The following is a 109876-nucleotide window of genomic DNA, read 5'->3' on the forward strand; positions in this document are numbered from 1 at the left end:
GCTCAAACTCCACTGTCCTTTCAGCATTCTTTCTCTCCATTTCTGCCAAGGTGGATTTCTTCGGCCGACCTCTTCCACGTACTGCACCTCTCATTTAGTCAGCATTCCAACACCAACTCGACACAGGCGTATTAGATCCCACCACTGCCACCAATTGTTGCAAGGTGAGGTGCAGGAGAGCAAGGTGAAAAGTCACGAAGAGAAATCATCACACTGGCAGGTAAGTATGCTTGAAAAATAAGGCAGACTTTTATTTTCAGTCTGTAAAAATTCCATCAAACAAAGGAAAAAAACACATGGAGGGAAAATCATCCTCTGCATTCAGTTACACTGCTCACCACATGCCTGGTGCTGCTCTTTTTTACCACTCTCTTTTTCAAACTCTACTTTCACACATGGTCATATAACCTAACAGCCCGCCTTTCCAGTTCAAACTGGCTTATCAGGCGAATGCTGCCATCAGCTCAGACTGGAGACACCTGCAGTAAGAACCTGGGAAATCAGAGCACACCTGATTACACTTGGAGCCACTCAGTCCCTGTCAGTCAATTAACCCCTTAACTACCCACATAAGGAAAAACAAAGATAACTGTGATCAACCCCACTTGGCTTTACCAAACAGTTACTGAGGGAGTTGTTGCTTCCTCACAGTGGTATCACTTTTTCTGCGTTAGTTTATCCTTCTTGTCTCAAACCTTCATCACCTCTCTGTCCACATTTGAGCGTATACACTGCTCCTTTTTCACACAGACTGAACGACAAGATAAACCTCAAAATCAAGTCGTTTTGACAAAGACCTTATTAAACGTTAACCAGCTCCACATAGACATCAAACAGATGATTCGAAGGAGCCCTGTCGGGAGTGTGACTGATGAATTTGCATTATAAGGTTACCTGGTTCGAAGGTAAATTGACCTTTATTTAACAAGCTTTGAAGTTAGTGATATATCAGACACCTTTATATAAATATTGAACGTAAAGAGAGAGACATTTATACATATTTCCAGTGTGCCTAGAGGCACAAGGCACGGCCTTGTGCGAAGCCAACCTGTTTATCTTCTTATTCCGGCTTTTTCCGTGTGTGTTTTTCGGCACACTACTCCTCCCGCAGCGTTGCCAGCACCTGTATAAAAAGTACATCCAAATGTGTGGAATGATCGGGAATGGTGTGCTATGACTTTTCTAAGAGATTTGTGCAGGGGTTTGTGGAAAAATCGTGCGATAGTGGGATTTTTTGCTCCGTAGGAATGAATGGTGCTCAAAAACACTCCTCTTTTGGGCCATACAGAGTCGCCATACGGGTCACAAGACTTGGGACTTTTATTGGCCCTTATTGGGCCAAATGGCCATTTTGATAGCGTGCACGTTTTTCACGGAATCGCAGTTTACGTTTTGTGAAATTTTCATACCGTTTCAGATTTTATAATGGGTGTGTATTGCTTGGGTCGTTAAAGGCTAGAGTGCATGACATCACCGCTAGAGTGTAGGAAAGCTTTAAAATCTTTTGAAAATGTTCCAAACAAATTGCTCGCTAACCCAGAATATTCACTTTTCCTTTTTCATCAAATTGTAGGAAATGTTGTGCTGGTCGCAGTCATGTAGCTATGGAATCAGTCGGACTTACACATTTGGCGATAAATGCCTGGAAGTGAGAGCAACTCCAGGCTACGCTCCAATAGGAGCCCATATTAAATTTCACAAAATGTTTGGGATCAGAGCAAAAGTTACTACTTTTCGAAACTGCCGCCGAGGTCACATTTTTGACACTACGTTTTTGCCTGAGAAGCACTTTTATGACATGTACGTCTCTGGTTAACTCCTATTATAAACTGTCTGACTGAGTGTACTTAGCAGTGGCCATCACCATGGTAACGTTTCATTGCTGCTAGACAGACAGGTGATTCACATTAGCCAATCAGAGCAGGCTGACTAACATAGAGACACACACACACACACAAGTACACACACATTTTAACTATGTAACTCTTATATATTAGTACTTTTATTTGATTTGATTTAGTACTGTGTGAGATAAAATTACGTTATATGTTTTACATATAGAGAGTCTGTTGACTCATGATGAGTGGAGAGGGTTGTACAAACATTTTAGTGGTTTGTTTACTCACAGAAAACAAGATTTAGAGATTTCAAACATGTACTAAGCAAAATCTGCTGGTTTCCTCAGTTAATCTGGGTTTATGTGAATCTTTGGAAATAAAAAGTTGTTTTTTGGATTGCCAAATTCTATAAAGCATATTGGGCAAGGCCAGCAGCACGATGTCTCAAAACGTTCTTGCTGACAATGAATATATTGTTACTTTATGTCCTGAAGGAGGAAATTGTTAGGCAGCCATAAAGATAAGCTGTCTCAGTCAATCTGACCCATAGACTACACATAAAACTGACCAGCATATTATCTGTCCCACCACCTGGTGAGTTGATTTATTAAAGAAAAACAATAATATAAACAGTAATTTTTAACATAAAACTAAAAAAAAAAAAAAATCACACAATGTTTTCCTATATGCTTTAAGTAATGTTTGTCAGTTGCAGTGTTTCTAGTGACTCTCAGAGTTTTCACTAAATTATTCACCATAGGGTGACATTCACAATCACACACACATTAGCTCAGGTGTGTGTATGCAGAATAGAGACATGTGGGCTGGTGGTTGTTCACTTATAAGGACAGGAAAGGAAGAGTCACACCCACAGTCCAAAAACGAACACTGTCAATCAGTATAGAACAACCAGGAGGCTTCACTCTCACCACACTCTGTTTGGCTTGTGTTGTAACCACAGTTAAAGTGCAACTCTACCTATCCTTTCCATTCAAGAAGACCATCAAAGGAAGACACTGACTTTAAGAAGGAGGACTGCTGAATTTGTTCTGACAGACATGGACATGGAGGAGAGGGACTGTTCAGATGGGAAGTATTTTGTGCAGAGGATGGTTCTGGATGAGCTGCGTCTGGATGAAGTGGCAAAGAAAGGGACATGGTCCACTAAACCCACTGTGGGGGATCGGGTGAAAGAGTCTCTGAGGTAAAGATAGAGAGGAAAGGATGCCGGGAAGGGAGATGTGACATGCAAATGAGGACACAAACTGACAAAAAGTTTGTGGACGTGCTTTTGCATGCTTGCAATTGCATGTGTCTGTATGTGTGGCTTTACTGCTCACTCAACCTGTTAAAAGTGACTCATGTGTGAGTCATAAATGAGTTTTGTGCTTGTGAATGTGTTCAGTTGTTTAGCTATCTCAAAACAGAATCGTGTTGATTACCCCGATCGTTTTATCCGAGTCATTTAATGACGGGGGATGAGCAAAGTTCGCAGTTATTTTTGTTATGGAAACATTTATGATGAGCTGTGGCACATCATGTAATACTCGTACAATATATATTACATAATATTAAGCAATCACAATAACACAGGACATATTTTATGTTAAAAAATATTTCCAGTTCAAGAGGACAAAACTCTTTTGTTGTTATAAGTTGCTAAACCTGTTCTAGGAAAAATAGATATCATATTTGTTTAACATAGTCAATCAGCCCACAACTACACTATCTGTTACAAGAAATAGCACATGGACATGTTGGTGTGGACACTGTGTGTTGTACAGGGCCAGCTGATTAAAAACTGTAGCAGGTGTTACAATTCGCAAGTCTCATTTAAGATATTTGCCTGGAAAAAAATGTGTTGATATGTTTTGCAGGAGTTAATCACTCTTCAGCAAACATAATTAAAATATAATCACATCCGAATGTATTATTTTCTTCACTTTGCACATGAACCGATATATACACATATTTTAGGTGACTGTACAGGCAGACACACACCCTCCCCTGTGAAAAGTTTGAAAGTGAAATTGTGTGCTTTGTTATATGAATGTTGTTTACTGAATTTGTTGGATGACTGTTGCAGGTGTTCGGTGCCCAAGTTGAAGCAGTTTGTGCTGAGCTGGGTCCCTGTTCTCAGCTGGCTGCCTCAATACTCCATCAGAGAAAACGCCATAGGGGACCTGATCTCTGGCTGCAGTGTGGGCATCATGCATCTGCCGCAGGGTTTGTAACACATGTATGAATGTGTACAGCGGAGGGAGCTCCAAAACTTGTCACCTTGAAGGAATTAGTAGGGTCCATTCTCTGGCTAAGATGTGTTGATGATTGATTTGTCTTCTATGGTCCCTTTAATAAGAATTTAGCCCCCAGGTCCCTCCCAAAAATCCTGGGATTTTTTTTGCCAGAGCGCCAAATCCAAGACGGCCACTGGCAGCATCTTGAAAAATTAACTTTTGAACCAGAGCACCTATGTATGAAGTTACTTTTTGTGTAAGTCAACCATGGATGTATCAAGAGGACTGAATACAGCATTGTAGACGGGCTCCCGTTCATTCAAGTTGCTCAGTGGTGCATGAAGCCAAAATGTCTTGACTGCCAAGTGATAAAGTACCCGGATCTTCTGGCAATCTTCTGCATCCATTGGGCCCATGGTGCAGGCACAATAGCGTTTCCTTTAACTCCGCCTCCCAGCCTTCGCTCCAGGACCTAATGATTTAAATAAGGACTATTAGTGTTCATACTGGGAAGTTGATTCACCTCAAAGAAAAATGATCCGCTAATTTACAGACGTCTCTTTCCCAATGTAAGTCTATGGGAAAAGTATTTTTGGGCCCAATGGCATCACGTGACGGACATGGAAGTTGGCCACTAAGAAAATTTGCCTCAAAGCCCGGCGCACTTCCTGGGGGCGACCACGAGGATTCCAATTCTTCAGTAGAGTGAAAATGTAACTTTTGAACGGAAAGATATTTGTCAGTAAAAATTGTCTATAAAATACATGTAAAGTAGATTTTACTTTTTAAACTATATTTGATTATTTATTCTGGTAGATCATGACATTATATAATAGAAGATGACCATATCTGGGTAGAATAGGACCAGATCTTTCCTTGTGCCTGAGGAGTGGAATGAGGTCTGTCTAGTTCTATTAGAGTGTTTTTGTTTGTGTTGGGACAGCCTGTACCGCAGACAAGAATTTAGACAGATGACACACCTCATTCCACTCCTCATGTAAAAGGAAATCTCTCTCTCTGTGTCAGTTTGGACGAGATCCAGTGTTAAAGAAACACAACACTTTTCTGGTTAGGATATAATCCACAGGCCATGTGTCACATACTCATGACACTTTAGTATTTTTAGGTTATTAAGTTCACTTAAATAAAATAAATAATAAATATAAAATAGTAATAACTCAAAATAGATTTTCAGGACGTGAACATTATTGTACTAAAACAAATCCACCATGCAGGTGCCAAGTAGTTTCTGATAGTGTGAAGAATACTCTTCTTCTACCCAGTTCTGGTCTTAGGGGCCTGACACACCAAGGCAAGTCTGGGTCCATCGGTGAGCGTCTGTCGGCCTAGTTTTTGCAGTGTGTCCCGCACCGTCGGCTCTAGTCGGCCCGTATCGGGGGCTTTTCGGCCGAATCAGCATGTTGAATCGGCGGCAGAGCCCTTCAGTGAGAGAAATCACTCTGATTGGTTGTTCATCTTAAATGAATCAGTGCACGAGAAGAGAATCGGAAGTGAAAAAAGCAAGTCAACACAGAGGTCTCCTCTCATTTTTTATCTTCATCTCATCTGATCATTCAGACACACAGATATTTTCACAGCGACATGGTCATCTGGAATGAAGCTAAGTGGTGAGTGAGAGTGGTGTGAAAATGGTCGGCAAACACTGCTTCGTTTCATGTACGTATCATAACAACGACTTATATCTGCCGTCCTCGGTCTTCCGTTTTCCACTTTTAAATGACGAATACAGACTACCGCTACCTGCCGGTAGGAAGAGTTGTTTCATCTCATGCAGGCGCAGGACGTCTGTGGTTGTTGGCTGTTTGTAGTAGTCTTTGTGGTGTGTTCGAGTGCAGCTTTTTGGCCAAGACAAGGCGATGTGAGGCGACGCAACGGTCGGCCTTTGCCGCTGCTAGTTCTTTGATATCGGTTTGGTGGTTCTGGGCCTTTATTCTACCCAGACCTGGTCGTCATCTACTAATGTAATGTCATGATCTACCAGATTAAATGATCAAATATAGATTAAAAGTAAAATGTGCTTTAGAAGGTGTCTTTTATAGACAATGAAAAACATCTTTCCGTTCAAAAGTTAAGTTTCACTCTACTGGGTGGCGGCCATACTGGATTTCTGGGTCAAAATGACGTCATAACGTCAAACTTATGTCAGAATCAGAATCCCCTTGGTCGACTTACACAAAAAAGTGTCTCCATTTTTCAAGATGGTGCCAGCAGTCATCTTGGATTTGGCCTTCTGTGCAAAAAATATCAGGATTTATTGGAAGGGATCTGGGGGTAAAATCTTTAATAAAAGGTCCATAGAAGTCAAATCAATCATCAAAAAATCTGAGCCAGAGAACTGTCACAGAATTGAGTTTATGGACCCTAAATATTTTGACATTTTGGGAAATGCACTTAATATCTTTCTTGCCAAGAGAGTTATTTGAGAAAATTAACTACACAGAAAGAGAGTGGTATAATCGTCTCAAATAACTCTCTCAGTCTCTCCAGTCGGACTATTCTTCAAATATTTTAAACAGTAACTATTTTTGAATTTGTTTTGAACTTTGTATATTTCTTTTTACCAGGTATGGCATATGCCCTTCTGGCCTCCTTACGCCCAGTGTTTGGCCTTTACACCTCCCTCTACCCGGTGCTGGTCTACTTCATCTTTGGTACTTCCAGACACATCTCCATAGGTGAGTGAGAAAGTGTGTATGAAAGTGGCAGTGACTAAAGATGACTGAAAGACCATGAAAAAACATGTTTGTATTTTGTATGTTCAGGTACGTTTGCTGTGATCAGCATCATGATCGGGAGTGTGACGGAGAGGCTCGCACCAGACAGTCACTTTATTGTAAATGGCACTAATGTGACAGGAGGTGTGGACCTCGATGCACGGGACGCATACAGAGTACAGATAGCATGTTCCCTCACGGTCTTGACAGGACTCTTTCAGGTACTTTTGTGTGTCCATTTTGACCAAATTGAAGAGGTACTGAACAACCCTTTTAAGCCATATTTCACTATTTTTTAATAACTATCTCTTTCTCCTTCCAGATCCTGTTGGGTGTGGTGAGGTTTGGTTTTGTGGTCACCTACCTGTCTGAGCCACTGGTTCGAGGCTACACCACAGGATCAGCATGCCATGTATGTGTGTCCCAGCTCAAGTACCTGTTCGGCGTCTCGCCGGCTCGCTTCACCGGTCCTCTTTCCCTTATTTATGTGAGTTTATGTCATGCATTACACAATTCACATATGTATAATAAAGAGAGATTGATTGATTGATAGACTGACTGTGGTGGGCAAAGTTCAGAATACATTATTCTAGCTCTGTAGTAAATACACGTTTGGTGAAGCTCATAATGTTTTGTTTTTGTTTGGACTGATTTAGCCCAGCAACTAGCCTGACTAACTATGACTTTTACAGCTTGACTTTGAGATACTTGTTCTCGAATATCCTTATGTAATAGTCTGTCATTTTGAGAATGACAAATAGCCTACAACTCCTGTGTCTGTCTGTTAAATATGAAGCTTGACCCAGCAGCTGGTTAGCTCAGCTTAGCAGAAAGACTGGAAACATGGGGAAACAGCTAGCCTGGCTCTGTCCAGAGGTATAATATCTACCTACCAGCACCTCTAAAGCTCATTAACTAGCACTATATATCGTGTTTGTTTCATCAGCACAAAAAAAGTATAAAAAGGACTATTTGCTGTTTGACAGATGGTTACGTATATACCGACAAGGACCAGTTGCCAGGCAACCAGTGGAAACAAGAAGTTACTGCTCCTATAACGAAGAAATAGTTTTTCTACAGAGTAAACGAATGAGATATAACAGCCTGTTCTCATTCCCAGGACATCAAATACCGACGCTTTGTCGCGGCCGTCGGCGTTAAACCCATTTAAGTCAATATTAAATGCTCAGGGAAAGTGCTGTGGCGACGTAATTTAAAGAGCGAAAGAGTCACACAGGGCGGTTGGGAGTGGAGGTGGATGGGTCCAACAAACACAAGGCTTTCATCCAGGAGACCGCTGTTCGTGTCCGTCACGCGTCACGTTACAATCCGCTGTTCGTTCATTTCCCGTGTTCACAATGTTCAGTGTCATTTTGTACAAACATAGTACATTTAAGCCCAAACATGTTCTTTTTTTTCCCTAAACCTAACTAAGCGGTTTTATTGCCTGAACCTAAGCAAGCGTTTTTGTTTCATTAACAACATTAAGTATGTTTTCACTGCGACCGAAAAGTGACGCAGAGGGGTCTGACAAAGCGTCAGTATATGACGAGTTGGGATGAGAACGTGTTGGATATAATGTATTAATTAGTGAGCTTTAGAGGTGCTGGTAGACACATTTTATTACCTTAGAGCTGAACCAGGCTAGCCGTTTCCCCCTGAATCCCGACTTGTGCTAAACTATGCTAAGCTATAATAAATTGTTCTCTCTGCTTGAGGTGTAATCGGGTGGTCCTTTTCGTGGGGACATCTGACAAGCATCTTCAGCAACCCATAACACTACAAATTGGAGAGACTAATTAACGAAAAAGCATCTAAAGTATTAACTTTAGATTCACTGCAGGGGAGTATTGTATTGGTATTTCCACAATTGTGTCCACCCCTTCCTCTACTTTGGGGCAGCAAGGTGGCAAAGCCAGTAGGAAGACCACCATTAACCCTGTTCCCACTTTGCTGCTTTCTACACTATATGTGGATTATCCTGATTTCAAACTTTCTCCCTCTGTTCCATCACTCTTTTCCTCTCAGACTCTGGTGGATATTTGCCGGCTGCTGCCTGAGACCAAAGTGCCGGAGCTGGTGGTCAGTCTGGTTGCGCTCTCTGTTCTCATTGTGGTCAAAGAAATCAATGCCTGCTACAGACAGAAGCTGCCTCTGCCCATCCCGATAGAAATCATAGTGGTAAGTCCTCCGCTTTGCTGTTTTCTTTGCTTTTCTTTTTCATTTACACAGCAAGTGTGTTCATTCAACAATCCAGCAGGGGGCATCTTGACCACAGTGATCATACTGGACTGAGACACTGATGATGACCTTGTTTTACACTTGCCAAAAGGGAAGTAATGGTTAACCTTAAAAACGGAAGCATTACTTGTGCCTTTTTTCAACAGATCATAGCAGCAACAATCATCACCCACTTCGGCGGGCTTACAAGTAAACACAGCATTGATGTGGTTGGAGAGATTCCCAGTGGGTAAGTTAATATTTGTATGTTTGTTTGTGTGGAATAAGAGAGGGAGAGAGGGAGAGGGGAGAGAGGTGAAATTCAGGACAGCTGTTAGTGCAAGGTTGTTCACAAGATCACAGGCACAAAAGTACCACATTTTGTGGCTGTGGAGATATGTGGAGCTGTTGATAAGACAAAGCAACGCAGGCTGCAAAGAGACAAACAGGGTCACAGTGTGTGTTTTTGTGTGAATGAGTTTCTAAAAAGCTCCTGCGGTGTAAAAGTCCATCAGTGAGCAAAGTTTCCCCAAAAGGCTTAAAACAGGGATGTGTAAACAGAGGATATAACAAGAGATTATTGTAATATACTGTAGCCTATGCACACGCTACTCTGAGCTTCTTCTTGTGTTTGCCAACAGCTTTTGATATTAATGGGATTATGATTTTTGGTCATTTCCGGTAAAAATGAAAGTTTCTATAGTATTGAATAAGTGAGAAAAAATGTGTTTCCAAGTATGTTGAATAACATGTACATGATTGTAAGTCAAGCCAGACAATGTCAATCGATATAATTTATCAATAATCACAAGTTAAATTTCTTTTAAAGGAACAGTGTGTAATAACTAGGGGGATTTATTGGTCAGAAATGGAATATAATATTAATAAGTGTGTTTTCTTTAGTGTATAATCACCTGATAATAAGAATGGTGTTTTCATTACCTTAGAATGAGCCGTTTATACCTACATAAAGCGCGTACTCTTCATGGTATTGGCCATGTTGCATCGCCATGTTGCATTGCCATGTTTCTACAATAGCCCAGAACGGCTTGGGGCCGGACCGCTCTCTCTCTCCTGCTTCACCACTCACTTCCCACATATACACACACTCTACGCACTGGCTCTGCTCTAAATGACTTATGCTACAACAACTGGCTCTAGAGAGGGACATTCACGTTTTTGCGTCGGCCACCGTAGTTCTGCTACACGCTTGGCACACAGGAGAGGCTTCAGTTGGTTGCAACCTCAGCGCTAGAAACAGCCAGATCCTACACACTGTTCCTTTAATGTCAAGAGTTTTTAACAACCTCTGGGGAAATGTTAGGCGTCTTAATGTCCTGAGCTTATGGAGCTGCTTGTGTGCCAGCAGTATGTGTGCTGTACAAGATAAACGTGATAAAAACCAGAACCATTCATCTTCTCCTTCTGCTCCAGGCTCAAGGCCCCTCAAGTTCCAGATGCCACATTGTTCTCAAAGGTGATAGGCGATGCTTTTGCAGTGGCCATTGTGGGCTATGCCATCAACATTTCTCTGGGCAAAACATTTGCCCTCAAACATGGCTACAAGGTGGATAGCAACCAGGTGAGGAGTACACACACACACACACTTACAAACAGCTGTTATACTATTACAGAGTTATACTTGGAGTCCCTGTTCCTGTCTGACTCACAGCTAACAGAGAAGAGTCAAACTTTGGCTTAATAATAAATAGACTTTACTCTTATGACTGTCACATCAGTGGAAAAATGATTCAGATTGTCCTGGATCAAGTTAGTGAATAACTTCACATACCTGTGTTTGTGTCTGTACATGTTTCTGGTGTTTATTTTAACAAGAAAAGAAATTCAGGTATTTTATTGGTATGACATCAAAAGCAATTCATTCCTACAGTTTTACGTCATATTAATCCCTAACTCAACACAATTGTTACTGTCTCTCGTTTCTGAAGCGTTAAAGAACAGATTATTTATTTGACTATCGTTTTTATAAATTGCAATTTTACATTTGAAAGATGATTTTCCATATTTCATATAGCATATTTTGTTTTTTGTTTTTTACCAAAGTATTTTTATTAGTTTTTTATATTATAAAAAATACAATTTCAAATCAAGTTTGATACATTTTAACAAAATCCCATCCCACAAATAACTCCAACCCGTTGCACCATTACAATTTTGCAATATGACATATAAAAACATAAATTCAATGGTCAGTATGATAAACGATTTATAAACACACAAGGAAAACAAATGGGTAGGAGATAAAAAATAAAAAAACAAAAGGGCTGGAGGGGGGTTACTGTATATCTATACATATGAAAGGTCTGAGGCGTACATCTTTTCTACCTGATCCAGAACTGGTTGCCAAATGATGTAAAAGCTGAGGGCACAGCCTCTTGTAGCGTAACAATTGTTTTCTAGTGTCAAATGATGCATAATATCTCTAATCCATAGATTCAAAGTCGGAGGAAATTTTTCTTTCCATTTAAGTAGTATAAGTCTTCTAGCCAGGCGCATAGCAAAGGCTATTCATACTGCATATTTGTGCAATTTATGAAAAGAGGTTTTTCTTTTTACTTGATAGTCCCCATCTACAAGTAATTTTGTGCAACATAGATTTCTGAGGAATATAGTAATTACATGAATGAATTTGATGGCCAAAGATTCATTTAAGCCAGTAATTATACAAGTCCAATTCTAAATGTAATAAACATCTCACAGTGCTTAACATCATGTCACAAATCTACCCAGGATTCACCCCACACTACAGTCGAACACATACATATGTGTAACATGCATAGTTGCAGGTACAGTAAATTAATTTTAAGTAAGTATCACTCTATCTGTCATGGAGATGTTCTCTTTTGCTTATTCATTCTCCTCTCATTATTCATTCTTTATTCCAGACCACGGGTTGAAAAGCTCTGCCTTCCCTTTACTAGTACATCAGGTCGTGTCATCATTTTATTGGAAAACGTATGTGCTTTGAAATAGATACACACAAAGGAAGAACCTCTAACAACCTGTGTGCCTTCTCCACAGCTCTGCACGTGTTGACAAGTGTTTTTTAATCTCTTATTCTTAACAGCACACAGAATTATTCACACACTTGCGGAGGCATGTGACTGCAGTCTTTCGAGAGAGACGCAGGCTGGGAGCACTCACCACCTCTAAGAGCTGGCCTGCTAAATCATTAATGTTCAACAAGCTTTATGCAATGAAGTGTCTTAAATATGCTTGACACTGCCCTCAGCCTGACAGTGATGTATTGACTTGACCATAAAGCTAATGAATAGTACACAATATATTATAGACTCGAAGGTTAAAGACCTACATATAGAAGTGGAATAAAGGCCATGACATTAATAGCGTAAAATTTCAGTACCGATATCAAAAGTCATCTGTTCCTCAGCTTAAATATCTTTACTTTAAACTGAAATGTTGCTGTTTGTTTTTTATCCAGGAGCTGGTTGCTTTGGGTCTTAGCAACACGATTGGCGGCTTTTTTCAGTGTTACTCTGTGACTTCCTCCTTGTCTCGCAGCCTCGTCCAGGAGAGCACAGGGGGCAAGACACAAGTAAACACACACATATGGACATATGAGCACAAATACCTATGATTACATTTAATTCTTATGTTCAACTTGAGGCCATTTATTGTACAATAAGTGTGTGTGTGTGTGTGTGTTTTGTCAGGTTGCAGGAGTGATTTCGTCCGTCATCGTGCTCATCACAGTTTTGAAAATCGGCTCTCTCTTTGCAGATCTCCCCAAGGTAACACTCTCTCTCTCTCTAATGATCAGTATCTCTCTCTGCAGACATTTTTTAGTAATCTGTGTATATACCTCTCTGTTTGTGCTCCTTCAGGCTGTCTTATCCACAATAGTGTTTGTGAATTTGAAAGGAATGTTTATGCAGTTGACGGACGTGCGTTTGCTGTGGAAGACCGACAAAGTTGATCTGGTACGACTCTATCCACTTCAAGACTCATTTTGCTCAGTTAAACATTGTGTGAACCTTACAGCTCTTTGACTGTCAGTGTTCATGCTGCCCTCTAGCTGGTGTGGCTGGTAACATTCGTCAGCACCCTCCTACTCAACCTGGACCTGGGTCTGGCTGTCTCCATTGGCTTTTCCATGCTCACTGTCATCTTCAGGACACAACTGTAACTACACACACCACTTATGATTAATTATTGATGTAAACACAAGGAGAGATTTTGATAATAATGTCATTTTAATACTTCTCAGGCCGCGCTACTCTATCTTGGGCCTCGTGTCAGGCACTGAAATGTATTTGGACACAGACACCTACAAGGAGGTAAGAGTCTTTTAGAGATAAATGAGAGATGCTCAGTATACTCATCCACAGAAAGTTAAAGGGTCAGTTCACCCAAATTATAAGAACATATGTTCTCACTTACCACTTTAGATGCTGTGGATTTAACACTTCAGATTCTAAGATATCTGTTCAATAATCTACAGAGTTCACTATTTGCATCAGACTATTTCTTCAGTAGAAAGTAATTCCATATTGCTGTCAATTTTTTAGCCATGCAGGCAGCCCGGCTCTAGATCTGGCAATGTCGGTAAGTCAATCCACCACTTTAGTCCAGACTGAAATACCTCAACAACTATTTGATGGACTGCCATGAAATTTGGTGTAAATAACTGCATAGTAACCTCGTGATTTTGGCGATGCCCTGACATATTTTGCAGCCCAACTAGCAAAGTTTTCACTTATCCTGAGAAATATCTCAACATCTACCCGGTGGATTGTTACACAATTTTGCACAGACATTTCCAGGATGAATCCTAATGACTGATTTTTGTGTGTTCACCTTAGGATTAATTGTAGGCCGAATAACTTTGGTGATCCCTTTACTTTCCATACAGCGCCACCATGTCAAAATTATATTATTTTTGTCAAATACTTTGGTTTATGACCAAATACCTGCAAAAATAATGACATAATCATCAATCTTAGTTGTACTTTGTGTTAAGTGCTAATTAGCAAATTTAAAAAAGCATGCTAAGATGGTGAACATGGTAAACATTGTCTGTGCCCATCTATGCCAAAACCCATGCTACCATACTATTTAGTTCAGCAGAAAAAGATCCAGTACTGTATGCCAATAATACCGGGATGACCTAATACATCCAGTTGTATTTTGCAGTATGCAAGCCAGCATGCTTTTCTGGCTATTCTGACCCACAATCCTCTACGCAGCAGATGAATGAGGGTCAAAGTTCAAGACATATTGCATGTAACAGTACGCACTTTTTAAGGGCAGCTGCAGTACGTACTAAAAGTAAAAAGAAGAAGTATGTGATTTGGAACATGGGCCTATACTTGCTTATTTGCATGTTAGCATAGCATTTAGCTCAAAGCACCACTGTGCCTATAGGTGCAGCCTCACAGAGCTGGGAGCATGGCTGTAGTCTCGTCTAAATATAATTTTTGCCACAAACAAAACAAAATTCCATTCACATCCATTGTACAACAGAAACCTCAGAGTCAGATATCTTAAAAAATGGACAAAAAAAAAAGCAAAACTATCTGCATTATTACATAAAACTAAGGGTAAATGAGAAATATGCTTTTTTCCCCCTGAAATTTGGGTGAGCTGAGTCTTTACAGAAGCACTGTGGATAGTGTTGGTCCAACTTTCAGTCATTAAGTGGTGGAAGAACTCCATTTAGTCAAACAATACCTGGGGGAGGTACAAAGTGCAAATGAAAGCAGAACAGGGTGTGAGTTTCTCAACTCTTCCGCTTCATGATGTGTCCCTACAGGCTAAAGAGATTCCAGGAATTAAAATCTTCCGCTCATCTGCAACTATCTACTACACAAATGCTGAGATGTACTTGGAGGCCCTGCAAGAGAAGGTGTGTGTAAATAAATGTGGATGTGTGTTTGCGCGCATTTGATTACAAGATGTAATCCCTGTCCGGTGTTTACAGCACCCTTAATTGCTCTCACTTTCCCTTTTCTCTCTTTAATGTGATGCTCGGCTTTTTTGTGCAGAGTGGAATTGAAATTGGGAAGCTGCTGACGGTAAAGAAAAGACGAGACGCGAAGCTGAAGCGTGAACTAGAGAAAGAGAAAAAGAAAGCTAAAAAGGAGGCAAAGAAACAAGTATGATATCCTAAATGACGCATCTAGAGATACCTCTGGGTTACACAAATTATGGATTTGATAAGAACTGATAAGTCACTAATAGTTATTTCCACGTTTTCAACCTTTTGGCAGAGAAAAGCAGGCAGCCACATGTCCAACAGCACATTACCAAAGATGAACGAGAGCAACATCTCTGCAGGCCTGAAGGGACAGAGTCAGGGGAACGTTGTAACCTTACGCCTGGAAAAGACCTCTACAAATGACCTTAGTAAAGGACAAGTAAACTGGGCTTACCAACATGACACGACCATGTGCGACTCATATTCAGACACTGGTTGCCACGGTGATGACAGCATCAGCCACAGATCGCACTACGATGATGAGGAGAAGGGAATGCCGTGCGTGTCAGGCACGCACAGCATCATCTTGGACCTTTCGTCAACCAGCTTTGTGGACACGGTCGCTGTGAAGACCTTGAAAAATGTACGTGTCTGCCAAGATCTGTCTGTGTTCATTAATTTAACCATCAGATGTTTAAATAAGTTACCTCAGAGGGCATGTTCATCTACCTTTTTTTTTTTCAAAGAATGAATAGAAGATAAAAACAAAGTGATTTCTGTCTTTTACTCCCAGATATTCAGGGACTTTGGAGAGATTGATGTGGACATTTATCTAGCAGGCTGCCAAGGTGAGTTGCACACCAGACGAAACAGAGACAAACTTAATGTCCTTAATGTGGAGTCAAGGCACTGAAGCGTTAGATAATGAATGCGTCAAGGTTTCAGCCTCAGTGGCGCCATATTGTTCACCGTCGGACACATCAGTCACACATAAATATTTATTTCTAGAATCACAAAATGCTTTCCGTCCCATGCGTTCATTTTTTTATGACTTGCAAGAGGGGTCTGCCTGCCTATAGAGTGGCTTGCATATAAAGCTATTGGCAAGAAAACAAAAACAATTCTGAAAAAAACCCACTAAAAATAAAAACAATTTTTAAGAAAAAGAAATACATAAATAAAATGAAATAAAATAATAATAAAATCAAAAGACAAGCTTAAAAACAGTCTGCTTCCACCTCATCGTTGCACTGATTACAGCATATTTTTCTGCCCTGTCCTGCAGTCTATATGACATTCTGTCATACAGTATCTACTTTTCCTATTTCAGTCACCCAGTCCTGAAAAGGGGGCTCTCCAGGCGTCTTCCAGTTTCTGAGAATGATTTGCCATCCAATCATAATATCAGTTTGGGTCCAATACTTCAGTGATTGTGGAAAAGCAGATAACTCTTTAAAGTCTCCTAATATATAAAGTCGGGATTAATCACGATTAATCGCATGATTGTCCATAGTTAATCGTGATTAATCACAAATTAAATTAATATTTTTACCTATTCAAAATGTACCTTAAATGGAGATTTGTTAAGTATTTAATACTCTTATCAACATTGGAGTGGGCAAATATGCTGCTTTATGCAATTATATGTATATATTTATTATTGGAAATCAATTAACAACACAAAACGATGACTTTATATATGAGATAAACATCATGAATACCCTCACAGGTACTGCATCTAGCATAAAATAATATATGCTCAAATCCTAACATGGTAAACTGCAGCCCAACAGGCAACAACAGCTGTCAGTGTGTCAGTGTGCTGACTTGACTGTGACTTGCCCCAAACTGCATGTGATTATCATAAAGTGGGCATGTCTGTAAAGGGGAGACTCGTGGGTACCCATAGAACCCATTTTCATTCACATATCTTGAGGTCAGAGGTCAAGGGACCCCTTTGAAAGTGGCCATGACAGTTTTTCTGCGCCAAAGTTTTGCATAAGTTTGCAGCGTTATTTAGCCTCCTTCGCAACAAGCCAGTATGACATGGTTGGTACAAATGGATTCCTTTGGTTTTTCTAGTTTCATATGATACCAGTATCTTCACTCTTTAATACAGAGCCCGCTACAACCTAATAAACGGAAGTTGCGTTAATGCATTGAAGAAATTAGTGGTGTTTTTGCGTCAACGCATTATTATCGTGTTAACTTTGACAGCCCTAATATAAAGCTTTGGACAGAACATCTCATAAGGTCCCTCATTGTCATGCTTTTCTGTTTGTCCAAATATTAGCGTGTGTCGTGGAGCAGCTGGAAACCGCAGGTTTCTTCTCAGAGTCCATCCAAAAGAGCAGGCTGTTTGTCACGGTTCATGATGCAGTGCTTCACATTCTCAAGAAACTGGGGCAGACCGACTTTGTACTTGTGAGTTCAGCACTCTGAATATTAATCACTCAGCTTCACTTATCACTTGTCGTTGCTGTAATACATTCTGAAATGTTCCCTAAATGTACCTCATTTTTTTCAGCATGTGTCTCACAGCACTCGGATGTAACCAGCAGGGGTCAGACTGTTCCAACTCTCCCCATCTTCCTCCTCCTCCTCCTCTTAGGCTGCTCCATTGCTCACTACTGGTCGTCATTGCCTCCTCCCCCTTCAGTGGGGGAGAATGCACCACCTTGACATGGCGGCTGGTTGCCATGGAAATACAGGGAGCCGTTGCTGTGGCAACAGGCTTTTTATGATATAGTCTAATGAGATGGCCAGCAAGAGGCTACGTCATTGCAGCTCCCTCGCTCTGTGTGAGTGAGAGACAGAGAAGGGGCGGGGGTAGAGTGGGAGAATGTAACACTGGACTAATAGGAGTCTGTATTTATAGCCTGTGTGAGAGAGTATAGCGGGAGTGAAAGGTTGACTGTAAGGGGAAACTCATACGTGAGAGGTGCTGTCGTGAACACACGGGCCACGATGTCTGTCTGACAATCTATATTCTTGAACCAATGCACGTCTTCCACAACAAATCAATAAAATGTAAATATTTTGTCACTGATATGGCGGGGCCATTCCCTCTGGAAGGGATTCTCAATCCTGATTGGCTCCTAAAGCCTTCAGGAAGGAACCGAATTGCAGATATGGCGCGATAGGTGTTGTATTTAAAATGAGCAGCAGCTTTTAAACACAACGTGGGTGTATTTATAGTCAGTATTCACACGTCTGATACCTCTGACATCTTGAGCTCCCTTCTATTTTTGGGATCCAGTGTTATCATAACTATCAGAGGCTAAACACTGTATTGTCATATATTATTTGGATAGCCCCGGCCATAAAACATTTTTTTTTTTAAAATATATTTTTTTACTTTAAAAATGTATGTGGGAAATGTATTTGTGTCTGCAAGACAGGTCCATTTATATGTGCAATTATTTGAAAAAGATCCTTTCTTAATCATCATATTGTATCATGAGTGTTTATCAGGTGACTCTTAGAGGGATGTTCCCACCACAAATAAATTATCGACCTGCAGAAAACACTAATATGTGTGTCAGGGATCCTCAAATATTAGCTCCTTGAATGAACCACTCCAATGTAAACAATGTCAAGTGTTGTAAATGACCAAACACACATATTTCCTTGATGGTGTTAACTACTCTACCTGACTGATTACACATCCACTTCTGTGAGATGTTTTTTTTACAGGTGTAACATATTTAATGTGATTGAACCAGAATAGTTTTTGTACATAGCTAGAGTTCATTTTATGAACAAGTATGAATGAGACCATGTAAATAAAGAGTCATAAAAACACATCGCATCCATCTTTATCTGGTCATTTATTGCTTCTTTCCTGACATGGCATCAAGTCTCTTTCCCCTCCCCACAACCCAGTCTCCTGCTCTTTGCACAACTCAATCCCTCTCCTTCTCTTAAGGTGGAAATACTGATCATCATCCCCTCCAAATATTGTTAACACTGATTTACAGACCCTACAATACACTGGATACTTAAGTTAGTTCATAACACACAGCTGGAAGTGATGATGCTTTGTCTGTTTTTGATTATTATAATTCTTTTTTTTTTTACAAATGGAAGTTGTTTTTGTACAGTTAATTGCGGAAAACAATGGCTAAAGACAATGTCACATATAAATGAAGACACCACTGTCACGGTCCAACACATACACAGTGCATTCACACGCACACGCACGCATACACACACACACACACACACACACACATCCAGCAGCAGATATGAGGTCTTTCATTTAGAAAGTTTCATCAGAATTTTAAGTTTCTGCTAACTCAGCACGGCATGACATGTCGGGACGGATGAGGCTACTGAAAGCCTGACAGACAGGCACAGAAAGGGGAAGATATCGCAACTACACTGGACACGTCACACTCACAGAACGAGACAGGACGGGACGGCACAAAGGCGGGGGGAGCAGAAAGAGAGAGGGGAGATTCAGCGAGGTAGAGTCAGAAAGCAGAGCGGAGGGTGTTGTCAGCGTGTGATGACTGTATGGGCGTCTTTCAGTTCTTCTTCCATCTAATCTTTGGTCCATTTGTCTTAAAACTGCGGGGCTGTGTGTGTAACCAATCTGCTTTTTTTTACCAAGCTTGTGTAGTGTGCATTTAATTTGTGTGTTTGTGTATGTGTGTGCTGATGTCAGGGGCGAGCGACCTTGGCTCTGTGTTCTGCGGGTCTCAGATGACACTTTCAAAGTGAAGCGTGCTCTTGGTTCCTGCAGGGGGCAGCAGTTTGGCCTCGCTCTCCGGGGCCAGGTACTCCAGGTGATGTCGGCCCCACACTGGGGTGGTTAGGTGCTGCCATCGCTACATGGAGATAGACAAGGGTGATGAGCTGTTTATTGGACAGATGCTTCAGCTGTCTCTAATGAGCCGTCTCTAATGAGTAATGACGAAATCAGCAAAGCAAATAACGGACAGGAGCGGGAGGGGACGTATCCAGGGAGACACATTTGTGCCGATTACAACAGAAACAGAACGTGTGCGCCCATGCACCCAGGACATACTGACCTCCCGAAAAGATCCTTTGCAGCGGAGTAGTTTGTAGAGAACAGTGATGGGGATGCAGAGCATGGAGGACAGGGCCAATGCCCAGCCAAGCAATTCACCCCACAAGGGGTAAGTGTACACTGTGTTGTAGGTCAGGGGCTTGTAGTTCACCACGTGGAACAGGAACACTGCCTATAAGCACAAAACAATGTCAGCGGTAGGTCAAGCTGGCAGGTAAAACCAAGCCTCCAGGAAGTGCGTGGGGCTTTGATGCAAATGTTCGTAGTGGCCAAACGGTGGTACTACAACTCCCGTGTCCATCATGTGATGCCCTTGGGCCCCAACAGACTTTTTCCCATAGACTTACATTGAGAAAGAGATGTCTGTAAATCAGCGGATCATTGTTTTTTTGAGGTGAATCAACTTCCCATTACAAACACACTTGAATAGCCCTTATTTAAATCATGAGGTCCTAAAAGTTGTAAAGTGCTCCTATAGCCAAATCCAGAGTTATTTCCCTTCCTCCGTTTATGTGAATGAGACCCAGACCGAGGCTGGAGCGAGGGCTGGAAGGCGGAGTTAAAGGAAAACGCTACTGCGCCTGCTCCATGGGCCCAATGGATGCGGAAGATCGCCGGATGATCCGGGTACTTTATCACTCGGCAGTCAAGCCATTTCGGCTTCATGCGCCACTGAGCAACTCTCAAAGGAATGAACGGGAGCCCGCCTACAACGCTGTATCCAGTTCTCTTTATACATCCATGGGTAAGACGTATAGAAAAAACACACAGTGCAGCACTTACCACACAAACAAAAGGCGTGATGTAGGACCAGCACCACTTCATGTAGGGTAGGGGCTGATAGCCGATCATACGAGCCACGTCATCCATGAAACGGTCTGCGCCTGACGGACAGAAATGACACAAGGATGTTGTGATAATGCTTGGAATTGTGCTGTTTGTATTTGTAATTGTGTGGTATTGTCTCACCATAGACCCATGCAATCACCACACACTCCCAGAATGCCTGCCACAGCAGAGTGATGCCACTGGCAGAGTAGTAGTCAAACAGCTGGAAGACATACATCCCTCCCTGACGGAAACACAGAGAGAGAGAGTCTGCATCAAGACCATCCTGTTAATACTTTATGTGTGTGACCTATTTCCAGCCTCGTCTCCACTCTTTAGGCTTTCATCCCAGTTCATTCCCGGAAACGGTTCCTGTGCCTGATTAAGCATTCGGTACACAATAAGCCATGTATTTTAAAAAAACTTTAAAATAATCTTCTGCTACAGTAGCAAAATAATCTCAAGCTCAGGTAAGAGACTCTGACCTTTCATCTAGTTTCTGAATGGCATCGTACAAAATGACTGTGCATCCTGCTTTATACTGAAGAATAAAACTAAATGATGTCTAAAACTCATACTGTATCACTGTACCTCAGTGACCATGGACATGTCGATCAGGAAGCAGATGAAGCAGCAGATGGCCGCCACCACCTCTCGCCGCAGGGAGCCCAGGGCAGATTTAGGCGGTAGCATGTCCATAATTCCCGTTATCAAACCCTCTACCCCTACAAACTGAAAAAAGAGATCACAGAGATGGCAGAGAGAGGGAAAAAGTGAGTGTTGTGCACAGATATCAGCATTGTTATTTACTAATATAATATACATAATATACACAGAAATATCCAGGTGAGCACGTCAGCTCAGACCGAGACACTCGTCTCCCTATGCAAGAATGTTTACGGGCATCTTTGCAGAAACATATTTCAACCTCCAGAGTGAGTTGAGAGGATAACAGCCGTTCGGCTATTTTCATTTACTCGAAACATCCGCATATGCACGGCTAATGTGGCTGTGGCAGGAAAAAGAGAGAGATGGATGGAGAAGAAATGATGGAGAGAATGGAAATCGAGAGTAAATGAATGGATTGGAGAGGAGACAGACGCTCTCTGTGTGAATCAGACAGAAGCTCATTGACAAATCCCTGGGCTGTAAAACAATGGATGTAGGCACTGGCGCAAACAGACGCACAACAAACAGGCTGCTAAGAAATGCAACGTTAAAACTGGACGTGATGGGTCGAGAGACTGTTTTGTGTGAGAGGAAGTGAGAGCGAAAGAAATGTAGATGAGCTATCGATTTTACAGTATCAAAACGAAAGCAAAACATAGTGACACCTTACAGTTCCTCTAAGATAAATGCTTCTCCAATCCTTTTAAACGGGTACATAAGCAAACAAAATGTTTCAGAAATCAGTATTACCTGGCTGTCAAGGCCCAGTATGAGCAACATAAAGAAGAAAAGTGCAGCCCAGAGCGGCGCCAGAGGCATCAGAGTCACAGCCTTGGGGTATGCTATAAAGGCCAGGCCTGGACCTGCACATTAAGAGACAGAGTCAGAATCATAAAGTATCAAGGCCATATAGCTCTTACTGTAAATACTCAGCTCATTGCACTGGGTTTTTAGGCAGCCAATTGGCGGGGGACAGCTATATTCCTCTTACCACTCTCTGCTACCTTACTGATGTCCACGCCTTGCTCTGCAGCCATGAAGCCCAGCACAGAAAACACTACGAAGCCTGCAAAGAAACTGGTTCCACTGTTAATGATGGCCAGCAAGAATGCATCCCTGCATAGAGAAAGAAAGAGGAAGGAAGAGGGAGAGAAAGATAACAGAGAGAATGACACTGTGAGAAAAAGATGCATTATAATATGCCGTAACACGAGGCTCGTGTGAGATACTCAGGACAAACATTGGCAACAGACGAGATGGGCTGGGATGGTGAATCGGGGATCAATAGCAATTTCTCTGAAAGCTGCTGTTGTCTTTGTAGACGGCAGGTAGAGTGCAGACAGCAACGGGTCTGTCTGAGTCAGAGGGGGCAGAGAGTACAAGGAAAACCCTTATGGACTAAGGCATATAAATATATCTAACATTATAATAATGTATGTATGCGTGTATAATTAAATTTTGTTGGAGATCTCGTTCTCATTTAATTATGAAGTCAACAACATCCCTGTTATTCGGACTACATAGCGAGGAATGACCTTCTGTTTATCCTGACAAGTGAAGTTTAGCTAGCAACAGCGGCCAAGAATCCTCTCTGATATGAAGAATGTATAAACAACAGTTGCACCACGATGGTTATTATGACACTGTAGCAGCTGCGTTGAGCAGCAACCTCCACTCAGTCAACCGTCAATACGCTCTATCAGTCTGAAACCGTGCTCGGAAGAATGCTTACGAAGTAAGTGTGTGAGAGTCAGTGTTTGGGTTAAGAAAGCAGTCTATGATAAGGCCACAATTATTAAACAAGACTACAAGTCAAGTCTCATTACACACCAGGAAACAAAGTTGTTGGATAGAGACAACTTTACACTTGTGGTGTTGCAAACATATTACATTTTGCAATGAGGATTTTACATAAATCAAGTGTTTATCGGGAATGTTAGGACATTCCAGACTCAGCTCTTCACTGCCAGACCTGGCTCAGCTTTCATCAGTTTAAGGGCCGCGTTATAATAGAAAATAAATAGTTCGTACAACGTGTTGTAGTGCTTATACCTGATCTGAACAGCCACACTCAAAGGTAGAATGAAAAGCGGGCCGACAATATTGTTTAAATATGGAGATAATGGCACACTATTTCAGACAGTCTACCCTGCAGGGCATTCATAGCATTGCACTTGGTTGTTCACATGAAAAGTGACTGAAACAGTTGTGCCAGGAATGAAAAAAAGGGAACTAGAGAGAGAAGGTCAACTCCTCTGCACAGCTGTGAATGTCGGATCATGAGTTTTGGAAAATTACAGAAATGGTCGGACACAGACCGCCCCAGTCCGACATCGGAAAGGTGTGTGGGGAGATGGGTTTCCGAAGCTATTTAACGTCTGACAAGCACTTCTGACGGAGTGTACTGGCCCTATAATGCAGGGGTTCTCAAACCTTTTGGAGCCAGTGACTCTTTTCAGGGAAGAAAAATTTTCAAAGGACCCCCTCATATTCATAACACTGATTAAGCAAAATGCTTTGTACTCTTAGATGCCATTATAACTATTTGTACTCTAAAACTTTTCAACTTAAATACTTCAGACCTGTTTCATATTGATAAACAGAAACACATTTCAATTTGATGTTAATATCACTTATATACTGTTAAACACAGGGTCATTTCATTCAAATTACATGTGGACTCAACTTGACAGCATTTATACTTTTCAAGCATCTTAAAAGCTTTCAGAAAATGATCAGTATAGCAAGACTGGCATAGTCTTAATAAATCTACACGTTTAAATAAACCAGTCTGAAGCTGACTTTCAGTAAGTGCTTAAAAATACTGTGTCACAATCCTATCAGAGCTTCTATTGACCCGAAGCTAACATGAGTGGGAGTAATGGACATTGTATGCTTGTTTTTTTTAGTGTAAATGTTCCCCATCTGTAGATACGCAATTTTTAATGAAACAGAACAATTTTACAATTTATAGAAAATGATTTTGCGGACCCCTGACAGAGTGCCACAGACCCTACTTTGAGAATCACTGCCTTGATGTGTACTTCAGCCTCAGGTTACTTTGGCTGACCTCTGCTTTGAGCTGAATGTTCACATTAATGTGTCAACAACTATTGGATGTTATTGTTCTGATGTTTAGCATGTAACATGTAACATTACGGCATGATGCAACATTAACATTGTAAAGTTTAGCATGTAATGCCTAGCTAAGCATTGGCTTATGTTAGCACATTAGCATTATGGCATATGCATTAGACGCTTGATGGATTGCCACTCAACACTAGGCTCCTGATTGGACGAACACTTTCCTGCACGGGCTGCTGCTCGCAGAGCTCAAACCGGAACCAGCATGGCGGCTCATTTGGAAACTTTCTTCTCTTATATCACGAAAACAGTTCGCCGAAATGTGTTTCTGAAAACATTTCATGTGAGAAATAAGCCATTCAGTTGCTGGATCTGTCTTTATTTTGGATCGACATGAGTTAGTTTAAAAGTTTCTAGGGAATTTCCAGAAGCGGCGAGTCACGCCGGACGCTCGTGATTTGCATAAAGAGGCCTAGGCCTCAACTTTATGCAAATGAGGAGCGGCCAACGTGACGCCCCATCTCTTGAATCGCGACGCCGCGCTACCAGAATGCATTGCACGGCTGCTTACATAAGGGGAAGCGTGTAAAGGACGGAGGCTGTGGACATGTACAATCCATTAGTCATGTGGCAATCTATCCAGTGGTTCAAGATATTTCACAGGTGGACACACTGACATTGTGATCCAGACAGCTACACTGCTAGCACGGCTAAAAAAAGAAATATGAAGTCAAGCTATGTGGTTTGAAAGCAAGTGAACAAGACCCAAAAATGTAGTCCTGACCCCCTCAACTATACTATACTATGCGCGGGGCAGTTTATTTACACATCTCCTCAGCTATTCCTGGTCTACTCCAAGTGTGTGTGAGAAACAGAGCTGCGCTGACATACCTCACAATCTGAACTCATCTTTCAACTTCCAATTAAGGTCAAGGCTGAGGAAATGTCACATGGCAGCGTATCCACAAGGTTCCTCCTATTTATGGGCTTTACAAATACGAAAGCAAGTGCTGATTTTACGAAAAACAAATATCCCTATTGCTGCTATGGAATATGTTTAGATGTCTGACTGTGTAGGGTAAACACATGCAAGCTCATCAGCCAGCAATAGTGAGGCCAGATGTTTCCTAGAAACACTCTTTAAGGGCCTTAACTGACCCTCTATTGCACCAGTTCATTTCTATATCCTTTCAAGAAAGCATGATGGAATGACAGCATTAAAATAAAACAGAGCTTGTTCCATATTCCGTTCCTAACGACACCGCTATGATTCTTCTTGGCAACCTATTCACTTCTATTTTGATCTGGGAGGGAGACTACTTTACATCTGAAATGTGAGCGGTGTGCTAGGAAGTCTTTAGGCCTTTTATCATAATTCCTGGCACACTCATACAGTGTATTCAAGTCTAATGGTTGTTCCGGTGGCAATTAAGAGAGCGTTTCTTTTTTTTTTTTAGGAGAAAGGATCTTTTTGTACTTCATGTGAGTGGAAATACTGTCTTTTTCTGTTTTGTTTGACACTAAAACTCAAGTTTACAGTCACATGAGTCTGGCTGATGGTGTAGATGTTGATGTTGGCCTCCTTCCAGTGACAGTGGTGTCTGATTTTATGTTGTGTATAAACTCACTGGTAACAGTTGTTATGGAAGCGGTTGTAGCTGCCCAGCGCAGTCAGAGCGCCCAGTCCGATGGCATAGGAGAAGAAAATCTGAGTGCCTGCATCAATCCACACCTATCACAAATGGTAGAGCCTGTTTCACAATTTTCTAAGATGTTGTTATAGAACATTTTCTCGTCTCAAACAAGAAAATAAATGTGCAGCTTACCAAATGCAAACTTATGCAAAAGTTGTACCTGCGCTTCTCCAAGTTTGGACCAGTTTGGTTTCAGGTAGTAAACAATCCCATCTATAGCTCCAGGTAGAGTGACTCCATGCGCCAAAAGAACGACCAGAACCAGGTAGGGGAACAGAGCTGTGAAGTAAACAACCTAGACAGAGATGGGAAAAAGAGAGTTGTGAAGTACATTTCTAGATACTGTAGGACCAATTATTAGTATACTAGGGGGTAGGGAGGTGAAGTTTGAGTGCTATGCATTAAAACTTGAATTAAGTGAAATTAGAAAACTCCACATTAAACCCTTAACACATTTAAACTCCTCACATTACATGACATAAAAAGATGCAGTTATATGATCAATTTAACAGGCTAGTTGGAAAACTTTAGTGCTTATATCAACATGGTTCATCTGCTATGGTCAAATGTTTCAATGTAACTGCACCTAAGTATGTTTTATCACTTTGATTAAGCAATTACCTGCTTTGCAAATACTCAAGTCTTAAGTAGAAGCCCATTAGGTCCTTCCTGTAGTAGATGTGTAATGGGCCCTGTCATGTTACTTTGAAGAAAAGGTAGCCTGTAAATGGAAAGCCAGACAATTTGTAAACCTCCTGCAATAGCAGGGGTTTTTGGCAGACCTTTCCAGAAGGTAGTCTTTGTCAAGATATGCTGAGAAAGCCGCCCCCTGCTACCTAGTAGAAGCATCAAATCCCAGCTAAGGAGCAAAGTAGTGAGAAAGCACATATTTGCCTTGATCTAGGGCGAACACGGGCAGAAAAGCCCCTTTCCAGCTCTCAAACATCTACATGGTGGAAAGTTACTAATCGGCTTACAGCTGGCTGGCTGGCTCAGTCTCCGTCATTATTTTTTTTCCCCCTCGCTCTATGAGCTTTGGCTACTCTGGAGACACAAGTATGCAAACACAGACATCTCCATATGCTACAAAATAAAGATGCTTTCATTATCCCAATGTATCAGAGCACACACATTTAAAAGAATGAGGAGTGATTATCTTTTTTTTATATCATTAAATGAAAGTCATTCTCAACAATTTAGAGTATAACATCATTAATATAAGATAATAAGATTATAGCCTGACTGAAACATTACGCCGCACATATACCTAAATACACTAGCATTAGCAGACATTCAAAATACACACGTGTGCTTATATTTGTGCTGATATGTGTTTCAGTCTAGACACTGATCCTCTCACTATAACAAAGCTGATTTGGGGTCAAAGGACAAAATGCTGCACTTATTTAAAACCTTTGCATGAAGCCATGCAAATACATCAGTCTGCCTTCAATAACCCCTGACGATGGCAAATTAACATTTTACATACAGCAAAGTCATAAATATTAATCTGCACTCCATAAACCCAAACAGTGACATGTAACATTCATTATACAGCCAGAAAACACTTTACCTTGCCAGTAGATTTAACTCCTTTCCACATGCAGAAGTAAACAATGATCCAGGTGACTATGAGACACAGCACCATCTCATAGCTGATGTCGCCAGGCTCGTGCAGCCCACCAGACAGACGGAGCACTTTTCGTCTAGGAGGAAGGATGCACATTAGACACATAAGGCGGAGTCAAAGACAAAAGGTCACTGCAAGTTGAATTACATTTTGTCAAATTAGACTTTTATAAGTTTCAATTGCCAGATTGAATGCTGAAAAATTAAATATAAGACCAAAAAAACATCATCAGAATGATCAGAATGAATGTCTGCGTGACTGGTGGTCATACTGCAGCGTGCATTCAAATCTTTATGGCTTGAAGTTAAGATAATAAAATGCAATTTTTTTAAAAGGCTGCTGACACGCTGCTCAACTCCTCCATGACAATTCCCAAATAAGCTATAACATACTCCCAGAACTCGATGACTGGGGAGCGCATGCCCTCAGCCTCCGGGCAGCTCCCGTTGAAGAAGAGCTGGGCTGAAGACAGGTTCAACGGGGACGTGGAGGAGAGGAGGTTGGCGGAGAGTTGGGATGGAGCCGATTGGGATGCGCTGCGGTTGTAACAGGCGCGGCGGAAGTCCTGTGTACAGTTTGGGGTGTTCCAGGGGTGTCCACAGGTGGCCCAGGGCAGCTGGTTGGTGAAGGAGTGGAAGAGGAAGTAGAGGCCCCACACAAGGATCATAATGTAGTAGGTGTTACAGAAGAACACTATCACCATTGAGGCCAAGCCAAGACCTGACGGAGAGGGAGAGAGGTTAGGGAGTAATGTACAAATCAGACGCATTAAAATACCTTCTTCAGAGAAATATAAATACACACCTTTGAAGAGGGGTGCGATGTTCCAGGCAGAGACCCCTCCTTGCTTCATAAACTGTCCCAGTGCAATCTCCAGGAAGAAGACCGGGATGCCTCCGATGAAGACAATCAGCAAGTAGGGGATCAGGAAAACCCCTGCAACAAGCAACACACACCTTCATCATCACATGGTGACATTCATCACATGGTATCTGAAGTAACAGGCAGGGAGAAACACTGGGCTTCATGCAGGAAACAATATAAGAGCAAAATGTCTCTTATTTGTTCATATCCACAATTTGTTCTTATTTTGTTAGTACGCATTGATTTTTTTTTTTCCGAGTGGTCGAGAGCAGTCTTACCATGGTAAGAAAAAATCATCTGGTTTTCAAAGCTTACAAATAGTTTGTCCAATGCAAGGAAATGTTAGTTTTAAATCTGAGGAACATAAAAAAAAACGCATGAATATCATATAATTTAATTTAGATTATTGTATAGTATGTTTTAGAGTAATTATAATGATTGGATTAGTAAATGTGTGGGATAAAATAAATACTATTGGTTCATTGATCCCATAAGACTACAAAACCCTGATAACATTGCATGTTCAGCTACTGAATGGTTTACATTCTGCTTTTAGATGCTTTTTGATTGCGCCAGTACTGACGCTTTGCAAAATCACGTTTACTTTGTTTAAGTTCATTTAACAGTAGCTCAATTTCACTACTGCTGAAGTTCTTCTTTTCTTACAGCCTTTTTTGGTGGCATCGCTCCAATATTTGCACACGGCACAGCACCTGCCCTTATATAGTGTTTAGGGGGCGTTACCTATGCTAATACAAAACAACCGGCCACACGCCTCCAGTTTATGATCAAGTGGGATTAATCATTCAGCTCACCTGGGTAAAAGCGGATTGCACGTTTTGCTGCATCTGGAGTTGACTTCTCTTATTTTGTCTCTTAACAGAAAATTAAGAGAAAATATGAGAGAAATTTAAGAGAATGTAGCTGCCTGAGACCCAATATCTCATACTGGGAAATACTTTTGGCTGTCATTCATTATAACTCAATTACCTCTGTTACAAAGTAAAGCATCGGCAAGGTTTGGATATCTAACAGGGAATATTACTACAGTATTTGAGCGGTTTCTTGCCCAATTAATAACATAATAATGATAATAATGGTATCAAATCAATAGATTCCGTAACCACATCACATATTTGGCATGATTTACACTTCAAACCGGATGACATGGACAGCAAACAAATTACATGTTACAGAAAGGTTTGCAGGTTAATGTTAGTTTGGATGTTCTGAAACTTCATTGCTGTACAAGTATGTGTTTTTTTGTGATTGATCATGGTATGTTGGATCTCACCGTTCCGATTTTATATTTAATGCTGATATTAACATATTTTAAGAGACAGCAGGTGAAAGAGGTTTGTAAATATAATTATCACAATGATCACAGTAATAATCATCAACCATCAACACCTTCAAGACTGATTATCAGAACCAGGCTTATTAAGTATGTCCCGCTCGTGGAAGACAACTTGTACCAACAACGCTTTAACAGCAAAAAAATCAGAGGTAAAAGTCATGTTTAAAGTTTTTAAGGGCACAAACTGCTCTTACTAATCGAGCACTCGACACAACAAGGAACCGTTGAGAGGAGGAGGAAGCAATAAAGGGCAAAAGAACGAAAGCCGGGGAGGAGGAAAGACAAGGCCACAGATAAGAGTCGCATTGGAAGTGTATATGGGAGATAAATGTAGCATCGACTCCTATTCCACAGGAGTGTTTGGACAGTCCTGGTAAGTACTGTCCTTGAACTCGATAGCTGCATGCCAGACGAAGGAGGAGACGGAGAAAAAGACAACAGACTCCAGCGGGAGTTATTAGTCCTGATAGAGACATCTAGTTTCATTTTGATTAGTAGTAGCTGGCTCAGGGCAATTGGTCCGTGCTCAGTGCTTTCTATAAATAATCTCCTTTTGGATTCTCGTGATGCAGGAGAATCTCGCTGTGATCGCGATAGAAAGAGATATAAAAAAAGGCGGCATAAGACATTTAACAAATTAAAAACCAATTGCAACAATTTCATTTGAATAATAATACAACTGGGTGATGCCACCACCACAGTGCGCAGATGGGAGGGAGTCACATGACCAGCTATGACGCAGAGCAGAGAGAGAGGCTGAGAAGAAAGGAGGGAAAGATGGATACATCATAGGACAAGGGAGGCAGGGAAAAACTGGGACGACAGCGCAGTGGTAGAGGAGGTTCAACAAATACAAAAAAATGACACACAGTGAAGCTACGACCTGGCTGGCTCCGCCACGGCGCTATTGATTGACAATGTGTGCCTCATTCAGTCCATCATTCTTTATGTCACTCTCTGAGAGCAGAGGGCTGCAGCCTTATAAGGAAACATTCATGAGTGCGAGTCTAAGAGAGAAAGGGGTGGGAGAGCAAGAGAGACACAGAGACAGAGAGAGAGAGAGAGAGAGAGAGAGAGAGGGAGATATCTAATAGGAGGCGTGAATGGAATGACTGGAGGAAATGCTTGCGCTGACATACCCCGACATATTGGCCGAATCATCGAGGAACCGCATCCTTAATAGGCTTAAGTAAATCCTCTCTAATCATAACTGGACCAGACACATCAGGCCTCACCGCCGAGTTAGAAATAAATAAATTAATGTGATTAATTCCATGCATTTACAGTACATTCATCTATTACGGTCTCCAACTGAGTGTGTCCTTGTGTCCATAACAAACAGGTCTGACTAAGAGCCTTATCTGATAGCGTTGTTGTGTTGCCAGATGTACCATGGGTCGGTACTGTGGCCGTCCTGACGCGAAAGGGGAGGAGAGGACGGGCACACGGTCACAGGACGGTTATTGTGTGACAAATCCATGTGGCTCCTTATCAGAAAGGAGAGCGGGGGAGAGAGAGAGAGCACCTTTGTATGCGGCATGAGTGCTGGGCAGGAGCACAGGGGGTAGACTGTGTGAGGCAGGCCATTGTTATACGATACCAGAAGGTGGGTATCAGAGCGTCGGGTCACAAGACACACACACACATGAGAGGGAGGGCTGGACTAATACACGTACACACACAGCTGCACATTGAGCTTCATTTTAACATATCACCTCGTAAAAAAAATAGAAAAAGTGGGCAGGGCAGAGATAAGAGAAGTCAAGGCCAAAAGCTGCGAGTTACTTTTGGACAAGTTGGCATAGATGAGAGGATGTGGGGACAAAGCATACAACAGCATAAATCACCTCATATGCCAGTGAGAGAGCAGAAGCGGACACGCTGTGTAGAGTAACTTGTACTATTAGTCCGCCTGTTAAGCAACTGGCGGCTGTAATGCATGAAGTGAAACCACGTGGGTGTGCATGGCTTTTCAGCTACGTGCTCACAGCCACGTAGGCCTGGTTTTAACTGCTTATTGTGTCTATTTCACTTTCACTGTCCACCAACGGTCATGAGTTTATCGAAACTGTTACAAACTGACTTGAGTAAAGAGGGAAACTTTTCTATATCTAGATTTTGTTTTTTGAAAATGCTTTAAATTGTATTTTAATAGCTAGATAACTATATCTCTAAATCTTTAAATTTCTTTACCTATAAATGAGAAATTGTGCTGAAGCAGTCAGGAGGATTTTGTTGAATTCAGCTCAGCATTCAACACAATTGCTGCTATGAAACTAGTAGACAAGTTCAGCACTTGTCTGAGTCCCGACCTATCTCTCACCAACAGACCCCAATGTTGGTAGTGGCAGTTGACCATAGACTGTATATAAGAAGTGGACGTAGTCACCGCAACGTCACCCATTGGTTTGAGGACTGCCCTTTTGAAGCCTCGAGTTCGGACTTTTTGGCCATCGACGTCTTTTTTTTTTGGAACCAGAAGAGACACGAGAGGGTGAAGCTAAGTACACCCGTATGCTGAATAAGGCCCCGATCACACTGAGATGTGTAGACTAGAAACCATTGTTTTCCTCTGGTACAACACGCTGTCCTGTGCTCTTTTCTCGCACCGCATTTTTCTAGCGTATTTTAGACGCGCATAATAGTTAAAATATTCTCAACTTTTCACCTCCAGCCTATAAAATCAAGCAAAGGGCGGGCTTTACAACTTTACCACTTCCTTCCTGTGGTTTTGATGCTAGTTAGCTGTTAGACTGTGAGAAATCTTCATAGTATGTGAGAGTGAAGGGGGAATTCTTATCTCATGTGATGGTTTCACTACTGTCTGAGAGAGAGAGAGAGATTAATCACATCATCGCCCGGTTAAGCATGCAGCCCCGCTCCACAGCCGCATAAGATGATTTGCCCGACGCCTTTTGCCTAGCGGCGTTTTTGGTAGCAATGTGTCTCTGTCTGATCGGGGCCTAAGACATTTTTAGGCGAACAAAAAGGTTATAGTTAACTTTCCTGAACTGAAAACACACTGTGAAGTTGTAAGACGAAAACACGGACAACTCGCAGACCGGACAACGCCGTGGTTGCGACCTGTCAATCACAAGGTAGCCACAACTTAAAGAATACCCTGCTTTATGGTCTATTTGACTCTAAATGGGACCATAATTTACTAAATGAACATCATGCTGTATTGAAAAAGACTTAAAACTAGCGATTGAGACCATAAACTCATGTTTACAATGATTACTTAGGTAATAAATCAAGTGAGAAGTAGGCTCATTTTTCTCATAGACTTCTATACAATCAGACTTCTTTTTGCAACCAGAGGAGTCGCCCCCTGCTGGCTATTAGAAAGAATGCAAGTTTAAGGCACTTCAGCATTGGCTTCACTTCTAAGACTTCACTGCAGATACCACAGGAATAGGTTGTCAAGCTTCCAAAGTGACCCACCTCCTGAGGTGACCCTCAGGGCTGTTTGCTCGGCCCCCTTTTGTTCACCCTGCAAAGCCATGATTGCATCTCCCGACATGTAAGATAGTGAACTATTAAGTTTGCAGATAACATCCACCATCATTGGCATGATTGCAAGCAATGATGATGGATCATACTGGGAAGAAGCGGTAGATTATATGAATAGTTTGAATACTGAGTCCATGCACAAAAGAACTGTAATAAAAGATAAACTCCATGACCTTTGCTTGTACATTAGCCTGTTATAGTCATATGTAGTAGTATATCAATGGGCCAAAGAGATTTTAAAGAGATACTCCTCATATCTTCTTTGCAACTGTGTTCATTTGTGTGTGTGCACAACACAGAGACTAGTGCTAATGCTTCGAAGCTTCGAACGTTGCCATGGTAATCGACCTAAGAATCAGTATTTCAATGCTTCGTTTGTTTTTTTAAATAATAATGTATGAATCCCAAAATAGGCCATGAAATAAGGAATAATCTCACAACATTATTCATTATTTATATTCAACATTAATTATTATTAGTTATTCTCAGACAGATATCACTGTTTGTTGTGTGTAGAGGTGCATGTGTGTGTGTGCAGTAGTGCGGCAGCAGCGGTGTCCCGGGGCGCTGAAACGTGAAGCTTTGCATACCTTTGAATATTTCTCACCGAAGCTCAGAAGCCCAAAAAATGGTATTGAGGGACAGCCCTAACAGAGACCTACATTAACAGTGCTCTTGAAGCTCACCTCCTCCGTTCTTGTAGCAGAGGTAAGGGAACCGCCACACGTTGCCCAAGCCGACGGCAAAACCCACGCAGGACATGATGAAGTCCATCTGTCTGGTCCAAGTTTCTCTCTCCACCACTGGCACCGCCACAGCCCCATTTCCAGTCCCGGCTGCAGCCCCGTCCTGGGTCTGCAGTGGGCCAATCCCTCCGCCCTCACCGCACCCCGGGCCCGCTCCAGGGACGGGCACCAGTGGGCGAGCTGACCCCCCACCCTCCTCCTCGGACAGGGTCCCTGCCTCCAACTGGGGGAGGCTGATTTCACCTGGAAAAAAAGATGCACAAAGGGTGTCAGATGACAAAGAAGAATAGATAGAAGAATGAAGGTGTAGGAGGAGGAATAGAAACAGAGCAGTTTGTCTGAGCAACTCTAATAAATATCCTTATCACACAGGGCTGCAGACAGCACGCGTCAGCACCGGAGACAAATGAACCAAAGTCTCTTCGGTCTGACTTGAATGGAAGAGGGAGACAGCACATTTTTCCATTCATCGCAATAAAGCAGCAGATCTGAAATACATCTTTTTATGTGTAAACTGCCCTCACACAATTAGTATTTGGGCTACGATCGGTGTTGTATCGTCATCACTAAAGCCCTCCCCCCTATGCTCATGTCTCCCAGACAGAGTGATTAGTGTGCTGCGGTACAACACAGCACAGAGCCGGTACAAGGTATATATATATCTCCACCTCCTCTTACAAAGGCTTTCGTTTTCTCTATCCTCCACACATACACATGCACCGGCACTGAACCAATGCATGCGAACACAAAATAAAAGCAACGTGTGGCTTCATTAGTGCCATTATACGACATCATGAGCGTCAGCCGCTGCTCTGTGCTGGATGCAAAGCAAGGCAGCTGAATCCAGATCAGAGCAGTTTGAGGGGGTGTGTGAACAGAGGAGGGGAAAAGGAGTGGGGATAAGGTAAAAAGGGATGTCAGCATCTACGGAGCAACTTCAGAAGAGGATATGTGAGCAAGAGCTTCACAGTAATATTTAATCTAAACATTAGGTTAACTTCAGGGTTGGTTACCAAATGCTGGTAAAATATGCAAGTGGCTGCTAGATTTGCATCATTCGAAAAAAAAAAACAATCTACTGAGTGGCTTTTAGATTTTGGAGTGGCAGGTAGACAAAAAAGTTCATTTCCAAACCTGGGTTAACACAAAAGAAGCTATTGTTCTTGGGGGTCAAACATATAACCCTACACATCTGCTTTTGGACTGATGTGTGTGCATGAGTCACCCAATTTGACAAGATGATGATGCTCTCATGATGTCAAAAACTTAAAGATGACACCTGTTCTGCACCATTTCATTAGCTTTTTTGTGCAGTCAGCTCATGGTGACAAGTGTTATTAAGATATCCTTGAGTGTGTGTACAGTGGTGAGAAATACAGACTTGAGGCAAGCAGTTAAGTGTGTGGGTCGGCTCCAATTCATCAGCATGTGGTTTTTTTTTTCTAACAAGCAAGTGGTTATGAGTCATATGGTAAATACCGAGAGGTCACACATCATATACTCACCTTGGCTGTTCTCCTCCAACTCTGGTGACATGTTGTTGAGTGGCAGCACACCAATAAATCAGATTTTTTGATGGTTTTAAGCCTGAAGTTTTGCTTAATGTGCCTGGCTGACAAGAAGGCTCACAGAGGCTCACAGAGATGAAGGCAGCCTTGCAGTGCTCCCTCCAGTTGTCTCTTTTTTTTGGGGGGAGGGATTTTCTGAGTTTGTTATTTCGACCTTCTTGATATTAATAATATCGCAAGTTTTTTTTGAGATTATCACTATTATTGGAAACCCCCTCAGCTCAGCCAAGAGATGGAGAGAAAATGTGTCACAAAAAGCGCACCGCGGTCAGTTGAGCCGTGACAAAGGAGGATTCAAAAGCAGTCGACGAAGCACTTGAAGGTAAGCCTGAAGAATCTCATGGAGAACGGTTAGATGAAAATGATGCTGCGCCTCGGTGTGTGGAGAGATGTTCTGGTCTAAAAAAGCAGGTCCAATCAGAAGTCCAAGAACCTGTACATGATGCGGCGTTTCGACGGACGATGAAGAAATGAAGTGATCCGCTGCACGGTCAGTCTAGCTGTGACGGACCCGCTCCTCCTCAGCCTCCTCCTCCTCAGCCTCCTCCTCCTCATCCCTCCTCCTCCTCCTCGGCTGTGATTGGCTGGAGTCAGGCGCACAGTGCGGTGCGCACAGCATCAGCAGCACTCCGTCAAAAAAAACGAGGAGAGTCACAAGGATGGCTTTATTACACTGCATACGTCCTTGACCTGAAATCACACACATATAACTGCAGATAAATGCCATAATAAAAAAAGAAGCAGAAGCGCTGTCAGGGGTGGTGATTCATGCTCTGCTTGGTACAGAGATGAAGAAGAAGTGGAGGGTTGCCAGATTGGGGTTCTGCAGGGAGCTCTGTAGGTGCAGTGGCGGATTAAAGGTGGTCAGGGGTCTCTAGGCTACTCTTTGTATGGGCCCCCCCACCCTTAAGCCGTGGACACACATGGAATGTCAGGAGGTCTCGCCTATTTTTGACTCGTGCCGCACGCGTCTCACAGCAGCAATAGACAGTGAAGGTGATCTATTGACTGTATATTGACATCATACCAGCAAGACTTTACTACAGTTTTGAGGTCTATCTGTAGAATATGTTACAGAGATGAAAAAAAGTAAAGACTTATTTTTAAATCAATACTTCCTGCTTTCATTTAAAAAATAAAAGCCCTCAAGCGTTTGCTAACACAAGGCTTTTATTCTGAAATATGAGCAGTCAGTGCTGTGGAACTTGCAGTGACTTGGAGAGCTCCATGAATGAATATAATACGGAGTTTTAATTGTGGATTATTACTATTATTTACAAATTACCACACGTTTCTTAACCTTTCTCTGTCTAAAATAAATAGAAATGATATTTATAATGAAATGAAATGGCCATTAAAAGGCAAACTCTATGTAGAAAGAAAGGGCTGATCGCAGCAGCAGAAACGCAGCAGACACGCAGCTGCAATGTTGCCGGTGTGAACGCCCGACACGTGTATTATGCAGCAGCCACGCCACGCAGTGTCCACGGCTTTATGGTACATGTCCACAGGGGGCATTTTTTTTTGTTTATTGCGAGGGATCCCCTCGCTTCCCTGCATTGGATGCTTGATGGGCTGCCACCATGGATGTATAAAGAGAACTGGATAAAGTGTTGGAGACGGCACCACGTTCATTCCTATGAAAGCTGCTCAGTGGCGCATGATGCCAAAATGGTTTCGACTTCCGACTGGAAAAGTATCCGGATTTTCCGCATCCATTGGGCCCCATGGAGCAAGCGCAGTAGAGTACGCTCGGTCACAGGGGTCTCAGCAGTCACAGTGCCGTCATGGCTTGCTATTAGTGCATTTTACAACTTTTAGGACCTAATGATTTAAATAAGGGCTATCCGAGTGTTCATACTGGGAAGTTGATTTACCTAAAAAAAAAATATCCGCTGTGTTACAGACATCTCTTTCCCAATGTAAGTCTATGGGAAAAAGTCTTGGACGTGATTGGCTGGAGCCGGGCGCACAGTGCGATGCGCACAGCATCAGCAGCAGCACCACCACGCTCCTCCGTCAAAAACGAGGAGAGTCACAAGGATGGCTTTATTATACTGCATACGTCCTTGACCTGAAATCACACACATATAACTGCAGATAAATGCCATAATAAAAAAGAAGGAGCGCTGTCGGGGGTGGCGTTTTGCTCTGCTTGGTACAGAGATGAAGAAGAAGTGGAGGGTTGCCAGATTGGGGGTGCTGCAGGGAGCCCTATAGATGATGTGGCAGATTAAAGGTGGTCAGGAGTCTCTAGGCTACTCTTTGTATGGGCCAGCTCCATCCTTATGGTACATGTCCACCGGGGGTGTTTTTTTTATTGCGATGGATCCCCTCAACTAGTCCATGCATTTACCTTCAGCCGACTTGACTACTTAACTGGTCTTCCTAAAAAAAAATCGATCAGACAGCTGCAGCTGATTCAGAACCTGCTGCTGCTAGAGTCCTCACTAAGACCAAGAAAGTGGATCATATCAGTCCAGTTCTGAGGTCTCTACACTGGCTCCCTGTCTCTCAGAGAATTGATTTCAAAATACTGCTGCTGATATTTCTGATCTTCTGCTATGTTATGAACCATCCAGACCTCTCAGGCCATCAGGATCAGGTCTGCTTAGTGTCCCCAGAGTCAGAACTAAACATGCAGAAGAAGCAGCGTTCAGTTTTTACGCACCGAATATTTGGAACAAGCTCCCAGAAACTTTACAGGACCAACTCCAACTCTGAGTTCTTTTAAAACAAAGCTTAAAACATTCCTGTTTGCTGCTGCTGCCTTTTATTAAACCAGATAATGATCTTGTATACTGCACTAGAGCTTTTACTCGTGTATTATATTCTATTTTAGCTTCTATCCTAGCTTTTATTTTTATCTTGTTTTTATTTAATAATCTTTAATGTTTTTATGTTTTTATAACTGTTTTAATTATGTTTTAATGTTCTTTTGCACTTTGTCGCAATGTTCTTCAATGTTTATGTAAAGCATTTTGAATTGCCCTGTTGCTGAAATGTCTTATACAAATAAAGCTGCCATGCCTTGCCCTCACTTCCCAGCATTGGATGCTTAATGGGCTGCCACACATGGATGTATTAAGAGAACTGGATACAGCATTGGAGGCGGTGCCACGTTCATTCCTATGAAAGCTGCTCATTGGACCCATGGAGCAGGCGCAGTAGAGTCCGCTCGGTCACATGGATCGGTCATGGGGTTCACAGCAGTCACAGTGCCGTCATGGCTCGCTAACTCCGGCTCATTCACATGAATGGAGGAAGGGAAATTACTCTGGATTCAGCTATTAGTGCATTTTACAACTTTTAGGACCTAATGATTTAGATAAGGGCTATTCAAGTGTTCATACTGGGAAGTTGATTCACCTCAAAAAAAGTTACAGATATCTCTTTCCCAATGTAAGTCTATGGGAAAAAGTCTTTCTGGGCCAAATCGCATCACGTGACAGACACAGAAGTTGTTGTACCGCCGTTTGGCCACTACGAAAATTGGGATAAACGACCAGCGCTCTTCCTCGGGGCTTGGCTTCCACGTAACACAAGGCACTCGGCACCTTATTGGACAAACGCAGTCCCTCATGGGCTGCTGCTGCTCCCAGCTTTCAAACTGGGACCAACATGGCGGCTCTTTAGAAACTTTCTTCACTTATATCACAAAAACAGTTCACTGAAATGTGTTTCTGAAAACATTTTATGCGAGAAATAAGCCATGCAGTTGCTGAATCCGTCTTTATTTACGATTGACAACGCATAGTTTAAAAGTTTCTCGGGAGTCTCCAGACGCGATGAGTTGCGTTGGATGCCCCTGATTTGCCTAGAGTAGCCTAGACCTCAACTTTATGCAAATGAGGAGCGGGCGACGTGACGGTCCGTCTCTCGAATCGCGCCGCCACGCTACCATAATGCATTGCACGGCTGCTTACATAGACAATGAATGAGAAGCGTGGAACGGACAGAGCCTGTGGACATACCATTACTCATCATGCTTCAACGTTCAGAAAACAAGTAATTTAGTGCCATGTGTAAAAGCATGCAATTTCTATTTCCCTATTATCACAACGAATCTTGGTTTCAGGTGATTATACACTCATGAAAACATAGTTATGAGTAGCACATTCCATTTCTGCTAATAGATCCCCTGAGCTGTTTCACACTGTTCCTTTAAAGAGTGTCCGTGTCCATACTGAATCTGCAGCTGCCATCAAAAAGCTCACATAATATTGGCAACAGGACACAAGAAAGGGTGAGTCACCAATATGTAATTTACACTTGTGCTTCCTGGTGGAGTGAACCCATAGGAACGGGTGCCAACAGGATGCTGGTGCAGCACTCGTCAAATACACCACAATGAACTGGCTCATATTTAACTCACTGCTGTATTTGACGTTGGACGACATCTAGTGGACATTGTCTATGTAGACACGAGTGATCACACTTACGACACCACCAGTAAATGATAAATGGACTTGCATTTATAAAGCGCTTTTCTAGTCTTCCAACCACTCAAAGCGCTTTACACTACATGTCAGCATTCACCCATTCACACACACATTCATACACTGATGGCAGAGGATGCCAAGGTGCCAACTTTGCCCATCAAGATCTGATCAAAATACTCATTCACCGATGGCTCAGCCTTAGGGAGCAATTTGGGGTTAAGTGTCTTGCTCATGGACACTTTGACACGTGACCGACCTTCCAGTTGGTGGACGACCTGCTCTACCCTCTCAGCCAAAAGCCAAAGTAGTAAAACAGTAAAACATAGTAGTAGTAGTAGTAAAACATTGCTTTATGTGTTTCACAACATAGAATAAATACAATAAAATACAGTGACAGATTCAGTGCAACATCAAGCTGTAATAAATATGCATTCCTTTAACTTAATATATAACGTAATAAATAACATTCAAATAAATACTCTCAGATAAATAAATATTTTTGAGTTGTGAGGATAAGAAAGTTGAAATATCAAAGACCTTAGTTTGAGTGACACCTGACCTGAAGGACTGGCCTCCCACGGCCAGCAAATCATTTTGTCCAGTCAAGAACAGTTCAGCATTTGCAGTAGATGTGGCGAACACTCATTAATAAATAACATTTCATGAGAAAAGCTCATCAACTCTGGAAACGGAAGACATAAATTATCACATAAAGATTTCCCTCAGGAACACATTCACAGATGTATATTTTGATATGGCTTATAACAAAAGGCTTTACTTCTATATCAATAAATAACAGTGACCTGCAACGGTGGGCAGCTGCCTGGTAAACCTGAATGGAAGGCAGGCTTATCTCTTAGACAAGACTGCAACTTTGTCAGCTCACATCACGGTATTCATAAACTGCATATCCAATATTCTGAATAAGTGACATTTTATTTAAAGGCATAATTTAATAGAGGATGGCAGTGAATTTTTTAAATGTTTAATTCATATGTATTTATTATTTAAATTAAATGATTTGGGAGGAAACCATGTATTCTGCCCGCCACAATCCTATATCAAAATCTATATTGAAGTTCACCAAACTTGGAATGTGGAAATCCAAGCAGTGGCTTGAAAGACATTATATAAAGACAGATTTACTGGCAGAGAAGATATCTGGGATGCTTTTTTGTGCAATTTTCATTTACAGCATCTGACATTATGAAGAGGTCTGCCAGGCCTCACTGGCTTCATAGACGCAAAACTGACTCAGTTTTAAAATGATGATCGCTTTGAGTTGTCAGTGAGAATGCCCGGCTATAGATCCTGGTGGAGGTCACTGTGTGAGAGAGGTTGATAATGCTCCTCTGTGCCCGACTTAGCTTGATGCCTTTGACTAACTAGTCTCTGGTAGCGGGCCTGCTGCTGGTGATCCGGGTCCACATTTACCCAGCAGTTAGCCATCCACTTCACCCCACGCCGGACAGGGCAGTCGCCGTGCAGGGAATACTCATCCAGCTCACCCATCCAACCTGGGGAAGGCAGGGTGAGAAGATGAACAGCATTTATAAAGGATTGAAACTTTCAGAGATAACACTGGATGATTTAAGGATACAAAATAAGAGTTCTAAACTAGAGTACTTCGATAAGACAGATTTTAATTGCTGAAATGGGCTATCTCTGGTCATAGGAGTCACCCAGTCTCATATAAAGCTGAATCCAATCAGATAATCCTTTCACTCCAAGAAGGTTATGATAGCCACAACAGACTGAATGATACGAGTGACAGAAATAAAGAACCAAGAGTGGAGAGAGAAAATGAAAATTGAGAGGACAGAAGATGTAGTAGACGTAGAAGAGTAGGGATGTCAATCGATTCAAATATTTAATTGTAATAATTGTCCATGATTAATTGCGATTAATCGCATATTTTTTATCTGTTCAAAATGTACCTTTAAAGGGAGATTTGTCAAGTATTTAATACTCTTATCAACATGGTAGTGGGCAAATATGCTTGCTTTATACAAATGTGTGTCTATATTTATTATTGGAAATCAATTAACAACACAAAACAATGACAAATATTGTCCAGAAACCCTCACAGGTACTGCATTTAGCATACAAAATATGCTGTAATGATAACAAGGCAAACTCAAGCCAAACAGGTACCAACTGATGTCAGTGTGTCAGTGTGCTGACTTGACTATGACTTGCCCCAAACTGCATGTGATTATCATGAAGTGGGCATGTCTGTGGGTACCCAGAGAACCCCTTTTCACCCCTTTGAAAATGGCCATGTCAGCTTTTCCTCGACAAAATTTAGCGCAACTTTGGAGCGTTATTTACCCTCCTCCAAGCTAGTATGACATGGTAGGTACCAATGGATTCCTTAGGTTTTCTAGGTTCATATGATGCCAGTATCTTCACTCTAGCTTTATAACTGAGCCTGCTACAGATCGTTTGTGTTAATGCGTTAAATAAATTAGTGGCGTTAAAACAAATTTGTGTTGATGCGTTAACTTTGACAGCCCTAAAAAAGAGTAATATTTTGTCCTCCCCACAGACTCTCAGTCCTTCATCTGCTTATCCTCTTCGATACTGGCAACTTTTGTTCCAAATTCTGAAACAGATCCTCCTTTCCCACGAGTCATTTTCTCACTGGGTTTACATAACTGATGTGGGTGACACATTTTTGTGATTAAAACAAAGAATAGAACTGATGATAAACGGTCACCTCTGTAAAGTGTGTGCATCTAAAGCCTTCTGTTCTTACCTCTACCATCGGAGAGATGGTTGTACCAGAGGAGAGCTGTCCCAGCAGTGGGTTTTATTCTCATGTTCCCTCTGCCACACGTCTCCTGGGTGTCTGTCAAATCGACTCCATCCTGTAACAGCGCCTAGGACACACAACGCTGTAAACAGCTTGTGTCTAATCATTTATTTTGGCAACACTATGCTCGCTTGTAGGTGTCAGATTCCTTGTCATGGCTCAGCACCGTCTGCGTGTTATCAGCAGCATTCAGGTCACGTACAGTTATCATCATTTCACAGTGGTAAAATGAGAGAGGCTTTGCATGTTGATGACTGTGACTCACCTGCTCTTCATAGGTACGGTTGTCTGCCACAGGAAACGTGGTCTCACCACCTTCCTCTACAGAGCTGAGGTAGAATAACATGGTAAGGTACCTGGGATAAGAAAGGAATTGACAAATACAGATAAACGAGAAAGAGACATAATTTTGTTTTATGCACCAGCAATTTGAATAGCTTTCTAAAAGCAATGACAATAGTTCAGTTATAAATTCCTATTTTCAAAGTAATCCTTTTGGTAAACAGGTGAGAAAACAAAGAGATTAGTGCCTAACAGTGTTCATGACAGAAATTACTATAAAAATGTAATGAAAACTTAAGCTCATTTAGAGATAGTTAAGGTTGTCTGTGTCCAGTCTTAGAAATGACATACAGTAACTACGTAACTAAGTAACTGAATATAAACTGAATTGGAAAAATACATATCGTTATACCTGCAGGAGACCTCTGTGAGAGCAGATGTGTTTCCCGCCAGTCGCGTGTGCAAACAGGTTGTCTCTGAATGAGAAGGGCTGCTGTCATGGTGGGCATTACTGAAGTCTCCGTGCTCATAGCGAATCACCTGCAGCGGCTCGCTCAGTTCAACCAACATGGAAGGCAGACGTGTCAGACTGATCAGTCTGAGCATGACAAAGCAAAAAAACAAGTATATAATAAATCATGAGTGTATGGGCTACTATTGTAAGAGCATGATAAAGTGTATGCATGTGTAGTTACCTGTTCCTGAGTGTCTGCAGTACATGGTGGGATCCTTGGCTTTGGTGAAGCCACGTATGTTTGTTTCTCTGTTTGAACTGACTCCGGAGCTTCCCGCTTCGCTCTTTTCCTGGGCGCTGGGACACATCATAGACACGCCTGAAGTCCTCCAAAGTCAGCATCCCTGCCAGGAACAACACCCACACAATCCGTTAGCAGACTATTATTATTCCTTCATGTAGCTGGGAGCCTGGAACAGGAGAGTGCAGTTAAAATATAACCTCATAACTACAGACATGAATGGAGCCCTGAGAAATGATTAAACCAGTCTTTTTCAGTTATGCAGTAACACGATTCTAGTTCAGTTTAATTTAATCTTGAGTTCTTGGACAATGTAATGAACAGTAGGCTCTTTTCCTCCCTTCCTTCCGTCTTTGTCCAACCGTACGCTGTTACTGTCAGCTGAATGAATGTCTGGCCCCCATCAGTTCCCCTGGGAGGCCGCGCCCCAGCCGCAACAATAGCTCTGGGGTGCCAGTGAAGTGATGGCCGGGGAGGGGGGTGGGTTAACGAAAGAGTAGTGGAAGCAGGAGTGGGGGGGGGGTGCAGGGGATCCGGGGGAAAATTAAGAAAAGGGGTTGGAGAATAATCATTTTTTAATGAGATAGGATGAAGCACATCCGGACTGGGATGTGTACAACGCCTGGCACAATGGCATCAGGTCAAAACGGTGTCACTCCTCTTCCGGCCTTGCCACTCACAAAGACTTGCACGCAATCGCAGCCACCCGTCAGCCACTTACTCTTACCAGTACAGTACAGTACACTTTGCTCATTTTTTTTTAGAACTTTGCCCCACAAATACATGTTTTTAAAAGTCATTCAAACCTGTAATGTGTCCAAAAACTGATGCTGTGCTCTATATGGAATCAGTCAGAACAGTCACAAATGTACTGACACACACTTGGGCAAACACACACAAGCCACAGCGGCACTAACCTGTTGGGCAGGCTTCCAGGCCAGCGAGTATGTGCCGTAAGTTGTCTGGGTTCAGCCAAGTTCCATCTCGAGAGCGCGAGTGACTCACAATCTGGAGGAGAGACAAGAATGTTTTCCTTATTTCAACAAAAAGTGTAACACATTCTGACAGTTCATCTAATTTGCCATTATTTAGAATTGATTTTTCTGGAAAATCTATTTCCCTCCCTTACAGCCTTTACGGCATATTGATACAAGGTATTTCTCTCTTGTCACCTCCTGCTTCTGCAGCAGCCCATCCTGGTTTAGGTCCAACAGACTGAAGACCTCCTCTGTGCTGATAGAAAGCAGTGGCTGGTTTGACTCCTCTTGTGCCTGGCTGGGTGCTGTCGTCCGGCTCTCCATCAGACCCTTGAGCTGCGCCAGCTGCACCACCACGCGGCACTCCTCCTCTGACAGGAAGCCAGGAATCTCTGACAGGGACAGGAAAAAGATAACAGTGGCGAACGTTAGGACGCATTGCAGCCTTGGACATGTGCGGTCAGATGCTGCCGATACTTTTCAAAGATCCTAATTTGAAATGGAGACACATTACTTCACATACTCACTCAAATCATGTAATGCACAAAATGAGTAAGTGGAGTCTATATTTTCCACAGGAGAGACAGTCAACTAATTTTAGCCGCAGAGTTTTGAAAGCACAAATTAACTGCCACGCTATGTAGCCAAATACACATTACGGAAATGAAAGAGCCATATTATCATAATACCAGCAGGCCCTCCGTCTACCCAAGATTACAGTGAGGATCAAGGATATACAATCTATCAAAGAGAGTGCCTTGGAGATTATGCAATGCTCATCAAATACATGCAAAGTGTGTGGCTGACATTCTTGGTTTGTTAACTGTGGTGCATAGTGATTCACACCTTCACACGTGATGATTAGGCCGCAGTGGAGCCGCTAATTGATCAAAAAAGCAAATAAACTGAAACCTTTTCTTTTCAATTCACACCAGTAACCTTGTTGCTGATGTCTTTGCCATCACTTAAAATTAATTAAAAAAATGTCTCAAGGGCTGAAAATTCACAACCTCTGCACACACGTGGAGCTTGATTGCACACCTGAGACGGTGAGTGACTGAGTTAAGTGGATTAGAAGATCTCTGTCGACAGTGCAGGCTTGATCTGTGAGACTAAATGGATTACTTTAGATTGCCTAACAAAACCTTTCAGTGTGAAGGGGCAATTTTGAGATAGTTTAATGATCAGTGTATGCTAATAGTAGTTTGATTAGGACGAGTGGGCCTTAAAAAGCAAGACAAATCCCATAAACTTCTTATCACATTGAAACGTGGACTCATAATAAGCCAGACTACGGGAACAAAGAGCTAAATATAAGGTCTTTATATCGCAATACAGTTAACTGTGGGAAACCACTTAACTTTAGAGCAACAGCTTGATGCTACTTAATTACACATTTCTTTCTTTCATGCATGTTTTAGTAGGTGTTGAAGCAGAGGAAGTCTTTAGTGAATGTATACATAGACTGTGTATATAATGAGTACATGCTATTCCCCTCTGTCATTCCCCAGTGTATTTGTGGTATAGCCTGTCCCACGAGCACATTTAATGAGTGTCAACACCGGACTTCTCCCAGAGGAGGGTGGAAACACTAGTGCTGGCTTCTGGGAGTCAGTAATTGCTGATATTAATTAGTACAAAGCAGTGAAAGAATCAGATTTGGTGTACTCTCTCTCATTTTTCGCCGACTATACTTATTAGTAACGTTGTTCTAAGCCACTCCGCATCGATAGTCTCTTGTCTCCATTTTCTGTCATTATGAGATGTGTCCCTAAACATTTTCTCAACATTTCAGGTCCATCTGGGTTTCAATTTTTTCTAGGAAATTTGTTACACCAGCAAAACAAATCCTATTTTATGTATTCTATTTGATACCTTTATTGAATTTATCCACAATCCAGTCATGTCTGTCAGTCATTTCCCCTCTTAATAAAAGGCTTCCGGTAGGTTGGCTGCCCGTACAGTAGAGACCTTGTTTGTCAGTCGTGTATTTTACACTGTATCCACTTGGTTAATCCCTATTGTCCAGTCAAGCCTCATTAATCTGGATAACTGATATGAATGAAGGGGGACTGAGCCTTCCTCTTCTCCCCTCCCACTACTGTCTCTTTCTCCCCCGGAAAGGAAGTGACCTGCTTGTCTGAACAGGAATCAGGTCATGGCTACACAGCAGGACGACACCAATTTTGTTTGTGTCCTACGCGCACAAGCAGTGCGCACTAGAGCTGCAACTACTGATTATTTTCAGTATTGGTTAATCTGCTGATTATTTACTCGATTAATCATCTTGTCAATAAACCATCAGACAATAGGGAAAAAAATACCCATCACAATGTCCCAGAGGCCAAGGCATTGTCATCAATGCCTGGTTGTTATGACCAACACTAAAAAACTAAATTTTGTATAATGTAGGACAAGAAAAGACAGCAAATCCTCCCATTGGAGAAGATGCAACCAGTGAATTTTTTGGCACTTTTCCATCAAAAAATATCTTAAAATGATGAATCAATTATCAAAATAGTTGTTGGTTAATATTCTGTCGATCAACTAATCGTTGCAGAAGTGCCTGCACACAGGTCTCACATGTTTTGTCACTTAGTGAGAGTTTCTGCATGTTGATTATCTTCTCTTGAGGGTTATAGCTCTGCATTGACTTCACCCTGTGGACATCTTAATTGTCTCTTGCTATCGTGGGCATCTTCTGTCTCTCAATAGTACGAATTCATAAAAACATCCAATCTTTCTCTCTTAGCAGGAGAGGTGGATAAAGTGCAAAAGCAAAGAGGTCAGGGTGGGACAGGGTAGTTTGGTGTGGGCCGGAAGAAAATGCGGGATGGAAGGGGTGGAGGAGTTCCACTACATGAGGGCCAGTCTCTTCCTCAATTCAAGCTGTGGGGATGGAAATGGCAGACAGCCAAAAGTATCTAAATGCCAAAATCATCCACCTTACTAACCTTTCGCTCTGTCAAACACACTTAAATCTGCTCATAAATGCAAGTGGATCCACATCTCTAATAACACACTAATGTGTGCCCCACCCCTTTTCCCTACTGTTCTCTACACCTCCCCTTACTATGCAAATCACCGCCCACTATAAATACACCTATTCTGTCACCCTCTCGTGCATTGTCACACAAAGGGTCTTCATTCACTCACACTTCAGGATTCCTCCTCTTTCCCCAACTTCTATCCCAGGATGACTGCAGTGCTCTGTCCTCATTTTATCGGAAAGCCCTCCCATTCAGTCTCCCTTCTATTTCTCCTTCTGCTTGCTGGGCTGAGCAGCACAACAGCGCTTGGTCCTGGTAGAGTAAAGGTAGGGCTGGAGGAACGAGCAAGGGGTGAGGGCAGGGTTAGATCTGGAGTAAAAGACAAGGGCGGGGACAGGGCGAGTATTGAGGGCAACACTGAAACTGGATTTGGAGATACTCGTGTTTCTAGACCAGGAGCTGCAGCAGGAGAGGATGGTGAGGGGTGGGGGGGCCCAGGTACTGCTACTGGCTTTAGATTCACGCTTTCTATTGGTGAAGGTGGACTGTGGGAACCGCGCAGTTCCTCTCGCTGTATCCCTATCCCGTCGGGCATGGCCTTGTGCCAAAACATCGGATATGACACGATGAGGATGCCCAACCTACTGGGCCACGAGTCTCCAGCTGAGGCTGTGCAGCAGAGTGCCAGCTGGCTGCCACTACTTGCCAGAGAGTGCCACCCTGACGCCCGCATCTTCCTCTGCTCTCTCTTTGCACCCATCTGCCTTGACAGGTACGTTTTTTTCGAACATATATTGTCAACCTTTTTTAAGTTTGACTAGGAACTGTGATGTTCACAGGACAGTGCTCACAAGTTTTTGTTCAGCAATGTTTGCTATTGTTGAAAAAAAATGTTTAAGAATAATGACAAAGTTACATAGGAGCAGGATCATTAAGGGTTAACACCCTTTCGAAAGCTATGCAAATTGGTGATAGTATCTGAGGAAAGGCTCACACAGGAAACAATCAAAGGACTATAATCTCCTTTTTGACACGTTAGCACGTCTCAGTTAAGAAAAAGAAAAACAAGCAACCAAATGTGATTTAATCCAGTCTTGTTTGTTCCCCACCACTACACTATTGATTCAAATCCTTTCATCTATTCAATGCTGACAATGCCCCCCGTCTCCATCTCTTCTTTATCAGGTTCATATCGCCCTGCAGGAGTTTGTGCGAATCTGTACGGGACAGCTGTGCACCAATCATGAGTTGTTATGGCTACCCCTGGCCAGAGATTCTGCGCTGTGACCAGTATCCTGCAGACCATCTCATGTGTATCTCCTCTATCACCAACAGCACTGTTCACACAGGGGGACGTAGAGGTAAGAAACTGGCTACATAGACACATATCCTTGAGTTGACTTCATTCAACTAGCAATTCAATTAGTGGTTTGACCATTTCAGTGCCTCAGGCAAGCTGTCGGGATTGTGAGCTGGAGGACGCCTCCTCTTCAAAAGATACCCTGGAGACCTTTTGTAAAAGTGATTTTGGTGAGAATCAATATTCTTTCATCTCTTCTCTCCTAAGTTTTCCATTAATTCTGGACAATTAATACACACAAATAGCACACTGCTCCCTCTGAAGTTGATGATCATGGTTTGTGGTATATCTGCTTTCTTCCCAGTTGTGAAACTGCGTCTAACACGCCTCAAGTACAGCCCAGTAAGCCTGTCTCAGTTCTCGCTGGCTGCCAAACTGGACGTTCTGAAGCACGGACCCCTGTTGGGTGGGCAGATCCGCTCCCGCATACAGCTGTGGCTGGAGAGGGATGCCACCTGCGTGAGGAACATGACACGGCACAACCCACGAGGCGGGACCTTCCTAGTGACAGGCACAGTGCAGGGGGAGCGGCTGGTGGTCAATAAGGCTTATGCCTGGCAAAGACGAGACAAGAATCTGATGGCAGCTGCGCGCAAATGGAAACATCACAGATGCAGGAGCTAGGAAAATGTGCCAGGTTTAGGAAAGTCAAAAGAACTGAGATGTGCAGTATGCATATAGAGAAAGAGCAGACATTGCATTTAGAGCTCAACTAAAAAACCTACAACTGTAAAGTATGCTCGGTCTTATCTTTTCAAACCATTTCCAACCTTCTCTGGTTATGGAAGAGATATGCAGCAATCAGCTGGTCACAAAGGAGCTCATAAAGTACCAACACTGTGTCTGATAAAAAGATGTTTTTTTATAGAAAATGTACATATCTGTGAATTTTAGGTAAATATCGCTGGTCTATATTTGTATGGCTTTGAGAAATATTAAATGTTGTGTTCTAAATCCTGATGTAATGCCATTTATTTATGAAGAGCAGATCATACCCAAAAAGACGACACACGTGCACTTACCAAATAGCAGAGGTTTCATGCTGATCGTCCTCATCTCATGTGTTCTGTCTGGCACCAGGAACACCTGCTGAACATGACCAACCTGCAGATGGACAAGAAGCATTATCAACATTGACTTAGTATTGTATAAGATTACTTAAAGGGACTGTTTGTAACTTTTTACACGTATAAATCTACCGGGTCGGGATCCCATGCTTGCTCGCATATGCGATCTCGCGTGTGGCCGGAGTCTCTGCTCCGCTGCCTTCCTGCCTTCACTCACACATCGCGCGCGTTCTCCCTCTCTCGCTCCACCTCTAGACGTGCATGCGCGCTCACTACACACTGCAGTAGAGTTAGTTTAGCTCTGAGAATATCTAGTGAATGTACAGTGGATGTTTGTGCAGAAATAAATGCTGCAGCTCCTCCAGACCAACAGAGGTTTTCCATGTCTTGTGAAGTGACGGGGCTCTGCAGCGAGAAACGTTATCGTCTCTGACCGGGTGCCGGTGTCTCCCTGCGGGCGCAGTTGGGAGACGATAACGTTTCTCTTCCTGCTTCAGCCCCGGCACCGACCCGCTTTTCCTGCTTCAGCCCCGGAGGCTGAAGCAGGAAAAGCCAACACTAGGATCAGCAGTGATTCATGGAGAGACCTTCATCTGGTCAGCTAACATTACTGCAAAGCAGCTGAAATATAGAGTGATATTGTGGTTTTTGGTGACGTGTGTCGTCTCACTGTTTTGAGTGATGCTCGTTCATGTCTATTTAGAGTGAGCAAGCGTGAGCCCGACGCTGACTTTCATTGACTTAACGGCCACAGGTGTCGCTGTTAACAAGCATTTCTGATTCTTACAAACAGTCCCTTTAAAGAGTACTTTGATGTCAGTAACCATACTTCAAGGTAACAAGGGGGATGTTGTGTTGCACTGTAGGATTTCCCCTCAGTGAGTGGCATATTTCATGAATGCCAGTGTTCTTACCCGTATCCCCTCAATGCGAGGAAGACTCAAACTCTGACTATAGTCCTCCACGTGGATCTCTCTTGCAGCTGGGTCCGGATGGGGTAAAGGGGGTCCGCCTTCACTGACTGATCCTGATGCTGATGTGGTCCCGTCCACATTGACAAGATCCCCGGGGCCGTTGTTGTAGTGCACATACAGCAGCAGACCGATCACATTCAGGATGTACACATGGAAGAAGACCATGACCACCACGAAATAAGCCCGAGAGCAGACATTACTCCTCTGGATGTGCAGTCGAGTGGAGCGAAAAGGGGCTTTCTTGTTGAGGGACGAAGGTGGTTCATCGGTCTCCTCGTCGTATTCTTCCTGCTCCATTAAATCCTCCTGGAAGTCTTCCATTTCCATCGAGCGCAATGGAAACCTGGAGATATCTACTTACAGGGTAATGTTACTGCTGCTACTGTTTTGATGTCATTAGCTTGCTGGCTACGGGATAAAAACAACACTGTAAAACCCTCCTGGTTGTTTCGATAAACGTCCTCGTCTCTGCAGCTTTTACACAAAGAAACAGGGCAGCTCTGAGGGAATAATAAGCAGGTGTGGCGAGAGTCGTTTTCTGTTATGAATAAATGTGTCATCATTAATAAAAGTCCCTTAATCCCTGTGTTAGCAGGTTAGCTAGCTTAATACTGGCTGATGCGCTGCCCCCTGACAACCAACCTGCCTAACAACGAGACGGGGCAAACTTCCGGTTCCGGTTTCCATAGTAGCGGCCTCTAACGGTCAGAGAGCAACATTATGGTGTGGACTGGACCACTGCAGTAGAGCAGGGGTCAGCAACCTTTACTATCAAAAGACACATTTTAGGCAACAAAAAAAAATTAAATCTGTCTGGAGCCGCAAAACATTTGAGCATTGTGATGAAGGTAACACAGCTTATAGTCTAAGTATATAGTATATAAGTCTAATGCAGTGAGGGCCAAAGTGCAAATGTACTATGGAGTATTAGGGCCATATTGAGGGAAAAAAATCTGAGATTTACAGAATAAAGTCATAACTTTAGGAGAAAAAAAGTCGTAATATTATGAGAATAAAGTCATAACTTTACAAGAAAAAAATAAAATAGCACTTAAAATTACTACTTTACAATATTATGACTTTGTTCTCATAATTCTACGACTTTTTTTTCTTGTAAACCTATGACTTTGTTCTCATAATATTATGACTTCATTCTCAAAATATATTTTTTTTCCTCAATGTGGCCCTAATACTCCGTCGTACCGTCGTACCATAGACCTGAAAACAATGATAAATAAAAATTAAAATGTAAACAAAAAACAGTTATTCATTTCCATTTTTATAAATCCACAAGGAGCCACTGGAGAGGAGCTAAAGAACCACATGTGGCCCCGGAGCCGCAGTTTTCTGACCCCTGCAGTAGACCCACTGACTGCTTTTAACATGCATGGAAGAGGTGGAATAAATAGCCTACTCTATATTGTTTTTTACGTAAGTAAATTTTACGTAAGAAAAGTACAAATACAACAATACTCCCTTAATGTTACAAGGAAAAGTTCTACTTTAGCATCTTTGGTATTATCTGGTAGCTAGCTAACTTAGTAAACTAATATTAGCTGTCAAAATGTGTACTAAAAAGTGCAATTTTTGCCTCTGAAATGTGCTAGTGTAACATAGCATACAATGAAAATACTTTAAATAAGTACAAGTACCACAAAATTGTACCTACGTGCAGCATTTTGATAAATATATTTCCCACCACTGCACAGGACAGGAAGTGACCATAGCAGCTAACAAGGATTTTAGAAATACTGAATCCCACCAGTGCCCTCCCAAACACATTTTCGACTAGTCGCCAAAACATTTTGTGATTTATTTTTTCATTCATACATCATTGTATTGTTTAATTATTCAGTTACATGTTCTGTTACGCATATTTATTAGCCCACACTCTCCCTGCACTTATTAATAATCGGGTATCACAGCTGTTACTCTGCACTATATTCAGTTTTAACTGTTTTCTTCATCTCCTTGTATTTTTATATCTGGTATATTTTTTTGTACTTTGTACTTTGCACTACTAACTTTTTTTATTGCCTTTTTACTAACATGTTTTGCAATATGGAACTGTGATGCTGGAAACTTGAATTTCCCTCGGGATCAATAAAGGTACTATCTATCTATCTATCTATCTATCTATCTATCTATCTATCTATCTATCTATCTATCTATCTATCTATGTTACACTGAAATAATTCTGGGGGGAACTAAAAGAGTGCTCCGACAAATTTAGTATTGTATTTTAAAGTTATGGCCTATTACACAGTTGGGGGAACTACAAGAGTCAGATTTTAAACATTAGACCACCCCTGCCTCCCTTAATGTCCTATTTCCAACCATTCAAGCATCCCCAGTTTGTAACACAAGCCTTCAGTAAAAGATTTTAAGCCTTTTAACCCAAAATGAGATAACCCTAATGACATCATCAGAGTAGTTCACCACACAAAATATATAGAAAAAAGGCTATATTAAATTGTTTTACAGGCTTCCTACTTCACAAGTAAAATCAATGGAGTGCCCATTTAATATATTAATTATATTCTAATTTAAATGTGGTCTAGGGATGCACCGATTTGACCTTTTCAGTCTCGATACCGAATGCGATACCTGGGCTTTGGGTATCGTCCGATACCGGGTATCAGCGATCCGATAACAGTGTTTAATTAATCAGCTGTATGCCTCAATGTGTGGAAGTGACTGGGATCATTCTTTTATGCTTAAGGCCACATCAGGCTTGACTTAAACATTGCTTTCCTAACTTTGTAAAACAAAATGTAACCAGTTAATACATACATATAACATAACATAAATTACAGATTACAATTCAGATGTAAACCATTTTAATGCAGCAACAAATTGGTCAAAAGTTAAACAGGAATTAAAATTCCAGTATATAATGTATATAGTATACAATCATAGAATTGTATGAATTGAATTTAATAGATCGGCCCGATTGTCACCGATATTCGATCCAGCTATTAGAGTCAATAATCGGCTCGATATCCGATCCGCTAGCGGTGCAAACCCTAATGTGGTCTAAAAACTATCAAACTTTAAAAGATATTGTACAAATATCAGAATCAGCTTTCAAAACCCACCATGTGTAATGTTTGTGTAACTAAGAGAAAACTCTCTCTAGTTGTTAGTCCAATAAACCAGCCCAGAGATACCATGTAAGTAGGCTATTCTCAATAAAATTGACCATGTTATGCCTACAAGCTTCCAAAATATGCATTTGTTGACCTATTTCAGATAGTATTATCTTCTTCTTCTACTACTTTTGTGTTTATTGGCGGTTGGCAAACCATCTTAGAGGTTCATTACCGCCACCATCTGGACTGGAGTGTGAAACAGGAGATCGTGCAGAAACAAAAAATAAATAAATAATAATAATAAAAATAAAAATAATAATAATAATAATAATAATGAGGAAACTCTAGATTCGTTTAACTAAATCATTTCTCTTAAAACTGAATCATTTCACAGTATATGTTATCTGCTGTATTCCCCAATAGACCTGACAATGAAAAGTCCTGATGTTTTGCCTTCCTTAAGATAGTATTACTGAACAGGGTTTACCTTTTATTGAGTTGTATTTTTATAGCAATATATACAGGGGACTAGTTGTCCCTATAGGATTTGCTCCAGTGAATGAATTTGCTCCTGTGAATGAAAACATGCTGCTGTTGTTTAAATGAACCACACGGTGGCAATGAAGACCAGACAAGCATGGCCTACTCCTCTTCACCAACTGCGTTTGCTGTGTCATCTGTGATTTCTGACGTAGGCTAATAATTGTTGTGGATCCAGGTATTTCCCAGAGAGAGAAAAAAAAAGTTCTAATTTAGTGTTATTCACTTTTATCTTATTCAAAGAACATTTAAAGCATGTTATGTGATAAATCTTGGCATCTGTTATTCACAGTAGTTATCCAGGTATATTGTGATCTGTTGGCCCAATTTAAGTAAACTGTGGTACCAAAAAGGCGTGATGATGAGTAGATTAAACATAGAACATTTGTGGCAACAAAGTGACAATCAATATTATTGTTTAGATTCAAGCAACAATGTGTTAAAATATTAGTAGATATAATGTATTTTATTTAATGAATCCAAATCATTTTTATCCAAATAATTAGTAAATATAAATCAATTTCCCCAAAATAATTTGTAAATATGAATCAATTTTACCTTGATATTCAATAAATCTAAATCAATTTCACCCAGTTATTCAGTAAATCTAAATCAATTTCACCCAGATAATTAATAAATATAAATTAATTTCACCAAGATATTATGTAAATATAGATCAGTTTTCCTTAGGAAATTAATTCGTATTTACTAATTATTTTTGTTTAAATGTAATTAATTTATTCAGTACTTTTTAATCAAATTTATAGTAGTAAAATCGATTCAATTATATTACGTGTCACTTTGTTGCCTTAATTTTTTTAAGTAACCTTTGGTCACATTTTTTAGGGTGTAGTAAGCCATTTTTTATCTATAGGACCTCAGGAAATTTTATTTCAAAAGGGGGCAAGAACTTGGCAATTATCCATAAATATATTTTCACTCATGTTGATGCCAACTTAGCAGTGAGGATCATACTGTTGAATTTCCATAATTTTTCGGTGCATGTATTATTCACAAGGAATTTCTCTGAGGTGCATATATGTAGATGGGAATGGGGTTTGGATAATGAAGGCTAATTTCCCCAGTGACACTACCCCCCAAATGAATCTGTCTGACCCCCCTTTTGTTTTTTACAAAGAGAGGGTTGGGGGGTGGAGGTTAGAGAGTCTGCATATTCAAAGTCTCACACACACACACATAGGAACTCACAGTCACACACACCCCTTGCGGTGTTTTCCGGGATCACGCCACTGGAGCTTCCACTGTGGATCCACACAGCAGCAGCAGCAGCAGCAGCAGCGATATGGCTGCTCATCACCGGACGGGACGGTGCTGTTTATAAGCAAAAGTAAACGACAAAATAACGCGTTAATACGGGGTCAAAAGATGCATTTACTCAGGCGACGGGGGCACTGCGAAACACGGTGAAAAAAAACAGGGATAAGATTTTACCTGACTGGCTAATAAGGCAAATCTGGTGTGTTTTTTACAGCAAAGTAGTAGTTGGAGGAACTTGTCGCAGTGGATTCATCCCAGCGTGCTGCTGCCTGGATTAACACACACACAAGTGGAACAATAGTCTCCTGCAGCAGGAACACTAGCAGGTCAGTGGATTTCTTTTTTTTTGTGTGTTTATGTCCCAGTCTGTCTTCACTCCACGTTTCATGATCATGTAACTAACAATGTTGGAATAACAAACAACCACGACTGTCTGTCTGTCCTATCACCTGACATTGCAGGTGGAGTTCTTCAAAACAAAGCTGTTTTTGGTGATACAATGTGCGTAAATGTGGAATTAATGTGGATACTTTAGGTAGTTTATAGCCTACTCTGTAAAAAAATCCGAATCGCAATGGGGAGAATTAAAGTGACACCATGGATAGGGCAGATAAAAGTGTTAAATAGGCGACAATTTAACTCCGTAGAGGAATTTATTTAACATTTAAACACTGGTTTTAAATCCTAACTCGTGTAAATCCACAATCACACCACCATGATACTCTCAGATGTGATTCCAGTGTTATTCCCAGGGAGTTTCTGAGCCGGCCCGGGTTGTTTCTGTGTAACTTTTCTTTGCCCTGCCTCGACTCTCCTCCTCCCGGATACTTGCGTCAGGAAAACACGAGGAGAGAGGATCTGACCGAAAACGCAAAGGGCCTGGAGGGGTAGAGGAATCTCTGCCAGGAGAGAAAGGCCCGACACGAACTGCGTTTTTTTGTTGTTGTCCCGTGATATATTATGCCGTGCTTTTGCTGCCAACGCTGATGTGCGCTCCAGCTCGCAGCCATGAATGTCTCGTTTACATGGGATATTGTCGCTCCTAACGTGACAGTCCAGTTCTGCGGTCATGCACGCAGTGTTGTTGTCGATATACCTCGTGGATGCTCGCAAAGATGGCAAGATGTGTTATCAACACCAATATATAGGTTGATCAGTTATTGCCCCATAACAAAAACATGTATCTGAACACTTAATTTCTCAGCAGCAGCGTGTTGGGACTAAATTATTCATGTCCATCTCAGTGTGGGATGTCCAGATTGAAAATCATGCGCATCAGTCAAAGCCTTTGCCTTGCAATGCACCCTGATTAAAAAAAAACTCAATAATAATCCCAGACACAATAATGTTGTCTCATTACCATAATGACTTTACAGTTTTGGTAAAGGGCCTCGTTGAATAGACTATTCAGCATGCTTTAAAAACAACATTTTAATTTTATTATTATTATTTATTATTTTATTTAAAAGGGACCATGTACAGTTTAAAACATAAATGTCAACATTTGATGCACAAGATGTACCAGATTATATAATTAAGATAATTCACATCTGTAAGTCCCTTGGCAGGTCAAAACAAAGAAACATACTACAGTCATACAAGAAAGAACATACAAAACGCACAATACACAGCTACACAGAATAGCACATCACAAAGTATCACTTTCCTGCATGGTCTTATTTTTGCACAGTGTAATGTCCAGTAGTAATAATACAAATGTACAGTATTTATAACGTATAATGATTTTAAATAATGAAGTTTTGGCTGGCCAATTGTTTAGTGTTATCATGTAGGCGACCAACTTTCAGTGGAATCATATCCTGATCCGCCAATGCCTTTGCCTTTGCCATGCACCCCGATTGAAAAAAAACCTCAATAATAATCCCAGACACAATAATGTTGTTAGCCTACTGTTTATCTTTTACCACATAATTGTCTCATTACCATAATGACACTACAGTTTTGGTAAAGGGCCTCGTTGAATAGACTATTCAGCCTGCTTTAAAAACAACATTTTAATTTAATTATTATTTATTATTTTATTTAAAAGGGACCATGTACAGTTTAAAACATAAATGTCAACATTTGATGCACAAGATGTACCAGATTATATAATTAAGATAATTCACATCTGTAGTCCCTTGGCAGGTCAAAACAAAGAAACATACTACAGTCATACAAGAAAGAACATACAAAACGCACAATACACAGCTACACAGAATAGCACATCACAAAGTATCACTTTCCTGCATGGTCTTATTTTTGCACAGTGTAATGTCCAGTAGTAATAATACAAATGTACAGTATTTATAACGTATAATGACTTTAAATAATGAAGTTTTGGCTGGCCAATTGTTTAGTGTTATCATGTAGGCGACCAACTTTCAGTGGAATCATATCCTGATCCGCCAATGCCTTTGCCTTTGCCATGCACCCCGATTGAAAAAAAACCTCAATAATAATCCCAGACACAATAATGTTGTTAGCCTACTGTTTATCTTTTACCACATAATTGTCTCATTACCATAATGACACTACAGTTTTGGTAAAGGGCCTCGTTGAATAGACTATTCAGCCTGCTTTAAAAACAACATTTTAATTTAATTATTATTTATTATTTTATTTAAAAGGGACCATGTACAGTTTAAAACATAAATGTCAACATTTGATTCACAAGATGTACCAGATTATATAATTAAGATAATTCACATCTGTAAGTCCCTTGGCAGGTCAAAACAAAGAAACATACTACAGTCATACAAGAAAGAACATACAAAACGCACAATACACAGCTACACAGAATAGCACATCACAAAGTATCACTTTCCTGCATGGTCTTATTTTTGCACAGTGTAATGTCCAGTAGTAATAATACAAATGTACAGTATTTATAACGTATAATGACTTTAAATAATGAAGTTTTGGCTGGCCAATTGTTTAGTGTTATCATGTAGGCGACCAACTTTCAGTGGAATCATATCCTGATCCGCCAATGCCTTTGCCTTTGCCATGCACCCCGATTGAAAAAAAACCTCAATAATAATCCCAGACACAATAATGTTGTTAGCCTACTGTTTATCTTTTACCACATAATTGTCTCATTACCATAATGACACTACAGTTTTGGTAAGGGCCTCGTTGTATAGCCTATTCAGCAGGCTTTAAAAACAACATTTTAACAGAATTTCATCACTTTCCTGCATGGTCTTCTTTTTGCACAGTGTAATAATGTCCTGGAACCAATTATTGTGCAGTTTGCATAGGATGCACCTATACAGTATATATCTGTGTGTTCTGGTTTGAATGTCACCCTGTTGTACACTATTCTCTGGTCAAATAATGACGTTTTTAATCAGGAAAGGAAAGGGCCTCACTGATATTAAACTTCTCTTTTACAGCAGTGTTGTGGCCAGTAGTAATAATAATAAAAATGTAAAGTATTAATCATGTATAATGACTTTAAATAATTAAGTTTTGGCTGGCAAATTATTCAGTGTTATCATGTAGGCTTTACCAACTTTCAGTGGCATCATATCCTGATCCTTGCAAATTAATTATTCAAAGCTCATTGTATATGTATGCATTTACATGTGTGAAAAAAGTTTTCAGAAATCAGAATCATACTTTATTGATCCCCACGGGAAATTAGGTTATGTTACAGTTGTGTTCCATTTTAGAATAAAATATATACAAACACAGAAAAAGAAATAAGTATGTAAAAATGTGTGCAGTGTGCTCCACAGTTTTTCTATTTTTCTTTCTATTTGTCTGATGTAATAAGTAACAATGCATCACAGGTCATTAGAGTGAAAAGCAGTTTGATGATTTTATATTGCATACATTTGCTATATTAATACCGGAAAAATATTCCTTTTTGTGATATTGATTTCAGCCACATTATCCAGCCCTAAGTAACGTAACCTTTGAGCCAGACCTCCCAACAACCATATCAGGCAGACCCTCCATTCTCCTTCCTCCTCTTGTGGCTGAAAATGGCATTTCAGTTCTTTTGCCTTGTCTTTTTGCAGTCTTGTGCTCCTGCTTATTCATTCATCTTCTTCCCATAATTCCTTTTCCTCATCTTAACTTGGGAGATTTAGGTCAAGTGACAGAAGAGATGCTGAGGAGGAGCCATTGGGCTTATAATGAGAATGGACAACTTGTTGGGTTATCTGTGTGGATGTGTGTAGGATTCAGTAGTTGGGCAGATTTGTGCATTACTCATGCGTCCTCGGGCGTCCGAGCCAAGCAGTGTTCCGAGTGCCACTGAGTGCCCATCCCACTCTGCCACATTGTATGTGAGTGCATGCATGCGTATGATTCATGTGCCACTGAATCGCAGAAGAATGCTTGTTTGTTTGTGATGTAAAAGGACAAAAAGAGAGGTACCGGAGGAAAGACAATATCTGGCTGAAACAATCAGATCTTGGTCTCAATCTTGGTCAAGCTGTTGACATTTTCCCTTCTGTTCTGATAAAAGTCTGTGTGTGTTTGTACATGTGTGTGTGTGTGTGTGTCAAACTTGCAGCTAGCAAGTGTTTGTGTGTACACTGCAGGTCCTCGGGTCCATTCACTTTTTTGGCCTTCTTAAGAGGCATATTTGGCAGAGGAATCCCAGAGCAAGACTGGCAAGGATTACACGCTGCAGCACTGTGTGGCATCCCAAGCACCGGAGGGCTAGAAGTTTTTATAGCTTGTGAGTGTGTACATGGGTGGAGGATAGATAGAGTGAATTGTGAATTCTCAGCTTTTTCGCCTCTCTCTCGTCTCTTTTCTTCTTCTCCTCACCTCAGAGATAGAAACTGCGGTTCCAGTCTGGGCCTGTAACCTAGCAACCCAAATGGTGTGTGTCTTGAATAACTCAGACACTGTGTTCCTCCTCTGTCCTCCTCAGGGGTGTGTCAGTTCACCTCACCTCCATGCTACCACATCCATGCAACCACCCACTAATTTATGTGGAAACATGTGCACAGGCTGTTAACAGACACACACACAAATAACTCACTATAAAAGTTATTGAAGGTTTTATTTCTTTACTCCTTTTGTATCACTTATAACCGTCACTCTTTTGTGTTGGTTTTATTGCACATCCCATGCTCTACTGCCTTCAAACAAAACTAAAAACAGCAGAAGTGCTTGTAGTGTCTTTGAAGGAGTGAGAGCGGCCTCCGTCATCTGGAGTTCGTCCCACCGTTTAGTGGGAGTTATGCATCAGAGTTGTTCGTGGTTTGCCGGGTGTCTGGTGAGTGTGGCCTGCACATGCTGCAGCCTGGAGCCACATGTCCCGTCCCACTCACTGTAGTAACTCTGCCAAGCTCTTCACACTGCCACGTCCATCCTACACCAGACAAGACTCAACATCCAACGCACATTCATAACACGTTTTTCTTCCTGGAACTTTTTCTTTACAAGTCGACCAACACAGATACTTACACAGTCGGAAATGTCTAACATTATCCTAAAGTGTGAAAGTCTTTTAAGCGCCTTTCCTACTGGACAAAAACCCACTAACATGGTCTGTCTAGAGGATAACCCACAAGTTGCTAAAACGTGTGAAAACTCTCGCGTGACTCACTGCCTGACGATCAATGCCTAACCTTAACCATCTCGTGAGAGTTTCGCAACTTATGGGTTACCTTCTAGACACGACCCACTAACATCTGGCTTTTGTCTTTAGTGCGAAAGGTTACAATCGGCCTTCATTCCCGGTAGTGTTGTCACAATATTGGAATCTCTAACTTCGATACAATACCTTGAAAAATAGCAATATTCGATACCATGGGGAAAAATTGACGCAACTTTAAGGGCATCAAATTTTTTATTTTTTTATTAAAAGATAAATCTGTCGCTGTTGGAGAGAAGAGAGAGCAGTAAGCGTAGCTGATACTCGTGTGTCGATAAGCTTTTGAAGTGAATATATCATGAATAAAATCATCCGGGATTTGGACAATTATTATAATTTATAAACGTACAAAACATACAATTAGTATGCTCTCCTCAAAGCCACCAGATTACAGTCAGACAACAGTAATTGTACCTCGCTGATCATTAAAGCACACTTCATTCAAACTTGACAGAAACAAAATAAAACTCATCAAAACCATCTTCATCAGTTTTTCCACTGTTCCTACAATCACCAACTCTGGTTTGGTTGACATAATAATTCACAGAGTTAGATGTGAAAAGAAACAGCCGTTATATGTACTCCTCAAAGTTTCTGGACTCCATTGACAAAAAGAGTCATTTTACTTCGCTGATCATTGTAAAAACACACTTCATTCAAACTCGCCAGAAACAAAATAAAATTCATCAAAAGCGTCTTAATCACCAACTCTGGTTTGAGAGTTGAAGAGAGACTGAATAAGTAACAGATATAAGAACAGAAGTAACCATCGTTACATTTCCACTGTTTACTAACTCTGTTTTCTGGCGTGGTCGTGATGTTGAATGTGACACACCAGAAAAAAAACAGTAAGACATACTAGTCTACTGGCAATGGAAAAGGACTCTATTGCCTATTTGAGTTGGTTTTCCCGTGTTTAAACAACTCATATATATATATACTCACTAATTTAGCTGCAAAAAGGGTATTACTGAATGGAGCCCAGCCCTTAGTTATTTTACACAAAGATAATATTGCAGCGTTGCAGCAAAGAATTAAACATACAGACATTTTAATGTAGCATCAAAAAGTAATAACAAGATGGAAAGTAATTAAAAAGTCACTTTAATGCGTTTGTCAAGCAGAAATGTTTATGTTTCTGCATGAATTCATACATTAACAGATAAAAGAGAAGCTATAATCAATTCACAATGATACTAAAAGTTAGCGGGTATGTCTGGTATATCATAAGATATCTTTTAAAAGCCGATGGGAAAAGTTTACAAACTAAATAAGTAAGTTATTAGTTAAATATTTCCATAAAATGAATGTTGTTTGCTTATTTTGCGTTGTTGTTTACAAGGCAGACTACACCCTATTTCATCATATTATAAATAAAATTGGAAATGTCAACTACATGTATAATACACAGTGGTGACCTGAAGTGTTTCCCTCTATGAGCGGCTGGGTAATGAGATTCCCACTGCGTTACTGTTCGTGCTAATTCAACAGAGATAAGATGAAGACTGTGAAATTAGTCATTATTGTGTGCCTGTATGTGTGTGCGGGCATGCCCGGATGCGGGCGTGTGTGTGAGTTAATGATAACACTAGTATGTATTTATCTGGATAATAAGCGGTGCATTATATTATCGGCCGTTCCCCCGTAATGTGAGTCATTTATTCCTGAAAATGTGTGGATGACGGCTGCAGTCGCATGAGGAGAACCCAATCTCCTTGTCCGAGCAGTCTTCTCCTCGAGTGAAGTCTGGGAAAACATGCAAATGAGGGGGGGAGGGAGATTCGTTCCATACTGATAATCCATGGGTGACGGATGATATGAAATGAATGTGAGTTGCTCTCTCCCCATTCGTTCGTTTGTTCCCTTTTTTAACTTTTTTTTTTTCGTCCCGGAGAAACGCCTCCGACTGAGGTGCGAACCGCATCCAACTGGGCTCATGTAAATTGGCGGAGGCAATGTTGTTAGCAATGGATACTCGCCTAAGCGCATCTTCTAGTGAAAAAAGCCAGTCGTCTTGAGTGAGGATCGCTGGGTTTGAATTCCCTCAGAGCACACTGGCTGTCTCTAATAGGCCTGAAAGACTGAGAGCCTGAAAGGATGAATGGCTTTTGTTGAAGCCTCCAAGGTTGGACACAAAGAGAAAGGCAGTGGGTGCCATGTGTGTGTCTGTGTCTGTGTGTGTGTGTGCGCGTATGCACTTGCGCACGTCAGCTCTCTAGCCCTTATGGGTTAGATAGAAGTAGCAGGAAGTGGAAGGGAGACAGAAATACCCTGCCATGGCTGCCTCTACCTCCAGGCCAGTAAAGCAGAGCGTAGAGGAACACAACACACACACAAATACGCTCATGCAAAGATACATATACTGTACATAAACCAGATTTTAAATGTCTGCTGTGGGGCAATAAAAACAATGTATAACTTTGAAAGCTCACTGATGTTAAGAGGTATACACACGCAAATACACAACCCACATAGGCGGTTCACCATTGAATATGAAGAGCACTTTGCTGGAGAAATAATATGTGCTTTCCCCTCCATTGATTTTCAGGATGGGATGCTTTTCTCTCCTGTAACCACACACAGTATATACAGTATTTGAAACCCAGATTTCCATCAGAGTTGCTTGGTTGTCACATGGACACTAGCTTAGGTTGGAATCAGCCATAGATGGGGTGTGTATAGAGTATGACGAACTTGTGTCACATGATACTTTTGTCTGCCATTTTTTTGCATTGGAATACTGTTCCAATAGCATGACTATATGTCAATCACAGCTCATCAGGGAGAGCTGCTCAGGTCTGAATCCTCTGGGGAGCCGCACTGTCAGGCATTTACATGTTTGTTTTGTAAAAAATGTTGTTTGTTGCTCTCTTTCTCTCCCTTTCCCTCTGTCTCTCTGGGTCTGCTCTCTCATTCTGTGTCTTTCATTCTGCCATGTTTGCACTTGGGATACATAACAATGAGAACACACGCTGCGTGAGCAAACACAATCATCGGGAGCCCAAAGAACTGTAGAAAATGCGCCGAGGCTGCACTGCAGTAGTTTCACTGTACAATGAAGATTAACGGGGCAGCGTTGATCTAGCTGTTGATGGTTATAATGAGGACAATGGCAGTGATTATGATGATTGGGATGCAGGTGGTGCTGATGATGATGATGATGATGATGTTGTCCCTCCTCTCTTAGGCCTGTGGGCCCCGGTGGTGCGCTTGAGAAGATGGACAGGATGAAGATAATCAAGCGGAGGCTGTCCATGTCTCTACGCAGCGCTCGGCCCGTCGACGACTCCCTGTCAGAACTGGCAGAACAGATGGCCTTGGATGAGCCATCCGCAGCCAGGGACAACGGTGAGACACGTGAACACTCAGACACAGGTATATACACAAGCGCCCTCGCAGACGCCATCACACAGGCATACAATATGCATGAGCGCACCTATTACAAGCTTTGCAGCTGACTCACAAGCTTCACAAGCCATGAGTATAACTTTATATTTATATTATTATACACTGCATGTCAATGCGGCATGTCAATTCATAACAGAATAAAAAAAGCTTTTAAAACATGTAGCAAGGCATCACGTGTTGTCATTATGATGAAGAGTAATTGTGTCACCTCCATGTCCCTCTTGGGAGACACACAGTGATTAGTTTGACTCCAACATCTGTTATGGCTAGCGTTTTACCACGCAGGAGCAGGCGGGTCACGTTATTAAAGAGTAGATTCTCACATGCTCCAACAGTTCAAGACCTTAAGACTTCATTTGGAGCTTTTTAAGTACACAAAGGTCTTCAAATGATGGTGTAGGTGGAGAGGGTCAAAATAGAGGTCATCGCAGGACACGCAGGAAGGTTATGCAAAATTATGGCAGCAGATATTTTGCACTGTCCTCGAATCTCTTCCATTCTCAACTACTCCCTAAATATCATATAAACAGAATGTGCCTGTGTTTTGAAAATGTTTTTGTGTTAATATTTATTAATATGCACTACTCTCATGAAGGTATACAGACAGGTAAAGACAAACCACACAAAGCCTCACCTGAGCTTTTCAACCCACCTTTATCATCTTCACCCCATCCTCAGCTCCATCACCATCACTTTTCACTGTTCACTTTACTGCACTAGACTGAAAGGAGTAGTATACTGGAAATGTATGTGAACTCACAAAGCTTCTGTTGTGAATTCAGATATTGTGTATTCACATGAGCAAAAGAGAATGTCTTAGCTCCCTAGATGAAAAGTGCAAAAAGCAATGTCATTCTCAGAAACTCTGGGTGCCATCTGCTGGGCGTCCTCCAGGATTGCAGGAACCCTTCTCCATTGACACAAACGCTGTGCGTGTGTGTGATTGGTCTTCGTGCGTGTTTTTGCGTCCTATTCTGTCTCCAGACGGAAACCAGGTCAGAACAGGGCGAGGGAGGTTGCCTCTGTTTTAGCAGGTGTTTTGTTTCAGCGAAAAGGAAATAGAAAAGACAAACAGAAAGTGAGAAATCAAGAAAAGTCTCAGTGTAGCTGTGCTCTGCTGTGTTTTAGGCTAGAGATGTTGGCTACTTTACAGTTTGGACACAATGCTTCTCCTTTGTTACTAGTTGCTGTTATTCCAGCTCCCGTGCTGCAACAACATCCATACCCCTACCTGATTAATTTCACTCCCTGCCGTTCTCCTTCCTTCTCCTCCTATTTTAGTCTTTAATAGCTCAAGCAATGTCAGTTCATTTCCAGAGAGCGCAAGGAGCAAGGAAGAGAGAGTTGGATGGTGGAGGAAGTGATGTAGAGGATGAGGAGAGGGACATTAAACTTTAACCACAGCACTACATCTTGTGCTCATCATTCCCTCTTGCCCTTTTCCCTTGCTGCATCACCTTCCCGACCCTCACATCTCTATACATCTTAGTCAGACTGTGCAAAAGAGCGGTAAAAAAAAAACCACTCCCCACATTTTTCAAAGAGCTAATTAGATGTTGCTGACCTCAGATGTTCTTCCAATGTGGACCTGTGTTACAGGACGCGAGACTGTGAGCGAATCACGTGAGGAACCTTAAACTCTAATGCTTGGGGATCACAGAGGAATTTGCAGTGCAATGTGGTGGAAGTTGGGGATTATTAAGACCTGTGGGCTTCCACCCACATACTGGACAAAGGATTCATTAATACTAACGAATGGGAAAGAAAGGGGACGGTACATGCATGCTGACAGGGCATTCGACGTATTGGTGAGGGGTTAGGTTGATGTATTTTGCTTTCAAAAAGTCAGGGAGCATTTGTTTACTTTGTAGACTTTCATTTCCTACTAACAGTCAACTAAATATCATCGTCATTCGGTTGTGGCCTGTTCCTACAGTGCGTTTGCTCGTCTCTTTTTTTCAACTCTCTGCTCTTCAAAGTCAGTCTTTATCTTTCTGTGACTCAACATATTTTCCACTATGCATGCCTCATACACTTTCCATGGCTATTTCTGTTACTGTGTGCTACACCTCTTCTAATATGAGTACAGCAGCTGTATGAATTCCCACCGTTTGATCTACATATTGTACTGTTCCTACATGTTCTGCTACCTTTCTGTGTCTCTGTGTGACCTTGTGTCGTCTTTTTTCCTCCTTCTTTTTTCCTCCCGTTCCTTCCTACATTTTCTGTCACCTGCCTATCTCTGTTTTGCTGCTTCTGTTCCCTCTCCTCTGCTATTCCTCAACCCTTCATCCCTCTCTTTCTCTTATTCTCGTCTTGCCTTTTTTCTAATCTGTGTCAACCTGCCATCCTTCTGAGCTTTGTCCTCACTCTCTCGCTTTCTCTCGCACTCTTGTCTCCCTTCGTTTTCTCCCTCTTCTCCCCGGCTGTCCGCCTGCATCGCGTGTCTCAGAGCCCATGGTGGTGTGCGCCGTGCACCCTCCCGCCTCACACAGCGCTCCCTCCTTCCTGCGTCAATATGCCGGTCATCTGGGCCGCACCGCCCTGCGCAGAGAGCCGGGTGGGGGGCTGGAGAGAGACAGAGCCTTCCTGAGCCTGCACAGGACTGGATCTCTGGGTACACACACACACACGCACGCACGCACGCACGCACGCACGCACGCACGCACACACACACACACACACACACACACACACACACACACACACACACACACACATTTACAAAGTGCACACATAAGCACAATGAAAGACATATAGCTGTATGTAAACCTGCTTGATTCCTACGTTCTGTATGTTCAGTTTGGAAAATTAAATCAAAGCCTGAAGCACATTTTATGCCAGAAGTGAATAAGGAAGTCATTATAATACAAAGCAGTGGTGGAAAGTAACTACTCAAGTACTCAAAAACAATTTCTAAAGTGTTTCTACTGTACTTGAGTATTTCCATTTAATGCTACTTTATACTTCTACTCCACTACATTTAAGAAGCAGATATTGTTAAATGCAAATGTTGAATAAGAAACAATAAGAACGACGCACATCCAGCGTACGATAAGATGGGTGCTGGATCAAGAAATATTTAGCAGAATTAAAACAAATAGATTTGCACACCAAATAGCTTCTGTTTGAAGGATTTTTTATTGCTGTAACATTTTGCACCACCAGGCATACACAAGCACATGTGCACATTTTTAAAAATATATTATAACATGTACTCCGATAGACAGATTGAATATCAAGGCTACATGTTATAATATATCTATAAAAAATATTTTAGAATATCAATATAATCAGAAACAATAGAATATTGATATGATATCAAGGCTACATATTATAATATATATAAAAAATGTTTTTATACATTATAACATGAAGCCTTGATATTCTATCGGTGCATTTGTTTAATATATAATGTATCTTCATATTATTATTATTTGATTGATTATTTGAAACGTGTGGCATGTCACATGTGCTTGTGTATGCATTATGGATATTAAAAGACATTGCATTTATCAGAAGTCTGAGGAAGAGTCTGTTGCTCAAAACGTTACAGCAATAACAATCCTTCTAATGGGAGCTATTTGGTGTGCAGATCTGTCTCTTTTAATTCTGCCAAATGCAAATGTTGTACATTTATTTGACACCTATAGATACTACTTGAAGATCAAGGTTTTACACTCAAATTATATGATCCGTATATAAGTAAGCATCTACTTCATGTAGACTAGCCAGTTCTCCATTGTTATTTTCCTTGTTGTAACATTTCCTGCATATTTTTGACTTCTTCTATGTGTCAGTCTTCAGTACATAGAACTCTTTTTTTTTTTACCTTTTTTTCCTTGCATGCATTAAGAATAACTTAATATTCAGCTGTGCATTTGTATAATTTCACGAGTGTTTCACCAAAGCAACATCAAGCTTGAGCAATACTGCCACCTGTGGTTGGTCAACACACACACACTGATGTCATGTCGATGTCAATGCTGCTTACCAAAAAGGTGTGTGTGTTTTTGTGTGCGTGCATGCATGTATATGGGCTTTTAGTGTAAAACCGTATGTACTGACCCAACTCTGCTATCATCCCTACTTTTACTACGAATCTGGAAGGCTAAAACTCTAATGACCTTAATCCAACATACACACACACACACACATGTACATGCTCACACAATCACTTTCTCCTTCTGTCTGTCTGCATTATGTAATGGAACGTGTGGTCCGTTGCTATATGGATCCCAGTAATCTCATTTCCCACTGTGGCAAAACGGCTTATATCAGGAGCAGCGGGATGGAGCGAGGAAGGGAAAAATCAAGGATGGAGCGAAACGGAAAGGGGCTGAACACTTGAATGTTGGAGATGGGTTTAGAGTGAAATGGAGCTCAGAAAATGGCGAGAGATTGATTACGGGAGACTGAGCGATAAAGAGGGAGAAAAGTATAGATGAAAGCAGGGAGGGAGCGACGTGGTAGGAGAGCGTTGGTTCCACAATAGCTCCTTCAGGAGTCATATTAGCTTTGTGCTGTGAATCCCTCGAGTCCTCGGCTGAGTGAACTGCAGATAGAGCACAACGAGACTCCTTGCATCCATTGAACTATGGCTGACAAGAGGACTCTTGTATCACGAGCTTTTACAGTTCATTGTGATCCTGCACGCTGGGAATACGATAAGAATGGATGGATGAAGCTTAGATGATCCCTGTAAAGAAATGGGGATAGTAGCATAGGACTGGGTATAGTTTTAACATTTTCAATACTATTGCTAATATGATACCTGAGGCTCGGTACCAATACCAAAACAATACATTTTTTTATACCTTTATACCTTACCTTTTCAAAGTTCTCAAATGTTGAATGCCGTCTAAACACGGAAGAAGCTGTAAAATGCCTAAAATAAAATAGTCAATCTGATCTACAAATAAGTGCAATAGATCACGAATCGATGGCAGCGTTTGGCATTTGATGGTTTTCAATACTCTGTGCTACGGACACATTTTAGTTAGTACCTAAAACGTTTTTGATGCAAGATATGCCATGCAGCAGCAGCAGCAGTAGTAGTATCCATACAGCAGTATTAGGATGCAACACATGTTAACCTTTGGAGTTAAAGGGATAGTTCAGGTGTTTTGAGGTGGGGTTTGTATGAGCTACTTATCCATATTCAGTGTATTACCTACAGTAGATGGCAGTCGGCATGTCCCCAGCTTGGAGAAACAGACAGGAGAAACAGACAGGAGTTACAGTACAGGTGCAAAGCAATGTACTGCTGTGGACGGGGCCGGCAGCAAAACATATTTTAGCGACCTAAAAGAAAAGCACACATAAAAGAATCAATATCAGTTTAAGTGTACGCTATATTTAAAATATTTTGGCCTGTTTATCTTGCCGTGAGACAGCTGTACAGTCTGTTTCTGACGGGGAACTGAAGCCGTTATCTATGCTCTCGCCAAAGCCACAAGACTCCATTGGAAAAAAACCCTGTAATTTAACCTTGCAGAACACAGGAGTTGCTGATCTACCGTTGCCTCGATCGGTTAGTTTGTTTGTGCTATTGTGTGACTTTGGTGAATCCGAACTAACTAAATTCACACAATAACACAAACAAACTAACCGACCGAGGCAGCGGTAGATCAGTAACTCTCGTGTTCTGCGAGGTAAAATTACAGTTTTTTTTCAATGGAGTCTGGTGGCTTTGGCGAGATCACAGATGGATACAGTGACTTTAGTTCAACGTCTGATGATAAGGTAAAGTGGTGAAAATATTCTGAATATAGCGTAAACTTAAACTGATATAGATTTTTTTAGGTGGGCCTTTCTTTTGGGTGGCTAAAATACGTTTTGCTGCCGGCCCCGTCCACAGCAGTACACTGCTTTGCTCCCGTGCGGTAACTCCTGTCTGCTTCTCCAAGCTGGGGGCGTGCCGACCGTCATCTACTGTAGGTAATACACTGACTACGGATAAGTGCCTCACACATCCTCACTTCAAAACACCCGAACTATCCCTTTAATGTGGGGCGTTAAAGGAAGAGTTTGACATTTTCAGAAATGCACTTATTCCCCCCGCTTTGAGTCTTTGTGCTAAGCTAGACTAAGCTAACCATCATCTGACTGTGGCTTCATATTTAACAAACAGATACAGTATAAGAATAGTGCAGATCTTCTCATCTTGCACTCGGCAACAAAGTGAATAAGCGTATTTCCCACAACTATTCTCAAACACGAAAACTATTAGAATGCGTATCTGAACTACACGAATAACAAGGACAAAATCTATGAATATCAGCAAATCAACATCACTAGACTGTATTGGCACACAACACATTAATGGTGTTTAAGAGATGAGGAAAGCATAGGGAATATGGAGAAACACCAGTAGGAATAAGTGAACGTGCCAGTCTTAATCCCACAGACTACTGGTCTGGCAGAGTGACTTCATTCTGTGAAATCCACAGCTGTCTTTGAGCTCAGCAAAGCCCTAAAATGGACGTAGCTTCACTCAGAACCTAGAATAGATGCTATTCTATTATTAAAATCACGATAAGGTGTAGTTTGAAATGTTAAGAGGTATGCTGTGTGTGTGTGTGTCTCCCACTGGTTAGTCCCGCTGACTCACTGTGTGCCACTCAGCAGTCGGAGCACGTCGCACCCTTTAATAGAGCGACATGATGATGCAATCTCTCTTTCCTGCTGCACTAAAGAGCTGGCCCACCCGTTCTCTCTCTCTCTCTCTCTCTCTCTCTCTCTCTCTCTCTCTCTCTCTCTCTGTCTGTCTTTCTCCAACTCCCTCTATCCATCCATAGGAGTATTCAATTACATTCACTCTCCATCTGTGTAAGTGGGCCTGACTGCGGGGTTGTATGTTAAGGGTGTTTGGCCAGTTGCCAGAGCCAGAGAGCTTTTACAGGTTTGTGATTCATCTGTTGCTAACTGGGGCCAACACCCACTCCCACCACACTGTACTTACAGTGAGGAAAGACGAGCGCTGCACTTTTTTTTCGCTTTTCGCCTCTACCTCATCTCTTTCTCTCTGCGAGCATCTGTAGTTACACTGTTGAGGATTAGTCGGCCCTCCCGTCTGTTTTACTGAGAAAAAGGACTACTCTTTTTCAAAACTCGTTGCAGGCTGCTATTTCTGATGCCGTCACAGATGTCCCCTCTCGTTCTTTTTTTCTCTACCTCTGTCGCTTTCTCTCTGCATACATCAAAATACTATATTTAACATTCCAGATAAAAGGCGGAACGGGGAAAAGATAAAAGATGGAAAGCTTTTCAGACCACCCTTATCTCCCCCTATGTATTTGTAAACCATGAGAGACCTCATCTGTGCCAGGGATTTAATGTAATGCATTAATACTGCATTAATCGCTGTAGCCCTCTCCTTCACTCCCTGCACTCTCGGCCATTTGCTCACACTAACTGGATTTAATAAGAACAATGGAGTGGGCTCCTTTTTATGTAGTTGGTCTTGTAAGGTTTCTGTATGCTTGCTGTTACATTAGCTCTTGCTTGAGGCAAAAGGGAAGATGCTGCTAAAGAATGCCGGTGATTTTCAGAGCTACATATAGGAAAGGAAGAGGGTGGGTGAGGCGTTTGGGGACCAGCACACACAGAGCCAGTAGCTGACAGCAGGCACTCTGGTCCTAGTAATTGAATAATAAGATTCCTTAGATGTAGATAAAAGGTTTAGAGGTAATTACTGCAGTCTAAATCCAACCTCCCTCCCCTCCAGCCTTGTGAGTGTGTTTTGCTGTGTGTGTGTTCCTCAGGGATGCTATATGCACTTTGGTTTTTATTGTCTCGCCACTGAAGGCAGACTGTGTGTATTTATGGTAAAAGAAAAATGGTAAACAATATATTTTCATTGGAAACTCAAATGTAGCCGAGCAAATGTGACAATAACGATGTTTCAAACAAGCTGGCAAGAAAAAGTGTCAGTGAATGTGACCTTGAAGGGAGGGAAAAGTGATGTGGAGGTGGCTGCAGAGCAAGAGAGAAATCTCTGATGTATACGGTTGCACCTGTGAATACAAAGCGACAGGGAGACAGTGATGGTTAGAGGGCTGAGTGGCGAGCTTTTGTCTTTGACTTTTTAAGCTCAGGGATGCAGCACTCTGCATCAATATGTGTCTGTCAGTGCACTGTAAATGGCCATTACTCTTTACTCGAATCTAATTTAAAGTATAGCGTAATGGGCCCAAAGAAAACAGACCTAAGTACGTCTCATGTAGAGAAGTTGAAGTGAACACTGCACACTTACTGTCCTCCCAAATATTTATTTTAATACACCTTCCAGACGTAGCTAGATTAATGTTTTCAAGATGTGTTAAGTACACAGTACACCAATGATCTCATGTATTTACTTATCTAAGCCAATTATACCATCACGTTTTAGCTGTTTCAAGCGTGGTTGCGTTATTGACATGCAGGGTGTGAGAGCTTTTCTGCAGGAGCGTGTTTTGTCAGTTAAGGCTGACAAGACAACATGATTATTGACACGAAGAGAGAGGTGAGGTTTTATCTCACAGTTGTCACACACATTTGAGGATCAGGTTTTTTTAAGCGTTAATCCTTGAGAATGTCATGAAGAAATACGGTATTTGATATTTTATCTTGCTGACATTTTAGATGCAGTTGCCATTCAACACATTAATTTTCCTATAGACACCTTTTTTTTACGCCTCCGCGCCGCTGACAGCCGTTGCCGGAGGCATTATGTTTTCGGATTGTCCGTCCATCCGTCTGCCTGTACCATTCTCGTGAACATGATATCTCAGGCCTGGAGGAAATTTGTACAAATTTGGCACAAACGTCCACTCGGACTCAAGGATGCACTGATTACATTTTGTTTGTCAAAGGTCAAGATCACTGTGACCTCCTATCCGTCCCATTCTCGTGATATCTCAGGAATGCCTTCATGAAATGTCATTAAATATGGCACAAACGTCCACTTGGACTCAAGGATGAACTGATTTGAATTTGTAGATCAAGGGTCACTGTGACCTCACAAAACATGTTTTTGGCCATAACCCAAGAATTCATACGCTAATTATGACAATTACACATAAATGTTAAATATGATGAAATGATGAAGTAATGACATTTGCCAAACTGCCAGGCGGTAATTCTAGTTTTTTTGGTTGCTATAATGGGATGGTCCACGGTTCCATAGGAAACATAGAGGGAAATATGCATGCACACACACAAAATGGGGGTGATGTGGAAGAAAAGAGCAAACAGCCAACACACTGGTAGTGGTAGCATATTTCACAAAAATGCACTACAGCTGGATTGTCCTCTGTCATCTTTAGAAAATATACTTCCATCAGACAGTTTGTCTTAAAAATCCATTGGATTATCTTTAAAAGTCCCATGAAATGTGCATTTGAATGTTCTGGACCTTTTATTTTCAGTTGTGGAAGAAGTATTTAGATTCTCTTCAGTAAAAGCAGCAATACCAGACTGTAAAAATACTGTAAAAAATTATACTAAAGCAAAAGAACAGAATTAACAAAATGTACATAAAATATCAAAAGCAAAAATATTCATTATGCACAATAGCCCTTTGTCTCTTTCTATTATTATATTATTGGATCATGTGTCAATTGTTGATGCATTAACAGGTAAACATTAATTTCATGTTTTAGTTGGTTGAGATTGAGCTAATCTTAACTGCTTCATATACTTGTTTTGGTTTAATCTATAACAAGGCATCACGTTTTTATAAATTGATTATATGTTTTGTATTTAAAACCCTAATCTGAAATGTATCTCTGTTGAATAGTGTAGTAAAAGAAAAATGTTCAAAAAGTAAAGTACAAGCACCTCAAAACTGTACTGAAGCACAGTACTAGGGTAAATGTACTTAGTTACTTTACACCATTATTTCTTGGAAAACATTACACCTTAAATGGTGACTGTACTAAGACAACTGAAAAAAAATCCAACCAACGAAGTCTTCACAAAACTTTCAATTATCCCGCCTCTCTGTCCATCCAAGTCAAATCAACAGCTCATCGCTTTACACTTAACATTGATCACTCATGTTGTTGTAAGGATGTAACGGGACCTTCAAGCTCTCGATGTCCGTGCTGCCCCCCCCCTCAGTCCGTTCTGCACATTTCATTTGGAAGGGAAGTTTGGGATGTGCACAAAGAAAACACATGTGTTTTCAAGTGCAGCAAAACATCCATCAGGATCAACACTTGTACATCCGGCTGTATAGTTCTTTGTTTGACACGTATATAAAGAATGTGTGTTTGTTCATATTGTGTTTGATCTGCAGGTGTGTCGCCTAGACCCATGTGCAGTGGTGTTTATAGGGATGCACAGTTACCGTGTGTGCAGTGGCACGTATGAGGGATGGTGCATGTGTGTGTGCAGCGGGTTGAGAATGAATAATGGCCTGTGCTTCAAGTCCATGGGGAAGGACGGAGGGAGAAACAGGAAGGTGGAGAGAATGCATGAGAGGGGGGAAGATGGGAAACTGGGATGCCAGAAGCGTCACTCAAAAGCCTCAGGGTTTCAATTTCTGCGCTGGAGAGTGATAAGGATAAGGAGGAAGAGAGGGTGGAGAGGAGGGAAGGAGCAAGAGAGAGAGGGAAGACGAATGAGAGCGCGATAGAGACGTAGTGAGAGAAAGAGGCTGATCAAGCTGAAAACGTCATCGAATGCTGAATAGAAAGAGAGGATTGTACTGTATATTCAACACCATCTCTGGACCCAGACGGAGATAGAAAGAGCGAGGGAGGGAGAGATAGAGACAGGAGGAGGGTGAGAGAGAGTGAGAGAGAGAGAGATTGGTATCACATGAGAGGGAGGAGAGTAATAGCAAGGTGAGGGGAGGGAGTAAGAGGACTAACAGCACTGAAAGCACTGATAGGGGCGCCAGAGGCAAGGAGGGAGCAATCGAGAGAGGGGAGTGGGAAGGAGGAGAGCAGCACAACAACCTGAATAGAGTGGTGTGCTGAATAACAGTAGGGAGATCTGACTGATGGAGAAAAACATCGGGAAAAAGAACACTGGACTGGAAATGAAAAAGTAACGAGAGAGAGAGTGTGAAGGAAAGAACCAGGAGCCAAAGAGGTCAGATAGTTGAACATCAGATGAAAGTGTTTTTCTTTCTAGGAGGAGCTGTAGGTTTGGTGTGTGTGTGTGTGTGTGTGTGCTTCAGCAGGATATTAGATAGATGGAGCACCTGTTATTCTGAGATGATGGGGTTTAACAGTTTTCAGCTTGTGCGTGTTGGACTGGCTCTGCAGCATTTTGCCTACCTGCTCGCAGTTTGACCTTCCTTAGTCAGCAAGCAGAGCGAGACTGCAGAGAGAAAAAGAGCGAGAAGGAAGGAGAGGTTGAGAGGAGGGAGTGTCTACAGGAAAACAGAGAGAGAGAGAGAGAGAGAGAGAGGGAGAGGGAGAGAGAGTGTGTTAAAGTGGAGTAGTAGCCGGGGGAGTTGTTGCATTGTGATTAGTGTGCCTGTGCCGTCTGCACTGTCCTCACGATGTAAAGACCTGTTCTCTACTGCATGGGACTCTCCTAGAGATACAGATACAGCTACAACTCCTGAAGTCCAGGTCCCACCCAGACCCGACTCAGGCTAGACTGAAGTGATTTCCACTCCTCCTCGACAAGGCCTGGATTTTTTTGATTTGTCTTTTTGTGAAATGTATTTTCGAATTTTCAAATCGTAGTATTTTCAATCCTCTGCAACAATGGATACGTCGGGCAACCCCCAAGGTGGCTCTGCACGTGCTCCCAGCGTGGGAGACTCGAGGATGGGTGAGGCTAGAGTGGGAGAGGGGTTAAAAATGGGAGAGAGAGAAACCCCACTGAGGCTGTCACCGTTCCGTATGCTTCGAGTGCTGGACGCGTGCCGTCCTCCAGGAAACCGTATTGGTGAGTCTCATCACTGTCATATCCATCATCAACTTCAATCTACATCCTGGTCTTCCATTTCATCCGATCCAGACTATACTGATGCCATACGATTACTTTTTTTTTTAGAGGTAAAATGTTGTTCAATAGATTGTTACAGTAAGTAACATCTTTGTGCCATATAAAGGCCTAGAGTAGTAGTATCCCCAGTGCATCAACACATGTGATAGTCTATGATTTCACTCTGTGGGACATTATATTAAGATCAAACATGCATCCTGAGGTTTTATTAGATACAAAGACATGAATTTATGTTAAGTAGCTTTCTCTCAGAATATGCTGATCATACAACTTTCATCATCTTATTAATGATAATTTATTAATTTCAAAGTATTATTTCCTTTATGTGGCTGGTTCAAAGATTACAGATGCAGTGAGCTGGCCCAGGGCGGTGTCTGTGTTGTTATCTTCAGGGACCCAACGGACCCTTAGGAGAAGTGAAGAGTCCTTCAGTTTTCATTTTTTATCTATTTGCTTGTCAGCACAATGGCACACTATCTCTATTCCTGACGCCAAATTTAAACATTCTGCTATTCTTTATTTAAAAACTGTTTTGACAACCTCTGGCTTAAAAGCAAAAAGAAGAAGTAAAATGATTCAGTTCAAAGCGTAGTAATAATAGTGGGTAATGCATTAGATGTAGACAGCGACTATTTATCCTACCAGTGCACCCTTGAACTACCCACTGAACCCGATGACTGGCCTGGCCTCCCAAGATTTCCATTACTCTTTGAAGGGCTCTTGAAGCGAATCTTACACTTACTTTACTTCTTCTAACATCCTTTCCACAGGCTTTTCAATCATTTTCCGAGGCACATCATGTGCCGGAGATGGACTTCCAGCTAAGTGGAGTACATGCAGAGTTGGGTGAGGCAAGAATAGCCCTGAAAGCAGCCCACTTGCTCTTCCAGACGTGCCAGCAGGAAGTCAGCAACCCTAACTAGGCCAGCCCGGCTCCTCACAGGGAGGCCGTGGTAGCGCATGACATTTACTGTCTGCTCTTAGTCTGCTATGGAAATGGAGCAGAAAGAACCTGCAGGAGACTGGAAAAGTGTGTATCCCGTGTGATTAAGAAGTATGCATGAGTGTATGTGTTATTTTGAGGAGAGAAAGTGGGTGATGGTGCATGAGAGACAAATCCACGTGCCGCACGTGTTTGCAGAGCGTATTGCATTGTTTCAAGGTCCAGCAGGTGATGGAATTTTCCTCCAAGGTCAGTCACCCACGTCTGATCCGCCCGCATCTCCTTGACTGTTTACACAAACAGACAAGATCAGGATCTCTCCGAAAGTGAGACAGACCCGTGACATACCAGCAGTGCTGGATACTTTCTCATCGTGAGCGTGTGGTCATGTGTGTGCGCCTATGTATGTAGATATCCTGGATCAATTTCCCCCTCACTCTGGTGTCAGTTACCTTGAGTTTAATGTTTCACCATCGGGGTTGATTCCTGATATGACTACCGACTGCTCAGTTTTCTTACCAAGCTATTCTGTATGCATGCCCTGTATTCTTGTGTCTGGCTCTGAGGCCACAGGCAGTACATCAGACTCGTGTTTTGCTAATGAGCATATGCTGCTTTTGTCAACAGATAGTTAGGCCGATGGACAGCTGGGATCTACACAGGTAGTTGACTGCTTGCGAGCTTAAGAGGCAGGGGGCAGGGGATTAGCGGAAAGGTGAGAGGGTGGTGACTTCACCAGCGTCATGAAAAGTGACGTTATGAAATAGAAAGTGTTATTGGGAAAAAATGTCATTATAACTTTTATAATGAACATACTTTTTATTGGGGTTATGAAATGATGAAGTCAAAAACTCTGAAAATAAAAATGATGAAATAACTAGGGCTGCCAATCGATTAAAATATATTTAATTGTGATTAATCACATGATTGTCCATAGTTAATCATGGTAACATTTTTTTTATCTGTTCAAAATGTACCTTAAAGGGAGATTTGTCAAGTATTTAATACTCTTATCAACATGGGGGTGGGCAAATATGCTGCTTTATGCAAATGTATGTATATATTTATTATTGGAAATCAATTAACAGCACAAAACAATGACAAACATTGTCCAGAAACTGCTTTTAGCATAAAAAATATGCTCGAATCATAGCATGGCAAACTGCAGCCCAACAGGCAACAACAGCTGTCAGTGTGTCAGTGTGTTGACATGACTATGACTTGCCCCAAACCGCATGTGGTTATCATAATGTGGGCATGTCTGTAAAGGGGAGACTCGTGGGTACCCATAGAACCCATTTTCATTCACATATCTTGAGGTCAGAGGTCAAGGGACCCCTTTGAAAATGGCCATTTTCCTCACCAAAATGTAGTGTAAGTTTGGAGCATTATTTAGCCTCCTTCACGACAAGCTAGTATGCCATGGCTGGTACCAATGGATTCCTTAGGTTTTGTACTTTCATATAATACCATGATCTTCACTTTAGCTTTAAAAATCAGCCCGCTACAACCTTAAAAATCGCAAGTTGCGTTAATGTGTTAAAGAAATTAGTGGCGTTAAAATGAATTTGCTTTATCGCTTTAACTTTGACAGCCCTAGAAATAGCATTTCATCATGAGTTGAGTTTTGATAAAGTATTTTCAGTTTTATGTATTTTTTACACAATTTATCGCTGTGATTATTTATTCCATAATTACTCATTTATTCATTATTGAACACTTTGGGGCTCCATAAAGACATGAGGAATCCATCTTGCGCTGACTATAGAAAGAGAAAGCAGTACTGATAAGCTAGTGGGCTTTATTTCATTGATACACTGCTGATGACACACCGTGTCCATATTCCATTTTTTTTAGCCCTTAGGCTTAATCCATAGACCAGCATGCCTTTCTCAAATCCTAACCTTGACTACATGAAAGAGACGCACACAAATCACCTAGAATTAGCCTCAGGTGGTGTTGCCCCACTCCACTGCTGACAGACAGTGCACTATAATAAATAGCTTTACCTATTCGGCTCACAATCACTCTATCTCACGGCTGACGTGTCACAATCAATCAAGGGACTTTTTTTTCTTCATTCCACTTATTCCTTTTCTGTTTCTTCGCACCATGCTCCCCCCAATCCCCTAATCGTCCCCGTATAATGTGTCACTCTTCTGCCTATGGTGGCTGTTTTGAAAGGTAAACAGTAGATGATGGTAATGTAAGCATTAGGATTGAGCTTTAACATCTGACAGTTCTTCTCATGAAGCAGTTTCTTCTACCAAACACAAGACAAACACACACACACACACCATACAGTATGTGCTGTACATGACCTAGACTTGAGAGCTATCAGGCACCATACTCTGAAACCCAAAGAGAGACCCCATCCCCCCACATTTACTCACACCATTGATGGAAGCAGTCCTGTCTGCTGCACCGTGACTCATTAATCAGATGGAGTCTGGGGGAAATGGACTTGTGTGGTGGGGGTGGCAGGCAAAGACGGGAAAGCTCTCATTGCATGAAGGGTGATATCGATCTCTGACCTCCTCATCTTACCGATGGCGTTTTATACACACTCGGCTAACACCCCTGCATGGCTGGTGGTACAATCCCTCATCTGGGGATCGGGGACCCTGCTATGGCTTTCTCAGGCGGGTGAATGAAATCTTAGAAAGACAAAAGGTTGTGTCCTCTGATGGGAACATGGAGAGAGTGATAGAGGAGAGCGGAAGAGGCATAAAACAAAACTAAAGAAGCAGTCCAAAAGACTTGAGTTTAATGAAAGTACAGCACAATTTCTGACAATAACAGCTTGTTTTGTGTCTCTGTGTGTTGTAGGTATCGTCCATGAGAACGTGAAGATGGGTTCAGATGGGGAGAGTGACCAGGCATCTGGGACGTCTTCTGATGAGGTCCAGAGTCCAGTCAGGGTCCGGATGAGGAACAACCACCATCGGCGCATCTCTAATGAGGTACGGGAAGCCAGAGAGACACATCTCACAGATTACACTGTGGCTCTGTCTGAAAGCATTCACTCCTTCACTATGCAGCACTCACTACACACACTATATAGGGAATTGTATGCAGAGGACTATACAGTGTGTTAGATGCCTGTGTGTCGGCCAATATTAGTTAGCTTTTCAGATATAGCAGTATCAGTATGTGTATGTGTGTATATATATATATATGTATATATATATATATATATACATATATATATATGACACAAGAAAATGCAGTACAGTAATGCTAAACCAGGTTTGAGGTAATTTAGAAAATCTCATCATGACATAGTTTGTCCACCAGAGAGTGCTGACCAGTTGATTTTTACAATGTAAAATGTCCTGTTTGGTATGTACGTATCTTGGTTTTTAAAAAGAAATCGAAATAATCTATATCAGGATTGTTGGGTTGTATCAGATGGCAAAAAAGCTAATTCGGATGAGGAATGTCACGAGAACCGCTTCTTTGGTACCAATTTGATGCCAACATTCTGAAAACGTGATGGTACAAGTTTTTCTACAGTACTGAAGGTACCGTGGATCAGGCCTCGAGACTAACGGCGTCCCGCGTACGATTGAACATTTCCCTGATAATGCTACAAAGTGAACAACAACTCCATGTTGAAATCGGCCGGAGGAGGGCTAGTTAACGTTAGCTGTTAGCAGCTGGTGGATGGTACAGTCCTGCTTGGCTAAATAACAGAGCTAACAGCTAACGTAGGTTGCAGTGAGTTACATTGTGATGCGTTCAAGCTCTGCAGTGAAAAAATTATTATAATGTTATCATGATGTGTTCAAATATAATTGTAAAAATTAGGTTTTCATGAAAAAACTTGAGACGGATTATCGGGGATTGATAATAAATGGAAAGCAAACGGTTATAAAGGAGTGTGTGTTGAAGTACACGTTTTGTTTTTTACCGTGGTATTGAAAATAGTGGAGTTTCATTGATATTGGTATCAACTTCTAAATTTCTGGTATCGTGACTTCCCTAATTCAGACACTACTCAGGTAATTTCTTTTTATCTGGCAGCATCTAAATTCACTCATTGTTTCCCTGTCTGCGCAATGCATGATGGTAGTTAGCTCTTAGTTTGTGAATATTGATTTTACAATCATCTATTTTAGAACTTTTAGTGTTGTGGGATTATTTGAATCTAATAATGAGGGTATGTACTGTGGTGGACGACTGTATAGTCAATAGTGAACGATTTTGGACACAGACCTAGGGATTTTGTGACCAGCTTTAACATTCACTAAGTGCACCTGTGCTATCTAACATTGCTATTTGCTTTGCCACATCCCTGAGTATGTGCACATGAGTGTGCGTGTGTGTGTGTATGTGTGTGTCTCTGCAAGGAGTTGCAGAGTGATGAGTGCAGCAGTATTACGGGAAATGCCTCTGGACACGCAGGCTGCTGCCTCTGACTGCTGTGAACAGTGGAAGGGACTAATTTAGATCATTTTTACCACAGAGAGAGAAAGACAGAAGGAGGGGGTTGGGGGGGGGCAGTGAAGTGAAGTGAAGGGGAGGGAAATGCTGAGGTGAGAGAGTAATTATGGAAGCAGGAATAATTATTGGTATCACAAAGAAAGAGGAGATTCGGAGGAACGGGGCTCAGGAGATGATAAGAGAGAGAAGGAGAGATGGAGGGCAAAATAATGGTGGGAGAGATCCAAAAAACAATGTTTCCTCTCAGCCGCCCCCCCTCCGCTCACCCCTTCCCCCATCTGCCTTTTCTCCCCTCAGGAATCTGTCCATTCCTCTCTTCTCTGCTCCTGCCATCCCCTCCTCCTCCTGTTTTTTCCTCCTCCTCCTCCTCCTCTGAGCATGTGGATGGCACTCTACCACAGTGCCAGCCTATCTCTCTCTCTCTCTCTCTCTCTCTCTCTCTCTCTCTCTCTCTCAGTCAGTGTGTGTGCAGTCATGTGGCAGGTCAGAGACATGCATCGTGGAAAACGCATGTGTGTGAGTGTATAGAAAGAAAGACACGTTTAAGGAGGACAATGAGGGAGCTACTAGAGCTGTTCTGCATTGTGAGTATGGGGGACATGTGTGTTTGTGTGCGTGGGGGTCTTTATTCAATTTAAATCAGTGAACAAGAGGGCACGAGTGTCACTTTGTCCATTGTTGCCCTTTTGAAAAGGAGTACGGATAGGTCACGTTTGTTTTGGTCATCAGAAATCGCTGGCTTTTGTGATTTGCATGAAATATGAAGTGTATTAGCAGAAAAGCTGAAGGAAATTTGTATTTTTCTGGAAATAATATGCAGCTTTAGTGTGTTGTTTTCTCACCGTGTGGTGTAGCAGTGCTTGCTTTCCGTGTTTTCTTTACTCTTTTGTGATTCACACATTCAGTGGAGCTTACAAATGTTGTAAATTACTCAGGTCAAAGTCCGTAGGTCATGGTAGTGCACGTGTTTATGGCTTATTTTTCATAATGTTGCTTAACGTTTTCTGTTTGTGAGGAGTGTATGTTTTTAGGATGTATGTTCGAGAACTGTGCAGTGTGTCACCGTCCACAGGGTGACGGCTTGTATGTAATACTGCATGCTGTTGTGTTAGCCAATGAGCCTAGATAAAACCATTACAGGCGTAAAATCCTTCTGCCTTTCATCTTCAGCCATACATACACTTTCTACCCTCCCACTAACGCTCACATGTAAACACACGTATCATTTCACTCACTTACAACGAGGACACATACCACGGGGCTGTTGGGACTAGGCCAGCCAGCCCCCGCTGCCATGGAAACAACGCGTGATTGGCACCTCGCCAGTGAACATGTCCTACATGGATAGCACATAGGGGGCGGTGCAGGGTGGGAAAAGTAGCATCACACAAATTGTATTTAAACAAGCAAGGCCAGGAAGTGAAAGTTATTCCAGCTGATGTGGAGTAAATTGGTGGTAATAATCTGTTAATAACAAAAACAATATAATGACCCAAATACAATCCTCAAAATTATCTATAAAAATGGGGTCGCCTTACTACGCAGAACAGTTCTCACACTCAAAAAGAAGTCAACTACACAAGGCAGAAGAGTAGAAGACGAAAATATCAAGCATGTTTGATAATATTAAAAACTTGTTCCAGATGTGTTTCGGGTGAGTTTGTGAGCTTGAGAATATCGGTGTGCCAACAAAGTTATTCTAAAAATTTGCCTGAAAATTGGCAAAGGAACTTGTCTTGAACTAGTCCAACCATGTAGTGGCCTGTCATTCAGTCTTACTAGACATTAATTAAATTCTCATCGTCATTCATCAGTCATTCACAACAGCAGATGGCACCTGTAGACCAACAGTGTGTAGCTGAGCTGCTGTCACTTGACAAACTCATTGCCAGGAGTGACAGATGGAGAAAACAGATTTCTTTTTTTTTTTAAAGTGGCACAAAAGTAGGCCGAGTAGCCGAGGCTTGAGAGACACGTTTGATGCCAGATCACGGTGATCGATTTAGATGGAGTCATCCAATACTTGTCAAACGGCCAAGATATATGATGTCACATAACGTCGGGTGAATAGAAGCGATGAAGACAAGAAGACGGTCTGGGGTTGATGATGTTTGGTCAATACGCTAATCCACTGAGTCTCTTTTGAGATAGTCGACTCTAATTACAAAGACCAGAATGTCAGTTTGTCATGTTTACTCTACTTTATTTAAATGACTCAATTCATCTAAAAAATTTGACTATTTTCTAGGGGTGTAAGAAAATATCGATACACATGAGTATCGCGATATTATGTGTTGTTATACTACCAGTTCTCCAAAACACTGTCACAGTATCGATTTTTATTTAACCTCTTAAAGATCCGACAGCCCACCGTTGGGTTCGACCACTATCCGATCTTTCGGAGGCTCAGTTTTAGGTACTGGCATCATATGAAACTAGAAAACCTAAGGAATCCATTGGTACCAATCATGTCATACTAGCTTGTCATGAAGGAGACTAAATAACAAAAAATTACGCAAAATGTTGGTGAGGAATAACTGGCATGGTCATTTTCAAAAGCGTCCGTTGACATCTGACCTCAAGATATGTGAATGAAAATGGGTTCTATGGGTCCCCTTCACAGACATGTCCACTTTATGATAATCACATGCAATTTGGGGCAAAAGCAATGCGTTTTTTGCATGCAGTACAAATGTGTTACTTTTGTTATTCTAAAGTGGAGTATATCTGGTGGGTTCTCTATACTATGACAGTTTTCCTAAAATTAGATTTAAAAAAAAAAATCACAATATATCGCTTTGCTTACAAAATCGCAATGTATCGCAATATATTGGATTGTAGCCCCTGTATCATGATGCGTAACATATTGCCAGATTTTTATTTCACTTCATTCTTTTTTTTTTTCAATATTACAGTACCGAATATGTAAAAGATGCTAAATAACAAATAAACCATCTTATTATGTGGTATATAATTGAATCATTATGCTTAAACATGTATAAATATAAATGGATGTCATACATCACACCACCGTCATATGATTACAAGTTTCAATTTAATAAAAGACAATTGTAATTGATATATTTTAATCTCTTATTAATGTGTGATTTATATTTCTAACCTTTTTTCTTCCCCTTGAATCCCCCTTTCTCTCTCTCTCTCTGTTTCAGGACATAAACAAGCGTTTGTCCCTCCCGGCTGATATCAGGCTACCGGAGGGCTACTTGGAGAAGTTTGCCATGAACAGCCCGCCCTTTGACAAACCCATGAGCCGCAGGCTACGGCGCGCTTCATTGGTCAGTACTCATTGTGTGTGCGTGTGCGTGTGCGTGTGCAAAGCAGCTGAAACTAGCTTCAGTCAGCTGCTTTTGGTGATGTGTCGGTCACCGCTTACCATCCGTATGTGTAGTTTTGTGAGTACAGCTGGCTCTCTGCTGCTTTGTTTTGAAACAAAAGTAATATGAACCTTTTAATGTGCACAACTAAAATGGTTGACTAAGGCCATTATATCCTCTGACACACTCACACACTGGAAGCATAGACTCATTTAAAACACTTTTGTTACGAGTTATGCTATAGAGCTTACAATGGCTCAGTAGGGGGATGAATTATGAATTCAGTCGGTATTATGTATCCAGGCCAAGAGCATTATGGGTATGAATCTGGGGGTGGGAGAGAGAGAGGGGGTTTGGTGGTGGGTGATGGGTAGAAATAGGCATATATTCATGAATATGCAGCATTTCCCTTTATAGTCCTTTGTATTTCTGCTGAAGTACTCCTGCTCTTTCACTTGGATTTATTTTGGTCACACTTTATTCCAAATTACTCTTTTGTTTCTCTTGTTTCAGTGCAAAGCACACATCTAGTGCTCTCTGTTTCACTCATTCTCTCAGACTTACATACTTTTTTTCTCAGTCTACTGTACTGATACATTTAACTTTAAATACAATCACCAAAAGCCATCGGTATACTATAGGAAAGCATAAAGGCTTTGCCCTCCATTAACCATTTTTACTGTAATTATTGAACAGCGCGGGTGCCCTGCCTCTGGCTCTCAGCTTGAAGCGATTTAATGACGCAGCTTTTCTGCAAGAGCCTCAGAGAGATGAAAGGAAAGGATCTTTGAAGAGAGGTTTGCATGGAAGAAGAGAGGTTTATGGTGTAGTTAAGGGGATAGTCTTTAGAGGCGTTTGTGTCTTTCCGATGTAAATGAGTGGCGGACATTTTCTAACATGCTTGGGTCTGTCCACTTGTGTATCTTTAGGGTTATTGTATGCATGTGATGTAATAGATCGATCAATAATTCAGCAGCGGTGTCGAACTCATCTGCTGCAGCTCCTCTCCTGATGAGGATTACACACCGGGACACCTTGAAGTGAGTCAGAGAGCAAAGGAAGAGGGAGGGAAAGATGCAGGGAGGAATGACGAGAGAATTTTAAGAGAATAAAGGACAAGATTTACAAAGTGGGAAGATTTTTAAAAGAAGGATAAACAGATATTTGTAAGAAAAGATAAATGACAGCTGAGATGACATTTAAAACCAGTCTGTACTTAGATTTCGGTTGAATAGCAGCAAAGGAAAGGTTTAATTTTCACTCTGCTGAGCCTGCAGAGTTAGATTGTTTTTTTTTATTAGAGATGCTAATATTGTTTACTTTATTCAGTGTAGTGCACCCTTGCAGAAATGTGTTTTTGACTGTGCAGTACCCTATATGCACTTAGTCTATTTCAGGCCTATATGATATGCCCGAGCTGGAGCTTTAGAGTAAATTCGGTCATCCCTCATAGAGTTTGACTCTGCCCATTAAGTCAGTTTCAGCACCTGTAGCTGGAACTAATGACAAGTTTGATGGGTCCACCAGACCCAGACCAGTTGTGTTCACATAGAAAATGAATGTCTTAAGTCTCCCCAAATGTGAATGTACTGTATACATAGCCGTGTCACAAAAGAACGAGTGTGCTTCCTCAGTCACATTTTACCTGAATGAGTGCACGCTTTATAAATGACAATATGTCTCTGAGCGTACTGATGTAATGGCTTTCGGGCTATCGCTGTTGCTTTTGTTACCGTAACATAGACCAATGCGTCGGGTGTCTCATTACAGATGCTCACATTTGAAACCGTGTATTTTGATCTTTGAATCGCTTCCAATGTAATGCAAGTGAAGTTGGTCGGTATCAGTTTTCTCTCATGGCTGCTCCCCTTTGATAATCAATTATTCACACAGCGGTCCAAGGAGATTCAGTGTTCCATGGTGATGTAGGAAAGAGATGTCATTTTATCTCGAACTACAACACTTAACCATGTTATGCAACGCTCACTTTTTTTCGAACCCGTTCAACCCTGCAGTGACAGAATATTTAACTTTATAACTGTAAAACTGAATTAGGCAAAGCATAATTTGATTAGCCCTCTCTCCAGTTGGTTATATTATCCATCCATCCATCATCTGTAACCGCTTAACCTATTCAGGGTCGCGGGGCAGCTGGAGCTGATCCCAGCTGACATTGGGCAAAGGCAGGGTACGCCCTGGACAGGTCGCCAGACTATCACAGGGCTGACACATAGAGACAGACAACCATTCACACCTACGAGCAATTTAGAGTCAACAGTTAACCTAACCTGCATGTCTTTGGACTGTAGGAGGAAGCAAGAGAACCTGGAGGAAACCCACGCTAACACGGGGAGAACATAAAAACTCCACAAAGAAGGGCCCCAAGCTGGGTTTGAACCTGCGACCCTCTTGCTGTGAGGCGGCTAACTACTGCACCACCGTGCCACCCTGGTTATATTATGCTATTATTATATATTATGCTACTGTTTAATGATTTAAACTAAAAAAAAATCATAACTGAGTTCAAGTGTCGGTCCACTCCTTTTAGAGCAAACCTAGTCTACTGCTAATAGCGGGTTTACATGAAGAAGGCGACACTGTTCAACATGTTTATTGGTTGATTGATTGAAGCCCTGGTTACATCATGTTAATGAAAGGGCTCTTCCTTCAACCTTCCCTCGCCTGCCACCTCTTTTCTTAGCAGAAGGCTCTCATTTTCCCCCTCCCACTCAATACTCTCAATCCATCCTCTCTCTCTCCCCATCAAGCCTTACAGGCAGCACGAACCCTATTTTAAAAACGAAATGTGGTCGAGGTAATGCACATTAGAGCACAGCTTCTCACATTTCTTACTTCTGCTGTCGGTCCGTCTCTCTGTCTGTCCCTTTGGCTCCTCTATAGGCTCAGACAGAGCACACATTTTGTTAGGTTTTATGTTGCTTTAATTTTGTCACAAAAACTTGGTCTGACCTAGTTCTGCTGAGTAAGCTCACTGGAGCGTTGGGAATGAAATGAACCCGTTGCCATCGAAAGCATACGCAGGCGCAGATACGCACACACACACACGCATAAAGGATTGTAAGGTACATAGACGGAGAGTGCAGTTGCATGCTGTAAGCAGAGAGCGGGCTGCAGGTAAAGAGCCGGGCCCTCATTTGTTTTAGAGACGCTTCAACAAGGAGAGAGGCCACAGATTTAGATTCTGGAGTGGGGTTGAAGTGGAGGGAGGTGGCCATAACGTCTGTTTGTGTGTACTGTATGTTTTTGAATGTCTGTGTGTGTGTCAGTGTTTGTGTGTGTTATGCTCATGAGACCGAGTCCCCTGCCAAAAGAGCAGCACAGCTCAGCAACAGCTCCTGACAGCTCCTGTCACAAACCGAGACGAGTATGTTGGTGTGTGTGTGCAGGGGTGGGTGTGTTTACATTTGAGCATAGGCTGCATGTCTCATCACAAATATTCTCTTGCCCACACACACACACACACATACACACACGTACCATAAGTACATGCACACACACATGCACACACATATCTGCAGTTTGTATTGATATGTTTTCTTTCATCAGATTTTTCAAATTTTTCAAGCATTGCAAATTACTAGACACAAAACAAGATATCGATTCTAAAACATAAATAAATTACATTATGCCTTTTAATTTATTATGCAAATTGCAGTTTGTGCATACACACACTTATCTCGGCGTGTAAGTGTGTCATCTTGTGTGTCCGAGCTCGTTCTGATGTTGGCTTTTAGGCATGCCTTTAAAGAGATCACATGCTTCATCAGCTAACTTGGTCACCGGAGACCCTCCCCCTCATACGCACACATACATGCACGTAGACGAGCATCAGCCTGGCATTCATATTAGCATCACAATGGGACGGGCCAGGGCCAGATTGAGAGAGATGGGTAGGTTCAGAGAGATGAACACGGATAAAACATGGCTGGAGCGACCCTGACAGAGATAGACAAATAAGTGAGGGAAAGTGACAGGGAAAGCGATAAACACTGACAGGCATGTGGGTATCACAGCTTGACATAGCTACATTCATCCATAATTCATGACCTCGAAACCCAGGGGCCATATACATTATGCAGCTTAAACCTTTATTAACTGAATTCAGGATTAATTCCGAATTTACCGTACACACACAGATTTGAAGTATGGCCGCTGGATATCTATACTTGACTGTCTTTGTTATACTGAGTTCCTGTGATGACGTCTTGATGGATTCGCCAAGCGAATGCAAATACATATGATAATTATTTGTGTGTAATAAAAGTATAATAATAATAATAATAATAATGTTAGAGTCAAAATAGATTTTGTGTTATTGTAGTTAAATAAATGTAATTTATTGGGTTGTTAGATTGCTGCTAGACCACCCTATAAATACAGGTTCAGGCCTCCCTCTGTGTGCGGCAAGCAGGAGAGCAAATAGGTTTTTGGCGCAGTGAAAATGTTGTTTTTGAAAGGTTAAACACCAACAATTATGGATTAAAGCAGAATATTTCATTAATTCAAAAAATTTTGTGAATTTTTGAAATTATTACATCTATCTTTTTTCAATAAATTTTGACTTTTGGACTTGACCACGCTCTGGAGTTATTGGAAATGTTTGGATAACACGAGTCACAAATAAACCTACGCAGCCACCACTGGAATCTAATTCTACAAATAATAATAATATTAGTAGAGCCTGGTCTTTATCTGAAACTGTGCAAAATACTGGGTTCAAACAGAGTGTGGCCTGCTACTGTAAGTAGCAAAGAAATATGTCTTTTTAAATAGTTTTATATACAGATTTTTGTATAAATTATCCAGTAAGTGTGTTGTTATGATTTTAGTTATATATGTGCAACTCTATTTTTGACAACCTAAGAACAGACAAATCCTGGCTCATCCTCTGTGATCTTTGGCGCCCCCCTAAGGAGGTCCCGGACCCCAGGTTGGAAGCAACTGATGTAGACAACCAGAACCCGAAATGTCAATGTCAGAGATCAGACCAAATTTAAGATTAAACCACGAGATAACATCCAGTGGAGGCAAAGATGATAGAAACAGTCACAAAGACATAACCTTAGCTACTGTAGCGGAGATGCTCAGTAGCATACTGTAACTGTTGGAGAAACCAAGCTAATGTTTTTGCAAAGGCACACACACAGAATAACAAGACCTGGTGACTCAAACCCCTGCAGTTGTAGGTCAGATGTCAACAGCATTGGGGACTGAAATCTGAACTAGCAGCCGTGGCCTGCAGGATTTGATTCTACAGATAGTGTGCTTGTTCGCATCGCCTTGCCTACAATCAGGCTGTAGCCGCAACATATCTAAGCTGGCTTAGTGATAATGCACATTGATAGTGCTCATAACTTCCTCACATGTCTTCTTTCTGTCTTTTCTAGTCTGAAATCGGCTTTGGGAAACTTGAGACCTACATCAAACTGGACAAACTGGGCGAGGTGAGATCAACAAAGAAAATCAGGGACACTAAGCAGATACAAACTCTTCAAATACTCACTTATATTTCACACTGCATTCACATGCTATCTATCTCTGCAGGGGACCTATGCCACAGTGTTTAAGGGGCGAAGCAAGTTAACAGACAACTTGGTAGCACTGAAAGAGATCCGACTGGAGCACGAGGAAGGAGCGCCTTGCACAGCCATCCGGGAAGGTACTGAACTGCTGTTTAGATCATGTCATGTGGAAGTCAACAACTTACAGGCCAACATGGGACCACGTTGTCAAGAAGCTTGTAAGGTTTTGACAGTGTTGTTTGGACGTATAGTAGTTGCTAATCTGTATTGCCTGGTCGCTCCCTGAGCTGTAAGAGAAAACAGGTTGTCTATGTTTGACTGACAGTCACTGATATGTCTCCCTCTTCTAGTGTCTCTGCTGAAAGACTTGAAGCACGCCAATATTGTCACTCTCCATGACATTATCCACACTGACAAGTGCCTGACACTGGTGTTTGAGTACCTGGTGAGTGTCTGTACTGTCTCTGCATGTGTGTATGTTTATTGTATATGGGTGTGTTTATACTAAACTAAATATCTGCACTGCATCTTTCTTTCTGTCTTTCTGTTTTTCTTTGTCTCCCATCAGGAAAAAGATCTGAAGCAGTACATGGATGACTGTGGGAGCATCATGAGTGTTCACAATGTCAAGGTACTGCAAAGTAACATCTGTTACTGTTACTTGTTACTCGGAGAGGTCAGAAGGAGATATACGTTTCTAAAACTTGTGGAGCTTACATTAGCAGAGTGGGTTAGCACATCATTAACAAGCTACTGAAGGTAAACTGAATGTATACACATGTTAACATGCTTTTTAATGATCGTAACGGTGAATAAAGACATTTACAGGAACAGTGTTCCTGTTTTCATTGTCTTCTGTCTCGATCGCCCGGTGATAGTGGTTCACTTTCACACTGTGATCTGTTGGCTTTAGCCTCTCTCTTTATCTTTTATGCCTGTTTTCGCTGCAGAATCAGTTTGTCATCCTGATATATCCTCTAAACCCAGAGTGTAGAGCCTTCTGTCTGCTTTTCTCTAAAATCCCTTTTTTCATTTTTTTCTCTCCAAAAATTAGATAATAATTAAGCAGGGAGTTCAGTTAGTGACAGTGTGGGCTCCACGCAGCTCCGACAGCTTGACGGAGTAGCAGTGGGGGGCGGGGCTTAGTGAAGGGTCAATTGCAATTTAGAATAATCTCTAGTCAGGCAGCTTGGCTTCTGTATGATAATTCTAACAGTGTTATTTGATCACTGTGTTGAAGTGATGCCACAGAAGTTTTCCTGTGACAATAAATGACTTCATCTGTCCTCTCCTCTCCAGATATTCCTATTCCAGCTGTTGCGAGGTCTGGCCTACTGCCACAGGAGAAAGGTCCTCCATAGAGACCTCAAACCCCAGAACCTTCTCATCAATGAAAAAGGAGAGCTCAAACTGGCGGACTTTGGTAAATCACCACTTAACTAACGAGAAGCACAACATCAGTCTTGTATATCGTCTTGACAGTTCCTGTATTGGTTTGACTTCTCATCTTATTTTCCTTCAATAATTGCAAAATATTCAAAGTGAGAATCTAGTGATTAACACATGCATCATACGACAGTGGAGGAAAAAGTATTACGACTTTTTACTTTAGTAAAAGTAGCAATACCACAGTGATGTGGTGATGTTACAAGTAAAATACATCATTCATAGCTTTACTTAAGTAAAAGTACAAAAGTATTAGCATCAAAATATACTTAAAGTACCAAAAGTAAAAGTACTTATTCTGTGGAATGGCCTGATTTTTGTTTTTCTGTTTCAAAATAATATATATTCTATTATTGTATTGTGACTATTGATGCATTAATTTGTTCTGTTAAATGTGGGGCTTATTTTTTTATTTATATATTTTATATTTATTTTATTATGGTTAATTTCACCAAAGGTTCAATAAATAGATATCTTTATCCATAATAATTTATTTTTGTTATTATATTTTGTATTATTTATCTGAATCTTCAAAGTAACTAGTAACTTAAGCTATCAAATAAATGTAGTAGAGTAAAAAGTACAATATTTACATCTGAGATGTGATGGAGTAGAAGTATGAATTAGTAGAAAATGGAAATACTCAAGTAAAGTACAAGTACCTAAAAATTGTACCTAAGTACATTACTTGAGTAAATGTACTTAGTTACTTTCTACCACTGACTAAAGTGAAAAAGAGTTGATACAAGAATAAACTTACCTGCTTTACACAGATGATAAAAATAATTATAAATAAAAAAATGTTTTACATGCTAACTATTTTTCTTGGAACTTAAGTTGTAGATGGAGCCCTCATTTATACATTTTCTTAATACAATTAGCTGGTATGTACAGACAGTTTGTAATTTATTTATTCATTTATTATTATTTCATTTAAAAAAATGTATTATACAACAATGACAAGAGTCTGAAAGCCCCACTAGCGCCCCCTAAAGCATACTGCTCTCCAACAGGACAGCATAGTTTGATGTGACTAAGCACTCAACACTGCCCTCCTCAGGTGATAATCAAAACATAACTCTAGTGTTGTGTAATTCTTCTTTGTAAATTACAAAGTGTTTTTAATTCTTCATTGTGGTATGATGGGTTCTGAGGTGACCCACAACACCAAAAAAACTATTAAATATATGAAGCAATATTTACATAAATTAATTAATGTAATTTTCTGTGTTTGAATTAAGGTTTGGCCCGAGCCAAGTCAGTTCCTACAAAGACCTACTCCAATGAAGTCGTGACATTATGGTACAGGCCACCAGATGTGCTTCTAGGCTCCACTGAGTACTCTACACCCATTGATATGTGGTGAGCAAATACACAGAAAAACATATAATTACCCTCTTCTTTATGTCCTTTCTTACTTTTTGTCCTCACCTTAAGAGCTTCGGTCAGTTGTGGGTGTTATTGGGTCCTATAACACATTTGATTTTCTACTGTATGTCATCACTGTGTTCACCGTTTCTGTCCCTTTGTCCAGGGGTGTGGGCTGCATCTTTTATGAAATGATCACTGGCAGACCTCTCTTCCCTGGATCGACAGTGGAGGACGAGCTTCACCTCATATTCCGCATCCTCGGTGAGACGACACCAGTGGAACTCAGATGAGCATTTGCTGGTGTAACATTCATGCTTTTGTGTGTGTGTGCGTGTACACTGTACATGATATGTTGACTAATCCTCTTTATCGTCAACAGGTACTCCTACAGAAGAGACTTGGCCTGGTATCACCACCAGTGAAGAGTTTAAGACGTACAACTTCCCCCGATACCACGCGGAGCCCCTCGTCAACCACGCGCCCAGGTGTGTAGTTGTGGATGTATGTGCACACAGCCATGGCTGCATTTGTGTGTTTTAAAGTCTGTCTTCAAACAATAGTGAGACACACATATGAGCATTGAAACAGGGTTTGCCTGCTGTAGTCATTCCTCCTTGTTCATATTGGCCATTACCATGACCCTACCTAATGTATTTCCAATAGAAGTGATGGAGGACAAAATCTACAGTCCTTGTTCTGTGCAAAAATGCATTCTATCGTTTGTCTGCAGCTAATTTGTGGCCTCAGCAGACTAACGGCACTTTCACAAGCCACAGTCCGTCTGGCTAGTCCGAATCAGAGTGAAATTGATACTTTTGGTTTGTTTTCTATTTAGTTTGGTTCGGTTTCACAGTGGACAAATTAAAGTGGATCAAATAAAAAAAATTATTTGCAGAAGCGGGGCGTGTACGAAGGAGCGAATGTATCTTTTTCATCTCGACAGCTGCCACTTCTATTCAGGGAATCGCAGACTTAAAAATAGAAATAATACTGTCAAAATGTGTCACTTTGACTCGATACTGATCTACTGTGAGCACGAATCTCTTCTCCTCCAATGGCTTTATAAATGTCACTATTTTTGTGGACTTTTAGCATATTTTGTATGTTCTCTTCAGCCCAGATGTCACGTAAACATCTGACTTCTGCCGTGTTGTTTTGGTCCGCACCAGAGTACGATTAAAACAAACTAAATGTTGGTTTGTGAAAGCACCATAAGATAGTCAAATCAAGTGGATATCTTACATAGTTACAGTGTCTGCAGTTTGAAATTCCCCCTTTGTGTCTCCGTGGACAGTTGTTCCTGCTGAGCAAAGAGGGAATTTTGTACTAGAAAGACTGCTGAAACCTCATGAACTTCAACTAAACTTTGAAATGTATTTTCACACAGAGCGAGGACTGTGGATTTTGTACCCCATCACTTATACATTGAAATCGATTTGTGAGCGGATCTCTTAATGGCCATTATGGACAGGAGGAATGATTACAGCGAGAAAAACCTGTTGCAATGTTCATATTGTGAACATATCCTTTAAGTGACTGTGATATGTTAGATGTAATAAGATAAGGATTGATCAGTAGGAGCTGTGGTCAAGCGTTTCCGCCTCTGTTGAAATGGCAGGAACACTACACTGCTCCATATGGCTTAGGTCAGCATTTGACTACTCTTATACTCAATTCTCCCTCTCTGCCACTTTCCCTTTCTCTCTCTCTTGCTTTTTCTGTTGTTTTCTGTGACACAGGATAGACAACGATGGTCACGACTTGCTCTCTTTGCTTCTACAGGTAACCAACATTGCTTATAATGATGAATGCTTTTGATTTACACCTAATGCATTGAATTGAAAATGTACAATCCTGTCTTTTTACCCCCTCTTTATCTCTGTCTGTCCCTAGTTTGAGGCTAAGAAGCGAGTATCAGCTGAGGATGCTATCAGGCACTCGTATTTCAAATGTTTTGGGGAGCAGGTTCAAACACTGGCTGACAGTAAGTACACACAGTCTGACATATTAAGTATACACATGTAGTGTACAAAACAGTTTCTCACCAACCCTCTGTTGTTTTTCAGCTGCATCCATGTTCTCTGTAAAAGGCATTCAACTCCAGAAAGATCCAGGGAAGAGATCCTCAGTCTACCCAGAGTCAAGTAAGTCCTCCGGGATAGAACAGTAGAGGGAGAAAAGCAGAAAATGAGGAATTCTCTGTGGGAATATGATAGAAAATAGGTCTTGCTCCCTGTCCTCTTCGTCTTCTCTCTCTTTTTTTTTCTCTCTGTTTGCTTTATGTCGTCTCTCATGTCACTGTGTGGTCATACATGTCACACACAGTTTCACAGTCTATCGCCAGGTTCGTGCTTCCACTACATACAGATCATACAGAACAGCGACTGCAACACATTTTAGTCCATGAAATCATCTGCAGACGTTCATGGTTCACAGACGATGAATCCCAATGACTGTGATGATCCCCCTGACATTTTCTCAAGCACCACCACAAGGTTCATGTTTGTGCTTTTGAGTGACATGTCTTGACAACTATTGGATGGATTGCCATGAAAAATGGCCCCTTCGGGATGAACTGTAACCACTTTGGTGATTCCTTAAAATTTTCCATTTGATTAAAAGTTCAATTTGTTCAATACTTATTTATACTTTATGACCAAATAACGGCAAAACCAATTACATTCCAATCAACTATACTTTGGGTGTCATGCTAATTAGCAAATGTTGGCATGCACCAAGGTTATAATGGTTTTGAATTTTCAATTAGTTGTTTTATTTAATTTTATTTTTGACTTTTTTTTATTTAATTTTAGTTTAGTTTTAAGTTAGTTTTCAGAGTGTGTTTGCTAGTTTTAGTTTAGTTTCAGCTTTCCAGTAAGGCTTAGTTTTAGTTTTTATATATTTAGTTTTAGTTTTACAGTAGTTTTAGTTTGTTTATGTTAGGGCTAGGTATAATGTCTCAGAAGTATGTAGATATAAACATACAAAATACATGGCCATAATGTTAAATGTTTAATCTTTGCACTACTTCAGTGAAGCATAGCACCATCTCCTGGAAGGTCAGGTCTGTTCAATTTCTGTGTTGTTGACGAAAATTCACGCCGTTTCCTTTTTTCAGTAGTGATAAATTATAGCTAATAAAACTGAAATTAATTTACTTTAATTTTCATTTTATTTGTATTAGTTTTTTACCCAGGCAGTGTCGTTTCAGTTCAGTTTTAGTTTCGTTTCAGTTTACTAAAAATATTTGTCACTGCTTATTTTCATTTTTGTTTACTATAATAACGCAGGCCTGCACACAGCTACACTAAGACGGTGAACATGGTAAATATTACACCTGCTGAACATCAGCATGCTGCCATGCTAGCATTAGCATTTAGCTCAAATCACTGGTGTCACTAGCATGGCTGTAGATTCTTGTTTTAATTGTGAATAGTAGCACATTGATTTATGTGCTCAAAAGTGCATTTTGCCACGTAGTGAATGAACAAATCTACATTGAGGAAATAAATCTGTCCTGCCAACAATCCATGATAGCTGAACATATACAGTACGACATCATGAACATTAAAGCTAGGGTTGGTAATCTTCTTCAGAAACTTTTTTTTTGTTATATTTGTTGAAATTCTCTTTACATCCCAACAGCAATCAATAAATCAAATGCTCTGACAAAAAAAAAGAGAAAATCCGGTATCTCTGGCGTACTAACAATAGCCATGTTCGTTGTTTATGTTCATTATGATATGTTTATATTTACATTCATTATGTTCATTTTGGGGGAGTGGCTTTGGAGGGAGGCCTGATGAGACGGACTGTCAGGGTTGCCGACTTGGTGACTTTCTAGCTAGATGTAGGGACTTTTGGAGCTGGTGCTGCTAGCTACTTTCATTGGAAAAGAGTTGACAACACTGGGCTGGGTTTATTCGGTTGGATAATAGTTTCTCAAGATTACCGACCCTAGCTTCAAGCTATACAACAGCTGTCATATTTAAAAGTAGATGCGCTCATTACAATCTAAATATGTACTAAATCTAAATTCAACAATTGGATGTTGAAAGAAAATAAGTAGCACACATTACTTGGTCACATTACTACATTACTTTTACCTTTGTCTGAACCGCTGCACATTAACTGTGCATACCTGATGTGCCTTTTTGACATTTGCTTAGATTTACCTCAGTGTTTCTGTCACAGTCTGTGTGTGACTCTTTCTTTCTGCTTCCGCTGCCTCTCTGTCATGTTCTGATAAAACTGCCCCTTCTCTTTCTTGGTACCCATGCTCTCTTCTTTTGCGATGTTCATCTTCTTCCTTAATCCTTTCTATCTCCCTTGTGTGCCCTACTCCAACTCCTCCGTAACACCTCAAAATTCCCAACCTTCCCCCCCTTCTCCCCTAACCCGAAAAAAGCGATGGCCCATAAGCTAGGCTCCGCACCCTCGCAGTACTTCCAGAGAGATGCAGCCAATCCCAGGGCTCAGAGTCACAATCTCTCCTCCACTTCCACTGGCTGAGTGGCCCCTACCGTTCTGGTAAATACGGTCTCTTTCATTCTGTCTGTCTTCTGTTGCGTCCCCATTGGCTGTCACCTGGCCTCCTTTTCTTCTGTGCATTTGCTGTTTGGCCCACTTAATGTATGGCTCTTGCGGTTTGCTGAACTGGGCTAAACGCTGGTGCATTTCACCTCCCTCCTTGCATTTCCTGAACCATAACAACACGTTATTTGTTACCTGTTTAAACTCTAACCCCTTTAGTCTATCTATTGTTCATTTCTTGTCTGTTAATTGCTCTTCCTCTCCCCATTGTTGCTTCTGCCGGCCTTCGCTCACATTTCAAGCCCTGCACCCAACCTGCGTCAGCTCAGCTTTCACTTACCTAATCCTCTTTTCCTCGGAGTGAGCCACTCCCAGCCTTTATTTCAGGGATGAAAGGGGCAACGATGTATTCATAAAAGAAAAAACAATGTGATCAGAGAACGGGCATAGAGTCATTTGATTCTTTTCATTTGCAGTCCTGTTTAGGTTTCTGCAGCGAGAGATCTAGCCTTTTTGTTGAGTCTGTAGGTGAGGGGTTTGGTGTGCGTTTGGTTGGGTTGTGTGTTATAAATGCATCTTCTATCAGCATGGATTTGGTTTGTTTGATTTACTGCAGTGTGTTACAGTTGCTGGTAAGTATGATTTAGCTATATGATCCAGTTGTTTAAGTCTTGGCACTGATAACACCACCGCTACATTATATGGCCAAAAGTATCTGTGCACATTAGGGCTTTCAGTCGATTAAAATATTTTAATCACAATTAATCGCACATTTCTTATTTGTTCAAAATGTACCTTAAAGGGAGATTTGTCAAGTATTCAATACTATTATTAACATGGGAGTGGGCAAATATGTTTGCTTTATGCAAATGTATGTCCAAAATGTTCCTATCCTAACAAATATGAGCCATGACCTCAACCACATCAAACACTGTTTGGATGAATTGGAGCGCCGGCTGTGAGACAGACCTTATCGCCCAGCATCAGTGCCAGTTCTCCGTAAACTCTTGTGGCTGATGGGAGCAAATCCCTGCAACCAGGCGCCAAAATCTAGAAAGCCTTCCCAGAAGGGAGGACGCTGTCATAGCAGCTTATTAATGCCTGTGGCTTCGGAACGAGATGTTCGACAGTCACATGTGTGTAATGTTTATGTGTCTAGAGCGGCAACGATCGATCTGTCAATTAGTTTTTTCTGGGGAACCACTTTTTTGAAAATGACAAACATTGCGACCCAATTCTTATTATAGGCCTTATAGATCATGAGAGGAGCGAATTTGTGCGTAAATGAGTGTTCCTGACCATTTTGACTGCCATTTCTGCATTTGTTCTCATATTATCTTGAATAAGTAAACCAGCCATTTTTGAAAAGATATATACGTTTGATAGGCAACCGAGAAAGTCAGTTAAGTGAAGGGAGTTTTTAAGTTACATTACAATCTGTTCACACACTGTCATTACCAAGCAATTCATACATGTAAATTGTTACATATAGTACCTTTTAATGGTTCCAGGTTCTCAACAATTTGCTGCTTTTGGTCATAAAGTGTTTATTTTGTGTTGCTGGCATGGAGTGAAATTTGGGGGTGTGTGTGTGTTTGTGTGTGTCTAAATGAAATCCAAACCTTTTTTCACGTCTCTCTCTCTCTCTCTCTCTCCTCTCCTCTCCTCTCCTCTCCTCTCCTCTCCTCTCCTCTCTGTCTCTCAGCCCAGGGGAAGAGCAGGAGGCAGAGTGTGTTGTTTTAGTGCTGGCGGGGACGCTGAGGTGAGGAGGACAGGTGGACACGTGGAGCCGTCCTGTCAGACATACATTCACTGACCCTGCCACACACACTGAAGGAGCGACACACACCCTGCCACATAAAAACACACACACACACCGAAGAAGAAAACACACACAGCAACATGGAAACAAAACCACACAGAATTTAGGTTGAAGAATTTCGTCAATTAAAAATAAAGACTCAACTCTAAAGACAGAAAAAAATTGAAATGAGAGATGTGTTGAGATGCTGGAAGAAAAAGTGGGAGAGTACAAGACTCTCCTTGCTGCTACTACCGCTGCTGTCCAGAGGAGGGCAGCAGCGTTTAGGATGTGGGATGACTCGGTGTTTGAACAGAACTTGCTGCATCGGTGAGCTGTGAGGAAGAAGGAGATGTGAGAAGTGGATGTGATTCAAAGAAAGAGAGGAAACCTGTCACTTTCTCTTGCGCTTTTCTTTTTTTTTTCTTTTTTTGGGACTGTTGTTGTACATAAAGAGACTGAGCTGTAGAACTCTGCTTTTTCATAACACGGCCTCAGCCTGACTCCAAACTCTGAATATTGCACCTCAACCCTGAACCCTCGCCTAACCTCTTGGCCCTTTATTACACGATCTTTAAAACAACACACACACAATCTCTCTCTCTCTCTCTTTCTCTCTTTCTCTGTCTTTCTCTATCTCTCTTAAAGGTGCTATTGATAACATTCAGCCACTAGATGTCGCATTCTCCCTCCCCCGTTCCATTGCATTTACCTCAGAACAAGTTGTTGCCAGGCACTTACCGTCAATCTCAGCCATTTATCCGTTTTGTTTCCACACTTACTGACGACCCAGAGATACCATGTGATACAAACGTTGTTTTACTATTGTCTCACAAGCCTTGTTAGAAGTGGGAATCAGACGTCAGATAAAATAAAATCAGTCATTTTGGACCTGCCAACATTTTTAAAAAGATTCATTCACAATCATAATTTTTTTCAGGAAAAGCCATACTTTTATTCGGCACTTTTCTCGAGGCTCTGTGGATGTATTAAATTAAAAAAAATATTCGTCTACATAAAAATAGGGATGCACCGATACCAATACTGAATCGGATATCGGGCGGATACTGACTCAAATAGCTGGATCGGATATCAGTGACAATGGGGCCGATCTATTCAATTCAATTCTACGTTTATATACTATATACATTACATACTGGAATTTTAATCCTGTTTAAGTTTTGACCAATTTGTTGCTGCAAATATATAATAATATATATAATAATACCTGAATTGTAATTCCTGATAGTTTTGAAGATTTTTCACCTAGGTGCTACGATTAGTATGATTCATTATTTTAATAATAAATTACAATTTATATCTATGTATTTATTGGTCACATTTAGTTTTACAAAGTTAGGAAAGGGATGTTTAAGTCTAGCTTGATGTTGCGTTACACATAAAAGAATGATCCCAGTCACTTCCACGCGGTGAGGTATACAGTTTATTAATTAAACATTGGTATCGGATCGGTACTCGGTATCGGCCGATACCCAAAGTCCAGGTATCACTATCAGGACTGAAAAAGTCAGATCGGTGCATCCCTACTTAAAAATGTTATCAATAAGACCTTTAAGTACACACACACACACACACACACACACACACACACACACACACACACACACACACACACACACACATGATTCACTTGAAAGTTAAGAGTGTGTAGATCAATGGAGTTTACAAAGATAAACTTTAGCACCTTATTGTCCAGTAGAGGTCAGGGTGGCTGTCATTACGTTACCTCATCAGTCACTTAAGCAGAGTTAGTAGGATGTAAAGTACATGCTAGATATTAGAATGAAGAATCTAAATAACAAACCAAAAAAGTCACAACAACTCACTATCCATGTAGTTACAGATGTATTTACCTTCACCGATTGAATTGGACACTGTAAAACACTACAATTAAACACACTAAACAATAATTGTCTCATGGTCACATGCTGTAAAGAACACTACGCTTCTCCTGTTTCAGTACACAAGAAGGACAAAGAGTTAAGGAAGTGTACAAATCCTCACCTGCTTATTCTTAGACACCCCCTTTCCTCTTTTGCCTTGACTCAGACGCTGTCTTGATTTGTTGTGTGATGTACAGGTGTTGATGTTGAAATGTTCTCTTTGCACCTGATTTTTACCTCTTTAGATCGTGCGTAGACCATTCAACAACCCCAAACCTCTCCCACCCAACTCCACTCGCATTTATTTTACTTTTTTTTTCTCTTCAATCTGTATATACGATCATACTTTTTACTTGTCTGAAGCAATGATAATTCCAGGATGCTGTTCTCAGTCTTTTACTGTGTTCCCACCGAGACAGTGTGGCGACTGGCTGGGGACGTGTTGCACATTCCTTGAGCTCAGGACTTATTGCTAGTGTCGTTTTTGTGGATGCTGTGAGGTACGGCATGGTCTCGTAACGTCTACCCCCAGTAGAGCAGAGTGTGTCGATCATGGCCTGAAAACCCTTTTTTGCAAAGCTGGTTCAAAACTGTATGTGAAGGAGGAGAGTCATTTCTCAGCATCAACCTGTCCGTCTTCTGTGTCATTAATTTGGCCATAATATTGCTGTCCAGTCATGTCTTTAATTGTCATCTTCTTCAAGCATGTTTGTGTATTTAACACTCAGTTGGTATGTGAAATAGCTGCAGCTGGAAAAGGAATACCTCCAGTTTAAATCGTGCATGGGACATGACCTTATATCATTCTTCTTTTCTTTTTTTTTTTACACCACATTAACCTGTAATGGCTCCTCAATGAGTCTGTAATCTTAGATAAGATGAGGACAACACAGTATTCAGCAACAATGGCTGCCAGCATTGGGACCAGATAGTTTGTGTGACAAATCGGACTTCAAGTTGTGCAGTACAGTTCTAACTGTTAAGCAGCCTGCATAACTGGGCGCTAACATCTCTATTTAGAGTATTTAGCAGGCAGACACGCTGTTGTTTCCTGCTGATGTTGTTACAGGCTGCCAGAAACAACAGGACCAAAGTCAACCCTCCAAGCACCAGGTGTTCAAGCACACAACTGTTTCACACACCAATCAGTTGACGCGTCAACATGTACTGTATCTTACGAGATGGCCTGTGAGTGTAGATTGGAGTTTCCTGTTCCTCAGGCGCCGACCTCGGCGTCTTTTTCTGAAATTCACAAAAGGCGAAGTGATCCCACGTCCTCGCCTGTCAGAAGGACTACTTACTTATTTACCCAGAGTGTGACAGTATGTAGCATGTACATAGATGATCCCTCTCTCTGTATATACAAAAAGTGTACAGGTTTGATACAGCTATTCACACTCTGGCTTTTTTTTTTTTGTTGTTGTTGCTTTTTCCTTAATGAAAGTCATAGCAATATTTCTGTAATCAATAAAAAGCCAAGGTAATAGGATGATTGCATTTGTGTTTCTTTAGAGAGGGAGAAATGACTGTGAATGATCAAACTGTGAGACTTGACTAAAGTGATGACAGGTTTGTTTTAATTTCTTGCTGTTTTTAACATGCTGGATCCAAAAGGCTGGAGTGAAGTATCATGTTGCAAAAGGAGTATAACACACTGATTATTTTGATTTTTATCAATGAAAGCCATAAAGGTCATATAAAGGTGACAGAGGTCTGTTTGTGTGCGAGGAGCACAGACCTTAAGAGGCGAAGGGGATGTGTACACCTAATAAAAGAAATAAAAATCATGTAATTACTTTTTTTTCTTGTCATAAATCCTTTGGGAATATATCGCCATCTAGTGTGATAGATTACATCATCAACTACATTTACATGGTCATTGTTCACCATTACAGGGCAAAACCTTATTTCAATTTCTTCTTACTTTGCTTCTCAATTTGGGGATGAATATGAACCAATTGAGTCCGAACAAATGTTTACTTGTGCTGGAAGAACATTTTAAGATCTGTAGAAAAGCATACAGAGTAAGTGAGTTTGTATGTATTTTTCTTCGCCTATACTATACTATATATAAGCCTCTTAACCCAAGTAATCCAGCCTCTGACTGAAAGACCTTTACTGGCACTATAGATTATTAAAATTAAATTATACCTAAAAACACAATAAAAATGTGCATGCATATCATTAATTTTTCAGCTGTATGTAGTTAGCAAAATATGGGTTTGAATCTTTAAAACTTTAAATCTTTAAATTTGAATTTGACACAACAACAATATCCATGACAGAGATTAAGATAAAGAGTTCATCTTTATGGTCTAAATACATCAAAATGTTGTGACCGCCATATAATGAGTCTTAATGGTTTCCCTCTTCCTTTTCACAGCTGCTTCAAAGGAACAGTGTGTAACATTTCTGGGGATCTATTTGCAGAAATGGAATATAATATTCATAACTATGTTTTCATTAGTGTTTAATCACCTGAAACTAAGAATTGTTGTGTTTTCATTAGCTTAGAATGAGCCCTTCATATCTACATAGAGAGCGGGTCCTCTTCTCGGAGTCCACCATGTATCTACAGTAGCCCAGAAAGGACAAACCAAACACTGGCTCTAGTGAGAGCCTTCCACGTTTTAACGTTACCTGCAGGCCACCGTAGTTCTCCAACACACTTGTGAAACTGGGGTAACGTGAGCCGCAGAGTGCAAAACCGTGATACCGCCTTCCGCCGTCTGACTTCAGTTACTCCTAAAGTAGTGTCATTATTGTAAGGATGGCCGTTCAGCGAGGTGAACGGCGTTACAACGGTTTGGCACTCAGCGGCTCACGTTATCGCAGTCTTGGAAAGGGAGGAGTGAGCGGAGGGGTGCACATTTGGTTGCAATCTGCACCCTTAACACTAGATGCCACCAAATACTACACACTAATGTTTTTTAAAATATGACTACATTAATTTATACAGCCTCCATCATTTCTGGCATCCATATCAGTCTGTTAAGATTGATGCGTCTACTTATGTTGTTTTAGATATTTTAAATGTGTGAAATGAATGTTTCCTTGTAGTCCAGTGTAGAGGGGGTTGACAGGAGTTCTGGTGATGCCGCCTCGGGAGTGAGACCATGTACACTTTTATTCATTCAAAGATTGTTTAGGTGAGACTCTTTGGCTCTTGTTGAGAGACGCAACCGTTGTTTCATCCTCAGACATTTGTTGATCTGAGGCCCACGGGTTCCACCCACACAGGACAGTGGAAACAGCGTATCCCCGAAACTGGAAACACACACACACACACAGCACATGGTCAATAATAGTGTAAATGCCTAAGTTTCTTTTCTTTGTGTGTGATGATGGAGAATTACCTGTCTGTTCATGAAAATATATATGATTGGGTTATAGACGGTGCTGCTTTTAGCCAAGTAGACAGGTATGGTAGCGATGATGGGGTCAATATGTAAACTGGAGTCCATGATGACAGCGAGGGCCATGGAAGCATATGGAAGCCAGGTCACCAGGAAGGCCAACACCATCACCACTATCATACGAGCCACCTGCACCTCCACGCGATTTGTGCTGCCAGCCTCAGATACTTGCAGCTTGGTCACCTAGAGGACAGCAAAATAGAAGCATGAAGACTTATTGTGATGCTGGCACAAGCAACCAAAGTATACACTTGACCCACATGCCCAACATTTACATCGCTCACCTTACGTAGGGTCCACAAGAGTCGTAAGTAAGACACCGTGATGATGGAGAAGGGCACAGCAAAGCAAAGGGAAAAGTATATGATGATGTAGGACATGTTCCCGACGTCCCGGCTGGACCAGTTCGGGGCGCAGGAGGTCTTGACGCCCTCCTGCTCATAACTTCCCCAACCAAACAGAGGTGGAGTGTTCCACACAAACGACCACACCCAGGACAGCACAACCCCAGCAACAGCATGTCTGAGGAGGACAGAGACGGTGCGTCACATGCTGGTGGAGCAATCAGATGTTTTGTAGTCCGGGCTGATGCTGCCAAGTGAAATACTGATGGTCATTTCTGTACCTGGTCTGGAACAGGACAGCACCCATGGGATAGCACACCACCATGTAGCGTTCAACAGAAATGACTCCTATTGTACACAGACTTGCTATACCTAAAAAAGAAAGAATATGTAAAACTAAATTAATTTGTGGTGGAAAATATCCTGTGATTTAGTAATTAATGACATGCAAATTCAGTAGAAAGTAACTAAGTACATTTATTTAAAGGTGCAGTGTGTAGGATTTGTCGGCATCTAGTGGTGAGGTTGCAGATTGCAACCAACTGAAACCTCTCCTGTGTATGTTGGAGAGTTATGGTGGCCGATGCCAAAAAATGCGTAAACGTTAAAACGCGAATGGCCCCATCTAGAGCCAGTGTTTGGTTTGTCCATTCTGGGCTACTGTAGAAACATGGCGGAGCAACATGGTGGACTCCGTGAAGAGGACCCGCTATGTAGATATGAAGGGCTCATTCTAAGCTAACGAAAACACAATGATTCTTAGTTTCAGGTGATTATACACTAAAGAAAACATGCTTATGAATATTATAATCCATTTCTGCCCCCTTAAAGGCCACACACTGTTGCTTTCAGTACTATACTTAAGTACAATTTTGAGTATTTCCATTTTATGCCACTTAATTCCTTTCAAAGGGAAATATTGTGCGGTTTACTGTACTACAGTAGGTTGGGAACCACTGGACTAAACTACGGAGATGTTGTGTATAAAGTAAAACTAGCTCCACCTCGACCAACTACAAAATCCTACCTGTACATTGATGCATTAGCACTAACAACTAATAATGTAATATATATTACATTTTTTCCTACATTTTCACTTCTGATATTTAGATTTAAATACATACTGTTGATAATACTTTAGTTAGATTATAGGATTTTGATTACTTTACTAATGGAGTATTTTAACATATGTGCATTGCTACTTTTTTTTAAAGGTACAGTGTGTAGGATTTGGTGACATCTAGTGGTGTGGTTGCAGATTGCAACCAAATGAGTTCCCCTGAGCTCACATATGAAGGGCTCATTCTAAGCTAACGAAAACACAACGATTCTTAGTTTCAGGTGATTATACACTAATGAAAACATAATTATGAATATTATATTCCATTTCTGCTAATAGATCCCCGGAAATGTTACACACTGTTCCCTTAAGTAAATCATCTGAGGACTTCTTCCACCACTGTGCAAATTAGAACACACCAAGATGTAAGTAATACTGTAACATGCAAACTCTTCTTTAGGATAAAACTTGTAGGCTATGCATACTGGCTATGAATTGACTCACCAAAAAAGGCCACAGCAAAGCCCTCTAATACGCAGCCCACACGTCCCAGACTGAAGTATCCCATGGCGCTGGTTACTGTGGTGGGCACACCTCCAAACACAGCACAGCCCAGGTCACATATGGCCAGGTTCACCAGAGCGTAGCTGAGCGGCTGCCTCAGCTGTCTGTGTCTCACTGTCACCACGATCACCAACAAATTGAGGATGATCCCCGCCACAGACAACACACCCATGATAACGGCCAGTACTGTGTAGCCAGTCGGAGACAGGAGCTCCGTGTTGACTGATGAGGAGTTTCCATCGTGTGGGGAAAGGTGCTCCATCTTACTCAGTCCATCTATACAACCTTAGCTCAAAACTTATCGAACTGAGGTTTGAAATATCCACAGGTGAAGTCAACACTTTCAAAAAATGTAAAACAAAAGAAAATCAAAAAATCAATTTAGTAATCCAACAAGTCCTCTACAAATGCTGCATGTTTGCTGCTCTGGTGCAGCCTGAGAGACGAGAGGGATATGACCCACTTAATAAGCCCAATAAGAGGAGGGAAGCTCTACACCATGACATTCAATTCTTGAAAACCAAATCCGTAGATCCGGATTGTGAAGGCAATAATTCAGTCTAATATCCCATAAGACTGCACTTTCCATGATTGCCGGGTTTACAGCTGCTCCTGAGTAATGAAGTAGGGGTTCAGTAGCACAATGTGGCTTTAGGATCAGAGTTAAACACACGCCTGCTGGTTAATGGAATAGAAGGAGCATTATAGCTTGTTAATGTCACACGTTTTTGTATCCACTGAATTACACAGTACACAGAGGCTTAACATGGCTTGGGCACTTCTTTTCGATTAGCTAACATACGTCAGCCAAACCAACACAATAGGGGAATAGGTTTGGTTTTGAATCTGTCTATCTATCTATCTATCTATCTATCAATCAAGCCCCTTTTTAAAGAGGTCAGAGGTCAAAGTCAGATTTAGAAAAGAGTGTGACAACAGTGTTCGAGACTGATTGTGTTTCTCAAAGACACTGTAGCTCAAGTAAATTGAGCATCAGTTCAAGCTCAGCTTGTCTAACCAGGGCTAATATCTACTGTCTCTCTACATAATGCATGCTCTATATCTACGTAATATTAAGGAAAACTGAAGGTTTCCTCATTAGCATAAAGACCAAACATCAGAAACATTTAGTGTAACATTTAACATTTCTGCACTTTTTTTTCCCTTTGTCATGAAAATGTCATGTCAATAAGCAGTGTTGGGCAGTTTTAGAAGTTGTAACTAACAACCTCATCAATAGATAATTTACTAATGCTTTATGGATCAGCAATAAGTCATTAATAGGACCTTTTGGGTTACTAAGTTGCAAGAAATCCCTCCACCTGGACAATGGTCTTTTTAGTTTTTCTAATTAATCGGGATCATCCTCTAATTAATCTTTTCTGAAAAAAACTGAGCACCAAAATCCATTTATTAATAATTTAATACAATGTAGAGCTTAATCGATCAAATGATTAGTTGTCAACTATTAAATTAATCGCCAACTATTTTGATAATCGATTAATCGATTTGAGTAAAAAGTGCAAATTCTCTGATTCCAACCTCTTAAATGTGAATATCTTCTGGTTTCTTTACTCCTCTATGACAATAAACTGAATATCTTTGAGTTGTGGACAAAACAAGACATTTAACAGTCTC

At 41.3% G+C, this 109876-nt stretch overlaps 6 protein-coding genes across 15 annotated transcripts; 3 read left to right on the forward strand and 3 right to left on the reverse strand.

Moving 5' to 3' along the window:
- Positions 1–2702: 2702 nt before the first annotated feature.
- On the forward strand, positions 2703–18783 carry LOC119489374 (solute carrier family 26 member 6-like). The gene is made up of 19 exons (XM_037771689.1): positions 2703–3042; positions 3925–4064; positions 6661–6771; positions 6859–7031; positions 7133–7297; positions 8839–8991; positions 9198–9280; positions 10465–10612; positions 12494–12607; positions 12726–12803; positions 12897–12992; positions 13088–13194; positions 13280–13349; positions 14825–14917; positions 15057–15167; positions 15282–15632; positions 15783–15837; positions 17283–17413; positions 17517–18783. The coding sequence occupies exons 1-19, from the start codon at positions 2897–2899 to the stop codon at positions 17541–17543; spliced, it is 2352 nt and encodes a 783-aa protein (XP_037627617.1). The 5' UTR covers positions 2703–2896; the 3' UTR covers positions 17544–18783.
- A 17-nt stretch (positions 18784–18800) lies between these two features.
- si:ch211-117c9.5 (sodium- and chloride-dependent creatine transporter 1) lies at positions 18801–36505 on the reverse strand. Of its 2 annotated transcripts, none has more exons than XM_037771690.1 (14): positions 35915–36505; positions 34350–34652; positions 28734–28865; positions 28322–28649; positions 27873–28005; positions 26460–26594; positions 26234–26337; positions 22513–22637; positions 22272–22384; positions 21444–21584; positions 20994–21096; positions 20808–20908; positions 20026–20196; positions 18801–19821 (listed from the first exon to the last, which is right to left on the reverse strand). In XM_037771690.1, exons 1-14 carry the CDS (start codon positions 35943–35945, stop codon positions 19693–19695), a joined length of 2049 nt encoding a protein of 682 aa, XP_037627618.1. In that variant the 5' UTR covers positions 35946–36505; the 3' UTR covers positions 18801–19692. The 2 variants fall into 2 exon arrangements, with proteins under 2 accessions (XP_037627618.1, XP_037627620.1); XM_037771692.1 differs by lacking the exon at positions 35915–36505 and adding an exon at positions 29609–29668 and having other exon boundaries at positions 34350–34487.
- A 4243-nt stretch (positions 36506–40748) lies between these two features.
- On the reverse strand, positions 40749–52396 carry LOC119489492 (transmembrane prolyl 4-hydroxylase-like). Its single transcript, XM_037772004.1, has 9 exons — positions 51580–52396; positions 50621–50702; positions 45444–45640; positions 45189–45279; positions 44212–44374; positions 43929–44114; positions 43500–43590; positions 43178–43301; positions 40749–41936 (listed from the first exon to the last, which is right to left on the reverse strand). The coding sequence occupies exons 1-9, from the start codon at positions 51964–51966 to the stop codon at positions 41722–41724; spliced, it is 1536 nt and encodes a 511-aa protein (XP_037627932.1). The 5' UTR covers positions 51967–52396; the 3' UTR covers positions 40749–41721.
- LOC119489493 (secreted frizzled-related protein 5) lies at positions 47692–50558 on the forward strand. Its single transcript, XM_037772005.1, has 4 exons — positions 47692–49010; positions 49424–49599; positions 49682–49768; positions 49903–50558. The coding sequence occupies exons 1-4, from the start codon at positions 48445–48447 to the stop codon at positions 50220–50222; spliced, it is 1149 nt and encodes a 382-aa protein (XP_037627933.1). The 5' UTR covers positions 47692–48444; the 3' UTR covers positions 50223–50558.
- A 4036-nt stretch (positions 52397–56432) lies between the features above and the next one.
- LOC119489491 (cyclin-dependent kinase 17-like) lies at positions 56433–101125 on the forward strand. 9 transcript variants are annotated; one of them, XM_037771994.1, is made up of 20 exons: positions 56433–56619; positions 56764–56875; positions 65360–65547; positions 67180–67203; positions 68033–68197; positions 81305–81438; positions 86092–86217; positions 91665–91721; positions 91822–91936; positions 92150–92244; positions 92368–92430; positions 93099–93222; positions 94487–94607; positions 94780–94877; positions 94996–95101; positions 96356–96398; positions 96510–96600; positions 96683–96760; positions 99025–99146; positions 100855–101125. In XM_037771994.1, exons 3-19 carry the CDS (start codon positions 65391–65393, stop codon positions 99126–99128), a joined length of 1701 nt encoding a protein of 566 aa, XP_037627922.1. In that variant the 5' UTR covers positions 56433–56619; positions 56764–56875; positions 65360–65390; the 3' UTR covers positions 99129–99146; positions 100855–101125. The 9 variants fall into 9 exon arrangements, with proteins under 9 accessions (XP_037627922.1, XP_037627925.1, XP_037627924.1 ...); XM_037771997.1 differs by having other exon boundaries at positions 56433–56875; positions 65360–65520; XM_037771996.1 differs by lacking the exon at positions 67180–67203 and having other exon boundaries at positions 56434–56875.
- Positions 101126–105940: 4815 nt separating this feature from the next.
- parapinopsina (parapinopsin a) lies at positions 105941–108653 on the reverse strand. The gene is made up of 5 exons (XM_037772006.1): positions 108179–108653; positions 106896–106986; positions 106555–106792; positions 106211–106453; positions 105941–106121 (listed from the first exon to the last, which is right to left on the reverse strand). The coding sequence occupies exons 1-5, from the start codon at positions 108498–108500 to the stop codon at positions 105981–105983; spliced, it is 1035 nt and encodes a 344-aa protein (XP_037627934.1). The 5' UTR covers positions 108501–108653; the 3' UTR covers positions 105941–105980.
- Between the last annotated feature and the right edge of the window lie 1223 nt (positions 108654–109876).

This window comes from Sebastes umbrosus, chromosome 6 (assembly GCF_015220745.1).
Source record: "Sebastes umbrosus isolate fSebUmb1 chromosome 6, fSebUmb1.pri, whole genome shotgun sequence".
In the NCBI taxonomy this organism is placed as follows: domain Eukaryota; kingdom Metazoa; phylum Chordata; class Actinopteri; order Perciformes; family Sebastidae; genus Sebastes; species Sebastes umbrosus.

Excerpts from the sequence above, each read along its gene's own strand:
- LOC119489374 (XM_037771689.1), top strand. The coding sequence starts at position 2,897 with ATGGACATGGAGGAGAGGGACTGTTCAGATGGGAAGTATTTTGTGCAG. Across the intron at positions 7,298-8,838 it reads GTCCTCTTTCCCTTATTTAT|ACTCTGGTGGATATTTGCCG; the intron begins GTGAGTTTATGT and ends TTTTCCTCTCAG. Across the intron at positions 9,281-10,464 it reads GTTGGAGAGATTCCCAGTGG|GCTCAAGGCCCCTCAAGTTC; the intron begins GTAAGTTAATAT and ends CTTCTGCTCCAG.
- si:ch211-117c9.5 (XM_037771690.1), bottom strand. The coding sequence starts at position 35,945 with ATGTCACCAGAGTTGGAGGAGAACAGCCAAG. Across the intron at positions 28,866-34,349 it reads CTGCTACAAGAACGGAGGAG|GGGTTTTCCTGATCCCCTAC; the intron begins GTGAGCTTCAAG and ends TGCTTGTTGCAG. Across the intron at positions 22,385-22,512 it reads CAGTAAGGTAGCAGAGAGTG|GTCCAGGCCTGGCCTTTATA; the intron begins GTAAGAGGAATA and ends CTTAATGTGCAG.
- LOC119489493 (XM_037772005.1), top strand. The coding sequence starts at position 48,445 with ATGACTGCAGTGCTCTGTCCTCATTTTATCGGAAAGCCCTCCCATTCA. Across the intron at positions 49,011-49,423 it reads GCACCCATCTGCCTTGACAG|GTTCATATCGCCCTGCAGGA; the intron begins GTACGTTTTTTT and ends CTTCTTTATCAG. Across the intron at positions 49,769-49,902 it reads CTTTTGTAAAAGTGATTTTG|TTGTGAAACTGCGTCTAACA; the intron begins GTGAGAATCAAT and ends CTTTCTTCCCAG.
- LOC119489492 (XM_037772004.1), bottom strand. The coding sequence starts at position 51,966 with ATGGAAATGGAAGACTTCCAGGAGGATTTAATGGAGCAGGAAGAATAC. Across the intron at positions 45,280-45,443 it reads GGCTGCTGCAGAAGCAGGAG|ATTGTGAGTCACTCGCGCTC; the intron begins GTGACAAGAGAG and ends TCTCTCCTCCAG. Across the intron at positions 44,115-44,211 it reads CTGCAGACACTCAGGAACAG|ACTGATCAGTCTGACACGTC; the intron begins GTAACTACACAT and ends TGTCATGCTCAG.
- LOC119489491 (XM_037771994.1), top strand. The coding sequence starts at position 65,391 with ATGGACAGGATGAAGATAATCAAGCGGAGGCTGTCCATGTCTCTACGC. Across the intron at positions 91,722-91,821 it reads AACTGGACAAACTGGGCGAG|GGGACCTATGCCACAGTGTT; the intron begins GTGAGATCAACA and ends CTATCTCTGCAG. Across the intron at positions 94,608-94,779 it reads TCTACACCCATTGATATGTG|GGGTGTGGGCTGCATCTTTT; the intron begins GTGAGCAAATAC and ends CCCTTTGTCCAG.
- parapinopsina (XM_037772006.1), bottom strand. The coding sequence starts at position 108,500 with ATGGAGCACCTTTCCCCACACGATGGAAACTCCTCATCAGTCAACACG. Across the intron at positions 106,454-106,554 it reads TCTTGTGGACCCTACGTAAG|GTGACCAAGCTGCAAGTATC; the intron begins GTGAGCGATGTA and ends GCTGTCCTCTAG. Across the intron at positions 106,122-106,210 it reads ATATTTTCATGAACAGACAG|TTTCGGGGATACGCTGTTTC; the intron begins GTAATTCTCCAT and ends GTGTGTTTCCAG.